At 40.6% G+C, this 144,179-nt stretch overlaps 1 protein-coding gene, 1 long non-coding RNA gene and 1 other non-coding gene across 3 annotated transcripts; 2 read left to right on the top strand and 1 right to left on the bottom strand.

Annotated features, from left to right (window-relative positions):
* Positions 1 to 31,135: 31,135 nt before the first annotated feature.
* Positions 31,136 to 77,966, top strand: MTAP (methylthioadenosine phosphorylase). The gene is made up of 8 exons (XM_002689506.7): positions 31,136 to 31,255; positions 46,371 to 46,457; positions 47,608 to 47,666; positions 51,250 to 51,417; positions 64,204 to 64,306; positions 69,551 to 69,790; positions 73,549 to 73,671; positions 76,512 to 77,966. The coding sequence occupies exons 1-8, from the start codon at positions 31,223 to 31,225 to the stop codon at positions 76,548 to 76,550; spliced, it is 852 nt and encodes a 283-aa protein (XP_002689552.1). The 5' UTR covers positions 31,136 to 31,222; the 3' UTR covers positions 76,551 to 77,966.
* On the bottom strand, positions 72,036 to 140,882 carry LOC132345928 (uncharacterized). Its single transcript, XR_009495522.1, has 3 exons — positions 138,985 to 140,882; positions 82,121 to 82,271; positions 72,036 to 72,524 (listed from the first exon to the last, which is right to left on the bottom strand). It is a non-coding gene; the product is annotated as an uncharacterized lncRNA (long non-coding RNA).
* On the top strand, positions 133,299 to 133,372 carry TRNAC-ACA (transfer RNA cysteine (anticodon ACA)). The gene has a single exon. It is a non-coding gene; the product is annotated as a tRNA-Cys (tRNA).
* Positions 140,883 to 144,179: the final 3,297 nt, after the last annotated feature.

The raw sequence follows: 144,179 nt of genomic DNA, 5'->3' as shown, positions 1-144,179 counted from the left end.
GTGCAGCACTTTAGCAGCAGCGTCTTTTAGGATTTGAAATAGCTCAACTGGAATTCCATCACTTCCACTAGCTTTGTTCACAGTGATGCTTCCTAAGGTCCACTTGACTTCACATTCCAGGATGTCTGGCTCTAGGTGAGTGATCACACCATCGTGGTTATCCGGGTCATGAAGATCTTTTTTATATAGTTCTTCTGTGTATTCTTGCCACCTCTTCTTAATATCTTCTGCTTCTGTTAGGTCCATACCATTTCTGTCCTTTATTGAGCCCATCTTTGCATAAAATGTTCCTTTGGTATCTCTCATTTTCTTGAAGAGATCTCTAGTCTTTCCCATTCTATTGTTTTCTTCTATTTCTTTGCATTGATCACTGAGGAAGGCTTGCTATTCTTTGGAACTCTGCATTCAAATGGGTATATCTTTTCTTTTCTCCTTTGCCTTTCACTTCTCTTCTTTTCTCAGCTATTTGTAAGGCCTCCTCAGACAACCATTTTGGCTTTTAGTGTTTCTTTTTCTTAGGGATGGTTGATCACCACCTTATATACAATGTCACAAACCTCCATCCATAGTTCTTCAGGCACTCTGTCTATTAGATCTAATCCCTTAAATCTATTTGTCACTTCCACTGTATAATCATAACGGATTTGATTTAGGTCATACCTGAATGGTCTAGTGGTTTTCTCTACTTTCTTCAATTTCAGACTGAATTTTGCAATAAGGAGTTCATTATTTGAGTCACAGTCAGCTCCCAGTCTTGTTTTTTGCTGACTGTATAGAGCTTCTCTGTCTTTCACTGCAAATAATATAATCAATCTGATTTTGGTACTGACCATCTGGTGATGTCCATGTATAGAGTCCTCCTTTGTGTTGTTGGAAGAGGGTGTTTGCTATGACCAGTGTGTTCTCTTGGCAAAACTCTATTAGTCTTTGCCCTGCTTCATTTCGTACTCCAAGGCCAAATTTGCTTATTTCCAGGTATTTCTTGACTTCCTACTTTTGCATTCCGGTCCCCTATAATGAAAAGGACATCTTTTGGGGTGTTAGTTTTAGAAGGTCTTGTAGGTCTTCATAGAACTGTTCAACTTCAGCTTCTTCAGCATTACTGGTTGGGGCATAGAGTTGGATTACTGTGATATTGAATGGTTTACCTTGGAAACGAACAGAGATCATTCTGTCATTTTTTAGATTGCAGCCAAGAACTGCATTTCAGACTCTTTTGTTGACTGTGAGGGCTACTCCATTTCTTCTAAGGGATTCTTGCCCACAGTAATAGATATAATGGTTATCTGAGTTAAATTCACCCATTTCAGTCCATTTTAATTTACTGTTTCCTAAAATGTTGATAGTCACTTTTGCCATCCCCTGTTTGACCACTTCCAATTTACCTTGATTCATGGACCTAACATTCCAGGTTCCTATGCAATATTGTTCTTTACAGCATTGGACTTTACTTCCATCACCAGTCACATCCACAACTGGGTGTTGTTTTTGTTTTGGCTCCATCCCTGTATTCTTTCTGGAGTTATTTCTTCACTGTTCTCCAGTAGCATACGTTCATCTTTCAGTGTCCTATCTTTTCACCTTTTCATGCTCTCTTTCTTCACTCCACTCCCCGCTCATCCTCCCCAGCATAGAGGGAAGGTCATTTAAGGACAAATGAGAAAATTGTTGTCTGCAAGCCCAGGAAGAAAGTCCTCACCAAACACCAATCCTGACAGCAACTAGTTCTTGGACTTCCAGCGTCCAGAACAATGGCGGAGTAGAACGAGGTGTGCTCATATTCTCCTGCGAGAACTCCAAAATTACAACTTGCTTCTGAACAACCAGGAGAAGGCAATGGCACCCCACTCCAGTACTCTTGCCTGGAAAATCCCATGGATGGAGGAGCCTGGTAGGCTGCAGTCCATGGGGTCGCTGAGGGTCGGACATGACTGAGCGACTTCACTTTCACTTTTCACTTTCATGCATTGGAGAAGGAAATGGCAACCCACTCCAGTGTTCTTGCCTGGAGAATCCCAGGGACGGGGGAGCCTGGTGGGCTGCCATCTATGGGATCACACAGAGTCGGACATGACTGAAGCGACTTGGCAGCAGCTGAACAATCCTCTACAGGAGAATGTTGGATTCCCATCAAAAAAAGATACCCCACATCCAAGGGCAAAAGAGAAGCCCAGCAAGATGGTAGGAGGGGTGAAATCACATTTAGAATCAAACCCCATACCTGCCAGAGATGCTCAGAGGGCACAAACAAAACCTTGTGCACATCAGGAGATCCCACAGAGACTGAGCCGCGCCTGCCTTTGAGTGTTTGAGTGTCTTCTACAGAGGTACGGGTCAGCAACGGCCTGCCATAGGGGCAGGGGCTCTGGGTGCAGCAGACCTTGTGTGGCATAAGCCCTTTTGGAATAACCCCACCACAGAGCTGCCAGAACTTACACAGGACTGGGGAAACAGAGTCTTGGAGGGCACAAACAAAACCTATGCACACCAGGGCCCAGGAGAAAGGAGTAGTGACCCCTCAAGAGACTGACTCAGACTTGTCCATGAGTGTCCAGGAGTCTCCAGTGGAGGCGTGGGTCGGCAGTGGCCTGCTGCAGGGTCTGGGGCACTGAGTGCAGCAGTGCATGCATGGGTCCTTTTGAAGGAGGTTGTCATTATCTTTACCTCCACCATAGTTTGGCCTCAGGTCAAACAACAGGGAGGGAACACAGCCCCGCCCACCAACAGAAAATTGGATTAAACATTTACTGACCATGGCCCTGCCCATCAGAACAAGACCCAATTTCCCCCTCAGTCAGTCTTTCCCATCAGGAAGCTTCCATAGCCTCTTATCCTTATCCATCAGAGGGCAGAAAGACTGAAAACCACAATCACAGAAAACTAACCAATCTGATCACATGGACCACAGCCTTGTCTAACTCAATGAAACTATGAGCCGTGAGGTGTAGAGCCAACCAAGACGGACAGGTCATGGTGGAAAGTTCTGACAAAACGTGGTCCACTGGAGAAAGGAATGGCAAACCACATCAGTATTCTTGCTGTGAGAACCCCATGAACATTATGAAAAAATAATCATTACACAGCTACAATAGTAAAGGGTCTGGAAGCCTATCCTGAGTATGTATGTGCGTCAATAATAACAAAATCCTTCTCTCTTCTGCCCTTCAGTCTGCTTATCGTCCTGTGTTCCCTGTTTCAGAGATACTTCCCACTTGCTGTCAGGCACCAAAATAAAAGTCTGGGAAGCATGCTAGACCTCACCACTGACAATTACTAGGTCTCTTGATTTCAACCAATTGTATTTCTTAAATATTTTTCAAATTAATCTTTTGTTCTCTAGAATCACCTCTAGCCCTTGATGTCTCCCACCTAAATGATTGCAACATTTTCCTAAGTGGGTTCCCCCTTGTTCAGGTTCTTTCTTTTGTTTCAAATCCATCATCTATACTTCCACCAGACAGGTTTATCTGAAACACAGATCAGACCAGGTCACACTCTGTCTAAACTCCTTCATCACTTTTCCGTGCTCCTTTCAGTAGATAGCTTTTATTTCTTTTTTGAAGGGTTCTAATGGAATTTCAAATATCGTGATCCCAGAGACTTCCTGCCTGACAATGGCAGGACACCTTATATCAGACTAACAGTTCCTCAGGAAACAATTATAAACTCTGCACAAAAAACTTTAAAAGCAATGGAGAGTGGCCAAGAGCAGCAGAAACGGGAGGTGATGTGACCCTTGAAATTATGGGATCACATTGGGTTTATGTAGCTTTTCCCCTGAGGCTCTCTCTGGTCTCTGTGGTATTTGAAATATAGAGTCAAAAAAAAAAAAAAATCTGCAGCTTTAGTGACCTGAGAATTGAAATTAAGTACCTTCCTCTAAGAAAAGATGACGTCATAGAAAAGGATGTCTTAAAAGTTGCGTACAGATGGCCCCTTAAATCCTTGCCTGTCCCCCCAGCTGCATGCGCAAGGAAGTAAGAGGGAAAATGACTGAAAGACTGAAAGCCCAAAAGAACTAACCGAATATTTTAGCTGCTACCTGCTGCAGAGAGGCAATTTAGAGTTCACGTCCAATCAAATTGGAGGGGCTAGGTAAACTTTGGGGGTTTTCCACTGAATTCCAGAAAGTCACACATTGAAAATAAATATGACATTCCAGGACTAAGGGATTTTTTCTTGAACTAAGGACAAAACTAAAACAGGCCTGATTAAGCAAATTGTTGAACCAAACCCTGTAAGTTCAAAATGTTCTGTCTATAATTTAACTGTCTACTAGAATAAAACTTAACTCTGAGTGAGGGTTATCAAACTACAGTCTAGGGCTTGTTTTTTATGATCTTCAAGACAAAAACGGTTTTTACACTCTTGATGGGTTAAGGAAGAAGAGGAAGCAGAAGCAGAGGCAGGAGTGGCAGTAGCAGAAGAAAACAAAACCCATAAGTGGCCCACAAAGCCTTAATTGCTTATTATCTGTCCCTTTACAGAAACAGTTTCCCAACTCATAGCATGTCTCCAAGGATAGTACAGTTGAGTATTTGTACAGAGATGCTTAAACATTTCAACTGTACTATAAAGTAAGTAAAAAATAAAAGCTCTGGAAATTTCCTGGGGGTAGAGTGGTTAAGAATCCACCTTCCAATGCAGGGGACATGGGTTCAATCCCTGGTCAGGGAACTAAGATCCCATGTGCTGCAGGGCAACTAAGCCTGAGCACTGCAACTACTGAAACCCATGAACCACATCTACTGAGTCCACGTGTGCCCTGGAGCCCGCCGTGCTCCGCAGCAAGAGAAGCCATCGCGATGAGAAGCCTGCGCGCGGGAACTAGACGGTAGCCCCTGCTTGCCACAAACTAGTGAAAAGCCCGCACAGCAATGGAGACCCAGCACAGTCAAGAATAAACTATTTAATTTCTTTAAAAAACAGTGCTCACCTCTCCATAAGGACAAAGTTTTGGTTCCTGGATAAAGGAGTTGGGAAAGTAAAACAATGAACTTTATTCTCTGTTGCCAAATTTGTATACATCTATCATTTATCAAGTTTCTACTACATGTAGAATTTTATATGGCTCACAGAAGTTTGTGACTTGCATTTAAGTATAAGTTTGTCTATAAATGAAACCTGTACTCTTCCTACTATGTTTACCTTCAGTGCAGTGCAGTTCAGTTCAGGCGCTCAGTCATGTCCGACTCTTTGCGACCCCATGAACCGCAGCACACCAGGCCTCCCTGTCCATCACCAACTCCCGGAGTTCACTCAGACTCACGTCCATCGAGTCAGTGATGCCATCCAGCCATCTCATCCTCTGTCGTCCCCTTCTCCTCCTGCCCCCAATCTCTCCCAGCATTAGAGTCTTTTCCAATGTTTACCTTAGACCCTCTCAAAATATACATATCCATACACAGAGTTCAATAATTATCTGTTAATTTAACAACTAATGCTAAACTATTATCTGGAATCCAGAGACATGTTACTCACTGGCCTTCCCTGAGTTTGGTCATATGTGTCCTGAAACCAGCAAGTAAAGCTATGTCTGCACACACCCTAAGCCAAAGCTGGCCAAAGCAGTTAGATATTTGTAGTTTCAGACTCATTCACTGATTCAGTCTATAATTCATCTTATTTCCTTACACAGAGTAGTTAGTCAACCAGTATTAACCACCATGCCACTTTCTTTGCCCAGCATCTGGCTGATTTGTTTTACAGATCAGTACTGAACTCCTATTTTAATTTACTACTATGAATTCCATGCTCTGATGCTAGGAGGGATTGGGGGCAGGAGGAGAAGGGGACGAAGGAGGATGAGATGGCCGGATGGCATCACTGACTCGATGGACGTGAGTTTGAGTGAACTCCAGGAGTTGGCAATGAACAGGGAGGCCTGGCGTGCTGTGATTTATGGGGTCGCAAAGAGTCAGACATGACTGAGCGACTGAACTGAACTGAACTGATGAATTCCATTTGCCTACCTAGGCCTGGGGCTGCTGTTGGCTGAAGCCAGTCACAAGACATCTACCCTTCAGTATGAGTGGGCTCTACCCTCTTTAACCACTGGCAAGGGCCCTGATCAAAACCAAATTGGCCATTTGAAGCCACACTAATGACTTGAAAAATTCCCTATCTCCCATGCTATGAAACACCAGCCTAGACTGAGTATCAGTCTACTTTCTGGTCATATGGGCATTGAAAAATGTTCTGTTATGTATGTATGATTGTCCTATCAATGAAAGTCATATCCTGAAAATCATAGCATTTCTCAATTACCTGATTCCTTCTTTTAAGCACCAGGTAAACATGGGGGTTCACAATTGCTTAACAGCAGAGCCTGCTTAAGATTTCAAAGTCCAATCCCAAGGAATATTTATCTGAATATGAAGAATATTTGTGGTAGTATTTGTGGTTAGTGAGCATTCAGTCTGAGGTAACACCCGGAAAACCTTACATATACAAAGTAACAATAATAATAACTAACATGTATTAAATATTTGTATGGGCCAGATTTATACATGTATTGTCTCATTTAGTTCTCACAGCAACCATAAAAGAGGGGTGTGGAAAGATGGTAATGATGACACTGTATGTGAGACAGCAAAAGAGACACAGGTGTAAAGAACAGACTTCTGGGAGAAGGTGAGGGTGGGATGATTTGAGAGAATAGCACTGAAACATGTAAATTACCATATGTGAAATAGATCGCCTGTCCAAGTTCGATGCATGAATCAGAGCACTCAAAGTCAGTGCACTGGGACAACCCTGAGGGATGGGATGGGGAGGGAGGTGGCAGGGGGTCCAGGATGGGAACGCATGTACACCCATGGCTGATTCATGTCAATGTATGGCAAAAACTACTACAATATTGTAAAGTAATTAGCCTCCAAATAAAATAAATTAATTAATTTAAACAAACAAAAAAGAGGAGCGTGGTAGGCAGAATAATGTTCTACAAAAGACGTCCACACCTTAATCCCCAAAATCTAAGAAAACATTACATTATAATGCCAAGGAGAAGTAAAGTAGCATATTTAAAACAGGGAGAATATTATGGGTTATCTGAGTAGCCTCGAGGTAATCACTGCTACTACTGCTGCTAAGTCCCTTCAGTTGTGTCCAACTCTGTGCGACCCCATAGACGGCAGCCCACCAGGCTCCCCCGTCCCTGGGATTCTCCAGGCAAGAACACTGGAGTGGGTTGCCATTTCCTTCTCCAATGCATGAAAGTGAAAAGTGAAAGTGAAATCGCTCAGTCGTGTCCGACTCTTAGTGACCCCATGGACTGCAGCCTACCAGGCTCCTCCATCCATGGGATTTTCCAGGCAAGAGTACTGGAGTGGGGTGCCATTGCCTTCTCCGGAGGTAATCACAAGAGTTCATAAATGTGGAAGGCAGAGGCAGGAGAGTCAGTGTCAAGAGTGATACAATGTGAGAAAGACTTAAATGGCCATTGCTGGCTCTGAAGATGGAAGGGCATCACCACATGAAGAATGTGGACAGCCTCTAGAAGCTGAAAAAGGCAAGAAATATACTGTCCCGTGGGGCCTCCAGAAGGCATACATCTCTGCCAACATCTTGATTTCAGTCCAGTGAGACCCACATCAGGCTTCTCACTGACGAAACTGAAAGATAACTGTGTGTTGTTTCAAGCCACTACATTTGTGATAATTTGTACAGCAGCAATAGGAAACTATACAAACAGGTACTATTATTTCTCTGAATTTAAAGTGAGAAATGTTGGGTCCCAAGTAAGGAGAGTTAATTATCTCAATGGACACACACTTGGTAATGAGACAGTCTCATAGTTTGGGATATGAAGAAAGTGAAATGTCTGTTTATTTTCTTTAATGACATTATTATTTCAGCTACTCCTTAACCTAAAAATGGGTGTGAAGCTATGATTGATTGCACTTGTCATATAGCACATGGCTTTTAAAACTATAAAACTGGCCTGTATATAATAACGGAATTTTTTCCAAAAAATCTCATTTCACAATCATGGGATGAATATTTCATGTAACTAAGCGACAAAAGCATCTTCCCAGAACTGGTAAAATTTCCATGTAAGAAGTCCAAGAACTTTAAAGAAAGTAAGTAGAAGAGAGTCAGCCAAGCAAAGAAATCTATCAGAAAATGTTTTAAATCTATCAGAAAATGGCTTAAAACTGGGAAGAGCATATGGATGTTTTTAACAGATAAAATGCCATTTTCTGTTGTTGACTATATAAAGCAAATAGTTGTATCTCTTGAAATCAACCAGTTCATATTAGTATCTCTGGTATATAACAGAACTTCAGTGTTTGTGCCAAATTCCTTAGGGGTGTCAGACACATCACAGGAGCATATTTCATGATAAGTCCTATGTGTGTTTTTATTAAATATCACAGTAAATCCTCACCTGCATAACTCTGAATAACATATTTCTGTGGTAAATCCTTCACCAGGCAATGATCTATACTGAGACAAAAAAATGCCTCAAGCACCTTCATTTTCAGCACTTTGTTCCAGGGACTTTAATCTATAGCTTATTTCATCAGCAGAGTACATACTGATATATCTAATGGTGCCTAAACCCTTTTTGGCTTAAAATGACATTCTCTAGGGAAATGAAATGTGCTTAATGGTATGAAGTCAGCTAGTAACATAAAAACTATGTTTAGCAATTTATTAATTTCATTTGTTAGGCTGCAGAGCAGAGAGCCAAAACAACAATTGCTTTAATCTTTTGTTCCTTATCCTGTTTCTATCCACTGATAGGGCGTCATTTAGGTGGCTAATGGCACCCCACTTCAGTACTCTTGCCTGGAAAATTCCATGGACGGAGGGGCCTGGTGGGCTGCAGTCCATGGGGTCGCTGAGAGTCAGACATGACTGAGCGACTTCACTTTCACTTTTCACTTTCATGCATTGGAGAAGGAAATGGCAACCCACTCCAGTGTTCTTGCCTGGAAAATCCCAGGGACGGGGGAGCCTGGTGGGCTGCCGTCTATAGGGTCACACAGAGTCGGACACGACTGAAGCGACTTAGCAGCAGCAGTAGGGCTAAGCTTCGGAGTCTGCCTGGGGCAAAGCTTTCACACCGGTGGGGCTTTCTCTACCCCTCATCTTCAAGCTGTCCCCAGGTCCAGCAAACAAACACTCCTGAACAAGTTCTCATGTGCTTGGGCCATGTATTCAAGTCCCTTAATCACAGCCTTTCATTTCTGACTTTGTCTATGATGACTCAAGAAGACTATTTTTCATCTTATGTATCTCCAATTATTTTATGTACACGTTGTGGCTGTATTAGTCACCTAGCTGCATGATATTGCTACATAACAAATGAGCCTTAAAACTCAGTGACTTACAGCAATAAGCATTTATCCTTACATTTATGGATCTGTGCATAACATGGTTTGGCTAATCCAGGCTTTCTTTCAGGCTGTGGGTGGGCTAGCCTTGGCTCTTGGCTGTAGATTCAGTTCAAGTCTGTCTCAAGTATCTTTGTTCTGGGGCTAGGCTCATGGAGAAACAGCTGTCGAGGCCATGTTCCTCTCACGGTGGAGCACCAGGGCATAAGAAGGCAAACAGGACCATTCAGGCACATTTCTGGTCTCTGCTATGTCACCCACATCTGATTACTAAAGCAAGTTACAAGTCCAGGCCCAAAGTCAGAGACTAGGAAGAACACAGTTCACACACATGAGGGAAAGGCAAGGGAGGAAATGATATAAGTATCTCATGGGAGAAGGAAGAATTGAGACCAAAAATTCAATCTACCACACTGGCCCATATCCACAGAAAACGTTGGGCTTCCTAGTGAACCAACTCCTGGAAGGAGAGGGGTAGCGAAGTGTTTAAAAAAAGAAAAAAGCAAACTGCAGTTAGAATAACTATGAGTTTCCAGCAATAAATCAAATTAAACAGGTATACGATAGGTTTTATTTGCTAGCAGCCTTAATCCTTGCATTTTTAGCATAGTTACAATTCATCCACACCTTCTTTTATAGTTACTGTCCCATTTTCTACCTGTGTAGGCATCCTGCTACTAGCATTGAGGGTTTTAAAAATAGTGCCAGCTTTGGAGTTTGAAAGGCCTGAATTTTAACCATAGATCTACCATGTAGTTGTGAAGTAACCCTGAGTAGGTCCTTGTGTGTTTTGTGGCTTAAGGTTCCTTATCTTTAAATTATGGTAATATCTGTGCTGTTGAGTTCTTGTAAAGATTAGTCATAACACATGTAATACTTCTGGCACATAGTAGGAGTCCAAAATCAGAACTTGTTTTCTTATAATTTGTCCTTCATCTCTCCCCTTCTCTCTGTCCTTCGCCCAGCATCCGCCATAGAAATTTGTTTGTTGGTTCAGAATAGTTGGTGGACATCTGACCATCTGTCCACTTTGACCATTTGTCAGTAAACAAATAATAACTTGGAGCCAAGCCATTCGGGGTTATCAGGAGCACACCATCTAAAGAATTTTCTCACAAATTGGCAAGTTCTTGGTTTTCCTCTCATTCCTGTGAAGTATCTTAGAAAATATAAGTATAGAATTTCAGGCATGTCAAATCTAACTGTACAATCAGCTTTCAGCTAAGCAAGCAAGAAAAATGGATCCCACCTCCTGCCAGGGTGCTCTAGGTCTACAGGGTTTAGAAGTTTAAAACTTCCTTTATAAGAAAGGATTCCTTGAGCGCCTATAACACCACCTCAAATTTAATGTTTAACTCCACTCTAACTTCCTAATACGTGTTCTAATTCACAAAAAAATAGTGCAATCAATTGACAAACCACAGTCTGTTTTAAGAAGGTTGGATTCATCTCTCTCACCACTGTAATTGCACCATTTGGCACAACAGATGCTCTATAAATATTTGCCAAATAAATAAAAGAATTAATGATTGAATTTTTAAAAAGCTATGGTGGTGGTTTAGTTGCTAAATCGTGTTCAACTCTTGGGACCCCATGGACTATAGCCTGCCAGGGTCCTCTGTCCATGGGATTCTCCAGGCAAGCATACTGGAATGGGTTCCCATTTCCTTCTCCAGAGGATCTTCCTGACCCAGGAATCGAACCCACGACTCCTGCATTGCAGGTAGATTCTTTACCAACTGAGCTGCAAGGGAAACAAAACAAACTATAGAACTTCTAATTAAATACAAACTAAACTAAGCCCATTATTTTTATTTCTCAACTCAAAATCCATTTTATCACTCACTTCTATTGACTTTAAGCTGCTATTTCAAACTATCAGTCCTAGGCCCTAATATTTGGAGTATAGTAAATTACTCTTTGAGATTTACTGTGTAATAGCTCAGTTTTATACTGAGCATGCATGCAGCATTTTAGGGGTTGAAGAGGAGGTCATTATAATCTAACCAGGGATATATTTGAAATTATAAAATGAATAATAATGCTAAAATGAAGTTTTCATTATTCCATAGTTTGATCTTAAAAGAATTGGACTTTAACTTTTTAATTCTCATGAATTAAAAGAAGTCTTGCATCTAGGGTTATTTATTGTATTTTACCTGCTTTAGAATCAAAAGCAAATGTTTGGCAATCATTTAAAGGGATTATCATAATATTGCATTTCAGAATTTGAACTGAAGCAACAGTTCAAGAGCTGCTAAGGAACTGACTAAACAGTGAAGTTATGTGAGTGCGTATGTGTGTGCACACACACATGTGTGTAGACATAACATATACTGCTGCTGCTGCTGCTGCTAAGTCGCTTCAGTTGTGTCCGACTCTGTGCGACCCCATGGACTGCAGCCTACCAGGCTCCCCTGTCCCTGGGATTCTCAAGGCAAGAACACTGGAGTGGGTTGCCATTTCCTTCTCCAGTGCATGAAAGTGAAAAGTGAAAATGAAGCCGCTCAGTCGTGTCCGAATCTCAGCGACCCCATGGACTGTAGCCCACCAGGCTCCTCCATCCATGGGATTTTCCAGGCAAGAGTACTGGAGTGGGGTGCCATTGCCTTCTCCGATAACATACACAATATACTCTAATCCATCATAGGTAATGATAGGTAATATTGTAATCGTAGGTAATATTTTATTCACATAGTTTAATATACAATGAACCTATAATACAAAAGTTTAAATATAATTTCAAAGAACGCCTTAACTCTTAGAGTGTCCTTTTTGTGACAAGGTTTCAAAGTAACATTTGTTTATTCTAATTACATTAATGGGAAAAAAATTTATAAAACTATAACAAAAATAATGTATATAATGGGTATATTCCTATACACTTCATTGGCACCATCCAGGAAAAATATTCCTATTCCATTTTTGGTATATTTCTTTTTCTTTTACTATGAGTATACATATATGGGTAGGGTGGGTGTGTGTATGTACTCAGTCGTGTCTGGCTCTTTGTGGCCCCATGGACTATAGCTCACCAGGTCCCCTGCCCATGGAATTTTCCAGGCAAGAATACTGGAGTGGGTTGCCATTTCCTACTCCAGGGGATCTTCCAGACCCAGAGATCAAACCCGTATCTCTTGCATCTTCTGCATTGGCAGGAGGATTCTTTACCATTAGCACCACCTGGGAAGCTTATATGGGTTGGGGGAGGATTAATAAATACTGCGTAAACAGCTTTGCTCTCTCTTTCTTTCACTCAACAATACATACTATATAAGAAGGATATCTTTCAAAGTTCTTTATTTGCATCATTTTAATGATTGTATAACATTCTATACTACATATTTAGTCAATCCTCTAATGTTGGTCATTTAAGATATTTTAAATTTTATAATATTATAAATGAGACAGTAATTATTGTCTGCTGCCAGCTATTCTGTTCTACCCAGAAGCAGGCTTCAACCTAATTAAGTGGTAATGCTCCTTTTGGCCAGATTTTCAAACCAGGACAACTTGTTGGTCAGTTATCAAACAATAGAGTGGTGATTCTTTAGCCAGGTATTCACCCCTGGTTGAGCTAGTCAAAGTCAGCAGAGATCATATGTTCACAGTGTTGAAAATAGTGCTAATCAAAGTGTGGTAACTGCAATAGTATTCAAAGGTAGGCAAGATGGTTTTAGGTGGTATAGGAACACATGAATAGTTATGTGTCTAGTTTTAATGCATAATAAAATAATATCAATAGGGTAACTCTTTGCATGAATACTTCAGTCAGTTTCATTGACGATTTGTGCCTTTCATACATTCTTTGAACAAACTCTCATTGAGAATCTCCTAAATCCTAGGCTCTGTTTCTAAGCATGGGGAATGCCAGTACAAACAAGATGTAAGTTTTCTAACCTCAGGAGGCTTGCTTTCTAGCAAGAGAAACAATAATTAAAAAGTGAACAAATATTTAAGTTCAGGAGGAAATGAAGAGAATGGAATATGACTGGGTAGGCTTGGATTCATTTTAGGAAGAGAGATCTGAGTATATATTTTCATTAGAGGTACCCCTTCTATTAAATGGAGGAGAGCCATGTAAAGATCTAGGGGATTAGCATTCTCAGCAGAGTAAGCAACAAGGACAAAGACATGAAAGAGAACAAGCCTGGTGCATTCTGGAAAACAAAAGCAGCTTGCTTGACTCAGTAGACTAAGCAAAGGGAAGCTGGTTAAGATGAAGTCAGGAGGGTGATTCAGGAGCCAGATTACAGAGGGCCTTGTAATATGTGATAAGGATTAATTTCTTGAAAGTGCAATAGCAAGTGTTCAAAATGTAATAGCAAGCCAAAAGACAGTTTTAAGTGGATTTTAAGGAACATTTATATTTTGAAAATATAATCTGCTGCTGTATGGCAAATGATTGGAGGAATGCAGTAACAAAAATAGGAAGGCAAATTAGGAATTTAATTGATGTCACAGCCAGTTATAATAATAACTTGGACCAACATGACAGATGAATATGATGAGAATTGTCAGATTCAAGGTATGTTTGAAAGTACAGCAGACCAGACTTGTTGATAGAAGAGAAGTAATGTTTGAGAGAATAAACCAGGTATTTGATTGTGTAATTCAGTAATTATTTAACTTGATGTGTGAAACTCCAGTACTTTGGCCACCTCATGCGAAGAGTTGACTCACTGAAAAGACTCTGATGCTGGGAGGGATTGGGGGCAGGAGAAGAGGATGACAGGGGATGAGATGTCTGGATGGCATCACTGACTCGATGGATGTGAGTCTCAGTGAACTCCGAGAGTTGGTGATGGACAGGGAGGCCTGGCATGCTTCGATTCATGGGTTCGCAAAGAGTCTGACACAACTGAGCAACTGAACTGAACTGATGTGTGTGCTAAATACAGAAACCTCTTGAGAAGTCTTGTCATAAAGCAAAGCCCAGAAAAGCTGCTGGAACCAGAGTTTGATCATAAGTCTAGGAGGGTCATTTTATTTTATTGAGGTCAGAGGTCTATTTGTATGATGATGAGAATGATCCAATACTAGGGGGGTGGGGGTGGATGTTCACAGGGTACAGCAAGAGTGGAGGGACTGTCCTTCAGAAGAGCTGGACCTGCTCGTCCTTGGTATCTAGAGGGAAGAGCATAAGGGTAGGATCAAGGAGGCTGGTAGATTTGGTAAAGGGGAAAGGAAGCAATTCTCTTGTTCTTGTTTTTATTTTCTTAGTGAAATTTTTAAAAGTCAAGATTATCACCTGAGAGTGAGGACTGGGAAGGAATGTTGGAGCTTTGACAAATGAGAAGATATAAAGCGCTCATTTGAAAAAGTGGACAGGAAACTGTTGAGAGGATTCTAGCAAAATTATCTGTCCTACAGTTTTGAGATCTGTGGCAATACCCAAAAAGCAAATGTGTTTTTCCTCCATTTTACTTAGCTGCTTAAATGAAAGTGTCAAGTAAACAGAGTTTGGGTTTGGGTTTTGCCAAAGAAGCACAATGGAGACAGGGAAGAACGAAAGAATTGACAGTACATGAAAGGCAGTTATGGTGACATCTGTGGAATCTAAGATGGGTAATTAAAGAAGGACAAAGGGGAGAACTGGACAGAGAAGAGGTATGGGGTGGACCCATGAATTATTGGAGTGGTAGGGTTCTTGAGGAGACAGGAAGAGATGCTCTGGATATCAGAAAGTGGGATGATGGAAAAGAAGAATTTGGAGGTTACTGATAATCATAAAATCTAGGCTATGACTGTGGGAGTAGGTGAACACAGTTGGGGGTGGGGGTGGAAGGGAGGAAGAGATATTGGAGTGACAAGGTCAAAGAACTAGAATTGATCTCCCAAGTAAGTGGTTCTGAATCGTTTCTGTTCATTCAGATCAACCTGAGAGTTAAAAACAAACAAAAAAAAACCTCGAGTACTTGAATTCCATCTTGACTAATTAATCTACTGCACTGGTTGTAATAAAGGAAAGTACAGTGCTCATTTACAGCATGCCAAGCAACAAAAACAAGGTAGTTCATGCTCAGGAGATCCAAACTCCCTGGTGGATTTCAGGGGAGGGTTTTAAAGGCATCACTTGGGGTGAGTGTTGCAGCCTGTGGACCTTCTTCTGATTGGCTAATGGTGAGGTAACAGGGTGATGATTTAGGAATCGTAATCATCCGCCTTCTGGTTCTAATCAGTCTGGGGTCTGCTTGCTTGCGGTCAGCATGTAATAAGCATCCTCCCCCAGAAGGTCTTAGTTAAACAACTCAAAGGTACGTGACAGATTGTTACGTATATTCCTTGAGAAGGAATATTTTATCTGAACCATTGTCGTTACTTTTCTTGCTTGACTGCTTTTCCTTTCTGCAATCCCCATCTTCCATAATTGGTAACTGCTTGAGTCTGTTCTTTGCAACCTCAGGGAAAATCTAGAAGAGTAATGCCTTTCTCTACAAACAAGAAATGGAGAACATGGGGGGCTTTTTTACCTGAGACAACTTCATAGGGTCCTACTTGGTTTTAACCCCCGCTTCTCTTTGATACTCTTCAATCCGGAGGGGAACAGGGGTGAGACAAAAAAGGGAATAAAGTTTCCAATAGAGATGTTAATCATAAACTTGGCAGGGGAACTTGGTTTTAGGGAACTCAATTTCAGGAGTAGTGGTGAAGGGAAACACAGTAAGCCAGCTGCTAAAATCTTTCATGCATGAAGCAGAATGACTGAGTAGATAGGAAATGAAAGCACTCTAACAATCTCAAGGGAACTGGGGTTTCTGAAAGAGAAGCAATGATGAGAAACAAGGAGAATAACTATTATTCTATTCCTCCCTCTGATCTGGAAATGTGGGGCATGGAAGCAAAACAACCATCCTTTAAAAGGGCAGCAGGTAAGCTGGATGAAACTGGGAGAGTCAGGTCTTAGAAGGTGATGTATCCAGAGAATAGTCTGAGACAAGAATTCAGAAAAAACAATTTAGAAAAGAGTGTGAAGGTAAAAGAGGTTCAAGCCCTGAGTTCCAAAGGCTGCCTGGCAAAGACTGCAGTTTGGGATGGAATGAGAGAGTAGGTCAGGTAAAGGGATATTCAGAAATGTATGGATGAGAGTCCCTATATTAATCTGAGAGGCTTGAATTGTAGTGATTAGTCCCATGGTCTCTCAGGGAAATGTGGAAAATTAATTCTAAGGATCACTTCCTTCTTGGGATAGGTTGCTTAGGTAGCATGTGGTGATGAAGCAAGTGGAGGAACTGGGTAGGTGGAGTGGGAATCTGTGAATCTCAAACCCTCTGAAGTTGGACTGAGAGCAGTGTCAAAAGCTGTAGAATAGTCCCACAAGTGTAAGCTATGAGCTTTCCTTAAAATCTTTGACATGAGCAGTCAAATGGCCTGAATCTCAGAACTTAATGAGTCCTGTTGTATTATCTATTTATGTGTCTGTTTACAACTAGGCTTTAAATTGCCCTAGCAGAATCTTTTTTTATTAACTTTTTACCCTTAGCACCTAGCACAGTGCTGGCTACAAAGGAAGTGCTTAATAAATGTTTGATGTACTGAAATGAACTGCTTAAAAAGCTAAAGACAAGATTTTATTGCATCTAGAGTTAAGTAAACAAGTGAGGCACGATATTTTGTTAGCAATTCTAGATTGTAATCTTACCAGGCTGGACCCACTGCTAAGTACACTTACATTTCTAACCACAAAGAGCACTTTTATTTTTCACTTGTTAAAATAATTAAATTAAAATAGTTTCTGCCAGGAACTGGTGCCACAATATATATGGTTAAGTATTACATTAAGAAATCAATATTTCTAGCTTGCACTAAGTACATTAGCATCCCTTAATTTAGAAGCGTGAACAGTGTGTGAGCTTAAGATTCATTTCACGAAAAGATAAATTAGATCAGCTAACCCAAGGAGAAAATGAGACCTCAACATAGTCTTTAGCTCAAAACTTTTTGTTCTATTTGGGGCACAGGTTTTCCCTTTCTTTGGAATTTGTTGTTTGGACTCTGGGCAATCTAACACAAAGCAAAAGCAAAGAGGAGAGAATCTCTGCTCAAAAAATCTGCCGTCTGATCTCAGTTTTTGTGGTAGAACCCTGTTGTATTTCTTCCTCATTTATAATGATATATTTCAAAAATCCAGGTACCAAGTGTAATCTAATATGTGATTTGCTAGTATATTATTTTTAAAAAATCCTTTTTATGCTATATATTAAAATAAAGATTTATTATGAGAGGAAAAAAATAAGGAAAATAGAACAAGACCATCCTAAATTTATGCAACCCAAGTGCAAAAAAAAATACAAAGGAAAATATTCAAATATACAAAATTTATAAAATCATAACTATGCAAATCACAAAACAATTGAAAGGAAAAATATTTTCATTAAATAGGAAAAAGAGTTAATAAGAAAAATAACCTCAATAGTTAAATAATCAAAAGATATGAATGACAACTTCACAAAGAGATATAAATTGTAAAGGAAATAAACTTAAGATGACAATCAAAATACTAGTTTATACTTAACAAATGAGCCAAACTAGATTAATAAAAATACATATGCTAGTGAAAGTGTGGTATAAAATATTTGCACAGAACTTATAATATTGTAATTTAGGGTAACCATTTTAAAAACTTATATTGAAGTGTTATTGTTTTAACATTCCTACCTTTATATTTAATAATTCTAGCTCTTCAGTTAAAAAAAGAAATCAATAGAGTGGATACAAAATTTTCCAAGATGTCCACTGAATATTTTCAATTGTAAAATCATAATAGGAACAATCCATATAAATTATAACAAAGGGATAGTTATAGTTAGAGTACTATGAAAGTTATATGAAATCCGTAGACTGACTGCTCTACAGAAAAACCCGTCTTATTTATGGTTTCACTTTCAGTTACCTATGGTCAACCATAGTTGAAAAGTATTAAATGGAAAATTTCAGAAATAATTCATAAGTTTTTAAATTGCACACCATTCTGAGTAGCAAGAAGAAAGGTTGCGCCATCTCACTGTCCCATCCAGGGTGTGGGTCATCCCTTTGTCCAGCTATCCTGCCTCTTACTCACCTAGCAGCCATCTCAGTTATCAGATCAACTATCGCACTGTCGCAGTGCTCATGCTTAAGTCACCCTTATTTTACTTAATAATGACACCAAAGCACAGGAGTAGTGATGCTGGCAATTCGAATATGCCAAAGTGAAGCTGTAGGAAGATTACCGTAAGTGAAAAGGTTAAAGTTCTTGACTTACTAAGGAAAGAAAAAAAATGTATGAAGAGGTTGCTAAAATCTAAGTCAGAACTAATCTCTCTGTGAAATTTTAAGAAAGAAAAAGAAATTCATGCTGGTTTTGCTATTGTACCTCAGATTACAAAAGTTATGGTCACATTGTGTGATAAATGCTTAGTTAGGATAGAAAATGCTGGTGACTCAGTGGTAAGGAATCTGCCTGCCAATGCAGGAGACGCTAGGAGATAGATGTGGGTTTAAACCCTGGGTCAGGAAGATCCTCTGGAGAAGGAAATGGCAACTTGATCCAGTATTCTTGCCTGGGAAATTCCATGGACAGAGGAGCCTGGCAGGCTGCAGCCCATGGGGTCACAAAGAGTCAGATGCAACTCAGCATGCAGGCATGCACCACAGGATGGAAAAGACATTAAGTTTATATTGTAAGATATTTTTAAGAGAGAGAGACTACATTTACATAACATCCATTATAGTATATTGTTATCATTGTTCTAGTTTATTATTAGTATTGTTAATCTCTTACTGTGCCAAGTTTATAAACTAAACTTGATCATACAATATATACATATATAGAGAAAAAACCGGAGAAGGCAATGGTACCCCACTCCAGTACTCTTGCCTGGAAAATCCCATGGATGGAGGAGCCTGGTGGGCTGCAGTCCATGGGGTCGCTAAGAGTCCGACACGACTGAGCGACTTCATTTTCACTTTTCACTTTCAAGCATTGGAGAAGGAAATGGCAACCCACTCCAGTGTTCTTGCCTGGAGAATCCCAGGGACGGGGGAGCCTGGTGGGCTGCCGTCTATGGGGTCGCACAGAGTCGGACACGACTGAAGCGACTTAGCAGCAGCAGCAGAGAAAAAAAACATAGTATATATAGAGTTCAGTACTGTCCATGGTTTCAGGCATTCAATGAGGATGTTGAAATGCACCCCACATAAGGGACTGCAGTAGTATATGACAGTGGAACAATGTCATGGAGTTATATTCATTATCATTATAGAAATTATAATTAATAATTATTATAATTAAATAAGTTTACAAAGTCTATTTAGCCACATGAAAAAGTACTTCTGTAGATCAACAAAAAATGAGAAGTTTAAACTTATATACGCCCTGAGATTACACTCAATAAATATGTGGAATTTGGATTAAGATTAAAAGGAACTAACATTTTTAATATAACTATTTCAAAATGAATAATAGTAGCAGCTAATATTTACTAAGCACTTACTTGGGCTAAGATCTGCTCTAAGTACGCTACGTGTTTTATCTAATGTAATCCTCAAACCTCCCAATTAAGTAGGTATTATTAATATCTCCATTTTACAGATGAGGAAATGGGAGTCCAAAGAGGTTTAATGTTAAATAACTTTTCTCATGGTCACTCAGCTACCATGAGGTCAGAAGGCAGAGAGTCAGAATTCAACCCCTGCCAATCTGGCCTCATGATGACATAACAATGAACTATTTTCTTTTTCAAGCTGCTTTATACTATGGTTGAGATGTTGCTTAAATGATTAACAAAGAAGGGTTTTTATGCAAACTATTCTACTCAGATAAAGCTAAAGGTATGGAAAATAGATCTCTTTAATTCTTTGCCATGGGGATTTCTCTAACTCCTAAGAATTATTTATTTAAAAGGAACTTGGAAACCAAGGAGCATTCCTTGTTTCTCCATTCCTGCTATCATTCCTAATAAACCAGTCTCCACTATAACTGATTCAGGGAGAGTTAATACCGTCAGCTCTAGGGGGGAGAAGGCAATGGCACCCCACTCCAGTACTCTTGCCTGGAAAATCCCATGGACAGAGGAGCCTGGTAGGCTGCAGTCCATGGGGTCGCTAAGAGTGGGACATGACTGAGAGACTTCACTTTCACTTTTCACTTTCATGCATTGGAGGAGGAAATGGCAACCCACTCCAGTGTTCTTGCCTGGAGGATCCCAGGGACAGGCGAGCCTGGTGGGCTGCCGTCTATGGGGTCGCACAGAGTCAGACACAACTGAAGCAACTTAGCAGTTCTAGGGGACAATCAGCCCTATCTCCATACTGAAATAAAGGTAACGCTGATAGGTGCTCATCCATGTGGTGAGTACTGTTACCATCCAGCTGTTGAAAAAACTACAGTCAAATCATAGAAAATCATGCTTCCTGGGGGCAAATGAAGAAATGCAAAGGCACAGGCTAGAAAAAAAGATAACAATACCATATGATATCACTTATACGTGGAATCTAAAATATGGTACAAATCAACATATCTACAGAACAGAAACAGACTCACAGATAGAGAGACTTGTTGCCAGTGGTGGAGGAGGGTAGGAGAGGGAAGGAATGCGAGTTCCTATTACATATAGGATGGATAAACAGCAAGGTCCTACTGTATGGCACCAGGGACTATATTCAATGTCCTGTGACAAATCATAGTGGAAAAGAATGCGAAAAACAATATATATATATATATATATATATATGTATCACTGAGTCACTTTGCTGTACAGAAATTAATACAACATTGTAAATCAACTATACTTCAATAAAATTTTTTAAGATTATATTAAAACAATTGGATTTCTTTTCCCTCTTTCAAAAATAAAAAGCCTGTAGGAAACCTCGCCTTGAGCATTTTTGCCCAATATCATAGCAATCTTCTTTTGCTTTCCCTCAAAAACAAAGATAATCTGAGTGTCCTCCAGCACACACGTGCAGTTTAGATTCATTTTAGAGGAACAGTCCGCTGGTGTCTCTGGCATAGCACGAGACTACGGGATTGTGGAAGCATTTTCAGCAGACCCGGAATACTGATTCATCACTCCAAACTAGCCCTGTTCTCTAGCTCACTCCTAAGAATCAATATTCTTTTCAAATGTTCTTTATTTTTATCTACAAATAAGAAAAAGAGTTTCTTTACAATCCTAAAAATGGCATTATAGGAGGCACCAATTTGAATGGCAACTCCAATGTGCTCTGGTGGAGGGAAGAAAACATTGGGAGCTTAAAAAGCAACAAAGAGAAATTACACAGGTTATCTTTACAGAGCTGTGATTGGTGCTGGCAGGCATTCAGTCACTTGCTGGCAGCAGATAGGTTGCTAGGCTGTGATCTCTAAGGAATAAGGAATTCTAGGTGGTCTCCAGAGGCCTGGATCCAAAGTTCATGTTGTGTCAGGGGTGGACACGTGTAAGCTCTACTTTCTTAATGACCAGAAAGCTCTACTTTCTTAATGATCTCCCTCTCAGATCACTTTGAAATAAATGACTTCATTTCTTATTGATTTAAGCCACGGATACTTAAAGAGATTTGTGTTATAACACCTAGTACTCTCAGCTAACCATCATTTATGGCCCCCTCACCTCCCTACTCTTTTCAACTTTGGAAGGCTCACCCTACTTCTTCACCTCCTGCCTCCAGAACATACAGAATCATAATTTCAGTCTGCCACAGACTGGGCCTGTTAAGCAGCAATCAGTGTGACTGCCGATTAGGGCCTGAAAAGGATAAGGTATCCTTGGACCTAGATATGTTCACCAATCTTCAGTCCAGTTAGATTTCAAAGACTATCCCAGGGGCATCTCGCAATGAAAGGGGGGAACCTGTAAACAGAATGAGTCTGAGATTGCTTCTCATAGGGGACTCATCAGTTCAGTTCACTTCGGTCCCTCAGTCGTGTCCGACTCTTTGCCACCCCATGGACTGCAGCATGCCAGGCCTCCCTGTCCATCACCAACTTTTGGAGCCTACTCAAACTCATGTCTATCACATCAGTCCGACTCAATGGAGAGGAGAAGGGGATGACAGAGGATGAGATGGCTGGATGGCATCACTGACTCAATGGACGTGAGTCTCAGTGAACTCCAGGAGTTGGTGATGGACAGGGAGGCCTGGCGTGCTGTGATTCATGGGGTCGCAAAGAGTCAGACACGACTGAGCGACTGATCTGATCTGATCACCTCAATTTAACTCAGGTGCCTTTCCCCCAGAAAATCATGGATTATTTGAAGATGAGAAGTTGTCTTTATAGTAAGAGTGCCTTTTAGATAGCAAAACCCCTCTGCTAGAAATACTTTGCTGCTTCTCCATAACTGTTGTTTTGTACCATCCACCTCCCCTGCTGAAATGTATGCATTCCCTTTAGCCCTTTCCAGATGTCCTAAGATATGATTTTATCTCACTATCAATTCTGAGGGGACCATCTATTGATCCTTAAAGGAGCTGTCAAACTAGACTGAGTTCTCCTCTTAAAATCCTGGACTTCGGCCTACCTTTAAAAATTAAAATAACACAGAGGTGACTGGAAGATTGATCACTCCTCCATAACAAGATTAAAAGTCATGCTTTTCAAAGAATGGAATTGATTTACTAATAAAATCATATAGTAAAAGCCAATGATATTCCATTGCCCTGTTGTGTATCCAGTCACTTCTCGTGATAAAATGTTTGCTTTATCCTCCACATGAAAATGCAATTAGATCACACAGAATCTCCTACTTAAAACACTGTAATGCTCTGCACGCCCTCCAGAAGAGAGTCAGAACTTCTTAGTGTATATAACATAGAGATCAAAGACGCAACTGCTGATGGACAGGAGGTTGATGACCGTGCTGAAGCCGGAGAGACCCGGCGCAAGCTGGGCGGTGCACATGTCACCCATGTCGCTGTGCTGGAACTTCAGCAGTATTGCCAGATCCTCTAGATTTTCTGGAAAGCCCGGAATCCCTGTTTTCCCATGTAAAACATGCTAAATTTTAAATGTCCCTGATTTAAGGAAAACACTGAATGAGCCAAACAAAATCAATCTAATTTCAAATTCAGGCCACACGGCCCTCTTTGCAAGGCTGGACTCTGACATCTGCTGCCTGTAGGGCATCACCTCTCACTCACCCCTTAAGCGCATACCCTGTGCTCAGGTCACGTTCTGAGAAAGGCAGCTCTGTAAATGCCCAGCCTTCAGTCCCATGTTCACCAGCCCCTTCTTGCCTGTGAACATATAAGTCATATTTCATGATTCAGCTCAAGGGCCTTTCCTCAAGATACCCTTTGACCCTGACTCAGACCATATTCACCACACTGTCCCTTGTACCCTTCTGTCCAAACTCCATGTATCTTCTCCCTTACATCTGTGATGTATTGCTCTTTTTTATTTATCTGACTCCTCCTAAGAGACTCTAAACTCCCCAAAGACAGGAGCAGTATTTTATCAATTTCTCTCTCAATGCAGGGCCTGGTACCTCACCATCATCACTAGCACACTCAGTATTTAACCATGTTCCTGATGCCTTGCAAGTATTAACCTGAACTTTCACACCAGACTAGTAATATCCTCCTCATTTGACAGATGAGGAAACTGAAGCACAGAGTGCAAGAAGATTCAACACCAAATAGTCTGGAATTGGACACTAATCTAGACACTTCTAGACACTAATCTAGAAGCATGGTCTAGATGTTAGACCACATTAGACTACATGGAGCAGCATTATTCTTTGGAAATAAAATTGTATCTAACAGTCATTTTCTAATACAGGATCACTCTTTAGTACTTCTAATGCTTTTCTAATGTATCTTTCAGTTGCTAATCAAATAGAAAAGCTGAAAGACTATTTTGTCAAGAAGGCAAAACTTCACTAAAATAATGTTTAAAGAATCTAAACCTACCCAGGTTTCTGAATTCATCTGCCCTTGATTCAGCCTTGGTGAAAAACAGAGTGCAGCTTGACCTAGTGATAACCCCATTAGGGAGTTTCATTTGGTGCAAATAGCAATTTAAGCAAATATGCCCTTCTGTTTTTTCTAGTGCTCTTTGTTATTACAGTAAAATCCAAGTTTGAGTTTCATGTGGGAAATCAAAGAGCCAAAGAAAGGGACTTTTCATTATATACAGAAACGCAATGAAATGCTTTGTATTCCCATTCAAGCAGTTATTATTTTTCTGCACAGCTAAGGAATGGAAAATCTAAAAAGAAACTAAGTGCTAGACTGGCCTCTGCTCTTTTACCCACATGGAAGTTTCGCAGGCCTGTGTGAGTTTCAGGGTAAGTGCTGTCAGTCTCAAAAACCAGTAGGTCTGCATTTTCCTTTGCAGCTCAAGTACTCAAACTATAGATGTTGTTACTGTTTTTAATCTGATTATAAATGTCCAACTAAAGCAGTTAAATGTTTAGAAAAGGTGAAGACCTGATAATATGTAAGAGACTTTGAGGTACTCTGTTGACACTCAAATAATGTAGCCAAGGACAACTTAGGGAGTCATTTAGTGCTATTAATCAGTAATCTAAAAGCATTGTGTCTGTGTGCAAGTGTCTTTTTCTTGGCTAACATCTGTGAAGTGATCATTGAAAAATCTGATAAGGGAACATTGTTGAAGTACGCAGGAAAATCCAAATGATTGCCATCAATTACAGCTCACCTTTTGTAAGGCTCAAACTTGACATTTTAAAACATTTTTGTTATCACCTTGCTTCAAAATGAACAATGTACTCATGGTTAAAATTCTACCTTCCTTTAATCTAGATATTTGTGACATAGAAAGTCTAATCCTCTAGTTAGTATTTTTACTTCGGTAATTTTTAAAATAAAGTTTTCATACCCTCTGTATCCTTTCCCCCCACAAAATAGTGTTCTATATTCCTGACCCATGAAAAGTGCTGCCATCTGCTGGCCACTGATACATATAACTCCATATGAACAGTTTTGAGATTTTTGAGGAAAGAACTCTGAAAAAAAAAAAAAGGCTCCTTGTTCTATACAAGCAATGGAAGCTGAGGACAGTTGTTTAACCTTTAAATTATCACACTCTCTTTCTCATATGAAGCTAATATGACTCAAGCGTTAGACAATGTTGACTTGCAGGGTTAAAAGCAACAACAAAAAAGCTAACGTTTGCTGCCCCCTGCTGTTCAAATTCCTTAGCGTTTCTGAACTTTAATTCTCGCTGAAACCAAACGTAATTAACGCATTCGTTCCTCTATTCATTCACTCACATAGCTGTTCACTCAGTTTTTCATTAAATTAAAGAACGTAAGCCATCCTATGCACCTACAAACCATGCTGTCTGCAGGTGACTGAGACACAAAACTGACCAATGTGACAAGGAGAGAACAAAGAAGAATTTCAAGGCAAAATTACATGAAATCTGTTTTTACACGTCCCTAGAACCCATCAAAGATTGAAGGCAGGAGGAGAAGGGGACGACAGAGGATGAGATGGTTGGATGGCTTCACCGACTCAATGGACATGAGTTTGAGTAAACTCCGGGAGTTGGTGATGGACAGGGAGGCCTGGTGTGCTGCGGTCATGGGGTAGCACAGAGTCGGACACGACTGAACAACTGAACTAAACTGAACTGCTGCTGCTAAGTCACTTCAGTCGTGTCCGACTCTGTGCGACCCCACCGCAGCCCACCAGGCTCCCCCGTCCCTGGGATTCTCCAGGCAAGAACACTGGAGTGGGTTGCCATTTCCTTCTCCAATGCATGAAAGTGAAAAGTGAAAGTGAAGTCGCTCAGTCGTGTCCGACCCTTAGCATGGACTGCAGCCCACCAGGCTCCTCCATCCATGGGATTTTCCAGGCAAGAGTACTGGAGTGGGGTGCCATTGCCTTCTCCGAAACTGAACTGAGAACTCATCAAATCAGTTGTACAAAATCTGTGATGCCTGGGCTTAGTAATAATATGAGGATGAGAAAGAGAGAATGGAAGGGGAGGACAGGTAAGGAGCGGGAGAGGGAAAAGCAGAGTGTAGGTAGGCACCGTGAACATGAAGAAATCCAGTCATGACAACTTGCTGCACCCTCTTTAATCCATTACAAGCATAAAACTTTTTAGTAAGGAGCTAGATGAGTTTAACACAAGGATGTTCCTTTTGGAACAAGTTTTCTGTCTGATGTTTTAACTTTCTCCAGGAAGACCAGGAAATGTGCTCTGCTCCGTCCTTTCATAGTACCTAGTGGCAGTCTCTACCCTCACCCTCACCACAATGTATTAGAATATCTGACTTCTCTTTCTGACTCCTCTCACCAGATGGCAGTTCGTTAAGGGCTGAGAGGGGATAAAGTTATACATCTTTCTCTCTTCAGCTCTTAGCTTAAGGCCCAGCACATGGTGGGAAGGATAATACAGTTGTTAAGAATTTAGACTTTGCAGTTAGATTGAGGACTGAATCCCAATTACCTAGTTATATAAATTTGAGAAAACTTCTTAAATGTACTAAGCCTTATGTGATAATTGGCATAATAACACCATACCCTTGTGCCTTCTCTAACATCACATTCCACCTAGAAATTTATTATCTTAGTTTGTTTTAATCTCTGTAAAATTCCCAGATCCCTAGGAAAGGTGACATTAAAAACTGCCACTGGACATTTAAAATTTATCAACAGTGATAGATTTGATGGACTTTTAGATGGCAGGTGGGGGTGGGAGAGAGAAGAGTGAAGGCCCAAATAGACAAGGAAGCTTTTGAAAAAGGTAAATAAGCAGAAAAAGAGGGGTGAAGGTGAGTCAGCTTTTCTCAGTCTCCTCAGCTCTACAATGGGGATTATAACAGCATCCAAGGTGTTTGTAAGGGTTAAATGAAGAATTTGTAATTTTCAAGAAATATTAGCTGTTCTTATTGTTGTTCATAAAGATTTGCAGAAGAAAAACATGACCCCATTCTCAATTTAGTTTTAAGATATTATTTCCAGACAGCACATGGATTTAGCAGGGAAATAAGGAAACATAAGTTATTTCCTATATTTTAATTTTTCTCCATTGCCCACAGGTGTGCCTCATGTTTTAAAAGCAGAATGAAAAGAAGATACCACAGGTTGCTATTACAAAAATACCACATATTGGGGGGCTCAAACAGCAAGCATATTTCACAGTTCGGGAGGCTGGCAAGTCTAAGCTCAAAGTTCTGACAGATTTGGCGTCTAGTAAGGGTCTGCTTCCTAGTTCATAGGTGATTGTTCTCTTACAGGGCAGAAAAGGTAAGGAAGCTCTCTGGGGTCTCTTTTATAAGAGAATGAATTCCATTCATGAGATACCCCCCTCCATGACCTAATCATCTCCCAAAGGTCTCACCTCTTAATACCATCACATGGAGAGGGGTTAGGATTTCAACATACGAATATTGGAAGGACACAAACATTCAGCATGTAACATTTGTCATAGTTCAGATACTGACTTACTGAACAGAGCATATTACATCACAACTGTATGTTAAAATATAGTTGAGCACTTAAAACATTCTGGTCCTTTTTCTTCCAGAGCACAGAAATGTCCGTGTCTCTTTCTCTTTTCTTTCCTTCTATTTTTTTTTTTTTTTTGGAGAATTCGTGATGCCTGTGTTTCACAATAAGAAGAAGATACAGAGAATGATTTAGTTACATAGATACTCTATGGCACATATTTTTATTTTGAAGCATTTTCATGTAATGTCATTTTTATCTTGTTTAAAATGTATTTATTTTTAAAGTAGGTCCTTTTTAGTTATGTATTTAAAATACAGTAGAGTGCACATGTCAATCCCAAACTCTCACTCTCCCCTACCCTTCCACACTGGTAACCATAAGTTCATTCTCTAAGTCTGTTCCATGTCTCTTTATGACAACATTGAATACTCTTTGCTTCACCAGGGGAGGTGAATAGGCTTTAGGAATTCATCTTGATATTCCTTTTCTTACAATAGAAACAATAATAACTACCTCAGAGGATGTGAGGATTTTGGAATTCCAGGATGGATAGCTATTCTGTTAACCTGAATACATTCCTCCTGTGCAGCACTGCTCTAGGGAGAGTGGTCAAGATTTTCCTTCAACAAATCCAAATAATACGTAACAGTTCACCTTTGGTGGGATCTCCAGAAATGAAAGGACAGACACAATTTGAAGTGAACATGGAAGAAGAGACAAGATGACTTGAATGGAAGCTATTTCTAGGCATTTTAGGGCGAAATGAACTCATGGTAGAAATAAGTAACGGAAAAAAATAAAGAAGTAGAAATTGATTGGATGAAATAAGACAATTAATAAGGGAATCTCCAACTATCTCGAGCACATCAGGTTCAAAATAGCTGGTCAAAACTGACCCTTATTATCTCATTTCAAATCATATGATACCTCCCTCAATCAAAGATACAAATTACATGTTATTGCTGGACACTCCATTTTTATTAAATATGGGATTTCTGGGGCTTCTTTAGTGGCTCAGCAGTAAAAGAATCTGCCTGCAATGCAGGAGACTCAGACTCAATCCCTGAGTAGGGAAAACCCCCTGGAGGAAGAAATGGCAACACTCTTCAGTAATCTTGCCTGGGAAATCCTATGGACAGAGAAGCCTGGTGGGCTACAGTCCATGTGGTCACAAAACAGTCAGATACTACTTAGCAACTAAACCACTGAAATATCTATATAGTACCTTAATCATAACTGTTGTAAGGTGGCCTGGGTACTTTTTTAGAATTGTCTTCAGAACGATAAGGTACAAATAAATAGAGGGAATTTACAGGGCAAGAACAGCAGGGCCAAAAAGGTTATAGACACCTTATCTTGTTCCAGATTCTCTATACCAATCATAAAGGGAGAGACCATTGACAATCAGAAATTTTGGCCTACCTTGATTCTGGGCCTTGTTAAGAAAAAAAATTATCCAAACTTGGAAATAAGCCAAAAAGATTATTGCCTGCCTATCAAAGCATTGTCTGACAAGTCAGCCCAAAGGTCATCTGCTTCTGGGAGGAGAGAAGTTCACTCAATTAGATATTATCTATGTTTTTCCCCTATGAGTAGTGGGCTATCAGCAACAGGACAGGTTCTCCACCGCTGACCCAGCTTTCCATCTGTTTTTGCATAGCTTCAAACTAAGGATAATTTTTACAATCTTAAGTGACTGGGTAAATAATTCATGGGGTCGCAAAGAGTCGGACACAACTGAGCGACTGAACTGAACTGAACTGAAAATATCTACAGAATATTTTGTCACAGGTGAAAAGTATATGAAATTCAAATTTAAGTGTCCATAAGGTTGTACTGGAATACAGCCAGGCTCATTCAGTTAGATATTGTCTGTGTTTTTTAACTTCACACACTCCTTACTTTTTGCCTCTTTGTAGGCAAGGCTTGCAGACCTCTTACCTAAGGGCTGTAACTGTGTTTTATTGTTTCTTATTGATAAGGGTTCAAACTCTGGTGGTAGTTATCTTACATCAGAGCACCTAAGTTGGTCAAGATTCCCTAACTGTGAGGCACCATATAACCCAAGGTCTCTGTGTCCCTGCAATGGTTCCCCTCTGAGTAGTGAGCTATCAACAGGACAATCAGCAGACAAGCTCCTAGGAAACCACATTCAGGAGGAACTCCCAGCCTCCTGCCCTTTCAAAGGAACACTCCAGTCTTTCACTTTGCCATTTCATTTTATAATGTAAAAGAAACAGAAGAAAACTTTACACTGCAAGAAAATTTAAATCTTGAGCAAATAATGAGTGAAAATTTTTACTGTTTTAAGTAAACAGGATATGGGAAGCACCCAGTGATGTCTGAATGAAATTATACTTGTGTGGGGTTTCAGTGTTTTACTGCTGTAGGGAAAAAAGGAAGTTCACCCCTCCACAGCCATTCTCACACCCCCAGAGTAAAATCTTTGCAACATTTCTGTCTATCAGAATATCACTGTCACCCAGCATTTTGTTGAAGAGAATTCAATCCATCCAGAGTTTAAATTGGATTATCCCAATGGAGGGCTGGTGCAAAGTGAAAGGGCGGGTGGGGGTAGGGGGTGCCCAACTAGTGTTGAGTGATGAAGACAGAAATCTGGATTCTGAATCTAGTTGAATTGGACTTTGATTGGGGTAGTTAGGGTTGAAGTTAGCCCTGGCCCTGTGGACCCAGGCTGGAAGTTAAGGAATGTTTTATCCCCTGGAAAACCTGCCCCATAGCCAGAGTTTGTAGGTCAGAAAGGTTATCATTATCCAACAGCACTTTACTCTGTTTTTTCTGTCATCCCAGAGTCTTGGGCCAGCCAACCGCACCTCTGCTCTGTCTCCAACGACTTAACAGAAAGGAGCAAACCGCCGGTTGAGTCGCGGGGATGAGACGAGTCAACCGCACCCCGCCCCGCATTCGCAGCTGGAGGCAGCCTCAGCGAAGAGTCTGTCCCCTCATCGCCACGATTCTCCCTCCCCCGACCCCGAGAACTTTTGGAACAAGATGGGCCTGGCTCTACAGATGAGGCCGAGCTTGCCATGGATACGAGACGGCGCCAGAAGCGCTGCTCTTCCTTGTCGGGTTCTTGTGAAAGTTAACGGAGCCGATGAGAGTGCAAAGCACAAAGTCTGGAACAGCATAAGCTGTCAATCAACGGTCCCCATTATTATCACTATCATGAACCCGTTAGCTACACCTCGGGGTAGGGCGGGGTGCGGGGAAATCAACAGAGAGCCGAAAAGGTCGCAAAAGAGGCGGGAGGCGGGCATCTGGAATTGAGAGGAGAGGCGGGGGAGAGCCCACGCCAGCAGCCAATCCAGCTGTCCCCGGGAGGAAGAGGAGGAGCCACCGTCGACCCCGGGACCTCCCTGCTCAGTCCCGCGCCGCGCGCCAGCACCCGCGCAGCTGCTCTGTTCCCCGCCTGCATTCAGAGCGTGGCCTCCGCTCCTTCCTCGCCAGACATGTCCTCAGGTGCCACTCCCGCTGCCGTGAAGGTGAGATTAGTCGTCCTGGCTGCTGCGATGCTCCCTGACCTGTACGCTGTCTCTCCCGTCCGGAGGGACAGCGCCTCTGGGCCGTGCGCCTAGCCGGGGCGCCCCCGCCGCGGCGGGGAGGGTCTGCGGCTCTTTAGCCCGGAGCGGCGAGCGAGGGACAGGAAACCATTGCCATTGCCCTGCCTTTGGTCTCAGCTGCTCACGCAGGGCGAAGGCACGCCCTTCGGAGAGGAGCCGCGAATCGGTACTGCAAGTACCTTTCTGAGCAGATGGGTCAGGCTGGGGCTGCGTGTACCACGTGGGTGGGCACCTACAACCCCTGAGGGTCTCCTCGAGCCCTGAGCCCTGCCCGACTTAAACGCTTCCGCTCTGACTTGGCCCTCTGCCCGCGGCCCACGTGAGAAAACTGCATACTTGCTCTTTTGCAAGCTTCCGGCTTTTTGTGTTATAAACGTAGGCCTTCTCCGCTTTGGGGACTCTTGAGAGTTTTTACAACACGGAAATGGAGTATAGCAGTACTGGGCCGCTCCCTGTTTGGAGGCCTCTGGCTTTAACCTGCTTTGCTGTTGTTTAGTCGCTAAGTCGTGTGGGACTCTTTGGGACCGCATGGACCGCCATAGCCCACCAGGCTCTTATATCCGTGGGATTTCCCAGGCAAGAATACTGGAGTGGGTTGCCATTTCCTTCTCCATGGGATCTTCCCGACCCAGGGATAAAACCCCCGACTCCCCCTTGGCAGCGAATTCTTACACCATTGAGCCACCAGGGAAGCCCAAACTGCTTTGTGGGGAACCTTGAAAGGTGGAGATCAGTTTCCTTGTGCCCTCGGTCCTCAGGAGTCAACATATAAGGGATCATTGTGCTGTGGGAGCTTTGACCAGAGGAAGGCCCTAGTTTCAAGGTTTGCAACGAGTTTCCCAGGGGCTTTTAAGCACTTCTTCCTGTTGGTCCCGGTTGCCAGGGGTGGGGGGAGAATGTAGAATTACAGTCCACAGAAGTAAATTAATGATCAAAGTTAACATTGCTTTCAGGCCTAACCAGTTAAGAGGTCAGTTAACTTGTCTGACTTTAGACATTCTTGGCTGATGAGATAGGAAGGTCTATGATTCCATGTTTTGTGGAATCAGTTTTCAGTTCCCCTGGAGAAAGCAAATCAGTGGTCAGTGTGTACTCAGCCAGAGTGATTACCTTAGTAGCCCTTGCAGCTATCAGAGACACTAGATGAAAAGGGGGTGGGGTGGACAGAGTTGCAGTCACACTTAAGATACTAAATTCCTTTTTCCATTTTGAAAAAATCTTGCATTAAACAAGTATTTGTAGACTGCCTCTTCCTTATCAGGCATCGAGAACAAAGCAGAATTTTTATGAAGCTCTTCTTCATTTCAGTAAAATGGGAACCTTACTGTAGGGTTTGCTGGGACATTAGAATTGTATTGTCTTTTAGCACATGGCTGAAACTTATTCAGTGGTAGCGCTTTCAAGTGAGAGGGTTGAGATTAATTTTGATTGTCTTTTTTCCAAAAATTAAATTAGGTTGCAGCTTTCAGTGGGCAAGCAAGAAACTATTGCCTTTCTCTTACAGGAATACACTTAAAGTGATGTTAAAGATAGAGAGGGGTGATATTTAAAACAGGATCACTTTAACCTCGTTTGGCATTCTCCCTACCACGCAGTTTCCCTGTAAAATCAGTGCAGTGTATTTAAGTGAAGAATGGGCACTGTGATTAAAACTCTGATATAAATATTGAATGATATATATTTGTTCTTGACCAGCTGCTGAATATAAAATTAATAGGTACAAATAGTGCTGGGCCTGCCTGCTGATTTCTCTTTGGAATCAGAACAGGTGAAAACTTTGCTGTTGCAATTCCTTCATTCCTACACCATTTCTGCCAGACTGTTGAGGCAACATCCTATATAAAGAACATGAGATGCTAATGTCCTGAGCAAAATAAGCTAATGAAAACCATATCCTAGCCCCAGCTCATAAAATGTAGAGCTAGAGTGTTTCTTAAGACCAATAACCACACATACCTCTTTTTTCAGAGGCCCAGAAAGTTCACCTGAAGAGTCCAGAATTACACAGTTGGACCTAGACAGTGATTGAACTGGTGTAGATATTCCACCAGTTAGATGCTGTGAGCCATTTCTGAACTCTGACACGTGTGGTCCCTGTGCCCTGTTTTACTGTGTTGAGAAAGGTCATGCAGCTTTAAAGAAGAGGGGTTACAAAGTGTGTCCATACGCAAGCAGCCTCCCAAGTGCCTTCTGGACACTCTCCCACAGAATTAATAGCAGCCATTGTCTGAGAGGACCTCAGAGATACCATATCCTACAGCACCAGGCACGGGCGGGTGGCATGCTTAACCATGTAGAAGGTTTGAACCAGTCTTTACCATTCTGAGGGGCTCCTTTAATGGGCCATGGCTCCCTTAGGTAGCTGCCCAGCTTTTACTCTGAGAGATTAAAAATCTATCGTGTTTACATGACTGCTATGACAAGGAGGGGATGTGGTCCCATCATAGTCGGGTAGTGGGGCTGTAAACTAAATGGTAGTAAGGGGGATGATGGGCAAGTTATGGAATGTAGACTGTGGAGAACAGGCCTTTGAAACTCTCCTTTTTGCTGGCTGAGTGTAGACCTTACACTGAAAAGTCCTTGAGTGACCTTAAAAACTGGTAGACAACCCACAGACCCCAACTGGAAACCAGATGACAACGAGCCTTTGTTTTTTGCCTAGAGACCCAAGGACAGGACGGTTCCTCCCTTAGTAGAACTGTCATGAGCACTGTTGGACATAAAACAAACACATCCTGGGTCCCTTCTCCCCACAAAATGCTGGTAGCACTCCCCCCAGTCATGGTGACGGCCAGAAATATCCCTGTGGGTTCCCAGGCACCTCCCGGGAGAGCCTCCGCACTTGGTTGGGCACCCCTGAGGCACAGACCACCTGGTGAGGAGACGACACAGCCAGGGTTGTGTTCTGAGTAGCAGAGAAAGACAGAGATAAGGGGCTTGTTGTTGTTGCATTAAGGAAAGCTTTTTTTATTTTACTTTTGCTGGAAGTGAGAAGGTGTATAGGAACAGTGACAGATATACATGCATTATTTCATTTGATTCTCACAGTTGTACAGATTAAGGAAAGGCTGGGCTTACCTGGTGGCTAAGAATCTGCCTGCAATGCAGATTGCATTTTTTTTTTGATCTCTGGGTTAGAAAGATCCCCTGGAGAAGGGACTGGCAACCCACTCCAGCATCCTTGCCTGGAAAATTCCATGGACAGAGGAGCATGGCAGACTATAGTCCATGGTGTCACAAAGAGTTGGACAGGGCTGAGTGACTAACACTTTGACCCATTAGAATAATACCTTGACTTTGCAAGGAGAGCTGGGTTAAATTAAAACCATGATGCTCTGACCCTGCAGTTATTTTGGATTAGCGCCCCCACCCCAAGACCTCAGTTAATGTTACTTGTTCAAAGACCATTCTCCAAAAATAGTCAAATTCTGCTCAATGTCACTAATCATCAAAGAAATACAAATCAAAACCACAATGAGATCACTTCATACCTGTCAAAATGGCTATCATCAAAAAATCGACAGGACTGCCCTGGTGGGCCAGTGGTTAAGAACATGCCTACCAGTGTAGGGGACATGGGTTTGATCCCTGGTTTGGGAAGATTCCACATGTGCAGCAACTAAGCACCTGCACCACAGCTGCTGAGCCTGCACTCTAGAGCTCGAGAGCCACGACTGCTGAGTCTTCACGCCTACAGCCCATGCTCCCCAACAAGAGAAGCTACTGCAGTAAAGCCCACGGGCCACAGTGAAAAGTAGTAGCCCCTGCTCACCGCAACTACAGAAAAGCCCACATGCAACAATGAAGACTCACACAGCCAAAAATAAATAAATGAAGGGTCTACAAATATCATGTTCATGGGAGCAACCTAAGTACTCATCAGCAGATGAATGGATAAAGAAATGGTGTGTGTGTGTGTGTGCACAATAGAATATTAGCCATTACAAAAAAGAATGAAATTCTGCCATTTGCAACAGTGTGCATGGACCTAGAAAGTATTAGGCTTAGTGAAATAACTCAAAGACAAATACTCTTTATCACTTGTATGTGGAATCTATGAACAAATGTCTATAACAAAAAAAAAACAAACTCAGAGAACAAGCTAGTGATTACCATTGGGGAGAAGGAAGAGGGTGGGGTAAGATAGGAGTATAGAATTAAGGGATACAGACTACTATGTATAAAATTAAAAACCAACAAGGATATACAACACAGGAAAATAGAGCCAATATTTTGTAAGAACTTTGAATAGAGTATCATTCAGTTCAGTTCAGTCGCTCAGTCGTGTCCGACTTTTTGCAACCCCATGAATTGCAGCATGCCAGGCCTCCCTGTCCATCACCAACTCCCGAGTTCACTCAGACTCATGTCCATCGAGTCAGTGATGTCATCCAGCCATCTCATCCTCTGTTGTCCCTTCTCCTCCTGCCCCCAATCCCTCCCAGCATCAGAGACTTTTCCAATGAGTCAACTCTTCGCATGAGGTGGCCAAGGTACTGGAGTTTCAGCTTCAGCATCATTCCTTCCAAAGAAATCCCAGGGCTGATCTCCTTCAGAATGGACTGGTTGGATCTCCTTGCAGTCTAAGGGACTCTCAAGAGTCTTCTCCAACACCACAGTTCAAAAGCATCAATTCTTCAGCGCTCAGCTTTCTTCACAATCCAACTCTCACATCCATACATGACCACTGGAAAAACCATAGCCTTGACTAGACAGACTTTTGTTGACAAAGTAATGTCTCTGCTTTTGAACATGCTATCTAGGTTGGTCATAACTTTCCTTCCAAGGAGTAAGTGTCTTTTAATTTCATGGCTGCAGTCACCATCTGCAGTGATTTTGGAGCCCAGAAAAATAAAGTCTGACACTGTTTCCACTGTTTCCCCATGTATTTCCCATGAAGTGATGGGACCAGATGCCATGATCTCGTTTTCTGAATGTTGAGCTTTAAGCCAACTTTTTCACTCTCCACTTTCACTTTCATCAAGAGGCCTTTTAGTTCCTCTTCACTTTCTGCCATAAGGGTGGTGTCATCTGCGTATCTGAGGTTATTGATATTTCTCCCAGCAATCTTGATTCCAGCTTGTGCTTCTTCCAGCCCAGTGTTTGTCATGATGTACTCTGCATATAAGTTAAATAAGCAGGGTGACAATATACAGCCTTGACGTACTCCTTTTCCTATTTGGAACCAGTCTGTTGTTCCATGTCCAGTTCTAACTGTTGCTTCCTGACCTGCGTATAGGTTTCTCAAGAGGCAGGTCAGGTGGTCTGGTATTCCCATCTCTTTCAGAATTTCCCACAGTTTATTGTGATCCACACAGTCAAAGGCTTTGGCATAGTCAATAAAGCAGAAATAGGTGTTTTTCTGGAACTCTCTTGCTTTTATGATGATCCAGCGGATGTTGGCAATTTGATCTCTGGTTCCTCTGCCTTTTCTAAAACCAGCTTGAACATCTGGAAGTTCGTGGTTCACGTACTGCTGAAGCCTCTCTTGGAGAATTTTGAGCATTACTTTACTAGCGTGTGAGATGAGTGCAATTGAGTGGTAGTTTGAGCATTCTTTGGGATTGCCTTTCTTTGGGATTGGAATGAAAACTGACCCTTTTCCAGTCCTGTGGCCACTGCTGAGTTTTCCAAATTTGCTGGCATATTGAGTGCAGCACTTTCACAGCATCATCTTTGAGGATTTGAAATAGCTCAACTGGAGTTCCATCACCTCCACTACCTTTGTTTGCAGTGATGCTTCCTAAGGCCCACTTGACTTTACATTCCAGGATGTCTGGCTCTAGGTGAGTGATCACACCATCGTGATTATCTGAGTCGTGAAGATCTTTTTTGTACAGTTCTGTGTATTCTTGCCACCTCTTCTTAATCTCTTCCGCTTCTGTTAGGTCCATACGATTTTTGTCCTTTATCGAGCCCATCTTTGCATGAAATATTCCCTTGGTATCTCTAATTTTCTTGAAGAGATCTCTAGTCTTTCCCATTCTGTTGTTTTCCTCTATTTCTTTGCATTGATCGCTGAGGAAGGCTTTCTTATCTCTCCTTGCTATTCTTTGGAACTCTGCATTCAGATGCTTATATCTTTCCTTTTTTCCTTTGCTTTTCGCTTCTCTTCTTTGCACAGCTATTTGTAAGGCCTCCCCAGACAGCCATTTTGCTTTTTTGCATTTCTTTTCCATGGGGATGGTCTTGATCCCTGTCTCCTGTACAATGTGACCAACCTCTGTCCATAGTTTATCAGGCACTCTGTCTATCAGATCTAGTCCCTTAAATCTATTTCTCACTTCCACTGTATAATCATAAGGGATTTGATTTAGGTCATACCTGAATGGTCTAGTGGTTTTCCCTACTTTCTTCAATTTAAGTCTGAATTTGGCAATAAGGAGTTCATGATCTGAGCCACAGTCAGCTCCCGGTCTTGTTTTTGCTGACTGTATAGAGCTTTTCCATCTTTGGTTGCAAAGAATATAATCAGTCTTATTTTGGTGTTGACCATCTGGTGATGTCCATGTGTAGAGTCTTCTCTTGTGTTGTTGGAAGAGGGTGTTTGCTATGACAAGTGCATTCTCTTCGCAAAACTCTATTAGTCTTTGCCCTGCTTCATTCCGTATTTCAAGGCCAAATTTGCCTGTTACTCCAGGTGTTTCTTGACTTCCTACTTTTGCATTCCAGTCCCCTATAATGAAAAGGACATATTTTTTGGGTGTTAGTTCTAAAAAGTCTTATAGGTCTTCATAGAACCATTCAACTTCAGCTTCTTTAGCGTTACTGGTCGGGGCATAGACTTGGATAACCGTGATATTGAATGGTTTGCCTTGGAAACAAACAGAGATCATTCTGTTGTTTTTGAGATTGCATCAAAGTACTGCATTTCGGACTCTTTTGTTGACCATGTGGCTACTCCATTTCTTCTGAGGGATTCCTGCCCGCAGTAGTAGATATAATGGTCATCTGAGTTAATTTCACCCATTCCAGTCCATTTTAGTTCACTGATTCCTAGAATGTTGACATTCATTCTTGCCATCTCCTGGATGACCACTTCCAATTTGCCTTGCTTCATGGACCTAACATTCCAGGTTCCTATGCAATATTGCCCTTTACAGCATCAGACCTTGCTTCTGTCACCAGTCACATCCACAGCTGGGTATTCTTTTTGCTTTGGCTCCATCCCTTCATTCTTTCTGGAGTTATTTCTCCACTGATTTCCAGTAGCATACTGGGCACCTACCGACCTGGGCAGTTCCTTTTTTAGTATCCTATCATTTTGCCTTTTCATACTGTTCATAGGGTTCTCAAGGCAAGAATACTGAAGTGGTTTCCCATTCCCTTCTCCAGTGGACCACATTCTGTCAGACCTCTCCACCATGACCCACCAGTCTTGGGTGGCCCCATAGGGCATGGCTTAGTTTCATTGAGTTAGACAAGGCTGTGGTCCTAGTGTGATTAGATTGACTAGTTTTCTGTCTATTCTGTCTATTATGGTTTCAGTGTTTCTGCCCTCTGATGCCCTCTTGCAACACCTACCGTCTTACTTGGGTTTCTCTTACGTTGGACGTGGGGTATCTCTTCATGGCTGCTCCAGCAAAGCACAGCTGCTGCTCCTTACCTTGGACGAGGGGTAGCTCCTCACGGCCACCCCTCCTGACCTTGAATGTGGAATAGCTCCTCTAGGTACTCCTGCACCCGAGCAGCCACCACTCCTAGGATGTGGGGTTGCTCCTCCCGGCCGCCACCCCTGGCCTCAGGCCGGAGGTAGCTCCTCTCGGCTGCTCCGGGGCTGTCGCAGCCTGGCACTCTCAGCCACCACCCCTGAGCTTGGACGTGGGGTAGCTCCTTTTGGCCATTCCTGTGCCGTCGCAGCCTGGCACTCTCAGCCGCCGCCCCTGACCTTGGATGTGGGGTAGCTCCTCTTGGCTGCCACCCCTTGGGCATGGGGTCCTCCCGGCTTCTGCCCCTGATCTCGGACGTGGGGTAGCTCCTCTCAGCCACGCTTGTGCGCTGTCGCAGCCGCCTGCGTATCATTACAAAAATTGAATCACTTAGCTGGAACTCCAACACTTTGGTCACCTGATGTGAACAGCCAACTCATTGGGAAAGACCCTGATGCTAGAAAAGCCTGAACACAAAAGGAGAGGGAGGCAGCAGAAGAAGAGATGGTTAGATAGCTTCACCAACTCGATGGACATGAATCTGAGTAAACTTCAGGCAATAGTGAAGGACAGGAAAGCCTGGAGTGCTGGAGTCCGTGAGGTGGCAAAGAGTCAGGCATGACTTAGCGACTGGACAGCAACAATGCTATACACCTGAAACAAATATTGTAGCATAACTGTACTTCAGAAATTTTTTAAATAGTCAAATTCTGAGGGGTTAGGAGTTAGAACTTCAACATGTGGATCTGTAAAACACAATGGCATCCATAACCATCACCTACTAGGGTGGCTTACAGAGAAGGGCCTCTTGTCAGAGATGGAGCAGCTGGCTCTCACCATGGACCATATTGCATGTTCTGGACGGGCTCCCAGACTGAGACATTTGGCCACGCTCCCAGACTGAGACATTTGGCCACACTCCCCATACAGCTGACCTTCCAAGATTTTGCAAGACTCTGGCTAGAAGGCCTCACAGCGAGGTCAGCCCATTAAGAGGAGGACTTTTGTCTGCTGTACTTTCAGACCTGTCAGTGGTGACCAAAGCTGAAGGACTGCAGTGCTCAGAGCAGGGGTTGCCGCCAGCTGGAGCTTTGGCTCTTTCCTCATCATGGGCTTGACGAACTCAGAGGCAGCCCATCTCCCTGGCAGGGGCTAGTCTCACCTGCGTAGGGTTATGGTATTTTTGAGAGTGCCTTCATGGAGTTCTAGCTTCCTCCATGTAATATTTCCAGGCTTCAAAGTGATGGTGAGTGGTTGTTGAAAGCAAGTGAGGTATGTGAAATCAGTTGCCAGTAGAGTTGCACACAGAGTAGGGGTTAGCATGAACCCTTCTGGCATCATTGGAAATAACCATTCTTGCCAGCTAAGCCAGCATTTAGATAGAATGCTTTCACAGTCTCAGAAGAAGTGAAGCCCTCTCTTGTTTTTGAAGAGTCTGACTTGGACTGCAAGTGGAAAAAAAAAATGTGGGCAGAATCAACTTAATGTTAAAATCTAGCAGTGGCCTTAAATGACCAGGGGATTCTTATTTCCGAACTTTATCTTGTGTAATGAAGAAATCCTGGCTGGGCAGAACTGGCACAGAAATTCCATCTCAGACCTTGAACGCTTCTCCTGAGCATTCTAGGGTTGCTTGGATGCATGCCATACCTTGAAGACCTGATAAATATGCATGAGGTCGTGGATGGACTGCCCCCTCCGTTCTGAGGTGGTTCACTCAGGTGCCCAGAGTTGCATTTCCATGCTTCTGTGACTGTAGTCCAGAACTTGAACCGAGCATCAGTTTCTTCCTAACATGAAGACAGGTTTCTCATTGTTGTTGTTGTTCAGTTGCAGTCATGTCCAACTCTTTGCGACCCCATGGACTGCAGTACACCAGGCCTCCCTGGCCCTTACCATCTCCCAGAGTTTGCTCAAGTTCGTGTTCGTTGCATTGGTTCTAATAGGGTAGGGTGTTATTATGGATTCCAGGGTATATTGGGAGGTAATACATCATAGTGGTTTAGTATGAAAACCTGGGTTCCTATCCCAGCTTTGCTCTTTGAAAAAAATTTCTTAATTTTTGTGTTTCTGTTTGCTCTTTGGTAAAATGGGTATTAACACTATAGAGCCTATTTTACAGGATGACCGTGGAAAGTAAATGAAGTAAGGCCACTGAAGCACTTAGCACAGTGCCTATGATGTGTAAATGAGAAGACACAGCTCCTTTATCAAGGCAGATACTGTGTTGACCATTTGAATTTAGAGACTGGAGGGGAATGACAAACACCCTCTTCCAACAACACAAGAGAAGACTCTACACATGGACATCACCAGATTGTCAGTACTGAAATCAGGTTGATTATATTCTTTGCAGCCAAAGATGGAGAAGCTCTATACAGTCAGCAAAACACAAGACCAGGAGCTGACTGTGGCTCAGATCATGAACTCCTTATTGCAAATTCAGACTGAAATTGAAGAAAGTAGGGAAAATTACTAGACTATGCAGGTATGACCTAAATCAAATCCCTTATGATTACAGGGATTGTAGGGAAGTGACAAATAGATTCAGGGGATTAGATCTGATAGACAGATGTGCCTGAAGAACTATGGATGGAGGGTTGTGACATTATACAGGAGGCAGTGATCAAGACCATCCACAAAAAAAAGAAATGCAAAAAGGCAAAATGGTTGTCTGACAAGGCCTTACAAATAGCTGAGAAAAGAAGCGAAAGGCAAAGAAGAAAAGGAAGGATACACCCATTTGAATGCAGAGTTCTGAAGAATACCAAGGAGAGATAAGAAAGCCTTTCTCAGGGATCAGTGCAAATAAGTAGAGAAAAACAATAGAATGGGAAAGATAGAGATCTCTTCAAGAAAATGAGAGAGAACTAAGGGAACATTTCATGCAAAGATGAGCACAATAAAGGACAGAAATGGTATGGACCTAACAGAAGAGATTAAGAGGTGGCAAGAATACACAGAAGAACTATAGAAAAAGATCTTCATGACCCAGATAACCATGATGGTGTGATCACTCACCTAGAGCCAGACATCCTGGAATGTGAAGTCAAGTAGGCCTTAGGAAGCATCACTGTGAACAAAGCTAGTGGAGGTGATGGAATTCCAGTTGAGCTATTTCAAATCCTCAAAGATGATGCTGTGAAAGTGCTGCACTCAATATGCTAGCAAATTTGGAAAACTCAGCAGTGGCCACAGGACAGGAAAAAGTCAGTTTTCATTCCAATCCCAAACAAAGGCAATGCCAAAGAATGCTCAAACTACTGCACAATTGCACTCATCTCACATGCTAGCAAAGTAATATTAAAAATTCTCCAAGCCAGGCTTCAGCAGTACGTGAACTATGAACTTCCAGATGTTCAAGCTGGTTTTAGAAAAGGCAGAGGAACCAGAGATCAGATTGCCAACATCCCCTGTGTCTTTGAAAAAGCAAGAGAGTTCCAGAAAAACATCTATTTCTGCTTTATTGACTATGCCAAAGTCTTTGACTGTGTGGATCACAACAAACTGGAAAATTCTGAAAGAGACAGGAATACCAGATCACCTGACCTTCCTCCTAAGAAATCTGTATGTAGGTCAAGAAGCAACAGTTAGAACTGGACGTGAAACAACAGACTGGTTCCAAATCGGGAAGGGATTATGTCAAGGTTGTATATCATCACCCTGCTTATTTAACTTATAAGCAGAGTACATCATGAGAAATGCCGGGCTGGATGAAGCACAAGCTGGGATCAAGACTGCCGGGAGAAATATCAATAACCTCAGATATGCAGATGACACCACCCTTATGGCAGAAAGTGAAGAAGAACTAAAGAGCCTCTTGATGAAAGTGAAAGAGGAGAGTGAAAAAGTTGGCTTAAAGCTCAACATTCAGAAAACAAAATCATGGTATCTGGTCCCATCACTTCATGGTAAATAGATGGGGAAACAGTGGCAGACTTTAATTTTTTGGGCTCCAAAATCACTGCAGATGGTGACTGCAGCCATGAAATTAAAAGACACATACTCCTTGGAAGGAAAGTTATGACCAACCTAGACAGCATATTAAAAAGAAGAGACATTTACCAACAAAGGTCCATCTAGTCAAAGCCATGGTTTTTTTAGTAGTCATGTTTGGATGTGAGAGTTGGACTATAAAGAATACTGAATGCGGAAGAATTGATGCTTTTGAACTGTGGTATTGGAGAAGACTCTTAAGAGTCCTTTGGACTGCAAGGATATCCAACCAGTCAATACTAAAGGAAATCAGTTCTGAGTATTCATTGGAAGGACTAATGCTTAAGCTGACACTCCAATACTTTGGCCACCTGGTGTGAAGAACCAACTCATTTGAAAAGACCCTGATGTTGGAAAAAGTTGAAGGCAGGAGAAGGGGACGACAGAGGATGAGATGGTTGGATGGCATCAGTGACTTGATGAACATGAGTTTGAGTAAGCTCCGGGAGCTGGTGACGGACAGGGAAGCCTGGCATGCTGCAGTCCATGGGGTCGCAAATAGTTGGACAGGACATGACTGAACTGAACTGAACTGGGAATGATAGAATTATGCCACTGGTGCTTGGGAGTTTCATCCCTTAGTTGTACTTTACCGTGGAACCAACAGGTGGCGACTTTGCCACATCTTTTCACTGCTGGCCTCCATAGGCAGCAAGAAAAAGGTGAGTGATTCAGTTCCCTGGTTTGGCTCAGTTGCTACACTTGTTCTGTATCCCTTATAAGATAATGGGTTTTCATAAACCACTGAAGCCATTTTGACTGGACAGGCTCTCCTGCGGATAATTCTAGTACTAAAGACCATATCCTGGCCTTTCTGAGTTGTAACAGCTCTTGTTTTCACATCCAATACTAAATAAATGAAATTAAAAGATGTTTGCTCCTTGGAAGGAAAGCTATGACCAACCTAGACAGTGTATTAAAAAGCAAAGATATCACTTTGCCAACAAAGGTCTCTATAGTCAAAGCTATAGCTTTTCCAGTAGTCATGTACAGATATGACAGTCCATAAAAGACTAAGCTTCGAAGAATTGATGCTTTCAAATTATGCTGGAGAAGACTTGAGAGTCCCTTAGACTGAAAGGATATCAAACCAGTCAATCCTAAAGGAAATCAACACTAAATATTCACTGGAAGGACTGATGCTGACGCTCCAATACTTTGGCCACCTGATGCAAAGAGCCAACTTGTTGGAAAACACCTTGATGCTGGGAAAGATTGAGGGCAGGAGGAGAAAGGGGTGGCAGAGGATGAGACGGTTGGATGGCATCATCAAGTCAATGGGCATGAATTTGAGCAAATTCCAGGAGACAGTGGAGGACAGAGGAGCCTGGTATGCTGTAGTTCATGGTGTTGCAAATATTTGGACACAGCTTTGCAATCGAACAGCAACTAAATCTTGCCCACCGGGGCTGAGTTAATAGCTACCTAGTGCATGGTCACTATGCAGCCAGAGTGGTATGGGCTGAAGCTTAGGGCAGCTGAGGGTGAGCTCCAGGGCACTGAACTTGAGCAAGACCCCAACTGGCATTTCTTATTCACTGCTGTGGTCCTGGGCTAGCTTGCCTAAACAGAGAGTGGTTTCACAGCCAAGTTAGGTTTGTTTTGTATGTACGAGTGAGTCCACTGTTAAATCCAGAATGGGAGATGTCTTGACCCGAGGAAACAGTCAAGTCAAAGTGGTAGTATTTTTTTTTAAATTAAAAAGAAACCAAAAAAAAAAAAGCACCCAAAGTTTGCATCCGTAGTAGAATCCCCAAAAGTAGGCTGAGAGTGATTTCAGAGTCATCAACTGAATTTGGCGGTCTAGGTGATGACATGGGCTGAACAGTTCATTACATCCCCTACCCATCCCAGCTATGATCTGCGATGCTTTGGCAGTACATAAAATGATAAAATGGAGATGCCAACTGGAGGAAGGATTAGAATTTCATAAAACAGTGTGATTTTAAAATTTTCTACTGAACTAGAATGACTTAAACCCACTGACTTAAGTGAATGAACACTTCCACTGATTTGAAAGCTGCAATACTGTACTGGTTAGTCTTCACCTATGATTAACAAGCAGAAATGTTGAATTGCTATACAGTATTTAACCTGTTGTGGTTTCAACAATGTGCCACAAGGTGGCAGCAACCTCAAAAACTGGTTTAGCCACCTGATTGGGAATGCTTTCAAAGTGCTGTCATATAACCTGATTTTGTAAAAATTTTAAAGTTCTTTGTAAAAATCTTACTCAATTGTGCTTTTTCTTACCGTGCTGATGTCTTTTTCTAGGGAACTAGAACTAGTAGGGTAAATGCTTTCCCACATATTAGTATAATTCAACTTGTGTAACCCTATCTGAAAATTATTTAGATATTCAGTTAATTCTTAACTTGGAAAATTTTTTTCTCAAGGAGCTACTTTCTTTCGTTGAATAGAAATTTTACTCAGGTGACAATAGATTTAAAGCTATTCATTGAAAAAAAAATGCTCAGGTGACTTTTCATTAGGTTTCTAGTCATGAGTCATCTCTGTAGCTTATTGCTGACAATTTAATATTTTTCCTTTAGGAAGTATCAGCCCAGGGAAGGCTTGCTAATGATTTTAGCTATTTAATTTTTAGTTTACAGTTAATCAGTTATCTTTGTAATTGTTTTTGTTCATGTGTCTTAATCATCAAATTAGATTAACTCTAGAGGGTAATGTCAGGTTTTTTTAATTCAAATTAATCCCTGAGGATAAGCACAATAAAGTTAATCTCTGGAAAATGTAATATAACACTTAAAATTAATTTAGGACTATGGCCTTCGAATTACTTTTATTTACATATGTATGAATGATAGTTGAATTTCATAAATATACATGAGGCTAAATTTAAATTTCTGTATTCCTCTGTGATCCCTTACAGCTCTGATTTTAGTGGCATAGGAAAGAAAATCTCTCATTTCTTTACAAGTGGGGTAATGAGAAATCCTTACCAAATGGAAATACCAACTATTTTCTATCCTAGTTGTCTTTTGAACATTTATTCCATTACTTATTCAATAAAGATAATAAAATTGGTTAGAAAGTACTTTCTCCAACCATATTTATTTATCTTTATGTTTGGTTTTATAACTTAAACTAAAGTACTTTTCTATGCTAATTTGTTATTCAGATAGTCAGTAAAAATGTGATTTAGTCCAAAAAGCTGACTCATGCTTTGGTTATTTCTCAAATACAGAAGGCTTTCGAATACTTGTTGAATAAATGACTGCTTTTCAGTAATGCTCAGATTTTTAAAAATAATTTAGGGCTTAGCAGGAATGGAGAAGAGCATATAAGTATGGATAAATGAATTTGCTTAAAATGATGAATTTGTTTCTACTGAAAAATGATCAAATGTGGTATCTTTTTATTGTCTCTTTTAGATTGGAATAATTGGTGGAACAGGCCTGGATGATCCAGAAATCTTAGAAGGAAGAACCGAAAAATATGTGGATACTCCATTTGGCAAGGTATCCATTTATGGAGACATACTAGCTTTTTTCTTTTTCCTTGCTAGCTTGATTTTTATAAGTTACAAAAAAAAATTTTAATTGCTTTTGTCTTGGCAGCACAGGGCTGCCTGCCCCAGGCACAGAGGGGCCAGGAGTTCTGCCAACTGAGACGGTGTCCCTAAGGATGCCTTGTACTTGACTACCAAGAACATAGCTTTTAAATACGTACAAAAAATTTCTTAATTATATCCCTAGAAGCCAGATGCTCATTTCAAACACAGGAACTGTACCCTCTAGATCAATGCATTCAAATCAGCTTCTAATTTGGGGCCTGTTGGTCATGCCACAGTCTTTAACAAATGGGAAGAAATATCAAATGGTCTTTTCTTAGTAAACCCTGGCTCAAGGGGAGATTTTGGGGGGGACTGAGAACACAACTGCGGAACAGAATTGGAAGTAAAACATTCCTCCTTGTCTATTAAAAGGAGGCTGTTTAGTTTTCCCAGACCATGCGTCATCCAGCCAGGGGGAGGGTGTCTGTCTTCTCCTAATTCCATGGGGGTACTTCCAAACCTGTGGTTCCTCTGATCCTCCTACAAAGATCCCTGCACCCAGCAGTCCCAACCCAAATCCCTCTTTTCAGCCAGGTCCTTAGATTTGATCTCTCATCCTCCCAAGTCCTGCTGTCAACTCACTGACATGTTTTCTTCACCTCCTAGGTTCTCAGACCTTTATCTGAAACCTAGTTAACACAGTGAATGCTCCCAGTGCTGAGCTCATAAATTGCCTGAGAGTGGCCTCCTACTCCTTTTGCATTTCACTCTCACACACCTGTTCTTGAATCTGCCAAAAACCCTTGACACATCTGTGTATGATCAGTCTGGCATCAGAGTCCCCAGGGGTGCTTGCTACAAATAGATCTTACTAAAGGGTACCTACCCACGCACCCTTCTAAGTCTTACATGTCTCTGTGCTAGTAGAGAGGGCTCAGTAATACTGAGTGATTAAGTTGAACCATCAAATCTAGACTCTTTTATGTCTTTAAAATATATCTTCAGACCTCAAGTTTCTATGAATCCTGTAGGTGAGCAATTGAAAGGGCAGCTTTTTTTGGTTGCTCTATGTATTTTCAAATCACTGACTTGTAACCATTTTTCATTATGTGCAGCCTTCTGATGCCTTAGTTTTGGGGAAGATAAAGAATGTTGATTGCGTCCTCCTTGCAAGGTAAGGTATTTCAATCTTTTGAATGTTACTACTAAAGGACAGTTTAACTTAAATTCTGAAAAGAGTATTGGTGCAGGTATGAGTTTTTAATGTGTTGGTGGAGCCATAACATCTGAGTCCTCTTTATTGCTTATGGTTTGGGGGTAGGTTTTACTGACTTAGGAGATTAAAGATCTTGCCCATACACACTTAGGTTGGGAAAATGCTTAGAAGAATCTAATAACTGATGTGATGATTTGACTAAACTTGAAGCTCTGCTTTCAGTTCTAGCAGTAAGAAGCAATGTTTTCTTCTGTTCTTTTTTGTCTTTTATCAAGATCAAGAAAAACTGTTTTATTCGTGACCCTTTGTTTAATAATAGTTCTGGATCTTTGGGAGAGGGTTTCAGGTCCCTGAAGTTGAGTTCTCTATGGTGTCTATACCCTTGTTCCCTGGACAAGGCTCATGCGCTTCCGTAAAGAAAGGAACAAGTCATTTTTCACGGTTAGAAATTAGTGAGACTGCATATATTAGCTTTCTATTGCTGCATAACAAATGAGCACAGATTTAGCAGCCTAAAACAGCATACATTATCCCACAGTTTCCAAGTAACCAGAGTGTGGCCACAGCTCATCTGTGTCTTCTTCAGGGTCATACAAGGTCACATGGGTATATTTAAGTGCTTGTTTTTATCCGGAGCTCTGGGTCCATGCTCAAGCTCACATAGTAATCGGCAGAACTAAGTTCCTCGGGGTTGAAGGACTGAGGCTGTCACTCCTAGAGGCTGTCCATGTTCCCTGCACTGTGGCCCTCCCCATGGCCATTTCAGGAGACAGTAACTTGCTTCTGCAAAGCCAATGAGAGGTCTCTGGTGCATGCTGGAAGGAGGGGCCTGATCATGGGAGTGACTTCCAGCTCCTGTGTGTCTGTGTTCTATTGGTTAGAAGCATCTCAGGTCCATCCACAGTCGAGAAGGAAGGAATTATTCAGAGCATGAAAATGAAGCCCACCCTAAGGTCTGTGCCACACTTGAAACAGAAGTGGCTTTGCTGAAACCAGTGAAACTAAACTTTAGTTTTAGATGGTCACACAGGGTTGGTTTCAGGCAACCTTGTTGTTAATCTGTGGTCATTGCTGGAGAAACACTTAATTTCTTCCAGACTTTTAAGAGAAAGTGGTTGGTGTTGTAGCCCCATGGTGAAGGTTTTATACTCCTACCAGCTGATCTGAAGTGTGTCAAATTGTGAACCACTCTGTGTAGTGGTTCATAACTCCTTTTGATGTTTGAACTTCTGTTGAAAATCTAATCAGAGATTTGGAGACCAGCCTTAGAAAAATGCATGTAGAGTAGTAGTCCACTCTCATTGGAGATTTCAGTTACCCATAGTCAGCTGTGGTCCAAAAATATTAAATGGAAAATCTAGAAAGAATTCATAAGTTTTCATTTCTGTGCCATCCTGCTCCATCTGCTTGGACCAGGAATCACTCTTTATCCAGCGTATCCACCTGTTGTAGGAAAAACCTGCATAGCAGCCACAGGGGGTCTTGTAATGCATTTCCTGTGGATAAGGAGGGGCGGCTGTACTTTCTGGGCATTCATGGACTTCCACCTACTAAGAGGCCATTTTTGACCTTGGGGTAAAAACCCTGATATGCTATGCTTATCTGCAGTTAACGTACAAATTATTTTGATAGTCTTAATTCTGTTGTTAGTGATCAGAAGAGATAAAGTTATTTCAAAATATAAATATGGAATGATATAAGAGATACTAACAACCCTGTGGTACTGGTTTTTATTATCTGTTTTAACAAATCCACCCCCCCCCACCACCACCAAAAAAATCGGGGCTGAGAGAGCTGAGTGACTTTGAGGTCACACAGCTAGTAAGTGACAGAGGTAGGATTTAAACCCAAGCAGTTTTACTTCAAAGCCCAAGCTTTAAATCGTTATGGTACACAGCAAGATTTTTGTGTGTCAGTCACTTCCTTGAGAGGCTGCTTATTTCGTTATTATGTGTGAAGACCACTGGTCTCCTGAGACTTAGCCTTGTTGTAATCTAATATTACCCGTGATGTCTGTAGTTTTTCAAGCAGCTCGGGATAATTTTAACTCTGAAATACTGCTTGTAAATATACAAGGTGTGAGTTTTTAAAAAATAATTTTAGAAATTGGGTTCCCTTCACTGGCTGTTTCCTGGCACACTGGAAACACTGGGTGGGTGGCACTGGAAACACTGGCACACCCACACTGGGTGGGTGGGTGTGGGTGGATGTGAGAGAGAGAGAGTGGGGAAAGATTGTGTGTGTGAGTACTGTTTTTTGTCCAATGAATGAACTCCTCATGGCAAGTCCAGTTCTAGGTACCAGCAGAGAATACAGATAAGGAGCTCACCCTCTCAGCACTGATGCTAGTGGGAAGATGGGTGTTGAGAAGGAAATATATAGTCTGAGTGGCCAGTAGGTGCCAGGAAGAAAAATAAGGTTACGGGTAGTGATGTGTTGTAGATGCCGTGGTCATGGAAAGCACGCCTCTGGGGAGGTGACGTGGGGGCCAAGCCTGAGCAGCCATGAGTACAGCTGAGCAGCCAGGCCAGCAAGGCCAAGCAGGCGGGGCAGGAGAAAGGCGAGGGCTGAAGCGGCCATTTGTGGGCTGGGCCCAGATGACCTGAGGGCCATGGTAAGGTGTTTGGATTTTGTGTGAAGTGTGACAGGAAATCATTAGTGGCTGTATGAAGTTTCCTGGGGCTGCCACAATAAGAAGCCACAGGCTGAGTGAAATGGGAATTTGTTCCTTACAGTTCTGGAGGCCAGAGGTCCGAGACCAAGGGATCATCAGGATTGGTTCCTTCTGAGGTTAGGAGGGAAGGCTCTGTTCCAGGGCCCTCTCTTTGCTTGTAGAGGACTGTCTTCTCCAGGAATCTTCACATGTTCTTCTCTGTGTGTGTCTGTCCAGATTTCCTTTTATAAGAACACCATTTGTGTTGGATTAGGACCCACCCTAATGACCTCATTTTAACTTAATTACCTCATTAAACAGCCTGTCTCCAAATACAGTCTAAGAATTTGGAGGGGACATAATTCAGCCCATAACAGTGGTGGTGTGTGAGGTGACCCCTTCCTGGACCATACCTGCTGATGTCAAACAACTGGGAAATCTGGTATTTTAAATGTTTCAAAATTTAAATTTATTTGGGTGATCAAACAGAAAAGAATAGATTAAACTGGAGTTTCTATTTCTGTGTGTTTCTTCATTGGCACCTCTTGTTTTCTGTGTTGTGGCTTAGGGGAGACCAGATGCCTCGGATTCTGGGGTATTGGTACCCCACAGGATAGATATGGCATGTCTTCCCGGGGAGTGAATTCTAAGTTAGCTGTTACCTACTCTCAATAGGAAAGTCAATATGGAGAGTAAAGTGAGTCCACACTTTAAAACCAGATAGTTTAAAGTCGGCCGGTAATTGCCTGACCTGTTTGCGTTCTTCCTCTGCCAAGGAAAGCACTTTGGTGAAAAGGGCTGGAAGGCACTGCTGGAAATGAGTTTTCTTTTCCAGGAGTGTGAAAATGCCCTGCTCACTCCTCTCCTGTGTCTACTGTCCTTCCTTAGGCATGGGAGGCAGCACACCATCATGCCTTCGAAAGTCAACTATCAGGCGAACATCTGGGCTCTGAAGGAGGAGGGCTGCACACACGTCATAGTGACCACAGCTTGCGGTTCCTTGAAGGAAGAGATTCAGCCTGGCGACATCATCATTATTGATCAGTTCATTGACAGGTGAGCAGTCACCTAAGATGCTTCGGGCTCCTGTAAGGTCATTCCTAGCCCCGGGGGATAGTGTGGGGACCTCGGGGAGAGGTGGCACAGGCCTACAGAAACAAAACAGAATAATCCTCGTGAACTCTCAAGTTCCTAATTCCCAGCTTCAACATTTATCAGTTTGTAACTTTTAAAGATAAGAATTCTTTGAAAAACAAATTACTTCGTATTTCTTTAGAATTAGGTATCTAGGCAATATTTTTTTCCCTGTTGTCTCACAAACTTTTTTATAGTTGATTTGTTCAAATGAAGATCCAAAGAAGCCTGTTTTTCTGTTTTTTTGTCCTTTAGTCTTCCCCACATGCTAGATCTTACTGATTGCATCCTCAAGTGTCATTTAGTGTGTTCCTCTGTCCCATGCATTTACCTTCTAAAACAGTGCTTAATTCTGGAGGCCTGATCAGAACCAGGTTCGAATTCTTGGCAAGAATCTTTCTGTGTCATATCAGGAGGCATGTAATGTCTGGTTGTCTTTTTCTGATGTTAAGATCAATAGTTTGTTCATGAACTAGGGGATTTTTTTGTTACTGAATTGCACAAGGAATATATAATGTTCCTTTACTAAAATATTAAACGAGGATGGACTGCCAATATCCTGGGCTTTGCATTTAGAAGTAGGAGAAGAAATGACGAGAGAGAGTGGATGGTCTCCTAGGGATCCCATCCACATACTGCCTTCACCTCCCATTCCTGGTGGGAGTAACCGCCTACTGGAATGCACTCGATGGAGATGGGTAACTGCACTCTGCTACTTGAGATGGGGAGAAGTACCACAGAGAATAAACCACCCGGTAGCTCCTATAGGAGTCCCCCACCCAGTCACCCAGACCGTCACCTCTGTCTGTCCTGCTCTTCCTGCTCGCTATACCCAATGCCTCTCCTACCGCATCTGTTACAGGAGGAGGAAAGTTTATTCAGTCCTATTCTGTGTCTTCTGTTTTCACGGATTTAAAATGATCCCTAGTCCATCAGGAACATTCTCAAATGTTTCCTGATGAAATGAAGCTCCTAGCTTGAACCAAATGCAACTGTTTGTTCTGTAAGTTAATGGCTGAATCCCAGCAGTTTCATGTGGTTCAGTGTGAGGACAGAGTAAAATCATTACCTGCCCCTTTGATTTTTTCCAGTCATTTTTCTGCATCTGACACTACATGTTTTACAGTTTGCCCTCTAGAATGTAAACTGTGAAGGTTACAGACCCCATATCTCCTGTTTGCCACTTTATGCCCAACACCCACCACACTACCTGGCCTGTGGTTGTTCAGTCAGTAGTTCCTGAGTGAGTGCGTGAACATGATTGTTCGAAGGGAGAGGGAGGCTGGAGTCTGTGTTTAGGGGGTATCTTGATAAAAATCTCTATGGCTGTCAAAGACGAGTGTTTGGGGGTAATGACTTAAGAAAATGGGTGTAATGTGGTTTTTTAATAATGCAATACACAAAGCTCTAGAATGATGCGGATTTATAAAGTATTATATATGATACTGGAAAGAAAAGTTTGGCTTGGTTACTAAGCCTGGGATTAATTTGTTACTTAAGTGGTGTAACTATACACTGTTGTATTTCCCAGACCTTTTTCTCACGTAGTAAATGTAGGTGTTTCACATACTGGCTCCCATGAGAGCATTTGGGACACAAAGAGGATAGAAAGAGTGTTGCCATCAGACCTGGTTTCTTCCTGCCTTGGCACTTAGCTGTGTGACCTTAAAGTCTTCTGGTATCTGCTTCTGTGTACCATGTCCATTAACCTGCCTCCTTACTCTCGACTTAGAGAGTGCCTTTAATGGAATCTAGTTTGTGTTACCTGCCCATAAACACCTTTACTGTGAGTCTGGGCTGGAGTATGTCTACTAGTTAACATCACTTGGTAAAGACAGAAGAAAAGATCTGTTAAAAGGAAGAATCCCCTAAGAATCATTTAGAATGCAATCTCAAATTTTATATTGATTATATAACAGTAACACTTTTTATATATTAAGTTACATAAGATATAAAGCTAATTTTACCTATTTCTCTTATACTTTTTTAATGTGACTGCTAGAAAATTTTAAATTACATATGTGACTTGCATTATATTTCTCTTGGAGAGCATCTTGAAAGTATTACTGCTGCTGGCTGAGCTGTGTGGTTTCTATTAACCAGGCTTGAGAATGTCTTATAGGATAGGAGAATCAGAACTTTTTACCTTGTGGAAATGGCCTATATGTGTTTTACTGATAGTACTTTATTACTTTAACGGAGTAAATCCTGGTGTGTTGAGGCAGGCACCTCCACTTACTCCTGTCATCAGGGAGGAACAGTGAGCTGGAGGCTGTGCTGTTTGTAGACTGAGTGCCCACAGCTATAACCACAGCCTCAACATGTTGAGTAGAATTGCAACATCCTGCCAAGCTGCACAGTGGATTAGCGCTGTGGGGGCAGGAGCCCTGGACTAGAAGGATTCATCCTGGCTCTGTTTGGCCTCAGGCAGATCATTTTACCCATGTGGGCTTTGGTCCTCTCTTCGGAATTACAAGTTGAATTCTATCACTTAAGCTCCTTTTCCTTGAACGATCCATGGGTTCTTCTCCAGGGATTGATCTGGAAACACATATTTGCCTACTGCTATAACTTTGCCAGCACATCATCTAAGAAACAATGTCCTCGTCCTAAAGTGTCTTCAAAGGCTAGAAGGATTGTTTTAATCTCGGACATACATTCATGATAAAGAATCAAAAGGGAAGAGTGTGGCTATTCTTTTTTTAATAGGTGACAGAACTGGAACCTCTTGCTTTCTCTGCCCTTGGTGCTTAGCATAGGGAAAAAAGACATCAACCTGGCCTCTCACCTATGCTGTGCATACCTTAGAGGTCATTAACATTTAAGAGTGACAGGCAGCTTTGATTTTTATGGTTGCTTTTTAAAATCATCAGATTTTTATAAGCTAAAAATGAAAAATATCCTTGAAAGGTATCTGACAGGCTGAAGGCTCTTTTAAGAAAATAAGATCATTCTCTTCTAAAAATCATTGGGATTGCTCATGCTACCTTCCAGCCTGTGAAAACTTGAAAGCCTGGGCATGAGAAAAGGGGAATCCTGGGTGTGGCTGACCTGGAGAAATCAGAACAACAGACAGGTGGGGAGAGGAGTGGTTGCAGTATTTTGGGGTGTGTCCTCTTAGTCCTTCTGTTTCTCAGACATGGAAGGAAATAACCTTTGCTAACGCGCAAAGTGAAAGTAATTATTCATTTGTGATTAGGGCTGCTGCATAAAGGAAAACGGACATGGATCTAGCACTTAAAGCTGAAAGAAGGAGTCCTTTTGTCATTTTCCCATGTCTGTTACACAGTGACAGGTTTCCCAGTGACTCTTCCCTCATCCTGGCTCACATGTGCAATATTCTTCACAAACCAAAAATAGTAACTCATTCCAGGGACCTGTAAGAGGCCCACCCACAGTAAATGTCCTCAGCGCCTTGGGCCTCCTGATGCACTGGTTTGGTTAATCCCTTTCTTCTGCCTGGTGGAGGCCTCCACTAACAGAGTCATGAGTCATTTGGCAATTCAGGATAAAACATGGTTAAGCATGGGGCTTGTTTTGCTTCTTGACCATCATTTAACAGTCCGTATGAACTGTGGACAGAATGTGGCTGACCTTTCATCTGTCTTAAGAGAAAGCTGTGAGGCTATTTCTACTTTAAAAGGATCTTATAAGCGACACGCTCCCAAGATTCATAATCTGGGGTACTTCTGTGGTACAAGTCTGTGCCTGAGCAGGGCACACCTGGTTCTCACAGTATCACTGCTGGGGAAGCAGGACTCTCTGAGCGAGGGAGAGAAAAGATTTCATAGAAAATCCTAGTCCATTCCCCTCCCCAGAATCTGGCTTTGCTCAGGAAACTGAGACAGCAGTCTAAGAGCTCAGCTACTCTCAGGTTTTCACTACGCTTTTCAAATTGTTTCTCTGTTGTGCTTTATACCTGCCTGCATCCTTATGGTCTGGTGCTCTCCCATGTCTATTTGCCACCACCCAGCAAGCAGTTGGGACAGTCAGCTGGCTTTGTTTGTTCATTGGTTCTGCTTCCCTCCCTTCCTGCTGATAGAAGTGCTCCCCTCCTTTGAACCCAGCAGGATCAGTGATACTTGTTGTATAGAGCTGGGTCCTCCCTGCCTGAGGTTTGGTGATGGCTCCATATAAGACTAACCAAATTCTGAGATGAGACTTAGAAATTTAGAGGCATGACTATGCATTTACTTGGCTTTTGTTTCGTTTTTGCTTTTCAGCCTTGCAGGTAAAGACATAACCATCCCTCACATCCTACCCCACTTTTAAAGCCTGACTTTAATGATACGTTATAAATGGAGTGTAGAGCTGATCTCTGATGAGATTTTTGCCATTACAGAGCAAGCAACACTGTTTCCCACTAGCTGCTTTTTTCAAAGCATGAGGCATTTTGTTGTCTCTTCCTGTTTTCCTTCTGTTGCCCATCCCTGCCACTGTGGACCAGTTAGGTACTTCCACAAATTCATTTGTCTTTGGGGTGGGGGGTGAGCTGATTATATGGCCTTTCACTCCAAACTAGTAACTGTCCATGCCATGGAAGACGCACATGGGCAGGGGGTTCTAGAAGTTTCCACAAATGACCTTTCTCCTCTTCACCATCAATCCTGATTATTATCATTGAAGGGAATTCAACTTACACATTTATTAAAGGAACAACTGGCTCTGAAGAGTGTTTGGAAAGATGCCCACATTATATTAGGTTTTAAAAAAATGCAAACTAGTTGGATCTCTTAAATTGCTTCTGTTTCTACCAGAAATATCTCAAGGTGAGGCTGGGTAACATCCATAAGGGTAAGAATAAGATTCTGTCTTTTTAATAGTGGCCTCTTAAGGGGTGTTTTTTTGTTTGTTTTTTTAATAATGAGAAAAGTATGACCAAAAAATTAAGATTAAAAAAAGGCAGGAAGTAATTCCTAATGCCAGGTGTTTTTTGCAAAACGCTGTTAACACACTGGCCTGCAGCCCCCGGTTAGGTTCTATTAAAAGAATGCGGTAGAAGTCCTGGCTTGGAAGTGAGGACATCCAAAATTGTTTCCTGGCTCTGCCCCCAAATTCCTGTGTCACTTAGTGTCCTCATCTGCTAAGTGAGGGTGCTGGATTGATTCCTAAGAGTTCTGATGTCCACCCTCTTAAGAGAATTCTTTTCTCGCTAGAGTCAGGAGAGGTTGGGGGTTGGGACAAGCGTTGGCTGGTGATGCAGACTTACTCATCAGGAAAGTCCCGCTGTAACAGTGGTAAGGGATTATGTCAGTTTATTTCCCTCTCCCAAAGACACAGCCCAGCCTTGGGCTTCCCCGACGGTGTCACAGTGCAAAGTTCTTCCTCCCCACCCTTGGGAGGTCAGCCTGGGGAGGTTAAGATGTGTACTGATGTCAGTTCATGAGTCCTTCCGCCTCTTGGGCAGGGGTGGGTTCTCACCAATAGAAATGGAGGTTTATGATAAAGAATTATACAGCAAACCTTTGCTCCCATTCCTGTCAGCAGTTATTTTAAAACCTTTCTGTTCTCTCACAGCTTCCTGCTCATATCCTTCGCTCTTGGTTGAGACAGTTGCCTCTTTACAAGAAAACAGATGTTATTAAGCACAAACACGTCATCTTCCTTCACCCTCCCTTTCACCAGTTACTTGCATCCCTGTTTGTCATCATGCTATTGTCCTTGAAGTGGGGGCCTTTATTCCCTGTGTGAGGTTAACTCCTTTCCTTGTTCTGCAACCTACCTTCTCACCTTCTATCCTTACTCTTGTTTAAAAATGCTAATAAGCTCCCAGTGTTTGAGTTCCCACCAAGTGCCACAAATCAATTAACCCTGTTTATAGCTCAGTTGATAAAGAATCTGCCTGCAATGCAGGAGACCTGGGTTCGATTCCTGGGTCGGGAAGATCCCCTGGAGAAGGAAATGGCAATCCACTCCAGTATTCTTGCCTGGAAAATCCCATGGACAGAGGAGCCTGGTGGGCTACAGTCCATGGGGTCGCAAGAGTCAGACACGACTTAGCAACTAAACCACCACTGCATAAAAGGATCACTTCTTCTGTTTAAATTGACGTTACTTAAGCTTAGAAATACTGGTCATTTGCTAATAAGTGGGGCCTATGGGATCTGAATTTGAGTTCATCGCCAAAGACTGACCTCAGCCACTCCTGATCTGTGGACTTCCCAGATCTGTCCTCCCCCTTGAGATCCACACTGGCTCCCAGATACAGGACAAGGTCCCAGAGACATCTCACACTTTGTAATTCATGTGTATGTTATCAGATCAAGTGTATAATATTGTATATTAATACATATATGGACTCTAGAAATTGGTACAGATGAACCTATTTACAAAGCAGAAATAGACACAGAGAGAAAAGGTATGGACACCAAGGTGGGAAAGGAGAAGTGGGATGAACTGGGAAGTTGGGACTGACATATATTCACTACTCTGTGTAAACCAGGTAACTAATGAGAACCTGCTGTACAGCGCTGGTAGCTCTTAACTCAGTCCTCTGTGGCAACCTGAATGGGAAGGAAGTCCAAAAAAGAGGGCATGTTATGTATAACTCAGCACTTCACTGTACAGCAGAAACTAACACAGCATGGTAAAGCAACTATACTCCAATAAAAAGCTGTTTTTAAAAAGACTGAATTATCCCCCTTGGTTGTCTTCTAAGCCACACCTCCCCCTATCCTGAGCTCCCTCCTCTCCGCTTGGTAAGTTGCTGCGTTGGTAATACCATGGCACTGCCATCCACCGTGGTCACTGCTGAGGATCTGTCACCCCTGTGTGCAGTTGGTCTCCCAAGTCGTGCCCGTATGTGCCCTGAATCCACCCTGTTGTCCATCACCACTGTCCTCATCTGGGTTATTAATGTTTCTTAACATTTTTGCTTCTCTCAGCTCGACTCCCTGGTTTCCATTACTACTCCCTGGAAATAGAAAGAAAGACACAGTCACAAGAGAGCTGGAAACCAAGCCCAAACATCTGTTGCCTCTGGGAGGGCTTGCCCTGAAATCTGTTACTGTAATTTGATGTAATTTTTCCTCGTTCCTTTTGTCACTGATGGTAAAATCTTTGACATAAACTGAAAACTGTCCCGTCACCTTTGTGGTGGCTTCTTCACTGCTTTTGTACTTTGCATCCTTGCTCATGTTCCTTTCCCCAGTGAAGCATTAATGTTTATTATTTGGTCATCTCTGGTCTTTGGAACATGAAGTTATTTCTGGATATTTATGAAGGGGGGGCGGAATACTGAGTTGTTCCCATCTATGCGATGCTGTTAGGTCCTGGGTAATTAACATACATGTATGTATTACTGGTAGAGATGGTTAGAATCATAAAAGGCAGTCTGCCACATAACTGAAGTTTTAAGTACACACGCCTTTCCAACCAGCCTTCCCCCTTTTGCAGTTTGTAATCTTATGAGTAACTGCACCAAAGGATGTGTTTTTCAATTAGGGGTTCTCCTGAGACAGACTGGATAGACCTTAAGAGATGTGGGTGCAGTCATTTCCCTGAAACCAAGCTCTTCATAAGGAGGCCTTGGCACCACCTTGCTGGTAAATTAACTGCCTAGTATCCCTGTGTGCTGAGGCTTATGGACACGTCCTGTGCTCCAGAACTACCTTGGAAGTGTGCAGGTGTGTGACAGGTGTTTCTGCTGTGGGACAAGTGTTTTCTCTCAACTTGTCTGCAACTCAGCATTTCTTCAAAGGAAAACTATTAACAGATAGCAATCTTTGTGTGCAGATTCAAGGGTCTTGATCCTGAAAGAACCTACCAGTCATTCTTTCTCTGCGTTTTGTTCCCTGCTGTGTCTGAAAGTGCCTGGTGTTCTCTCCTCGATGGCCTTGAACTCATTTCCCTTGCCAATACACACCATAATTTTGTCTCCTTCACTCCTCCATAGCAGTTGTTTGTTTTCTAACTTTTATTATCACATATCCCTTTTGGGGGGTACCCTTGACTTGAGGCCCACGTACAAGTCACCCTCAGAGGTTGGCAGATGAGAAGTGCAGAAGCAGATTTCGACGGGCAGTGATGACTTGGGCTGAGCACTTGCTTCATGTGCTCTCTGTCTTCACACTGACCGTATTTCCTCTTCATGTCCCCATTTTAAATATGAGAAGACCGATAAGAGACTGAGGTAGACAGAGGTCAGGCTGACTTTCCTGCAGGCACACAGCTAGCCAGGGAGTAGTAAAGCCAGCCAGTTGGGCAGTCCCTGAAGTGTATTTCCAGTTCGTGTCCCAGGATGATGGTGGGGTTGGGAGTGAGAATTAGCAGTCCCTTTGCTCCGCTAGGAGGGTTCACCAGTTGAAGCAAGAGTTGGAGAAAGACTTTTGGCATCAGATCTTTCCTACCAGAGAAATTACACTGTGTTAACCAGGTTAAACCATATGAGCACATGTATTAGCTTCCTTTTGCTGCTGTAACAAATTCCCACAAATGCAGTGGCTTAAACAACACAACATTATTAGCTAATTCTGCAGGGTATGAGTATAACATGGGTCTCAGTGGGCTGAAATCAAGGGCTGAATTCCTTTCTGGAAGCTCAGGAGAATCCCTTTCCTTGTTCTTTGTCACCTGCATTCTTGGCTCCTGGCCCCCTTCCATCTACAATGGAAGACAACATATGTTCTGGGCATTAGGGTATGGATATTCAGGGGTATGGTGGGAGGCATTATTCTGCTTACTACCACATGCCACTGTTACAGGTTGGTAGGATGGAGCCACTGCCCCCAAACTGTCATCCTTGGTCTAGGTTGCTTCTAGCAACTTGGTGATCCTTCCTGTTCTTCTCACCCACAGTCTAGAACACTGCTTCCCCATGGATCCAGCCAGTCTGACGTGGTCTAAGGCTAATTTTTTTCCTATGGCCCAGGAATGTATTTCAGTTCTATCTCTTGATGGAAGGAAAAAGATATCCCATTAAGGGCCCCTCTTTATCAGGAAAAGATGCTCACGTGGGCACCGCTCCAGATCTAGAGAAATCTGCAGGTGTCTTCCATTGATGGGCTCCATATGCTTGCTTCTGCTGCGCCTGCATCCATCTGTAATGTGACTTGTGTGAATCTGTGTGCTGGATGCTTTGTCTGTTCCCCCACTGATCCTCAGGGCAATAGTAGTAGTGCTTTGTAACAACTATTGTTTATCCCCAAACTCACATACTTGACATAAAAAAATGGGGGAGTTATTGCATCTGCCTGTTGGGATGTCACTACTGGAGATTTCTGTGACCATGTTTTCATATTTAAACAAGGGTGTAAGTGTATGTTATTAATACCTTATGAAGAAAGAACTCACAGAGGTTAAGTAATTTGCTCAAGGACACATGAAAAATCAGTAACAAGATTGAAATCCGTGTACAAAACTGAGGATGAGCCACTATCCTGTCTACAGAAGAGCTTTTCTTTTTTGACTAGAAATTAGGAGTGAACAGGCAGGGGAGTCCCATCAACACAGGCTCAATCAGGTCACAGTCCCCCCGGGGATGTCCCTTGCTTCTTGCAGACTTGTAGAACCTCTGACTTCTATTTAAAGTTCTCAGGAGGATAGGAGATATTAAAATTACATGTATTTTCATTTTAGAATTTCCCTTGGGTGTGTCCTTCAGTACCTTCACTTGTGATTGCATACCTCATTGTTCTTGATCTGAATTTCACTCAGCATAATCATGCCTCATTTTATGCAGTATCGGAGTATTGACAGTAATTTAAATTCAGATCATTACTTGAATGTATTGCTATCTGAGTTATGTAGAACACCATGACTACAGGGCAGGCTGTGTGAAGAGATGTTTCTTATCAGCATTTTCCTTCCTGGGATCTTAACAGTATAACCCCGAAACTATTAGACACATGGGTATTAAAGTCCCTGGGCCTTCCTGGGGCTACCCCTCCTGCAAGGCTGGGTGTTCTGAGCACCAACTACAGCTTCTCCTTGGTGCTGACTCCTGATTCAGCCTCCAGCTCAGACCTCAGTTCTGAGCTGCTGTGGGGAAGCTGGGCCTCAGGGCTGACTTAATCCTCGTAGCACTCTTACAAATGGGTGGTGAACAATACATTTTATAACTGGAAAATGAAGAATCAAAAAGATATAGTGGTTTTGCTATAAACTGTACAGGTGGAAGTTGGGGAGCTTTGTTTAAAGAGAAAAATGTAAAATGTTAAACTGTAGGCAGTTAACATCACGTGTTTATAGCATAACATAAAGAATTACTCCTTGGAAGGAAAGTTACGACCAACCTAAACAGCGTATTAAAAAGCAGAGACATTACTTTGCCAACAAAGGTCCATCTAGTCAAGGCTATGGTTGTTCCAATAGTCATGTAAGGGTGTGAGAGTTGGACTATAAGGAAAGCTGAGAGCCAAAGAATTGATGCTTTTGAACTATGGTGTTGGAGAAGACTCTTGAGAGACCCTTGGACTGCAAGGAGATCCAACCAGTCCATCCTAAAGGAGATCAGTCCTGGGGTGTTCATTGGAAGGACTGAAGCTGAAACTCCAGTACTTTGGCCACCTGATGCGAAGAGCTGACTCATTTGAAAAGACCCTGATGCGAAGAGCTGACTCATTTGAAAAGACCCTGATGCTGAGAAAGATTAAGGGCAGGAGGAGAAGGGGATGACAGAGGATGAGATGGTTGGATGGCATCACCGATTCGATGGACATGGGTTTGGGTGGACTCTGGGAGTTGGTGATGGACAGGGAGGCCTGGCGTGCTGTGGTCATAGGGTTGCAAAGAGTCGGACATGACTGAGTGACTGAAGTGAACTGAGCTGAAGAATAATACGTTATTGTTGCTTAGTCACCAAGTCAGGTCTGACTCGTTTGCGACCCTGTGGACTGTAGCCTGCCAGGCTCCTCTGTCCATGGTATTTCCCAGGCAAGAATACTGGAGTGGGTTGCCATTTCCTTCTCCAGGGGATCTTGCCAAGCCAGGGATCGAACCTGCATCTCATGCATCTTCTGCATTGGCAGAAGGATTCTTTACCACTGAGCCATCTGGGAAGCCCAATAATGATGTCTTAAGGTAAATGTTCAGAACAGAGAGAGGACTAATTAGGCGAAGAAGGGACGGAGAGAAAGAGGGACAGAATAGATAAGATGGGGTGTTACTGCATAGATGTCTGCTGGGACATAGCCCCTGCTGGGTTCTGTGGCCCTGTTTTCACACTTAATCATGGTTATAAATAGGATTATTGCTAATATTTGACTCACTGAAGGCTGAAACCAAGCCAAAGCTGGAATACGTGGCACCATTTTATTAGTAAGTTTTACAAAAAGAAAACAGCCTCTGTTTATATAGGCTGGAAGAGTCATTTGACCTGTTCTTCAACCCCATCTGGAATTGCTTGGGGTTAATTTAGCCTTTCCCTTAAGACTCATGTGATAAGGGGGTTGAGAGGAACATGAACTTTGATTTCATTCCTCCCAAGCTCTGAGGCCTAATCTCTGAGAGAGGTGGCTTTGATGCCAGCTGGTATCACTGTTGAATGTGTGATGGGGAGGAAGTGACAGGTTAACTGTGAGAGGTGGACATGCCAGCTGGGTAAACTGAACCAGAATGTTTCTCCATGCTGTTCTCTACCTTCCCGGTAGAAGTAGAAATGAAGTGATGTTCCTTCAGCTGTTGGTTTCCCATGCCCTGTTGCTACCCTGCTCTCCCCTCTCTAGGAAAATGAGGACTCTCTCTTTCCTATATTACTCATGAGTTCAAGTTTAGAACAGTGCAATGGATATAAAAAGTGCTTTATTCTGAAAACTTTGAGAGAGAAGTAGCTGGGTGACTTGGCACTGCGTTAATTTTGGACTCTCTTATGGACTCAAAAATGTTTTATCAGAACGTTAACTTTAGAACTTTCATGAGACTTCAGAATTAATTCTGGCAGGCAGACGCACAAGTTTAAGCAAGACAGCAGAGACAGGTGTTTCGAAATACAGAGCTGGATGAATGGCTGCTGTCTTCAATGGATCAAAGGCATGAAAAAATAAGGTTGAGGGTGGAGGGCAGGAGTTACTCTCAATTTAGTGACAGGGCAGTCAAGTGCAAAATTTAGATGTTAGACCTTGTTTGGAATATGAAACTAACCAAGCAACAGTTTTTAAAAAAAGAAAAAAGATTTTTTATTTTTTGAGGACGCCAGGGAAATTGGCAGATGGTCTATGTATTAGATAATACTTGGGAATTGTCATTTTTCTCAGTTGTGATAATGACATTGCCATGGAAAATAATCCATATATTTTGGTCCATCTGAAGTAGGGATAAAGTGACAAAGTCTGGGATTTGCAATAAATGAAGTAGGTTTGACGAAATTTAGGAAATTGTTGAATCTAAATATATATAAGCGGTTCACTATACAATCCTCTATATCTGAGATGATGGAAAATGTTCATAGTTGACTTCTTAAGTGTTTCACCTGGCCTCCTGAGCCCACAGTTGACTTTCACCTACTGTTCAGTGTGGTTATCCTGTCACAGTCACCAGACCTCAGATACTTTAACTCCTGTTGGGAAGCAGGTTGCTACCAACTCAGAGCCAGAAAAGCCAAGTACTATCAAGAAGCTCTCTCTCTTTTTTAAACAGTTTCTTTCAGCTTATCCAGAACTATTGATTCTAGAGTGAGGACCAAGATACTGACCTAGATACAACTGATTACCAGCTCTAAAGGGTGGAGAGGTAACTTTTTAAAAAAATAATCTTTTTTACTTTATTTTGTAGGACTACCAGAAGGCTTCAGACCTTCTATGATGGAAATCATTCCTGTGCCAGAGGAGTGTGCCATATTCCAATGGCTGAGCCATTCTGCCCTAAAACAAGAGAGGTTCGTAATCTTTCTGGAAGGTGCGCCAGAATAAATTATGAGGGCTTGGGGTGGCATCTACAGACAGATTAGTTGGCTAAGCATGTGGTCTCTCTTCCGCTCTCTAGTTTGATGCTTATGTAAGGTTTTAGGAAGAGTTGTTTCCCTTTGTTAATAATCCCTCCACTACTCTCAGTCATCTATAAGCTGAATCGCTCAAATTTGCAACCTGCCTTTTTTTTTTTTTAGTAAGTTTTGATTTTAGTGTCAGGATATCTGGATACCTTTTAAAATAATTTAGACAGCATAATTTGGAGTATACACTCTGGAACCAGATTTCTTAGGATCAGGTCTTTATTCTTCAACTTAATTGTTGCTTGTTTCTGGATCAGAACCTTGGACTCTGGTTTCCTCATTTATAAAATAAAGTAATGATAACATATTGATACCTCACAGGACTGTGAAGGATAAAAGAGTAACTTATAAAGTGCTTTGAATGATGCCTGTCAGTTATAAGACATCTAGTGACTGGTAACTGCTTTTATGAATTAAATGATTAATAATCTATAAATAGATTGGCATCATTTGCCTTTGAGCTGAGTTTGACTTTTCCTGTCCAGCCTCCTTTCCTCTCCAGGATTATAGTAAGATCTCAGGACTGTAGAGGCAACCCTTACAAAAGCCAGTGGTGGTATAAAGAAAGAAATCCTAGCCTTAGCTTTCAGAGAATAAAACTGGCTACCATGGTTCACAAGTCCATCCATGGTACTTTTCTTATAACCCCAAAATTTGAAAGTCAGATGCCACCTAGTAGGTCGAAAGTACTGTCAGAAGCAAACTGCCTAGTAAAATCTTACTTAGACAATACAAATAACTAAACATGTTACTCATTCAGATAATTTTAACATGTGATGTGAAACACAGATTTATGTTCAACCTTGCATAATCATGTAAAACTAGCCTCTTTACAGGCAAAGCTGCTGCTGCTGCTGCTAAGTCGCTTCAGTCGTGTCCGACTCTGCGACCCCAGAGACGGCAGCCCACCAGGCTCCCCTGTCCCTGGGATTCTCCAGGCAAGAACACTGGAGTGGGTTGCCATTTCCTTCTCCAATGCATGAAAGTGAAAAGTGAAAGTGAAGTCGCTCAGTCGTGTCCGACTCTTAGCAATCCCATGGACTGCAGCCTACCAGGCTCCTCCATCCTTGGGATTCTCCAGGCAAGAGTACTGGAGTGGGGTGCAGCTAGAGTGCCCTAAATAACCACACCCTGGTCTCAGAAATCTAGTCCAAAGCCAGGCGTTGAAGGGAGCTATTTCAGATATATCACTGCATGTTTATGCTTTGTGACTTCTGTGAAAGCACATTTTTAAGTAGGCGTTTAGATATACATTTGAGCCTTGAACAACGTGGGGCGTGGTTAGAGGCACTGACCCATCATGCAGTTGAAAATATGAGTATAAATTTACAGTTGGCCCTCCATATCTGGCAGTTCTGCATCCAAGGATTCAGCCAACCCACAGAGTGAACAGCATTGTAGCATGAATCTACTGTGAAAAAACATGTAAGAGTACACCACACAGTTCAAACCTGTGTTGTTCAAGGCTCAACTGTATATGTTCCTGGGTAGTTATCAGCAGAATATATCAGAATGATGTTGGTCTTAACCTCTGAAACACAGATCTGTCCACAAAATACATGTGCTCTCCAAGAGAACTTAGAAGTGTATAATAACATTTTTGTCCACTTCAGATTGGGAGAAGCTTGGAAGAAATAGACTAGTGAGAGAATATGCATGTTAATAGTAAATCTGAGGTATTGCCCCAGAGATTTGGGTACTAGGAGTAGAGGTGTGTAAGGGAAGTGCTAATGAGGTATTCAGAGTACATGTAAATGTGGTGGCTGAGTGATAGTTTCCAGTAATAAATACAGTTTGGCCTCTTTTGAGACTGAATTAATTCAGCTATTATTAGTCTAGCCAAGCTAAGGACCCTCACATAAAGATTAAGAGTGCTAGGGAAGGCAGTTTAAGAAAATGGGGAGGAGGGAAGAGGCCTTCACAATATTATTTTATTCTTATATACCCTAAAAGGGATTTTAAAAATACTATCCAAAAATGTAAAGAGTAGATGGTGTTGCCCCTCGGTAATCATCACTTAAACTTTCAGTATCCTTGTGATCTTTTGTGTACTGACGACAGATTGTCAAGATGAATTGTCCAGTGGCAAGCAAGGTACATAATGGTTGTACTGTATCTTATCATTTGCGTTAAATATGTGTGTGTGTGTATATAATGGGCTTCCCTGGTGTCTCAGTGGTAAAGAATCCACTTGCAATGCAGGAGACATGGGTTCAGTCCCTGGGTCCAGAAGATCCCCTGGAGGAGGAAATGGCAACCCAATCCAGTATTCTTGCCTGGGAAATCTCATGGACAAAGGAGCCTGGCAGGCTACAGTTCATAGGGTCGCAAAGAGTCAGACATGACTGAGCCTCTGAGCGCTCACGCATGTGTATATAAAAGAGATAAATATGAAAATATTTATGTGTGTGGGCTGCTGTCTATGGGGTCGCACAGAGTCGGACACAACTGAAGTGACTTAGCAGTAGCAGTAGCGTGTTTCTGGAAAGCTGACCAAAGAACTAGGAACAGTGATTTCCCATGGGGAAACTGAAGCCCTTGTACACAGGCAGAAGAAATACTTGTCACAGAATAAGAACCTTTGTGCTGTTTACATTTTGTACCATGTGCAAGTATTACCTATTCAGAAAACTGTCACTTCTAGTCAAAAAGTAATCTGAAACAAATTTCTTCAAAAAGTCCTGACACATTAAAAAGACCTCTCAGGCTGGAGCTGTATTTCTGGCACCTTACAATGGCATTATCTGTTTGTGTGAGAGTGCCAAGTGCTGCTTCGGGTGGCAAGCCCTCAGGGTCTGCCACTGGCTGGGCCATGCCCATAGCCTCCACTTCCTCCTCCCCAGCGTGGCACCCACCCCAGGGTGATAGTGAAGACTTACATGCCATATGCCACTGGCTTTCGAGACTTGTGATCTTCCTTCACACATCTTTAGAAGCACTCTGAAGTTTGGCCAAGACAGACAGCTCAGTTATTTGGGACTTTTAAAGACATTTAATGAAGACAGGACTGGGCTGGTTATACCTTAATTTTGAAAGGGGGTGGGGACAGCAGGGGAAGGAGTGATTTAATAAGGCTTATTATTTATAACTTCTGCTCCTTAGGAAACAGTTTTGATTTAGCATAGTCTTATTTTCAGCATGTACAGGATAAATAAACATGCTGCTGCTGCTGCTAAGTCGCTTCAGTCGTGTCCGACTCTCTGTGACCCCAGAGACGGCAGCCCACCTGGCTCCCCTGTCCCTGGGATTCTCCAGGCAAGAACACTGGAGTGGGTTACCATTTCCTTCTCCAATGCATGAAAGTGAAAAGTGAAAGTGAAGTCGCTCAGTTGTGTCCGACTCCTAGCGACCCCATGGACTGCAGCCTACCAGGCTCCTCCGTCCGTGGGATTTTCCAGGCAAGAGTACTGGAGTGTGGTGCCATTGCCTTCTCCAAATAAACATGATGGAGCATCAACTAGTCATTGGCTAGGGCTTGTCATGGTTCTAAATTTAGAGTTGCCAAGGCTCTTACTAAAATTCTTTCTTCTATTGCCATAGGACAATGTTATTTTTAAGGAAATAGGTTAATTTGCCTGTGTGTTTCAGACATGTGCAGGCAAGACTTTGGCCTAAATTGGAGCTTTCTATTGACTTTGAGTCACTCCATTTTGTATACAGTAACCTAGGAACTTTGACCAATTACTTGGGAAATGTGTAAAAGCTGCCAGTGTTAATAATTTGAAGAGGACTTCCGTGGTGGTCCAGTGGTTAATAATCTACCTGCCAATGCAGGGAACATGGGTTCGATCCCTGGCCCGGGAGGATTCCACGTGTCGCGGTGCAGCTAAGGCTCTGCACCACAATGAGCGAGCCCGCGCTCTAGAGCTGGTGGGCTGCAACTACCGAAGCCTGCACGTCCTAGAGCCTGTGGGCCATAACAAGAGAACCCACCTCAATGAGAAGCCCAGGCACTGCATTTAGAGGAAGCCTGTGCACAGCAATCCAGACCCAGTGCAGCCAAAAGGATTAAAAAAAAATAATTAGAAGACCAGTTAAGCACTTATATATTGTGTTGGGCACTCCTTGCCATTTATTCCTTGGAAGTGTTGCCCAGTCGTGTCCAGCTCTTTGCAGTCCCAATGACTGTAGCCCACCAGGCTCCTCTGTCCATGGGATTCTTCAGACAAGAATACTGGAGTTGGTTGCCATTTCCTTCTCCAGGGGATCTTCCTAAGCCAGGAATTGAACCTGCTTCTTCTGCACTGCAGGCATTCTTTACTATCTGAGTCACCAGGGAAGTGGAAGTGTATTCCTTAGCTCATTTAATCTTCACAGTATCTATGAGTTATATTATTACTCCCATATCACTGATGAAAAAACTAGGACATAGGGAAGTGAATTCTTGTCAGTACTTTAATAGTTTAAAGGACTTTTTTTCAATTAAACAGGAATGTTTAAGCACAGAGTAAGAGAAAAATGAAATTAGATTAAATATACATTATTAGACACTAGAAAAAGTGATCAAACTTTTAAATAATGTTTCTAAACTCATATATGGCCTTGCCTCTAAAGGGTGCCAAGATAAGTTTATCTCTGGATAGAAGAAATCAGCATAGCTGCATTCTGTTTTTTATTGTATGTCTTTAGAGAGGCAGCAGGCAAAGAGATTATGAAAGTACCTTCTACTCCAGAAAAGCTTTCACAAAAGCCCTCAGGTTTTATATAGAAGAGCAATGAGAATCGGTTTCTCAGGAGCTTGGAAACTTCACTCTGCACATCTCTGAGACGTGGATGAGGAGGGCGCCTTGTGTTGCTTTGAAGGTTAAGAGCTCAGACTCAAGCCCACATTCAGTCCATGATAATCTATTAAAGCAGCTAAAAAGTGAGATTAAAGCATGTAAACAAATGCCTGGTGTAAAGAAAAAGCCCAGTATTTGCTCTTATTGCTGTGAGCTAGAGGTTGGGTGGGACAGAGCGTTATGTAAATAGATGGGGAGCTAGGAAACTCCCTTCTGTGATCACCCAGGTTCTCTTTGAGGGCCTGCAGGTACTGGGTATTTATAGTAAGAATCTTTTAAAGTAGCAGGGAAGAAAAAATAAAGCTTAGCTTCTGTTTGTATGTTTTGAGTTTGGTTCTTTCTGTTCTAGGTCCTCATAGAGACTGCTAAGAAGTTAGGACTCCGGTGCCACTCAAAAGGGACAATGATCACCATTGAGGGACCTCGTTTCAGCTCCCGGGCAGAAAGCATCATGTTCCAGACCTGGGGGGCAGATGTTATCAACATGACCACAGTTCCAGAGGTGGTTCTTGCTAAGGAGGCGGGAATTTGCTACGCAAGTATCGCCATGGCGACAGATTATGATTGCTGGAAGGAGCATGAGGAAGCGGTAGGTGGAATTCTCTTTGGTACATGTATGGCCTGGGTTTCCAAGTGCCATGAGAGCCAGTGACAGAGTGTCTTAACTTTTTGTTTCTATTACATTAGTTCCAGAAAGTGCCTTTATACCAAGTTTTAAAGTCAGCTTTTGATACATTATCATTAGGTGTTACCAGATTTTTTTTCTGTAGTTCCCATTGGAAGAACAAAATCTTCATAGAGAATGAAAGGACACTTAGGCAAGGATCAACAGGGAAGAGTACATTGCAAACATGTAGGTGTGTTGGGAATCTTACTGAGACTCAGCTCTTACATTACAGATAAAGACTCTTGGTTATAAGTTCTTTATGCTCCTGTTTATTATGTAGCGGGGAAACCTATTAATGTACCTTTCCTGGTAAGAGGATTCTGTATTCATGTCTAACCTGCCATGGATGGGTACTGTGCTTGGTATAAAAATACAATAGCAGACAGACAAGTCCATAAGGAGCTAACATTTTGGGTTTTGAAGGAACTGGGTAGAGGTCAAACAAACCAGTGTGAGAAGGCTCGGGGTTATATAGAAATAATGTGGTAGGATACAGAAGTACGTATCGAATGGGCCCAACCAAATACTTGACATCCAGGAAGCCTGGCTTAAGTGTGATGGGAAAGAGGGCCATGCTGGAGAGGTGAGGAGGGGGAAGAGGGAGGCAGGGCCGTGTAGACTACGTAAGGATTTCAGATGGGAGGTCAGTGAGGGTTTTGAAGCAGAAAAAAACATCAAGATCCAGCTGGTATTTGAGGATAATGGGCCACTGAGGTCAGGCTTCCAAAACAAATATGTCCTTTGTGGAAAACTTCAAAACATCTACAAAAGTAGAGTTTAGTGTAATGAACACCCCAGGTGCCCATCACCCAGCTTTCCACAATCATCAGCCGTGCCAACTCTTGACTTACTTATATGCCCCTATTCAGTTTTCTGCCCCCTACCCTTATGATTTTGAAGTAAATTTTTCTAAAAGACCTCTCTTTTAAAAATAATTTTTTTAAAACCACACCATCACTGTTGTACAAAAAAATTAGTGATATTAATTCTTTAAAATCAAATGTCCAGACTTGTCACATTTTCCCTCCTGTCTCATCATTTTTAACTGTTCAAATCAGGATCCCTTATAATCCACACATTGTATTTGAATGATAAGCCTCTTAAATCTTTAACCTAATATTCTCCTCCCTTTTCATTGCTTGCATTTTACTTGAAGAAACCAGATCATTTGTCTTGTCATTTATCTCATCTTAAAAAGAGAAAAGGACAAAACTGCAGCCAAGAAATTTTGAAGGAAGGAGTATGGCAGTGGCTGTTCTGGAGACATTTAGGGGAGGTGACGTCTTCTCTAGGGGGACTGTAGCACCATCTCAGAGCTGCTTGTTTCACCATCCAGTTTCATGTAAAACAGGCTAAGATATTCTAGCTGCCTCTCCATCCATGGGTATGGAGTTTAGGTCATGGATGAACACAGATTCTTTGAGGATGTTTGTTAGTTAAGAGATTTGCAAATCCTGACCCAATGTAGTCTCTGACTTGGCAGCTTTGGTCACCTCAGTGGCAGCTCTGCCTCATGATGTTGAGAAGTTGCTTCCAATTAATAGGAGACTCCAGCCTCTGCCACTCCCCGAGAGTAGACTGCTTCCTGCCTGTGGCTTTCTGCGTGGTTTCATAACATTTGTCTCCTTTGCAGAGCTAATGGTGCTTTCATTTAGTAGGCCACATGAGGTTTGGAAAACAGTCAACTGGAGCTACTTCAGTTAAAAGCAAAAAAACTAAGCTCTGTGTAAGTGGTAAGGCATGAAAGCAAATAATGTTAAATCCCACAAGGAAAGCATAGACAAAGATGGCATCATCTCAGTCAGCTATGTGTGTCATTGTGCTTTAAACCAGATGTGCAGCCTGGCACAGAAAAAGGTTCTAGAGTTGCCTAACCCCTTCTTCAAATTCCCATTGTTCTTTTTACTTGTAATATTGGGTGACTTCTTTAACCCTTCCACATGAGTGGGGGGTGTTAATTACATTTCTGACCTTGTAGGATTACTGGAAGAATTAAACATGATAAATACGGAGCCAATAGTATAGTACTAGGGCTTCCCAGGTGGCACTAATGATAAAGAACCCGCCTGCCAATGCAGGAGATATGAGACACAGGTTCGATTCCTTGGTCAAGAATGTCCCCTGGAGGAGGGTATGGCAACCCACTCCAATATTCTTGCCTGGAGAATCCCACAGACAGTGGAGCCTGGTGGACCACAGTCCGTAGGGTCGCACAGAGTTGGACACGACTGAAGTGACTTAGCACGCACAGTATAGTACTGGCCCCTAAGAGGGTCGTAGTCAGATGATAGGTGTGATGGAATGGTGGAGGGATGTAGTTTCCGAAGAAAACTCTGGAGATTTAAGCTGGATGTTGAGTGAGAATTTATTGTGAGAAAGCAGAAAGGACTTTCTGGGTGGAGCACAGCAGCAAAAACACAGAGGAAAAGGAGGTCAGAATCTGTATAGAAATAGCAGCCACAAAGAATGAGGAAAAGAGTAAAATATAAGGCAAATCTCTTGGTTGTTTCACGACGCTGCAGTTGACGTTGCCTACCTGGCAGGCACCCAGCTGGCTGCCTCCTTCTGCTGTGATCCCTCCCACAGTGATGGCACTCCTCTCTGCTACGGTGCTTATCATTTTGTTGTAAACACATCTCCATATTGTGGGAGGGGTCTAGGAAGGAATAGGAAGGTATAATCATGGTGCCCCTGAATCTTGGGTTTCTTCTAAGCATAGTTAAGCATGACAAGTACTCTTTCTGGTCATCTGTCTTATACTTAACTTCCTTCAGCTTCCTTAGGAAGCAGTTTCAGTCATACACAGAAGCAATGGGGTAAGCTTCCGTGAATGCAACTTCAGTCATAAACATAACAATTTTAAGCCAACCATGTTTCATCTACATGCTGATCCATGAACTTATCTGTGAACATTTTAGGAGACATCTAACATAACCACATTGCTGTTATCACAGTCCAACAATAATTCCTTAATATATCCAGGCAAAGTTCAATTTTCTAGTTATCTCAAGTAGCGTAAGTGATTTTTTGCTTCCAGGTGTTCTTAAAAGAAACCAGGTCATTTGTCCTATAGAGTTTCCCACAGTCTGATTACTGAAATCATCTCCTTAGGATGGTTTATCCAATTTCGCAGTGTTCTATATTTTCTGTAAATTGGCAGCAGGATCCAGAGATTTGATCTAATTCTGACATCATAATCCACAAGGAAGCTCATGAAAGTGGACTGTTTGTTTGGTTTGGGTTTCTGGTTTTGTGATGTTAACAGCCCATCCATTAATTCACTGGGACTATAAAAATGGTGATGCTTTGATTCCATTATTTTTATTAAAGACTTCTCTAAAGGGAAGTGTTCTTATCTTCTGATTTATCCAGTATAGCAACAGTTTTAAAACTGGAATCCATTCTGTGGACATGAGAAGAGCCACAAGCTTTCTAGGCCATGCCAACACATTATACAACTGAAAAGGTTTCTCAGACACCATGTTGAAAACTAGTTGTGCTTTTCAGAGATGTCATTGGATTTCTCTATGACCTCTCCCCTAATAAATGCAGAACTTGGGTTCAAGTTCTTGGGAGTAAACTGACTTCAACAGATCAAGTAGGAACTCAGAAAAAAATGTTCTGTGAAAAGCAGTGGAATTTTAAATTGCTGGTAATGTCCTGTGCTGTTGTTTTTCTAGGTTTCAGTGGACCGGGTCTTAAAGACCCTGAAAGAAAATGCCAATAAAGCCAAAAGCTTACTTCTCACTACCATACCTCAGATAGGATCCATGGAATGGTCAGAAACCCTCCATAACATGAAGGTAAGTATCCTCTCCATCTACAAGCAGACACTTCCATAGACTCTCAGCTGCCCGTTTCTCTAATTTGCATTGGACCCTTGGTCCATCTGTTCATGCATTTTATACTAGACTAGATGTTTTCTACATATTTTCATGTCATTTACTAGCATACTAACCATAAATGGAAGAGAGATATATTCTGGCTGGTAATGCAAGAGCACTAAAAGTTGAGGTGAAGGAGTTTTATTATCTAGTCTATCAGGTTCTTGACACTGTCCTGCTTTGCAGTGTATCCGTAAATTTTACTTCAGAAGATTGGTAGTGTTTGCTCTGTACACGTATTATACTGCAGACAAGGCTGTTTTCTCTTTGGCTGCTGCTGCTAAGTCACTTCAGTCGTGTCCGACTCTGTGCGACCCCATAGACGGCAGCCCACCAGGCTCCCCCGTCCCTGGGATTCTCCAGGCAAGAACACTGGAGTGGGTTGCCATTTCCTTCTCCAGTGCATGAAAGTGAGAAGTGAAAGTGAAATCGCTCAGTTGTGTTCGACTCTTAGCGACTCCATGGACTGCAGCCCACCAGGCTCCTCGGTCCGTGGGCAGATCTATGCTAAGTACTGGCAGCCTTTAAAGCCAAAACACTGGCATACAATACCAAAATGGTGCCAGGGACTGTTTACTTATAGTTAATGTTGCATCAGACAAATTAAGATAGTAATAAACATGTGGAGGGTTGCAGATTGGTAGCTTTTCAACTCTAGTATTAATTCCCAGAATATGATTTGAACTGATTGCTGAGCTCAGATGTGTGGTTTTTATCTGGACCTCTTGTGTCTCTTGATTAACCACCTTAGATAAGGGGTTGGCTGAAATTGATCAGATGTTACATTCACCTAGTATCCAAAGAGGGTAGCCAGCATATCCAAAGGTCTCCTAGAATACATCTCTACTCTTAGGTGTTAGAGTTGAGAGAGGATTTGAAAAGTTGATAAAAGCCCCTCTCAACCTGAATAACCACGGAGGAACCCTGGAATGACAGCCATTGTTTTAGTGTGATGACAATACTGTGGTAGTAAATGACTGCCGACTGCTGGGCATGGAGGAGCCATGATTTGTAGTTTGCTGACTGCCATAGTATAAAATGCTCTTGCACAGCCCATTTCAAGCTATCAACATGAAGCCACCGGTAAGCTGGGAAGTGATATACATAATGAGTTTTTACAAAGCTGGTACAAGCAGGCTCCAGAAAACCAGTGTAAAATGTCTCTCAGCCTTGAGGACTGGCAAAACCAGGAATACTGGCATTTTGTACTCTGTCTTCCCTGCTGCTGCTGCTGCTAAGTCGCTTCAGTCTTGTCCGACTCTGTGCGACCCCATAGATGGCAGCCCACCAGGCTCCCTCATCCCTGGGATTCTCCAGGCAAGAACACCGGAGTGGGTTGCCATTTCCTTCTCCAATTCATGAAAGTGAAAAGAGAAAGTGAAGTCGCTCAGTTGTGTCCGACTCTTTGTGACCCCATGGACTGCAGCCCACCAGGCTCCTCCGTCCATGGGATTTTCCAGGCAAGAGTACTGTCTTCCCTACTAGATTTTAAATCCATAAGGAACAGGAAACACATCTGTTGGTTTCAGCCTATCTACTCAGGAGATAAATGTTCTTTAATGATAGGTCCTTTCCCTCATGAATTATTTCATCATAATTGAAATATAGGCAACTCTTTTTATATGGATGAAGAAAAAGGGAACAGAAAATCAGTTCTAGGAATTGGAGAATGTCACTTTAAACTAGAAACAGTTACATCTGGTGAAACGTAATGAGTGTAATGCGATTGAACAGTATGACTTTGGCTTATCAAAACAAACACACTGTTGACTGGCAGGAAATGTGATTCATTCTTTTGGTACTGCTGAGGCTGTTACCTGCTGGATGGGATGGTGAGGTTTGGGGTTTGGGTTTTTTTTGGTTTTTTGTTTTTTTAAGGTTTCTGATCCTTGGTCAGAATTTTACTAAGCCAATTTGACCATAGCCCCTTGAACTTTCAAAGATAATTTGTCAAGGAATAAATTTATTATTTCAGCTTCATTTTTAAGTAAAAATATTTGGATAGTAGATTGGTGTTCTCTATTCCTTCTGTGAAGCTTCTGAAAGTGTGTGTAAAACGGCATTTTTTTTAAACGGGTTAATATGTGTAGAAGAGAGAAAATGAAGAATTGCTACTCTTGACAAAATTGAGAATCATAGCCTCCATTCTGTAACATATAAGGAATACCACACTAATAATCCCTTATTCCAAGGCAGTATTTTCAGCTCTCTGAATACTGAAGTGTGTATCATTAATTCACTAATTCATTTCAGAATCACTTAGTGAGCACCAACTATATGTCAAGCTATGGTTTACACAGATATGTAAGACGCTGTTATGGAGAAGCTCCTAGTCTATTTGGAGATACTCGCATATTAAAATTTCAATGACATTTTTCAGTGGAATAAGACAAAGGCTAGGGGTTGGTGTAAAAATATGTCCCAGTGGATGTAAAGGGGCAGGGGTGGAGATAAGTGAGAATCAGAACAGTCCTCTGAGATAAACATTCTAAACCTCACTTTACATGAAAGGAGAATAAAGAACGAACAGTTAAAAAAGATTTATGCCCAAAACTCCATATGTGGTTAGTGATTATTAAACTTTCAGTGAACATGAGAATTTTCTGGAGAGTTTATCAAGTATATATCCCATGAGTCCTCACTCTATAAAAATCAAAGTGAAAATAAGCACTCCAGGTGATTATCATGCCCCCAAGCATGAGAATTCCTGCCTGTACTAATTGTTTGATTAATCATAATCTGTGCCTACTTCCTTTCAGAAAATGGCCCAGTTTTCTGTTTTGTTACCAAGACATTAAAACAGCATGGCTGCCCAGGAGACTTCGAAATTCCAGTCCTTTTGGGAATTCCTGCTTGAGAAAACAGAAAAGATATGCAGCTTTCATGCCCTTGCTCCCCAAGGAAGAAGTGATAAGACATTGCACTCATCAGAGATGCCTTCTCAAAGACTTGGACTGCTTCAAATAATTGAAGGAAAGCAAATTACACTTCCAGAAAAGAAAAAAAAGAAGACACCTTTCACCATTCCCCTATTAAATTTGTAACAATAAAGGTAGTCAGTAATATTCCTGTGCTGCCAAGGAATTTGAAGAAGAAAAGCTCTTAGACTATTTACTGGTGTGACTGTAAGTTGGTATAGTCTTTTTTGAGGGCAGTTTGGTAAAATGTATCAAAGGCTTAAAAAATACTCTTTGTGCTGGTTAAACTCCTAGGAATTTATCTTTAAGGAATTATCAGAGATACATATAAATAATTATGAATAAAGAAGGATGTATAACATAGTTATCATAGCAAATATTCAAAACAATCTGAATATCTAACAAATGGAGGTAAATCATGGTCAAGCTCTTAATTAGACTGTGAAGCAGCCAACTGAACATCATAGCTTCACATAATGTACAAAAGACATTGTTGCTGTATAATATGGAATGAGGATATGTAAGCATTTTACAATACTGATTTTGTTTTAAAATTCTACATAGTTATGTACAAAGAATAGAAAGAAATATATGCAGTCTTCTGTTATTGTATTTGGGAAGAGGGATACTGGATAATTTTTTATTTTATTTTTTCCATTTCTTCACATTTTTCTACAATGAATATAATCGAATAGTGAAGTTTTAGAAATAAAAATGGGATTAGAAAGATCCAGTTCTTGAAAACCCACTGTTTTTGGTAATGCAACAGAAGTTAAAATGGCACTGCTAAGAGGAGTTCTGTTTGAGTTCCATCTTTATATTGTTAAAAAGGCCATTAATGACTGTATGGTTAGAACAGTATTTGGATTTGCAACAATGTGAGAAAAGCTGAGTGTTTAATATGGAGCTAATCTTAAATTATTTAAGAGACCATATACACACATTATAGTGTGTGAGATATTTTTAAAACTGGTATTTGACTTTTTGTTTCTACACCTTTTCATGATTTGATGAATTATTTTACATGAGTTGAGTTTTTTTAAATAAAAAAGTGGAAGCTTCTTACTGTTTTTTATTCTTAATTTTAAAGGAATGTGGTTTGTTTTCTTATCAGAGAGAGATCATTTTTCCCTCAGAATTACTCCTCACTGTAGTCTGTTACTCAGTCCTTTAGTAATGTATATCTCTTGGCTGTTTAAAGAGAATGTAGAATGAATGTGTTTATGTCTAAGGAATTGTCTTCAAGATAATGAGCTGCTAACTGTAAATAATAAACCAGTTACCCTTCAGCGTTAATACAGAGCTGTCTGGGTTACATGTAAGTATGGCTCTTGGACTCTGATGCAGCATTTCAGCTCTGTGCATGAGACAGCCACAGAGGACGTGATGAATCTGAACCCAGGGTTCTCTGGCTCTGTACACCATGATTGTTTTCACTACCCTGTAATATATGCTATGCCTTACTATCCTTCTTTCTTGGTAGACATCTGAGGATGTCAAGGCCGAAATGTAGGCATTATTCTTGTTCCTTCAAAAGTACGGTGGTTTCCAAATTCCGTTCAGTTCAGTTCAATCATTCAGTTGTGTCCGACTCTTTGTGACCCCATGGACTGCAGCACGCCAGGTCTCCCTGTCCATCACCAACTCCCGGAGTTTACTCAAACTCATGTCCATTGAGTCAGTGATGCCATCCAACCATCTCATCCTCTGTCATCCCCTTCTCCTCCCACCTTAAATCTTTTCCAGCATCAGGCTCTTTTCAAATGAGTCAGTTCTTTGCATCACATGGCCAAAGGATTGGAGTTCCAGCTTCAGCACCAGTCCTTCAAATGAATATTCAGGACTGATTTCCTTTAGGATGGACTGGTTGGATCTTCTTGCAGTCCACGGGACTCTCAAGAATCTTCTCCAACACTACAGTTCAAAACATGAATTCTTCCACAGTCAGCTTTTTTTACAGTCCAACTGTTACATCCATACATGACTACTGGAAAAACCATACCCTTGACTAGACGGACCTTTGTTGGCAAAGTAATGTCTCTGCTTTTGAATATGCTAAGTTGGTCATAACTTTCCTTCCAAGGAGCAAGCGTCTTTTAATTTCATGGCTGCAGTCACCATCTACAGTGATTCTGGAGCCCAACAAAATAAAGTCTGACACTGTTTCCACTGTTTCCCCATCTATTTCCCATGAAGTGATGGGACCAGATGCCATGATCTCAGTTTTCTGAATGTTGAGCTTTAAGCCAACTTTTTCACTCTCCACTTTCACTTTCATCAAGAGGCTATCTTTAGTTCTTCTTTGCTTTCTGCCATTAGGGTGGTGTCATCTACATATGTGAGGTTGTTGATATTTCTTCCAGCAAACTTGATTCCAGCCTGTGCTTCATCCAGCCCAGCATTTCTCATGATGTATTCTGCATATAAGTTAAATAAGCAGGGTGACAATATACAGCCTTGACGTACTCCTTACCAGTCTGTTGTTCCATGTCCAGTTCTAACTTGCTTCTTGACCTGCATACAGATTTCTCAGGAAGCAGGTCAGGTGGTCTGGTATTCCCATCTATTTAAGAATTTTCCAGAGTTTATTGTGATCCACATAGTCAAAGGCTTTGGCATAGTCAATAAAGCAGAAGTAGATGTATTTCTGGAACTCTAGCTTTTTTGAGGACCCAGTGGATGTTGGTGATTGATCTCAGGTTCACAGTTCACATATTGCTGAAAAAAAAAAAGAAATAGCTCAACTGGAATTCCATCACCTCCACTAGCTTTGTTTGTAGTGATGCTTCCTAAGGCCACTTGACTTTTCATTCCAGGATGTCTGGCTCTAGGTAAGTGATCACACCATCATGGTTATCTGGGTCATGAAGATCTTTTTTGTATATTCTTCTGTGTATTCTTGCCACCTCTTCTTAATTTCTTCTGCTTCTGTTAGGTCCATACCATTTCTGTCCTTTACTGTGCCCATCTTTGCATGAAATGTTCCCTTGGTATCTCTAATTTTCTTGAAGAGATCTCTAGTCTTTCCCATTCTGTTGTTTTCCTCTATGTCTTTACATTGATCACTGAGGAAGGCTTTCTTATCTCTCCTTGCTATTCTTTGGAACTCTGAATTCAAATGGGTAAGTCTTTCTTTCCTTTTCTTCTTTGCCTTTCACTTTTTTTCTCAAAGGCCTTGTCAGACAACCATTTTGCCTTTTTGCATTTCTTTTTCTTGGGGATGGTCTTGATCATCGCCTCCTACACAATGTTACGAGCCTCCATCCATAGTTCTTCAGGCACTTTATCAGACCTAATCCCTTGAATCTATTTGTCACTTGCACTGTATAATCGTAAGGGATTTGATTTAGGTTATACCTGAATGGTCTAGTGGTTTTCTCTACTTTCTTCAATTTAAGTCTGAATTTGGCAATAAGGAGTTCATGATCTGAGCCACAGTCAGCTCCCCGTCTTGTTTTTGCTGACTGTATATAGCTTCTCCATTTTCAGCTGCAAAGAATATAATCAATCAGATTTCAGTATTGACCATCTGGTGATGTCCATGTGTAGAGTCATCTCTTGTGTTGTTGGAAGAGGGTGTTTGCTATGACCAATGCATTCCCTTGGCAAAACTCTCTTAGCCTTTGCCCTACTTCATTCTGTACTCCAAGGCCAAATTTGCCTGTTACTCCAGGTATTTCTTGACTTCCTACTTTTGCTTTCCAAATTATAGAAGTTATTTTCTTGATTCAGTAGTGTTTTATTGCAACATTTTTAACTTCTCAAATGAAGTATACAGTTCACTTACTTTGTTGCCATCATTCACTCCTTAAGCAAAACCAACAATATAATTTTCCTCATAGCTCATCCTTGAGGACTTTGCTGACCATTTCTCCCTGGAATACTTCTCAATTCCATGGTTCTTCACTCCTTTTCTTAGCTACAACAATAAGTAAACACTGTGATGAGCTCTGAGTATGTCAGAGTTTCTCCAGAGAATGATAGGAATATTAGAAAAGTTCTAGCTTAGCAACTCAGCCCCTTAGAAGAGTGCTGAATTACTAATTAGTACATCCGCATCTACATAAAAATATTTTACTGGCATTGTGAGCTGCTTATTTTTATTTTGCATTGTTTTTCATGATTTTGAGGAGTAGATAACTAGAATAGTTCATAGGCAGAGTGTTAACCAAAGAGTGGAGAAGGCTGGAATAGTAGGGTTACATTTGAGAACTGAAAATACTTTGCAGATTAGCTTCAGTGCATCCTGGATTTGTTCATAACAGGTCAAAAGTTAAGAACGGCTAAAATTCTCACTGGTGTGGGGAAGTTTAAATAAGATGCATTAATTCAAATCAGTGTCTTCATACATCAGTATAGAACAATGTCTATGACAAAAGTAGAAATCAGAAAATTATGTGAAATAAAGCAGTTTGTGAATAGCATATTTATGTTTTATGGCCACAAAGTTTCTGGAAAGAAGCTGAGTGACCACCTCTGAGGTATGAATCAAGAGACCTACTATCTACCTCATACCTTTCTGTACTGTTTGGACTTTTTACCATAAGCATCAGTAGATGCTTATACGTTTTGAGGAATGGAGAATAGAGACCTTGCTTTGTAGCAGTTTATATAAAAGAATCTCTTTAGCCTGACATTGATTTCTGTTAGGTCATGTCCAGGTCAGTGTGTCCAGTTCTGGGCACAATACTTTCAGGGGAACTCTGACCAAAAAGGACCAGCAGAAGAGTACAGGAACTGGGAAAACAACGCCCACATATGTAATGGTGGAAGCAACTGAGTATGTCTAACCATTTAAGAGAAAATCTTATGTGAGCATTTCAAATATTTAAAAGGCTGTCATTCAGTTATAGACTAATCTATCTCACTATTGAGTAAGCCTCCATAAAATCATGAAACATCTTTTTATTTATGAGATCCTTTGTTCCTTGAACTTATTATCACAAGATCAATCTATATTTGTGTAAGTGAAAATCTGATCTTATTTTTCCTACATAAAACCTTCATCGGCTCTTCTTGAACCTTCCCCTCCATGTCAACTTTCAGCAGGTAACTTCAGTTCCTTATTCACTGACAAAACTGAAGCCTCAGCAGAGAACTTCCAGGCATACCCCCCTTTACCATTCCCCAAACTCTTTTCTCCTCTCTTGTTATTTCTGACAATATACATATCAGCAGCACCTGGAGGGCTTCTTAAAACAGACTACATGGCGCCACCCTAGAGTTTCTTTTTTAAAAGTCCTCAGTCTGGGACATCGTAATCTGGGCTTTGCAGCCATCTTGAAATTATACACAAATTTCTGTCCTGGTGTCTCAGTCCCCCTTTCTATCTTTGTGTCTTCCAGCCTCTACTGAGCTTGTTGACTGGTGCTCCCAACATAACCCATTCCACTGGTGGACAAAGGATACTTAGAAAAAATTCTTTCTCTTAAATTTTGAAATTAATCTACCTGTAACTTTCATTTATCCTTCTCTGGAACTGTTTGGGCGTCATCTAATCTCTTCCACACAGCACAGTTCTAATATTTGATGGCGGTCTATCTGTCCTCCCAAGAGATCTTTTGCCTGAACATCTTTAGTTCATTTTCTTTTCCAGTGTTCCTGAAATAAAATTACATTTGATACTGTAAGTTTAAATCTACAGCACAATGGCATATGTATATATTGCAAACATTACTGCAGTTAAGTTTAGTTAGCATCCATCACCTCATCAATTCAGTTCCATTCAGTTGGTCAGTTGTGTCCGACTCTTTGTGACCCCATGGACTGCAGCATGCCAAGATTCCCTGTCCTTCACCATCTACCAGAGCTTGCTCAAACTCATGTCCATCGAGTCGGTGATGCCATCCAGCCATCTCATCCTCTGTCATCCCCTTCTCCTGCCTTCAATCTTTCCCAGCATCAGGGTCTTTCCCAGTGAGTCAGTTCTTGGCATCAGGTGGCCAAAGTATTGGAGCTTTAGCTTCAGCATCAATCACCTTAGTTACAGAAAATCACCATAGTTACAGAAAAAAAATTTTTTCCTCGTGAGAACTTTTAGGACCTGCTCCCTTCAGCTCAGTTCAGTTCAGTTCAGTCGCTCAGTCGTGTCCGACTCTTTGTGACCCCATGAATCGCAGCATGCCAGGCCTCCATGTCCATCACCAACTCCCGGAGTTCACTCAGACTCACGTCCATCGAGTTAGTGATGCCATCCAGCCATCTCATCCTCTGTCGTCCCCTTCTCCTCCTGCCCCCAATCCCTCCCAGCATCAGAGTCTTTACCAATGAGTCAACTCTTCACACGAGGTGGCCAAAGTACTGGAGTTTCAGCTTCAGCATCATTCCCTCCAAAGAAATCCCAGGGCTGATCTCCTTCAGAATGGACTGGTTGGATCTCCCTGCAGTCCAAGGGACTCTCAAGAGTCTTCTCCAACACCACAGTTCAAAAGCATCAATTCTTCGGCACTCAGCTTTCTTTACAGTCCAACTCTCACATCCATACATGACCACTGGAAAAACCATAACCTTGACTAGACAGACCTCTGTTGGCAAAGTAATGTCTCTGCTTTTGAATATGCTATCTAGGTTGGTTGTAACTTTTCTTCCAAGGAGTAAATGTCTTTTAATTTCATGGCTGCAGTCACCATCTGCAGTGATTTTGGAGCCCATAGCATCTTTCAAATATGCCATAAAGCACTATTAACTATAGTTATCATGTTATATATTACATCCCCAGTACTTACTTATTTTATAACTGGGAGTTTATACATTTAACCACATCCACATAATTCCCCTATCCTCTACAGCCTACTTCTGGCAACCTCAAATCTGATCTGTTTCTATGAGTTTAGTGTTCTATTTTAGATTCCACATGTAAATGAGACTAAACAGTATATGTCTTTCTCTGACTTACTTCACTTAGCATAATGCCCTCAAGGTCCATCAGTGTTGTTACAAATGGCAGAATTTCCTGCGCTTTACGGCTGTAGCATATTCCATTGTTTCTATATATACCACATTTTCTTTGTTCATCCCTCAGTGAGTACACAGTTTGTTTCCATGTCTCAGCTGTTGTGAATAATGCTGCAAAAAAAAGGACATGGGGGTGCAGAGAGCTCTTCAACATAGTGATTTTGTTTATTCTTGCAAACATCCAGTGTTTCCCATAGTGGCTGTACCAATCTACATTCCCACCAGCCTTGCACAAAGGTTCTCTTTTCTCTACATCCTGACAAGCATCTGTTATCTGTTTTTTGTTTTTTTGGAGGATAGACATTCTGATGGAATGGCTGACATGTAATCTCATTGTGGTCTTGATTGCAGTACCCTAATGTTGAGCACCTTTTCATGACCTTTTGGTCATCTGAATATCTTAGAAAAATGTCTATTCAGGTCCATTGCCAATTTTTCAATTAGATGATTATTATTTTGCTATTCAGTTGTATGGGGTTTTTTATATATTTTGAATGTTAACCTCTTGTCAGATACATGATTTGCAAATATCTTCTGTCATTCTGTAAACTGCTCGTACATTTTGTTGACTGTTTCTTTTTGGCATTCAGAAGCTTTTAAATTGGCGTAGTCCCATCTGTTTACCGTTGTATTGTTGCTTGTGATTTCAGTGTCATATTCAAAAAATCACTGCCAAGACCCATGTCAATAAGTATTTTTCCCAAGTTTTATTCTAGCAGTTTTATGGTTTCAGGTCTTACATTTAGGTCTTCAATTCATTTCAATTTAATTTTTGTGAGTAGTATAGATATAAGATAGGGTTCAGAGTTTCTGATTCAAGACATCTGAGATAGGGCCTGATAATTTACATTTCTAATATAAGTTCCAGGTGACACTGAAGCCACACTTTGAAAACTGCTATCATAGATGTTTTTCCCTGCTCATCCACTTACTGGATCTTGTAACTCTTACCTAGTCAAAGATGTCACTCTGACACTTGACCCTCTCTAAAAATCAAACCATCTCTCATTACTGGATCATTGCACCTCAGTGCACAAATATGCTATTCTTTCTCCCATTAAAAAAAAATACTTCTTGACCACAATTCTGTTTACTGATTGTCTTAATGCTTTGACTTTCATTGAAATATGACCTCTTGAAGAGTTATATATTTTCACTGTCTCCAACTTGTCTTCATTCTTTGTTCAGCTCACTCCAAATCAAATTTTGCCAGCAACCCACTTCCAATACCACTGAAATTATTCTCAAAGTCATCTCTAGTAAATCTAGGTCAACTCTCCAACTTCATCCTTTTCCTATCAGCAGCATTTGATACATTTATCCATTCCTGCTATTTGATAAACTTTCTTCACGTGGCTTTCAGGGACATCACACTTGATTTTTCTTCTATGTCGATAGCTGCTACTCAGTCTCCGCTGTTCCTCCTCCCTAATCTTTCAACATTACCTGCCTTAGGGCTCAATCTTTGGATTTTTCTATCTTCACTCATACTTTGGGGACCATTTCTCATCTGCATCCCAAATCTGCCCTCCCTGCACAGTTGGCAGTTCCTTCCTTCCAGTTACTCAGACCAAAAACATGGAGTCATCCATGCCACTTCAAAAGCCATATTCACACCAGGAAAACTTTATTCACTCTGCCATCAAAACACATCTGGAAACTATTCCTCACAGCATCTACTGTTTCTACCCTGATCTGAGCTGCTCTAATTTTTATCTGACTACTGAAATAATCTTCTAACTGGTCTTCCAGCTTCTACTCTTCTCCATGAGACCTGTACCTTTCCCTTATCTCTCTGAATTCCTTTCTAACTATCCTCAAAACTCACTCTGCTCCATACCACCAACCTTACTTTTCCTATAACACACCAGGCCTTCTCCTCCTTAAGTATTTGCTTTGTGTCCCTCTTCCTGAAAAGTTACCCCGGATAAACATGTGGCTCAGGCTTGCAGCTCCTTCAATTCTCTGCTCAAAATAAACCTCGATAGGTCAACCTCAACCATCATATCTTAACAGAAAGCAAAGATCCTCACTCCCCTACACACCCCCAGCATTCCTGGCTCAACTTTTCTTTTTTCTCCATAGCTCTCAATGTTCCCAACATATGCTAGTATTTGTGTTTGCTTATTTGTTTTTGTTGTTTGCTGATACCCTCCCCCTACTGCCTTCTCAAAAATGTAAACTCTGCAGGAATCCTGTCATTCATTGATACATATTCCAAATGACCAGAACAGTGTCTGTCTGGCACTTAGAAGGCTTTCAGCCAATACTTTTAAATGTACAGTTTCCCCTTCCTTATCACAAGCCCTGCATGTTCTAACATTTTCTGGCCTACTACAGCCTCTTCTCTCACCTCCCACACCTCATGGCACTCTAGATCAGAGCTAGCCTATAGAAATATAATGTGCACCAATATTTAATTTTAAATCTTCTAGAAGCCACATTTAAAAAGTAAAAAGATAGTGGAGGAGCTGTTTGGCAGCAGCAGCTGCCTCCTGCCTTCCTTTCCCACCATCCTACATCAGAGTGGAAGAGACAGAGTCTGGCACTGTAAGTGCAGATGGCCAGCAGTCAGCCAGCAGCCAGTTCACTGCCTCCAGTTCTCCAGTTCTGAAAAAAAAAGTCCTTTTTGAGAGGACACAAGAAGGTAGAGTAGAAGGAAGCCAGGTCACCTCTTCTTATGGAAACACCAAAATCACAACTAACTGCTGAACCCCACTGACAAAAAAAGCAAACAAACACTGAAACCTACCAAAAGAGACAGCCTACATCCAAAGTCAGAAAAGAAGCCACGACAAGATGGTAGAAGGGACACAATCATGATAAAATTACATCTTGTACACACAGGGTGTATGGGATACACTTGGGAAATAGTTATACCACAGAAGTTCTCCCACAGGAGAGAAAGTTCTGGGCCACCATGTCAGGCTTCCCAGCCTGGGGGTCTGGCAACAGGAGGAGTAGCCCCCAAAGAATCTGCTTTGCAGGCCAGTGAGGTTTGATCACAGGAATTTCACAGGACTGGAGGAAACAGAAACTATACTCTCGAAGGATGCACATAGGGTCTCACGTATACCAAGACCCAGGAGAAAAAGCAGCAACCTCCTAAGAGGCTGGGGCAGACTTAGCTGCGAGTACTAGAGGATCTCCTGCAGAATTGGAGGGTGGCTATGGCTCACTGCAGGTACAAAAACACTGTGGTGGTAGTTCTGGGGAATACTCACTGGCATGAGTCCTCTTGGAAGCTGCGTTTTTCTCACGAAGACTTGGTCCCACCCAACAGCCTGTAGGCTCCAGTGATGGGATGCCTCAGGCCAAACAACCAGAGTGGGAACACAGTCCAACCCATCAGCAGACAGACTGTTTAAAGTCTTCCTGAGCACACAGCTGACTGACATGACCAATAATCACATTCCCTGACATGGCGCTGCGACCAGATGGACAAGACCCAACTCTACCCATCAGTGGGCAGGAACCAGTCCCTTCCACCAGGAAGGCTGCACAAGACAGCCTCATTCACCAGGGGACAGACAGCAAGAGAAACAACTACAACACTGAAGCCTGCAGAACAGAATCCACAATCACGAAAGACAAAATGAGACAGCAGAGAAATATGTCCCAGATGAAGGAGCAAGATAAAACCCTGGAAGAACAACTAAGTGGACATAGACAAATTGCTTAGGAAAAAAAGTCAGAGTAGTGATAGTAAAGATGATCCAAGATCTCAGAAGAAGAATTGAGGCACAGATTAAAAAGACATAAGAGATGTTTAAACAAAGACCAATATGAACTAAAGAACAAACAGAGATGAATCAGTACAATAACTGAAATTAAAACTATGGCAGAAGGAGCCAATAACAATAACTGAGGCAGAAGAACTGGTAAATGAGCTGGAAGACAGAATGGTGGAAATCACTGCCATAGAACAGGGTAAAGAAAAAAGAATGAAAAGAACTGAAGACAGTCTAAGAGACCTCTGGGACAATAGTATAAATGCACCAACATTCACATTTAGGAGTCCCAGAAGCAGAAGACAGAGAGAAAGGCCCTCAGAAAATATTTGAAGAGATAATAGAGAACTTCCCCAACATGGGAAAGGAAACAGTCACTCAAGTCCAGGAAGCACAGAGTCCCAAGAAGGAACTCGGAAGAACATGCTGAGACATACAGTAATCAAACTGACAAAAACTAAAGACAAAAAATATTAAAACAACAAGGGAAAAGCAACAAAAAATATGAGAGAACTCCCATAAGAATCAGGAGAAAATCTGCAGGCCAAAAGGGAGTAGCACAATATATTTAAAGTGATGAAAGGGAAGAATGTACAGTCAAGAATACTCTAGCCAACAAGGCTCTCATTCATATTTGAAAGAGAAATCAAAAGCTTTACAGACAAGCAAAATCTACGAAAATTTAGCACCACCAAACAACCTCTGCAACAAGTATTAAAGGAACTTCTCTAAGCATAAAAGGCCACAACTAGAAACAACCTTACAAATGGAAAAGCTCACTGGTAAAGGCAAACATACAATAAAGACAGGAAATAATCTGCAGACAAATATGATATCAAAACCAGCAATTGTGAGAAGAGAGCACAAACACAGGAAATTGGAAATGTATTTGGAATTAAAAGACCAGCAACTTAATCCTATTTATATATATAGACTGCTATCTCAAAATCTCATGGTTTACCACAAGCTGAAAATCTACAATGGATATACACACAAAAAAGAAAAAGGAATTCAGACACAACACTAAAGATAGTCCAATCACAAGAGAATAAAGAAGAAGGGCATAAAAAAGGCCTATAAAAACAAATTCAAAACAACAAATTGGCAGTAAGAACACACATATTGAAGTTACACTAAATGTAAATGAATCAAATGCTCCTACCAAAAGACAACTGGCTGAATGGATACAAAAACAAGACTCATATATATTCTGTCAACAAGGGACCCACTTCAGATCTAGAGGCACATACAGACTGAGAGAGAGGGGACAGAAAAGGTATTCCATGCAAATGAAAATCAGAAGAACCTGAAGTTGTAATACTCATATCAGACAAAACAGACATTCAAATACAGACTGTGACAAGAGACAAAGAAGGACCCTACATGATGATCAAGAGATCAATCAAAGAAGATAAAACAACTGTAAATATTTATGCACCCAACATAGGAGCACCTCAATATGTAAGGAAAATACTAACAGCTATAAAAGGAGAGAGCAACAGTAACACAATAATAGTGGCAGGCTTTAATACCCCACTTTCATCAATGGACAGATCATCCAGACAGAAAACTCGTAAGGAAACACATGCCTTAAGTGACACATTAGACCAGAGAGACCTAATTGATATTTATAGAGCATTCCATCCAAAAGTAACAGAATATATATTCTTCTCAAGTGTACCTGGAATACTTTCCAGGATTGATCACATGCTAGGCCACAAAGAGAGCCTTGGTCAATTTAATAAATTTGAAATCATATCAAGCATCTTTTCTGACTGAGCATCTTTTAATCTTAGTATCTGTGAGATTAGAAATCAGCTACAAGGAAAAAAAAACAAGCCTGTTAAAAACAAAAGCACATGGAGGCTTAACAATATGCTACTAAAGATCACTGAAGAAATCCAAGAGGAAATGAAAAAACACAGAGACAAATGAAAATGAAAGCACAATGATCCAAATAGCATCAAAAGCCATTCTAAGAGGGAAGTGAATAGCAATATAATCGTACCTTAGGAAACAAAAATCCCAAACAGCCAACCTAACCTTACACCTAAAGCAACTAAAGAAAGAACATCAAAACTCAAAAGTCAGTACAGTACATATGAATGAGTGCCATTTCAAGAGTGAGTGTGTAAGTCCAATTTGTTCGTAAGTCCAACAAATTTCCCTAAGTACTTGACTAACACAATTGTCTACATAGTCAGTCAGTTCAGTTGCTCAGTTGTGTCTGACTCTTTGCGACCCCATGAATCGCAGCATGCCAGGCCTCCCTGTCCATCACCAACTCCCGGAGTTCACCCAGACTCAAGTCCATCGAGTCAGTGATGCCATCCAGCCATCTCATCCTCTGGCGTCCCCTTCTCCTCCTGCCCCCAATCCCTCCCAGCATCAGAGTCTTTGCCAATGAGTCAACTCTTCACATGAGGTGGCCAAAGTACTGGAGTTTCAGCTTCAGCATCATTCCCTCCAAAGAAATCCCAGGGCTGATCTCCTTCAGAATGGACTGGTTGGCTCTCCTTGCAGTCCAAGGGACTCTCAAGAGTCTTCTCCAACACCACAATTCAAAAGCATCAATTCTTTGGCCACTCAGCCTTCTTCACAGTCCAACTCTCACATCCATACATGACCACTGGAAAAACCATAGCCTTGACTAGACGGACCTCTGTTGGCAAAGTAATGTCTCTGCTTTTGAATATGCTATCTAGGTTGGTCATAACTTTCCTTCCAAGGAGTAAGCATCTTTTAATTTCATGGCTGCAATCACCATCTGCAGTGATTTTGGAGCCCCCCAAAATAAAGTCTGACCCTGTTTCCACTGTTTCCCCATCTACTTCCCATAAAGTGATGGGACAGGATGCCATGATCTTCATTTTCTGAATGTTGAGCTTTAAACCAACTTTTTCACTTTCCACTTGCACTTTCATCAAGAGGCTTTTTAGTTCCTCTTCACTTTCTGCCATACGGTGGTGGCATCTGCATATCTGAGGTTATTGATATTTCTCCCGGCAATCTTGATTCCAGCTTGTGTTTCATCCAGTCCAGCGTTTCTCATGACGTATTCTGCATATAAGTTAAATAAGCAGGGTGACAATATACAGTCTTGACATACTCCTTTTCCTATTTGGAACCAGTCTGTTGTTCCATGTCCAGTTCTAACTGTTGCTTCCTGACCTGCATACAGATTTCTCATAGGCAGATCAGGTGGTCTGGTATTCCCATCTCTTTCAGAATTTTCCACAGTTTATTGGGATCCACACAGTCAAAGGCTTTGGCATAGTCAATAAAGCAGAAATAGATGGTTTTCTGGAACTATCTTGCTTTTTTGATGATCCAGTAGATGTTGGCAATTTGATCTCTGGTTCCTCTGCCTTTTCTAAAACCAGCTTGAACATCAGCAAGTTCACGGTTCACATATTGCTGAAGCCTGGCTTGGAGAATTTTGAGCATTACTTTACTAGCATGTGAGATGAGTGCAATTGTGTGGTAGTTTGAGCATTCTATGGCATTGCCTTTCTTTGGGACTGGAATGAAAACTGACCTTTTCCAGTCCTGTGGCCACTGCTGAGTTTTCCAAATTTGCTGGCATACTGAGTGCAGCACTTTCACAGCATCATCTTTCAGGATTTGGAATTGCTCAACTGGAATTCTATCACCTCCACTAGCTTTGTTCATAGTGATGCTTTCTAAGGCCCACTTGACTTTACATTCCAGGATGTCTGGCTCTAGATGAGTGATCACACCATCATGGTTATCTGGGTCATGAAGATATTTTTTGTACAGTTCTTCTGTGTATTCCTGCCAGCTCTTCTTAATATCTTCTGCTTCTGTTACGTCCACACGATTTCTGTCCTTTATCGAGCCCATCTTTGCATGAAATATTCCTTTGGTATCTCTGATTTTCTTGAAGAGATCTCTAGTCTTTCCCATTCTGTTGTTTTCCTCTATTTCTTTGCATTGATCGCTGAGGAAGGCTTTCTTATTCTCTTCTTGCTATTCTTTGGAACTCTGCATTCAGATGTTTATATCTTTCCTTTTCTCCTTTGCTTTTCACTTCTCTTCTTTTCACAGCTATTTGTAAGGCCTCCCCAGACAGCCATTTTGCTTTTTTGCATTTCTTTTCCATGGGGATGGTCTTGATCCCTGTCTCCTATACAATGTCACGAACCTCATTCCATAGTTCATCAGGCACTCTATCTATCAGATCTAGGCCCTTAAATCTATTTCTCACTTCCACTGTATAATCATAAGGGATTTGATTTAGGTCATACCTGAATGGTCTAGTGGTTTTCCCTACTTTCTTCAATTTAAGTCTGAATTTGGCAATAAGGAGCTCATGATCTGAGCCACAGTCAGCTCCTGGTCTTGTTTTTGCTGACTGTATAGAGCTTCCCCATCTTTGGCTGCAAAGAATATAATCAATCTGATTTTGGTGTTGACCATCTGGTGATGTCCATGTATAGAGTCTTCTCTTGTGTTGTTGGAAGAGTGTGTTTGTTATGACCAGTGCATTTTCTTGGCAAAACTCTATTAGTCTTTGCCCTGCTTCATTCCATATTCCAAGGCCAAATTTGCCTGTTACTCCAGGTGTTTCTTGACTTCCTACTTTTGCATTCCAGTCCCCTATAATGAAAAGGACATCTTTTTCGGGTGTTAGTTCTAAAAGGTCTTGTAGGTCTTCATAGAACCGTTCAACTTCAGCTTCTTCAGCATTACTGGTTGGGGCATAGACTTGGATTACTGTGATACTGAATGGTTTGCCTTGGAAATGAACAGAGATCATTCTGTCGTTTTTGAGATTGCATCCAAGGACTGCATTTCGGACTCTTTTGTTGACCATGATGGGCACTCCATTTCTTCTGAGGGATTCCTGCCCGCAGTAGTAGATAATTATATCTGAGTTAAATTCACCCATTCCAGTCCATTTCAGTTCGCTGATTCCTAGAATGTCGACATTCACTCTTGCCATCTCTTATTTGACCACTTCCATTTTGCCTTGATTCATGGACCTGACATTCCAGGTTCCTATGCAATATTGCTCTTTACAGCATCAGACATATGTATACATATGACTAATTCACTTTGTTTCACCGCAAACATTATAAAGCAAATATAATCCAATAAAATTAATTTTTAAAAATTGAAGAATAAAAATCATATGATCATCTCAATAGATACAGAAAGTGCTTTTGACAAAATTCAACACTCATTTGTAATACAGACAAAAACTTTCCAGAAGTTAGGCATAGAGGGACCATACCTCACAAATGCTACATATGACAAACCTACAGCTAACATCATACTCAACCAGGAAAAGCTGAAACATTTCCTCTGACATCAGGAATGAGACAAGAATGTTGACTCTCACCAACTTTATTCAGCATAGTTTTGGAATTCCTAGTTACAGCAGTGAAAGAAGAAAAAGAAACAATGGGAATCCAAATAATGGGAAAAGAAGACCTAAAACTGTCACTGTTTGCAGTGACATGATATTATACACAGAAAATCCTAAAAATGCTACCAGGAAACTACTAGAGCTCATCAATGAATTCTATAAAGTTGCAGGATATGAAACTAATACATAGAAATCTGTTTTAAAATATCTGTGGATATTTTTACACACTAACAATGAAAGATCAGAAAGAGAAATTAAAGAAATAACCCCATTTACCACGGCATCAAAAAGAATAAAATACCTAGGAATAAACCTATCTGAGGAGGCAAAAGACCTATAATCTGAAAACTATAAGATGAAAGAAATCAAAGGTGACACAAATGGAAAAATATACCATGTTCTTGGACTGGAAGAATCAATGTTGTCAAAATGATTATACTATCCAAGGCAAAAACTATAAGATGAAAGAAATCAAAGGTGACACAGATGGAAAAATATACCATGTTCTTGAACTGGAAGAATCAATGTTGTCAAAATGATTATACTATCCAAGGGAATCACAGATTCAGAGCAATCCCTATCAAATTACCAATCGCATTTTTCACAGAACTAGAACAAAAAGATTTTAAATTTGTATGGAGACACAAAAGACCCCAAATGCCCAAAGCAATCTTGATAAAGAAATATGGAGTTGGAGGAATCAGGTTCCCTGACTTTAGACTATACTACAAAGCAACAGTCATCAAAACAGTATGGTATTGGCACAAAAACACAAATATAAATCAGTGGAACAGGATATAAAGCCCAGGATAGAAACCCTCACACATAGGGTCAGTTAATATATGACAAAAGGGGACAAGTCTATACAATACAGAAAAGTCAGTCTCTTCAATAAGTGGTGCCAGGAAAACTGGAAAGCTACCTATAAAAAATAAAATAAAATAAAATCAGAACATTCTTTAACACCATACCTAAAAATAAATCCAAAACGGATTAAAGACCTAAGTGTTACACCTGATACTACAAAACTCTTAAGAGGAAAACATAGATAGAATACTCTTTAACATAAATCACAGCAATATCTTTTTCATCCCATCTCCTAAAGTAATAGAAATTAAAACAAAAATAAACAAAAAGGACCCAATTAAACTCAGAAGCTTTTGCACAGTAAAGGAATGCAAACAAAATGAAAAGAAAATGAACTCGCAAAATGGGAGAAAATACTTACAAACAATGCGACCAACAGGGGATTAATCTCCAAAATTTACAAACAGCTCATGTAGCTCAAAGTTTAAAAAAAAATGCATTAAAAAAATAGGCAGAAGACCTAAGTAGACATTTCTCCAAGAGGACATACAGATGGGCAAGAGGTATGTGAAAAGATGCTCAACACTGCTAATGATTCAGTTCAGTTCAGTTGCTCAGTCGTGTCCGACTCTGCGACCCCATGAATCGCAGCACGCCAGGCCTCCCTGTCCATCACCAGCTCCCAGAGTTCACCCAGACTCACGTTCATCGAGTCAGTGATGCCATCCAGCCATCTCATCCTCTGGCGTCCCCTTCTCCTCCTGCCCCCAATCCCTCCCAGCATCAAAGTCTTTTCCAATGAGTCAACTCTTCGCCAAAGTGGTGGAGTTTCAGCTTCAGCATCATTCCCTCCAAAGAAATCCCAGGGCTGATCTCCTTCAGAATGGACTGGTGGGATCTCCTTACAGTCCAAGGGACTCTCAAGAGTCTTCTCCAACACCACAATTCAAAAGCATCAATTTTTTGGTGCTCAGCCTTCTTCACAGTCCAACTCTCACATCCATACATGACCACAGGAAAAACCATAGCCTTGACTAGATGGACCTTTGTTGGCAAAGTAATGTCTCTGCTTTTGAATATGCTATCTAGGTTGGTCATAACTTTCCTTCCAAGGAGTAAGCGTCTTTTAATTTCATGAGAGATGCAAATCAAAACCACAGTGAGATATCACATGCAAAGCAAAACCACAATGAGACATCACCTCACACCAGTCAGAACAGATGTCACCAATGCTGGAGAGGATGTGAAGAAAAGAGAATCCTTCTACACTGTTAGTGGGGATGTAAATTGGTACAGTCACCATGGAGAACAGTATGGAGGTTTCTTAAGAAACTAAAAATAGAGCTACCATGTGTGCTTTATGCTATAAGTCGCTTCAGTTATATCTGACTCTTTGCAACCCTATGGACTATAGCCCACTGGGATCCTCTGTCCATGGGATTCTCCAGGCAAGAATACTGGAGCAGGTTGCCATGCCATCGAACCTAAGTCTCCTGCCACTCCTGCACTGCAGGCAGACTCTTTACCACTGAGCCACCAGGGAACCTACCATATGATCCAGCAATCCCACTCCAAGGCATATATCTAGAGAAGAACATTGTGTGAAAGGATACAGGCACTCCAGTGCTTACTGCAGCACTGTTTACAATGGCCAAGACATGGAAGAAACCTAAATGTCCACTGACAGAGGAATGGATAAAGATGATGTGGTATGTATGTACAACAGAATATTACTCAGTCATTAAAAAAATGAAATAATGCTACTTGCAGCAACATGGATGGATCTGGAGATTATCATATTAACTAAAGTAAGTCAGACAAAGGAAAGACAAGTATCCTATGGTATTGCTTACATGTGGAATCTAAAAAAAAAAATGACACAAACGAACTTATTTATAAAACAGAAACAGACTTACAGACTCAGAGAAAGAAACTATGGTTACCAGAGGGGAAAAGGTAGAAGGGAGGGATACACTGGGGGTTTGAGATCGACATGTACACACTGTTGTATTTAAAATAGATATCCAATAAGTACCTCTGTATAGCAGAGAACTCTGCTCAATACTTTGTAATAACCTAAATGGGGAAAGACTCTGAAAAAGAATAGATACATGTATATGTATAACTGAATCACTTTGCTGTATACCTGGAACTAACACAACATTGTTAATCAGCTATACCCAATATAAAATAAAATTTTTTTTAAAGTAAAAAGAAACAGGTAAAATTAATTTAAGTAGTCTAAAATATCCAAAATATTATGTCAACATACAGTTAATATTAAAAAGTTATGAAATTTTATACATTCTTTTCCAAACAAAATCTTTGGAATCTGGCCTGTACTGTACACCAACAGTCCACCTCAATTCAGATGCTAAATTGTCATAAGACATATTTACTCTTTATTTAAATGTAATAACGTTTACTTTGAAAAAGCAGATTCACATAATCAAGTTGTTATTTGTTCCAAATATATTGAAACAGATATCAATTTTTAAGCTTAAGTTAATTAAAATTAAATAAAAATCTGGTTTCTTAGTCGTATTTGCTCCATTTCAAGTGTTCAGCAGCTGCATGTGACCAAGGGCCACCATAGTGAGCAGAGCAGTTCTTGGGCTCGCAGCTCCAAGCAGCCTGGGTAGGCCCCTTCTTGCCGCTGGCCCTTTGTAACCGCTGTCCCTCCACCTGGAAGACAGTCCTCTTTACTCCAATTTGGCTCATTTGCTATCTGTCTTTCCTCTGTGTTCCACAGATACCTTGTTCTATTACAGTACTTTGTCACACTGTTATTATAATTGATTCATTGTCTATTTAGCATAACAACTGACACATAAAAGTTACCATGTATAATTGTCAAGTAAATGTATAAACCTATGCTATTTCTGCCTATTGAAATTTCAGTCATCCATCCATTTCCAGTTCAAATCACTTCTTTCCAAGAACCTGGTCAGACCAACTCACGGTAAATATTTTCTTGTTTGTACTCCCAAACCACCTGGTCCATATTTCTCACAGACCATTTATTGGAGTAATTTTACTTTTGTACAATTTCTACTCTCCAAACTAGATACACTGGAAAACCAGGAACTATGGAAAAGAAACTTACTTACATAATAGGTGTTCAATCAATAATTAAATGTGCTGCCTGGTTTGAATCTTGGGTCTGGTAACTGCATTTTCTTAGATAATCCTATGACACTTTTTTTCCCTGTTTTAACTATGATGTTAAAACCTACTTTCTTTCAATCTTTTGACGGGATTTTAAAAGCAGTTTTCATAAAAAAAGAAAGTTTACTTTCTGAATGACTCCATGTGTCTTCATGTACATGAAGTCAATCATTCATCAAAATGTCATTTATCTCCTCAACTTCTCCATTTACCTTTGACAACCTTCTTCCTAGGAACTAGTCAGATCTGATTCATTGTCTACTCTATCACTGCAGGTATCTGTCCATCTCTCAGAAAATATAAGTAATCAATCACTCATCAAAACATGGTTATATACCAACCTTGTTCATTTCATTTATCACTGATGAGCAAGATCCTAAATATTCAATTAAGAGCAAAGCTTATTTCTCCCTTTTACAAAAACATGCCCTTCAATAGACAAACTAAAGGGGAATACAGCAAACCAAACTATAAAACTGCTGCCAAATGTGTTCTATATGATTTAGTACAAGCGTTAAAAGACTGTTTCTCTACCAGACTGAGGACGAGATGGTTGGATGGCATCACCGACTCAATGGACATGAGTTTGAGCAAACTCCGAGAGATGGTGAAGGACAAGGAAGCCTGGCATGCTATAGTCCATGGGGTCACAAAGAGTCAGACACGACTGAGTGACTCATCAACAACTAACAGATTGAAGAAGAAAGATGAGTGTGTACAGTTATTGTAGATAAATCATAATTTCTCAGCCTCTCACACACTTTATGAACATAGCCCTAATAAATAACCCCAAAGGGAAAGTGGGATCTGCCTGTGGGTGGCTGTGAGCCTGGAGTCCCACTACCTGTTAACTGTTCAATCCATGATAAGGAAAAGTCCACATATTCCAAGAGAAGGAATGAACGTAGAGATCTTATGTTGGTGCCTAAATTAACGTTAACAGAGTCCTTTTTCCCATTCTCTCCTATTTTTCCCAACTAATGCCCCCTTGTTATCTTAGGGAGGTAGGGAATAATCAGGGTATATTATAGCTGAAAAATACCTCAGATGGCAGAAATTAGGAATTTTGGGTTTCAAATTTTTAGTTGGCAAAAAAACTCATATAACATTTATTCTGTTGCTTTGGTGATTATTTGTATCTTTTGGAGGTTGTTCATCTTGTCATGTAGTATGTCTTCCCCAGGACATTGTTGTTTTCGGTCGCTCAGTCATATCTGACTCTTCGTGACCCCATGGACTGCAGCACGTCAGGCTTTCCTGTCCTTCACCATCTCCAAGAGTTTGCTCAAATTCATGTCTGTTGAGTCAGTGATGCCATCCAACCATTTCATTATCTGTTGCCCCCTTCTCCTCCTGCCCTCAATCTGTCACAGCATCAGGGTCTTTTCCAATGAGTTGGCTCTATGCATTAGGTAGTCAAAGTATTAGAGCTTCAGCTTCAGCATCAGTCGTTCCAATGAATATTCAGGATTGATTTCCTTTAGGATTGACTGGTTTGATTTCCTTGCTGTCCAAGGGACTCTTAAGAGTCTTTTCTAGCACCACAATTAGAAGGCATCAATTCTTCAGCACACAGCCTTCTTTATAGTCCAACTCTCACATCCATACATGACTACTGGAAAAACTATAGCTTTGACTAGATGGACCTTTGTCAGCAAAGTAATGTCTCTGATTTTTAATATGCTATCTAGGTTTGTCATAGCTTTTCTTCTAAGGGGCAAGCATTTTTAAATTTCCTGGCTGCAGTCACTGTTCACAGTGATTTTGAAGCTCAAGAAAATAAAATCTGCACACTGTAGCCTTCTATAAATTGTGGGGTGATTTAGTTGCCATTCTCAAAAACCTGGCACATGCTTATACCTAATGAGTATTTTGAAAAAACTTTTGAAAAAGAACAAACCGTAAAACATAAAAGTATTTTAGAATTCAGCATATAACTGAAAAAGGGATATGGGCTTGATTTCATAGACATTTTATAGCAGAGCACATTTCTTCACCATAAAAAAAAAAAAGCATTTGATGATTTCATTTAGGGAAATTGTCAGTGTTTGGAAACCATGGCCTTAGTTTCATAGATGATTCAAACTTAGAAAGTCTACACATCAGGATGAGCTATGTACTCATTAATACTCTTTTTGACCTCACTTTAGTTTGCAAATTCCACTCCCCAATAAGAATCAAGATTACCAGGCCTAAGTGGCAAGTAATAAGAAAGCCAATTCCAAATATATGCAAAAATAAAAAAATTTAAAAACCAGTAATGAATCTTATCCATCACCCATCTTCAAGAATTAACATCTCATAGCCTCAGCCACTTTGTTTCTTCTATTCTCCCCGCCACTACCCTCCTCCCATGCTCTTTTGAAGCATTTCACATATATCATGTTATAGTCTTGGAGAAGACTCTTGAGAGTCCCTTGGACAACAAGGAAGTCAAACCAGTTAATCCTAAAGGAAATCATCCCTAACTATTCACTGGAAGGACTGATGCTAAAGCTGAAGCTCCAATACTTTGGCCACCTGATGTAAGAGCCAACTCATTGGAAAAGGCCCTGATGCTGGGAAAGATTGAAGGCAGAAGGAGAAGGGGATGACAGAGGACGAGATGGCTGGATGGTATCACCGGCTCAATGGACATGGCATCACCAACTCAATGGACGTGAGTTTGAGCAGGCTCTGGAAGACGGTGAAGGACAGAGAAACCTGGTGTGCTGCAGCCCATGGGGTTACAAAATGATGGACATGACTGAGCAACTGAACAACAACAACATATATCATATAATTTTACTGATGAATTTCAAATTCCCATATCTCAATGTTACTTCTAAAGAATAAGTATTTTTAAGATAGCCACAACACTATTAGTAGACAGAAAAATGAATAAAAGTTCCTTAATGTCAAATATGCCCCAAATATTCAAAAGTTCAAATGTTTCATAAATGTCACTGTTTAAAACTTAAATTTATTTTTAATTGAAGGATAATTGTCTTACAATATTGTGTTGGTTTCAGCCATACATCAACATGAATCAGCCATAGGTATACATATGTCCTCTCTCTCCTGAACCTCCCTACCTCCCACCTACCCAAAAATGCCATTTTTTTTTTTTTTGGCACAAATTGTTTATTTGAATCAGGAGGCAGTTGAAGTCCACATGTTGCTATCAATTGATAGATACTTTCTTTTTCTTTTAATCTCTGTGCTCACTTGCCCTCTCTTGCTGGTTCTTCTGCTCTTTCTTTCTCCCCTTCTCCATCTTTCATATGCACTCTTTCTCCTTACATTTTATTTGAAGAAACATAGTTGTTTGTCCTTGAGAATTTTATATAATCCAGATTTCTGTAAGTGCATCCCCATAGCATAGTTTCATTTCATCCTCTATCCTATGTACTTCCTCTAAATTGCTAAGCCAAATTTAGACAGACTTTTTTCCCAAAGCTACTTCAGAGGAGGTAGGCTGTTCTTCCATCAAGGGGCACATAATGTCTCATCTGTCTTGGATCTAACAGCAATCAGCTTTTAATGCCTCTATCCGTCAATTTAATATGAGTTTCCCCAAAAGTGATATTCTAATTCAATGTCACCTCCATTTAAATATATGAAAAGTCATATGGAAGCCCTCCTGTTTTAATTAAGATCAAAACCATCTTAATTTACACAGAAAGAGCATTTCATAACATTTAAGTCATTCATGACAAACAACAAGCTTAGTAAGCAAGAAATCAAATTTTCTTAGAATTTAAGAATGGGTCAGATATATACCATAAAGATGCACTTTTGTTCCCATAAACAATTAGGAGCAAAGCCACAGGAAAAGATGACAAAAGAAGAGGATGAAACTCTCCCTCGACATACTAGGCAGATTAAAAGAAAAAAAAAACCTAAATAGTACCAAAGGTAATTTGAAATACAGTCAACAAAATTAGAAACTCAGAAGAAAGTTATATAGATAAGAGTTAGAGACATCATTGGCAAACTGGATTATGAACTAAAGGAGAAACACAGATGTACAGAGAAAGAGATGGAAGGTAAGATAGAGAGCTTGAAACATAAAGTGCAGCAGAAGTTCTAACAGATCTTATTTAAAAGAATGCTTTTTCCAGAAAGAGGAAATAAAGGGAGTGGCTGTTGTGGCTCTAATGAGGAACTCATCAGATTCACTTACCAGAGAAACTAGTGAAAATTACTTTAAAACAACCAGTTAAACTCTCTGGATATGGTTCAAGTACATACAGTAACTACAGAAACACACACTTAAGAAAAGTTTCTGTAATTTGTTAAGAATATTTACAGCCTGCAGTATTTGAACTGAGATCTGCTTCCTCTTCCTCCAACCTAACTCAGCAAGATGGAAATTTTACTCCAGACTGGTATACCCAAGAACACAGGGATCCAGCTTCCAGTTTGAGAGCTATAGTCCCAGACAAGTGGTATGTTAGTATTCCTCCCCCACCTATCTATTCAGTTCAGTTCAGTCATTCAGTCGTGTCTGACTCTTTGCGACCCCATGGACTGCAGCACACCAGGCTTCCCTGTCATCATCAACTCCCGGAGCCTACTCAAACTCATGTCCGTTGAGTCAGTGATGCCATCCAACCATTTCATCCTCTGTCATCCCCTTCTCCTCTTGCCTTCAATCTTCCCAGCATCAAGGTCTTTTCCAATGAGTCAGTTCTTCTCATTAGGTGGCCAAAGTGCTGGAGTTTCCCCTTTAGCATCAGTCCTTCCAATGAATATTCAGGACTGATTTCCTTTAGAATTGACTAGTTGGATCTCCTTACAGTCCAAGGGACTCTCAAGAGTCTTCTCCAACATCACAGTTGAAGAGCATCAATTCTTTGGTGCTCAGCTTTCTTTATGGTCCAACTCTCACATCCACACATGACCACTGGAAAAACCATAGCTTTGACTGGACGGACCTTTGTTGGCAAAGTAATGTCTCTGTTTTTTAATATGCTGTCTAGGTTGGTCATAACTTTCCTTCCAAGGAGCAAGCGTCTTTTAATTTCATGGCTGCAGTCACCATCTGTAGTGATTTTGGAGCCCCCCAAAATAAAATCTCTCACTGTTTCCATTGTTTCCCCATCTATTTGCCATAAAGTGATGGGACCCTTTGCCATGATCTTAGTTTTCTGAATGTTGAGTTTTAAGCCAATATTTTCACTCTCCTCTTTCATCAAAAGGCAAGTGTTACGGGCAAGTGTAGGTGAGAGTTGGGTCTCTTCTGTCCAACTCCCAAGAAGGCTCTACCCTGGGTGTGGTGCTGATGAGAATACTGAGACCCAATTATCCTTCTCCTGGTTTATAAGGCAGTGATTCTATACTACAAGGGTCAAACAAAGAAAATAGCCAAAGGTGTTGTCCCCTCCCCACTACCACTAAGCACTTGGCTGTTAAATTGGAAGTGTCACCAACAAAGAAGCTTGCCATGGTCACCTCTTCCAACTCCACAGCCATAACTTAAGAGAATTTTGCCTTGAGGGAGAACATGCTGTAAACCAGAGAACTATTCTCTTGCAAAAGGAACTGACTTCATTTGCAACAGAGTGGAGAAGTTCAAACCTAAGGGCATTATCATAATTAGTAGAGGTTTGGTAAAGGGAAATTGGGATGATATTGGTAGAATCACTGGACATATAAGCTAATTTGTAAGCTGGATAGTTTGTGTGAGAGAATCTTAGAAGGACATGGCCGAGAGGAGACTGCCCAAAGTAAAAAAAAAAAAAAAAAAACTCAACACATTTCCAGAACTATCTCTTCAAAGGATTCTATATTTCACTGGTTCAGCTAGTGAGCAATTTATGTATCAGTGCATTGTTGAAAGTAATTAAATAATCACCTAGCAATTAGTAGAGTTCAACATTTGGTTACAGTCAGGGACAGAGTCAGTCAAAGAGAACCCCCAAAAATCACCATTACCCCAAGGTGACTGTGGACATAACCAAAAATATGCTCCCTGAGAAGCAGTATCAGAAGTTTACCAGTGCAAGACAGAAATAGACTCTACTAAAATAATACAGCCAGTTACTTGGCCAATAAACTAGCAAATAGTAATAAAAAGCATCACAGGGAGAAACTAGTACCCAAAGTTACTACAATATATTATCTAAAATATCTAATTTCCAACAAAAATTAGTCATGCAAGGAACCTGGAAAGTACAACCCATACACTGGGGGGGAAATCAGTCAACAAAAACTGCCTGTGAGAGCAACTAGATATCAAATTTAACAAAGTCTTCAAAGCATCCATTATAAATATATTCAAAGACTAAAGAGAACCATAATTAGAGAGTAAAAAGGGTATGATGAAATGTTGCAGCAAGTAGAAACTATCAATAAAGACACCAGAATTATAAAAAAGAACAGAATGGAAATTCTGGAGTTGAAAAATACAATAACTGAAGTGGAAACTTCACTATAAGGACCAATAGTAGATCTGAATTACCACAAGTAATAATAAGCAGAACTGCACAAAGGATCAATAAAGATTATGCAACCTGAAGAATATAGAGAAAAAAAGAATGATGAAAAATGATCAGAACGTCAAAGAAATGTGGGGCACAACTAAGTGCAGCAAGGAAGTCCTTGCAAGGGAGTCCCAGTAGGATTAACACCTGACTTCTCAGCAAAATAGAGGCCAGAGGCAGTGAAATAATACTCAAAGTGCTCAACGAAATTGTTAACTAAGAAGGCTATGTGTTCAGCAAATCTATCTTTTTTTAGAAAAGCAAATTAAAGATACTCCAAGATAAACAAAAACAGAGACTCTGGTACTAGCAGCAGATCCTCCTTAAAAGAAGGAAATTAGTCAGATTGAAAGTAAATAAAGCCAAATAGTCATAATTCAATTCTTATGGAAAAGCAAAAAGCACCAGTAAAGGTAATTATGAAATTATAAAAAAAAGGCACAAATGCACAGTTTACTCCTTTCTTCTCCTACCCAATTAAAAAAACAGTTGTATAAAACAATATGTATGTATTATTGGGACCATAACATATAAAATTATAATATATTTCCTGATAACAGCACAACAGAAGTACATGGGAGCAAATTATATTGAGCTAAATAAGGAAATAACTCCAAATGGTAACTTGAATCTCCAAGAATAAATGAAGAGAACCAGAAATGATAAATAAGCTTAGTATAGCAAAGGTTATAAATATATAATTGATCTCCTTCTTTCAGCTAGCCTAAAAGACACAAAATTATATAAAGCAATAATTAAAACCATGCATTATTGGGTTTGTAACATTTACAGATATAATATGTTAGCAATATTAAAACATAGGAAAGGGAATACAGCTATGCAAGACTAATTTTTCTAAATCTCATGGAAAGTAAGTTAATATAAATCTGAAGCAGACTCTGATAAGCTACGATGTATACAGTAAACCCATGAGCAAGCAGTAAGAAAGTTACTTCAAAAATATATAGTGCAAAAAAAACATTCAAGAAATTAAAATGCTAGATGAGATGGGCTTCCCTGGTAGCTCAGACGGTAAAGCGTCTGCCTGCAATGCAGGAGACCTGGGTTCGATTCCTGGGGTGGGAAGATCTCCTGGAGAAGGAAATGGCAATCCACTCCAGCACTCTTGCCTGGAAAATCCCATGGACGGAGGAGCCTGATAGGCTACGGTCCATGGGGTCGCAAAGAGTCAGACACGACTGAGCGACTTCACTTTCACTTTCAGATGAGATGATATTAATTCAATGCAAAAGAAAGCAATAAGGAGGGACAGAGCAACAAAAAAGACACAAACATAAAAAACAAGGTAAAAGGGCAAATACAAATCCAAGTACAGGCACACCTCAAAGATATTGCAGGTTTGGTTTTAAACCACTGCAAAAAAACAAATATCACAATAAAGCAAGTCGCAAGAATTTTTTGGTTTCCCGTTGCATATAAAAGTTATATTTACCCTATAATGTACTCCATTAAATGTGAAATGGCTTTATGTCTGAAAAAACAATGTACAACCTTAATTTTAAAATACTTTGTTGCACACAACACTAAGTCAACTATAATCCACTAAAATTTTAATTAAAAAAAAAACACTTTATTGCTAAAAATATACTAACCACCATCTAAGCCTTCAACAAGTTATAGCAGTAACATCAAACAAAGGTCACTGATCATAGATCACTTTAAGAAATTCACTAATGAAAAAGTGTGAAATATTGCAAACATAACCACAATGTGACAGAGACATGAAGTGTGAAAACGCTGTTGGAAAAATGGAACCGAGATTCGCTAAACACAGGGTTACCACAAAGTTTCAATTTGTAAAAACTACAATATCTATGAAGTGCAATAAAGTGAGACACAATAAAATCACATATGCCTATACATCAATAATCATGTTAAATGTAACTACATTAAACAATCAAAGGCAGACACTGTCAGACTGAATTACAAACAACAAGATCCAACTATATGCTATCTACAGAAGATATTTTAGATTCAAAATACAAACAAATTCAAAGTAAAGGGATGCTAAAAGATATATTATGCAAACAGTAACCACAAGAAACCTCAAGTGGCTATACTAATGTCAGAAAAAATAGACATTAAAAAAATGTTGCTAGACAAAAAGAGTGGCATTTTACAATGATTAAAGAGTCAACCCATGAGAAAGACATAACAATTATAAGCATATGTGCACCTAATAGAACATAAAAATATATGAAGCAAAACTGAATAATGAAGGGAGAAATAGGTAAGTCAACATAATAGTTTAAGATTTCAACACTCTCCTTTCTTTAAAAGAACAATTAACTAGAAGATCAACAAGGAAACAGAAGATTCAGACAACACTATAAACCAACCATTTATTTATACAACATTCACAGAACACCCCACAAAATAGGAACAGAATATACATTCTTTCCAAGTGTACATGGCCAACCTCTAAGACAGACCATAGACAGACCAAGACAGACAGACCATAAAACAAACCACAGTGAATGTACAGAAAATAGAAACGATTAAAAGATTAAGAGGATAGACATGATACAAAATTATGCTTTCCAACACTAGAAATCAGTAACAATAAAAAGTAGAAAACTCAGAAACATATGGGAATTAAACTGCTGCTGCTGCTAAGTTGCTTCAGTCGTGTCCAACTCTGTGCGACCCCATAGACAGCAGCCCACCAGGCTCCCCCGTCCCTGGGATTCTCCAGGCAAGAACACTGGAGTGGGTTGCCATTTCCCTCTCCAATTCATGAAAGTGAAAAGTGAAAGTGAAGCCGCTCAGTCGTGTCCGACTCTTAGCAACCCCATGGACTGCAGCCTACCAGGCTCCTCCATCCATGGGATTTTCCAGGCAAGAGTACTGGAGTGGGGTGCCATTATATATTCCTAAATAATCTGTGGGTCAAAGAAATAAAAAAGGAATAAAAATAAGACACATACCAAAACTTAGATACAGCAAAAAGCAGTGCTCACAAAGACATTTATAGCAATAAATACTTATTTTATGGAAAAAATAAGATCTCAAATCAGTAACCTAACCTTGTACATTAAGAAACTGGAAAAATACGAGCAAAATAAACCTAAAGCAAGGACTTCCCTGGAAGCACAGTGGATAGGAATCCAGCTGCCAATGTAGGGGATCCAGGGGATTCCACATGCTGTGGAGCAACTAAATCTGTGCACCACAAGAACTGAGCCTGAGCTCCAGAGACTGCAAGCCACAACTACTGAGCCCGTCAGATACAACTACGGAGTCCCACACGCCTAGAGCCCATGTTCTGCAACTAGAGAAACCACTACAATGAGAACCTGCACACCACAGTGAAGAGCAGCCCCTGCCCACCACAACCAGAGAAAGTCCTTACAAAGCAACGAAGACCCGGTGCAGCCAAAAATAAACAAATAAAAGAAAAAAAGCCGAAAGTGAAAAGAAATGGTAGATGAGAATGGAAATTAATGAATAGAGAATAGAAAAATAATAAAATCAATTAAACAGAAAGCTGATTCCCTAACAAAAGAAAGAAAATTGATAAAACTAGCTTTAGTAATCAAGGCAAAAGAGATGGGACTCACACTGCTAGAATTAGAAATGAAAGAAGGTACACTCCTACTGATCTTATGGAAATAAAAGGACCATCAAAAAATACTATAAAAACTGTATGCTAACAAATTTGACAACTAAATAAAAGGGGGAAAGTCCTAGAAACACACAAATTCTAAAATTAACTCAAAAAGAAAAAGACAATCTGAATAGACCTATAACAAAGATATTAAAATTGCCAAAAGAAAAACACTACCCAGAATGACCATTTAAACAGATGCAAAAGAAACTTTGACAATATTCAATAACCTCTTATGATGAAATTCTCAATAAATTAGAAATAGAAAGAAATTGTCTCAACATAATAAAGACCGTACACAAAACCCCACAATTAACATCATACTGAACAACCTGAAAGCATTCCCTGAAACTAAAAGATGAGGAATAAGGCAAGATGCCCATTCTTGCCACCTCTACACAATTCTGTACTATGAGTCCTAGCCACAGCAATTACATGGGGGTGGAGGATGAGGAGCATCCAAATTGGAGAGAAAGAAGTAAAATTATTTCTGTTTGTAGATGAGACAATCTGATATAGAAAACCTTAAAGACTAAAAGGTACACACACATACACACACACATCAAAAACAACAAAAAAAAATTGCTAGAACAAATGAATTCAGAAAAGTTGTAGGATACAAAATAAACATTAGAAAATCAGTTGTATTTCTATATGCTAAACAGCAAACTACCCAAAAAATAAAACCTCATTTGTTAATAGCATTAAAAAGAATAAATGGCTTAGAAGTAAACTCAACTAATGAGGTGAAAGACACTTATACTGGAATCTTCAAAACACCGATGAATGACATTAAAGAAAACAGACATTAATGAAAAGGCTTTCTGTGCTCACAGATGGGAAGAATTAGTACTGTTAAGATATTCTTATTACCAAAAGTGATCTACCAATTCTGAGAAATGCTTATCAAAATCTCGATTTATTCACACTTAGAAAAAATATCCTAAAGTTCATAGGAAACCACAAAGGACACAGAATGGCCAAAACAATCTTGAGAAAAAAGAACAAAGCTGGAGGCATCACACTTCCTGAATTTAAATATATTATAGAGCTACAGTAATTAAAACAGCATGTCACTGCCATGAAGACAGATCAACCAACCAACCAAAATAGAGAGCCCAGAAATAAACTCACACATACACAGTGAACTCATCTTCAATAGAAGTATCAAGAATTTTGTTATTGCTGTTGCTCAGTCACCAAGTTATGTCCGACTCTTTGTGACTCCATAGGCAACAGCACACCAGGCTCCCCTATCCTTCACTATCTCCCAGAGTGTGTTCAGATTCATGTCCCTTGAGACGATGATGCTATCCAACCATCTCATCCTCCACCTTCTCCTTTTGCCTTCAATCTTTCCCAGCATTAGGGTCTTTTAAGAGTTGGCTCTTCATATCAGGTAGCTAAAGTATTGGAGCTTCAGCTTCAGCATCAGTCATTCCAATGAATATTAGGGACTGATTTCCTTTAGGATTGACTAGTTTGATCTCCTTGCAGTCCAATGGACTCTCAAGAGTCTTCTCCAACACCACACTTCAAAAGCATCAATTCTTTGGAGTTCAGCTTTCTTTATGGAGCAACTCTCACATCCACATATGACTACTAGAAAAACTATAGCTTTGATGGACCTTTGTTGGCAAAGTAATGTCTCTGCTTTTTAATATGCTGTCTAGGTTTGTTATCACTTTCCTTCCAAGGAGCAAGCGTTTTCTAATTTTATGACTATAGTTACCATCTGCAGTGATTTTTTGGAGGCCAAGAAAATATAATCTGTCACTGCTTCCACTTTTTCCCCTTCTGTTTGCCACGAAGTGGTGGGACCGGATGCCATGATCTTAGTGTTTAATGTTGAGTTCAAACCAGCTTATTCACTCTCCTCTTTCACCCTCATCAAGAGGCTCTTTAGTTTCTCTTCATTCCTGCCATTCAAGGGGTATCATCTGCATATCTGAGGCTGTTGATATTTCCCCTGCCAATCTTGAGTCTAGCTTGTGGTACATCCAGCTTGGCATTTCACATGATGTATTTTGTATATACATTAAATAAGCAGGGTGACAACATACAGCCTTCCCTACTCCTTTCCCAATTTGGAACCAGTCAGTTGTTCCATGTCTGGATCTAACTGTTGCTTCTTGACCTGTATGCAGGTTTCTCAGGAGACAAGTTAAGGTGGGCTGGTACTCCCCTCTCTTTAAGAATTTTCCACAGTTTGTTGTGATCCACATAGTCAATGTCTTTGGCATAGTCAATAAATCAGAAGTAAATGTTTTTCTGGAACTCTCTTGCTTTTTCTAAGATCCAACAGATGCTGGCAATTTGATCTCTGGTTCCTCTGCCTTTTCTAAATCCAGCTTGTACATCTGCAAGTTCTTAGTTCATGTACTGCTGAAGCCTAGCTTCAAGGATTTTGAGTATACCTTTGCTAGCATGTGAAATGAGCACAAGTGTATGGTAGTTTGAACATTCTTTGGCATTGTCCTTCTTTGGGACTGGAATGAAAACTAACCTTTTCCAGTTGTATGGCCACTATTGAATCTTGAAGAACAAATGAAGCAGGGCAAAGGCTAATAGTTTTGTCAAGATAACACACTGGTCATAAACAAACACCCTTTTTCAGCAACCCAAAAGATGACTCCACACACGGACATCACCAGATAGTCAACACGGAAATCAAATTATGTTCTTTGCAGCTGAAGATTAAGAAGCTCTATACAGTTAGCAGAAACAAGACCTGGAGCTAGCAGTGGCTCAGATCATGAGCTCCTTATTGCAAAATTCAAGCTACAATTGAAGAAAGGGAAAACCACTAGGCCATTCAGGTATAACCTGAGGTGACAAATATATTCAAGGGATTAGATCTGATAGTGTCTGAAGCACTATGGATAGAAATTTATAACACTGTACAGGAGGCAGAGACCAAAACAATTCCAAAGAAAAACAAATGCAAGACAGTCGTTGTCTGAAGAGGATTTATAAATAGCTGAAGAAAGAAGAGAAGTGAAAAGCAAAGGAGATAGGGAAAGATAAACCCAATTGAATGCAGAGTTCCAGAGAATAGCAAGGAAAGATAAGAAGGCCTGCTTCAATGAACAATGCAAAAGAAGTAGAGGAAAACAAAGAATGGGAAAGACTAGAGATCTCTTCAAGATAACTGGAGATACCAAGGGAGCATTTCATGCAAAGATGGGCATGATAAAAGACAAAAATGGTAAGGACCTAATAGAAGCAGAGGAGATTAAGAGGTGGCAAGAATACACAGAAGAACTCTACAGAAAAGGTCTTAATGACCTGGATAACCACAATAGTGTGGTCACTCACTTAAAGCTGGACATCCTGGAGTGTGAAGTCAAGAGGGACTTAGGAAGCTTTACTAAAAACAAAGCCAGTGGAGGTGATGGAATTCCGGCTGAGCTACTTAAAATCCTAAAGGATGATGCTGTTAAAGTGCTGCTGAATTTTGCTGACATGGTTGGATGTCATTACCAAAAGGATGGACATGAGTTTGAGCAAGCTCTGGGAGCTGGTGATGGACAGGGAAGCCTGGTGTGCTGCAGTCCATGGGGTTGCAAACAGTCAGACACGACTGAGTGACTGAACTGAACTGAATGTGCTTAGACTTTTATTTTATTTAATTTATTTATTATTTCAGTTCAGTTTAGTTCAGTCGCTCAGTTGTGAATTGATATGGAGATAAAACTGCTCCTGCCAGTGCCACTGGACACTGCCACTTCCACCTGCACAGCTAGTGCAGCTGTGCAGTGTATCTGGCAGCATCTGATTGGTAGGCCCGAGGTCACATGTCTGTGCTCCAGATGCAAAAGAGAAAGGGAAAGTAAGCATCTGGCACTGTTAGCTCCTATAGCATACTCTACCCTATGAATCAAATAATCTGGGGGTAAGGAATTCCACCAAAACAGATGATATAAATCCGGACAATAACCCTAGCTATCTTATGAATCTGCTCTAGAATAAATGAAGTCCACCCTGGGAGGGGCTTAACGAAGAGACAGCTAATTGTTCCTTGTTTCATACTGACTTACTGATCTAACTATTCTCAATCCAATGATGTATTATAATCCTGAGTTTATTTACTGTTTTCAGTGGAGGCTCTTAATACATACATGTTTGTAGTTTTAGTGAATCAATTTAACTTGATCAAAACGTAGAACCCAGCATGCCTGCAGGAGTGGCTATATTAGCAATCCTTCTTCTTATCTCAAATGGCTCTTAATAAAACTGAATCCATCAGTTAAAACAGCAAATGGTTAGGTTAAGAACAAAAATATCAACATATAATAAACACTTGTTTACCTTAAAATGAAACTAGCCATTATCCAAATAGCAACTGAAATTCCCACCAAAATATGAATTTCAAAAGTGACAGAGATACATATAAAGAATTGAAAATTGAAGTAATAAAAAAGCTACTGGGGAAAAGATTAATTCAACTACATGCATGACCATCTCAAAAGACAAAGTGAGCTCTGTTGTCTTCTGAGTAGTGACTGCAACTGACGGAGGAGGAGGAGTCCATAATGGCCTGTTTCTTTCCATGGCACTCAGTGGAGCCTGCTTTGCTGCTGCTGCTGCTGCTAAGTCACCTCAGTCACGTCCAACTCTGTGCAACCCCATAGACAGCAGCCCACCACGCTCGTCTGTCCCTGGGATTCTCCAGGCAAGAATACTGGAGTGAGTTGCCATTTCATTCTTCAATGCACGCATGCATGCTAAGTCACTTTAGTTGTGTCCGACTCTGTGCGACCCCATGGACAGCAGCCTACCAGGCTCCTCTGTCCGTGGAATTCTCTAGGCAAGAGTACTGCTTTGCTAGGTGACTTCAAATGCAGGCTATTTCAAAAGGTGGATTCAGGGACAGCATATTTTTTTAGAGTATGACTGCCAGTGAGCATGGGTGAGGCATGCTTAGGCTTGCTGCAGGATGATGATCCTTGGATTATAAGGACAAATTAGCCTGAAACAAGTAACCTAAGACTGTCTCTCAAAAATCTCAAGGTCCAACTCTGAACCAGAATTTAAAATATCCTCTACTGATAATATGTGGAAGTAGAAGGAAATACCCCTGGAAAGAGAAGAGATGGAAAATATGAAACTGAGTTTCTGGGAGAAGAAAGCCATTTTCTGCTCACAGAGCTGCTGTCTATTCCAGGGGCAGTTGGCCTTCTCTCTGTACCTTCATCAAAACTGCTTCTCTACTGCTCTTGCTTAACAAACCTAAATGCTGTGAGTCACTTTTACCAGCAATGTAGACACGTCTTGGTAACTGCTGAACATCCTGAGCAAACAATCCTGACTCACTAAAAAGAAAAAATATATACATTAAACATCATAGTAAGAATGAAGCAGAGAAAAAAATTTCAAGGTGCAAAGAGAATTATCTGATAATTCATGAGACTGTTTTGGTTGATACTGCTGATTAATAAGGATTTATTTTTAATGTCAAATCTTCAACATACAATTTTCTCAATTCACTTAGAACAATGCTGGGTTTAGTAATATTCAGAGGTTGTTATTTAACTGGAAATGGAAAATTGCTTAGAGCCAATATGAAATTTTGATTTACTTATTATTTCTTAATAATAGAAACCAAAGTTAAAGTCAACATACCTTCAAAAAAAAAATACTGGTTTAGGCCATTCATATTTTTCCCCAAATTTTCTGTTAGTATTCCTGATTATAATACATACATACATACACACACACACACACACTGCCTTTTCCAAGAATATGGAAGACTAAGTAAAAGATGTGAAAATTTTTTACCATAGAAAGTTAGAAATGCTGACAAAGGTAGCACTCTGTTAAGTGCATAGATGTGATGTCAATATAGTGAAAGAATTTTCAAAGGCCCCCAAACAGGAAGGAACAGAAAAACAAAGCAGTGATAGAATGGGGAGGGGGAGCATTAGTAATCTGACATTAGCAATCAAGATTTGCATCTCTGCAATAGCTACTCACTGATGGAGATAAGACTTTGAGACTAAGAAAGCAAGACACTGGAACTGAAATTCTCACACAGAACTGGATCTCTTAAACAGCTATAAACTGATGGCCAAGAGGTCCTAGAATATACGCATGAGAATGCATGTGATTGTGCCATTTGCTGCCATTAGTGGCTCTGAGTCGAGAGAAACATCTTGTGAGGAAGTCTGCCTTCAGGTTGGTTTGGTATTTACTTAGTTGTGTGGTCTGGGTACCTCCATAAAAAGAAATTAACTAATTACAGACTAATCATTTTTGTGAGACCTGATAAAAACAGACAGAAGTTAGGAATTCCCTTGAGGTCCAGTGGTTGGGACGCCACACTTTCACTGCAGGGGGCATGCGGGTCAGGGAACTAGGATCCCACAGGCCACACAGCATGGCCAAAAGAATTTTTTTTAATAAATAGAAAGAAAGAAGCAACATGCTTTGGAAAGATTCACCTAAAACTCAGGCTACATAAGATTTTTATGGATAAAGCCCCATGTATTATTTCTTTAATTATTTATTTTAATTGGAGGCTAATTACTTTACATTATTATATTGGTTTTGCCATACATCAACATGAATCCACCACAGGTGTACACGTATTCCCAATCCTGAACCCCCCTCCCAAGTCCCTCCCCATACCATCCCTCTGGGTCATCCCAGTGCACCAGCCCCAAGCATCCTGTATTCTGCATCGAACCTGGACTAGTGATTCATTTCTTATATGATATTATACATGTTTCAGGGCTGTTCTCCCAAATCATCCCACCCTCTCCCTTTCCCACAGAGTCCAAAAGACTGTTCTATACATCTGTGTCTTTTTTGCTGTCTCTCATACAGGGTTATCGTTACCATCTTTCTAAATTCCATACATATGCGTTAGTATACTGTATTGGTATTTTTCTTTCTGGCTTACTTCACTCTGTATAATCGGCTCCAGTTTCATCCACCTCATTAGAACTAATTCAAATGTATTCTTTTTAATGGCTGAGTAATACTCCATTGTGTATATGTACCACGGCTTTCTTATCCATGTATCTGCTGATGGACATCTAGGTTGCTTCAATGTCCTGGCTAGTATAAACAGTGCTGTGATGAACATTGGGGTACACATGTCTCTTTCAATTCTGGTTTCCTCGGTGTGTATGCCCAGCAGTGGGATTGCTGGGTCATTGGGCTCCAAAATCACTGCAGATGGTGACTACAGCCATGAAATTAAAAGATACTTACTCCTTGGAAGAAAAGTTATGACCAACCTAGATAGCATATTGAAAAGCAGAGACATTACCTTGCCAACAAAGGTCCATCTAGTCAAGGCTATGGTTTTTCCAGTGGTCATGTATGGATGTGAGAGTTGGACTGTGAAGAAAGCTGAGCGCTGAAGAATTGATGCTTTTGAACTGTGGTGTTGGAGAAGACTCCTGAGAGTCCCTTGGACTACAAGGAGATCCAACCAGTCCATTCTGAAGGAGATCAGCCCTGGGATTTCTTTGGAAGGAATGATGCTGAAGCTGAAACTCCAGTACTTTGGCCACCTCATGCGAAGAGTTGACTCATTGGAAAAGACTCTGATCCTGGGAGGGATTGGGGGCAGGAGGAGAAGGGGACGACAGAGGATGAGATGGCTGGATGGCATCACTGACTTGATGGACGTGAGTCTGAGTGAACTCCGGGAGTTGGTGATGGACAGGGAGGCCTGGCACGCTGTGATTCATGGGGTCGCAAAGAGTCGGATACAACCGAGCGACTGAACTGAACTGATCTGAACTGAAGGCAGTTCTACTTCCAATTTTTTAAGGTATCTCCACACTGTTCTCCATAGTGGCTGTACTAGTTTGCATTCCCACCAACAATGTAAGAGGGTTCCCTTTTCTCCACACCCTCTCCAGCATTTATTGCTTGTAGACTTTTGGATCGCAGCCATTCTGACTGGCGTGAAATGGTACCTCATTGTGGTTTTGATTTGCATTTCTCTGATAATGAGTAATATTGAGCATCTTTTCATGTATTTGTTAGCCATCTGTATGTCTTCTTTGGAGAAATGTCTATTTAGTTCTTTGGCCCATTTTTTGATTGGGTCGTTTATTTTTCTGGAATTGAGCTGCAGGAGTTGCTTGTATATTTTTGAGATTAGTTGTTTGTCAGTTGCTTCGTTTGCTATTATTTTATCCCATTCTGAAGGCTGTCTTTTCACCTTGCTTATAGTTTCTTTTGTTGTGCAGAAGCTTTTAATTTTAATTAGATCCCATTTGTTTATTTTTGCTTTTATTTCCAGTATTCTGGAAGGTGGGTCATAGAGGATCCTGCTGTGATGTATGTCAGAGAGTGTTCTGCCTATGTTCTCGTCTAAGAGTTTTATAGTTTCTGGTCTTACGTTTAGATCTTTAATCCATTTTGAGTTTATTTTTGTGCATGGTGTTAGAAAGTGTTCTAGTTTCATTCTTTTACAAGTGGTTGACCAGTTTTCCCAGCACCACTTCTTAAAGAGATTGTCTTTTCTCCATTGTATATTCTTGCCTCCTTTGTCAAAGATAAGGTGTCCATAGGTGCGTGGGTTTATCTCTGGGCTTTCTATTTTGTTCCATTTAGCTATATTTCTGTCTTTGTGCCAGTACCATACTGTCTTGATGACTGTGGCTTTGTAGTAGAGCCTGAAGTCAGGCAGGTTGATTCCTCCAGTTCCATTCTTCTTTCTCAAGATTGCTTTGGCTATTCATGGTTTTTTGTATTTCCATACAAATTGTGAAATTATTTGTTCTAGCTCTATGAAAAATACCGTTGATAGCTTGATAGGGATTGCATTGAATCTGTAGATTGTAAAGCCCCACTTAAAATGAACTCATTTTCCAAAATACAAAGCTCAAGAGGGAACAATCTTCCATGAAGAAATGTCAGCAAAGATAAGTGAAAGTGAAAGTCACCCAGTCCTGTCCAACTCTGTGACCCCATGGAGTATACAGTCCATGGAATTCTCCAGGCCAGAATACTGGAGTCGGTAGCCTTCCCCTTCTCCAGGGGGTCTTCCCAACCCAGGGATCGAACCAGAGTCTTCTGTGTTGCAGGTGGATTCTTCACCAACTGAGCTACCAGGGAGGAAGAGAGCCAGATCATATTCCTAAGAATGTGAGATAATGGAGAACTTAATTACAAAGATCCTATTATAAAAATATATTTGAACATAATGGAAAATATGCTAATGTGTGTGTATATATATAGAGAGAGAGAGAGAAGGAAATTTTTCTGGAGTTAAATTGTAAAGAAACTAATTATGTAGATCAAAAAGAGCTGCATAACCAACAGTTGTTGGGCAGAAAATAAAGACTATAGTGATGGAAAACAGATCAGTGAATTGCCAGGGGTTAGAGTGAGGGAAAGGTATAACTACAAAGCAAGGTTTTGGAAGTGAAGGAATTGTTTTGTATCCTGATTGTGGTTATGATTCACATGACTCTGTATAAGTGAATGTACTGTACACCCACAAAAAATCAATTATTCTGTCTGATAATTTAGAAATAAAAGATAAAGAAGAGTTGGAGGGACTTCCCTGGTGGTTTAGTTGTAAAGAATTTACTTGCCAATACAGGAGACAAGGGTTTGATCCCTGGTCCAGGAAGATCCCACATGCCTTGGAGCAACTAAGCCTGTGCACCACAGCTACTGAGCCTGTGCTCTAGAGCCCAGCAGCCGCAACTACTGAGCCCAGATGCCACAACTAGTGAAGCTCATGCGCTCTAGAGCCTGTGCTGCACAGCAAGTGAAGCCACTGCCATCAGAAGCCTGCATACTGCAACTGGAGAAAAGTCCTTGCAGCAGCAAAGACCCAGCACAGCCAAAAATAAATAAATAAGTAATTTATAATTATTAAAAAAGAATTGTTTTAAAATATACTTTAGAAAAGTAGAAAATTTTATATTTCTAAAATATACTTTAGAAAAATAAAAATGAAGGCTATATAGTTATTTAAAAAAAAAATCACTGGAAGGATTAAACAGCAGGTAAACACAGTAGAAGAGAGTGGGTCAACTGTAAGACAGACTTAAATAAATTACCCAGAATGAGAGAGAGTGAGCAAAAGAGCAAGAGAATGAATATATGTTAAGAATCCAGGAAGACTAACATAAAATCTAATAGAAGTCTAGGTGGAAAGAACAGAGAAAATGAGAGAATAGAGGACTGACAGGCAATATCTGAGAAAAGTAGAAAAGACTGAAATGTTGACCAAAATTATGGAGAAACATGAATATTTAGATTCAGGAAACAAACTAAGTTCCAAGATGGAGAAATTAAATTCATACCTAGACAAACAGTGGTGAAAATGTTGAAAAATTTTAAAAGCAATTAAAGATAAAAGATTACCTACAAAAGAACACTCATCTGTGTACTAGCAGACCTATGATCATCTGCAATGTAAGTCAGAAATCAGTGGAAAAAATTACCAGAATATACAACTGAACTATGCCCTATGATTTAAAAAGTAAATTCTTTTTGAGAAGGAAAAAAGGTGAGTCATCTCTTTTCCTGTCAAAGATTGCTTAGCAGTAATTCTGTAAATCAGAAGAAAAGCCTGGCAACTGAAAACTGAACCCAGCAATTGAAACAAATGTTAAATCACAAGTATTTTCCGCTAATTAAGGCTATGAAGGAATGTGGTTGGGTTAATGGACAAGTGGAAAAAACTTACTGAAGAAACAGCGTATGATATCCAAGTACAATGCCAGACGCTGGGGTCAACTATCCTAGATTTTGCCTATTTAGACAAGAGACGCAATAGTGGTCAGCAGTGTTTAATTTACATAAGGTTCTAATGTACTCACTTGTAGAGGCTGTCAATAATCTTAATGCTTAATAGTTTGTATATAATAAAACAAAGCCATCAACGTATTTCAAACGGTTTGATTAAATTTTCAGGGCTATTCTTTCTCATCAATGACAATTTTTTTTAAACTACAAAAGTAAATTCTGCATGCTGCAGAAAATTTTAAAGATATAAGCTGCAAGAAAAAAATATTTGTATTTCCTTTAATCTTACCAATGAAGACATTTATCAGTTTCTTAGAATATTTCAAGTATACCTTATTTTATTATTTTTTAATTAAAAATTTTAATTTCTTTTTTATTTTTCAGCTCTTGTGGGTCTTCCTTGTTCTGGGGGCTTTTCTCTAGTTGCAGTGCACGGGCTCCTCACTACAGTGGCTTCATTTGTTGCAGAGCACATGACACATGGGTTTCGGGAGTTGTGGCACCTGAGCTCAGTAGTTGTGGCTTCAGGGCTCAAGAGCACAAGCTCACTAGTTGCGGTGCAGGGGCTTAGTTGCTCCACGGTATCTGGGATCTTCCCAGATCAGGGGTAGAACCTGTGTCTCCTGCATTGCCAGGCAGATTCTTTACCACTGAGACACCAAGGAAGCCCTAATTAAATTTTTCATTTTGAGAGACTTATAGATTCACATGCAACTCCAGAAAATAATGCAGACAGATACTGAGAACCTTCCATCCAGTTTCCCCCAACATTAACATCTTGCAAAACTATAATACAAAACATAGCTAGGATGTTTACATTAATACAGTCAAAACACAAAGGTTTCCTTCACCACAACAATCTTTCATATGGCCCTTTCAAGATGATTAAACCTCAATATTCCCAAGTTTTATACTTAATAGGAAAACCATCACAGAGTACCTCATTATAACATAAGCTTAATTCTACTATGAATTATTTTCAATCTCTCACACTGTCTCTAAACTTTGGACATCTCACTTGTTCCTCAACATCAACAATATAAATGGTTTCTTCTATATTTGTGAGTAACTGATCAGTCACTTTCTCCCTTGTTACAAGGGGGAGAAGGATCTATAATAAGCATAAAAATACTAAGTAATAAGCATAAAAATAGCTAACATTCATTCTACAGTTTCCATGTGCCAGACAATATGCTATAAATTTAACAAGTATTAAACACTTTGATTCTTACAACACATCCATGAGGCAGATACTATTAAATTCCCCATTATGTAGATGAGGAAACTAAGGCTCAAGGATATTAGGTAACTTGACCAAGTCACACATAGTTTAACAGTGGCATAACCAGGATTAAACCCATAAGGTCTATCTCTAGATTCTGAAAGTAGAGGTACTAGAGAAAAATAAAAACTAGTGTAGGCTCAGCAGAGAAGGGTGGAGGTTGTAAACAATATTAAACAGAACAGTCAGTATAAGAAAATGACACCTGATGATAAGAAAATAGTCTCTGGGGAAGAGAAGTCCAGAGAGAGGACTTCTAAGACCCTTAGCTGGGGAGGGCCTGGCATATTTGAAGATTGGCAAGGAGGCTGGTGCAGCTGAAGCAAAACGATCCAGTGGAACAATAGCAGTAGATGAGGTAAAAGAGACAGATATAGGAATGGAAGTCACTAAGAAGTTCAGGGATTTTTTTTGAGAGATGGTGGTGTCTTTGTGGGTTTTTTCTTTGTTTTTAGTAACAACTTTATTATATTACAATTTACATACCTTAAAGTTCACACTAATAAAGTGTACAAGTCAGTGGTTAAATAATACTTTCAGAACTGTGCTACCATCACCACAATCCAACTCCAGAGGATTTTCATCACTCCAAAAGAATCCCCATATCTTAGCAGCCGTTTCTCATTCCACCTTTCCCCTTGCCTCTGGAAACTAATTCACTTCCTGTCTCTATGGAATTGCCTATTCTGGACATCTCATATGAAAAGAATCATAAAATATGTGACCTTCTGTAACTGGATTCTTCTGTTTGGCATAATAGTTTCAAGGTTCAGCCACACTGTAGCAGACATATATCAGTACTTTGTTACATTTTGGGGCTGGATGATACCACATTTTGGTGTATTAATTTGGCACTGGGCTACACAAACGACAAAGATGTTTGCTGATATATTATAAAGGATACAACTCAGGAATAACCAAATGGAAAAGATGCATAGGGAAAGGTATTGACAGGTGGTGGTGGTGATGAGGGTTTGCTGAAGTGTTGCATAAAGTTTTCACACCCTCTCCAGGCACACCACCTCCCAGGACCTCAACATGTTCACCAATTGAGCTCTCTGAACCCCACTGATTAGGAGTTTGTATGGAGGTTTCATTGCATAGACACAATTAGTTCAATTATTGGCCACTGGTGGATGAATTCAATCTATAGTTCCCTTCTCCTCTGAAGTGGGGATAGGGGACTGGAAGGTCCAACCCTCTTACTCTGGCTTGATCTTTTCTAGCCCTGAATCTAAAGCTATCTAGAAGCCTCAGTCATGAGTCTTCTCATTAGCTTACAGAAGACACTCAACTCTCGGGATTCTTGGGGTTTTAGCAGCTCTATGCTAAGAAGGAAGTGGGGCCAGCAAGGGCCGAATATATTTCTTATTATACCACAATGTACTGTGCTGTGCTAAGTCACTTCAGTCATGTTCCACTCTTTGCAACCCCATGGACTGACTATTGCCCATCAAGCTCCTCTATCCATGGGATTCTCCAGGCAAGAATACTGGAGTAGGTTGCCATCTCCTTCTCCAGGGATCTTCCCAACCCAGTGATCCAACCAGCATCTTTTCAGTCTCCTGCACTGGCAAGTGTGTTCTTTACCACTAGCACCACCTGGGAACTAAAATTTTACAATGTACTAATTATGCAGCTAAGTTCTGATACTTTTCCTTCTGATTTTGTCTAGTATTTTAATCCACCATCATTTCTGAAACATCTACACAATACCTGCCACCCCACACCAGCTGGGAAGAGACACCTATTTTAAAAAACCCAAGAAACGCCTCATAGATTGTCATTCTCTTGTATTACCTTGTCATTTTGTTGTTGTTCAGTCACTCGGTCATGTCCAACTCTTTGCAACCTCATGGACTGCAGCGTGCCAGTCTTCCCTGTCCATCACCAACTCCCAGAGCTTGCTCAAACTCATGTTCATTGAGTTGGTGATGTCATCCATCCTCTGTCATCCCCTTCTCCTGCCCTCAATCTTTCCCAGCATCAGGGTCTTTTCCAATGACTCAGTTCTTCACATCAGGTGGCCAAAGGATTGCAGTTTCAGCTTCAGCATCAATCCTCCCAATGAATATTCACGACTGATTTCCTTTAGGATTGACTGGTTTGATTTCTTTGCTGTCCAAGGGACTCTCAAGAGTTTTCTCCAGCACCACAATTTGAAAGCATCAATTCTCTGGTACTCAGCTTTCTTTATATCACTGAGAATTAAGAGTATTTCCTGCCATATCAGTAAACAAGGATGTCATAATCATCAGCAATTCTGGTCCGCCAAATGCAAATTTCTGAGCCCCAAGGCAACCCAGGAAGTCCAGTACCTGCTATCTGGACAGCTCCTTGAGCTGAGCACTGAAGAAACACTGGTCCCAGATAGCTGAGATGCACATGAAAGGAATGATTTCAGTGAGCCCACATTCTTGCATCTTCTCACACACAGAAAAGCACAAAATTCCTTAATTTGAGATATCTGGTTTTCTTTAATTCACAAAAATACTTCTGATGTTTAGATTACTTGCCCTTTGTTGCAAACATCTATATATCCTGACTCTTCCCCCCACCTCCTCGGAGCAGTTCTCTCAGTTACTTGAGATACTGACTCCTGGGCTTGAAGTCCTAAAAAATCCCCACCAAATAAAACATAACTCTCAACTTCTGCATTGTGACTATTTTTTTTAGTGGACATCACCAGGGCATCGTCTGCCCCAAGTTGCATAATGGTGCATCCTTGGCTAGTTTCAAGATAGCACAAGCTATTATTAGTACCATTTGAAAAAGAGCAAGTTTCCTACATCTAGGGCTAAAAATAATGGTAGGCCATCTATCTCTTAATGTTCTAAAATCTTGACTAGAAGATAAATAAGCCCAAATGTAGGAGTATGGCCAAGACACCACGTAATGGCTACAACAAATGAAGATGTCACAACAACTGCCTAAAATCTTAAAGTATCTGAGGCAACTGCTGCTAAAGATAATAAGATTTTGAAGACCACAGGGTTGTCAATAAAAAATTCAAATCAGCCAGAAAAAAGTCAATAAAACAGTCATCAAAAGTAGACAAAAGCAAGAAATAGGACTCACAAAGAAGCCAAGTGTCATTTAGGAAGCAATTATGTGATAACACAAAAACTCAGAGTCCTTTTGGACCTAATCTTCATGTACATATTAAATATCAGTTAACTGATAAGGTTTGGTGGATTATATTTGCCAAAGGTTATTTGTATTTCAAAAAGGAATTAACTTCTAAAACAATGGAGTGCTTTAATTCATTCAACAAATATTTGCACCTACCCAGCACCTACTCTGGGATATGATGGTGAGCACAACAGAAACTTTTCCTGGAGTCAAGGAGTTTTGGAGCAAGGAGTAAAGCCAAATATCAATTAAACAACTACCTTCTGCACAACTGCAAACTTAGGTAAATATGTGTTCCAAAAAGAATGAAAATCATTCTGTGAGCACTTATACCAAAGACTCTAATCAAGGAAGTAATCTGGAGGAAATAACCATTTAACTGAGATCTGAAAAATGAGCTGGGTTGAATGGTCTGAGCCTTAAAGTGAAACAAGATTTTTATCAGACAGTTGGTGTGTTAATTTGCTAGGGTTGCCATAAGAAAGTATCACAAACTAGATGGCATAAACAATAGGAATATATTGGCTCACAGTTCTAAAAAGCTAGAAGTCAAGGTGTCTGTAAAATGGGTTCCTTCTAAGAGTGAAGAGGCAGGCTCTGTTCCATTCCTTGCCCCCAGGTTATGGCAGTTTGCTGGCAATCTTTGGTGTCCCTTGGCTTGGTTTCTGCTTCATCTTCATATGGCATCCTCCTTATGTTCATATCTGTGCCTAAATTTCCCTTTTTTATAAGGACATCAGTCTTATTAAATTAGGGCTTCACCCTAATCCTCACCTTAATTAATTACATCTGCAATGACCCTATTTCCAAACAAGGTCACATTTTTGAGGTACTAGAGGCTACAATTTCAACATATGTATTTTGCAGGTATAAAATTCAATCCACAACAGTTGGGAAAGATACAAGGTGAACAAAGAAGGTCTCAAATTCACCTCCTAACTTCAAATGAGTTGCTAAGGAGAATAAAAATTTTCATATCAGAGACCTTCAGGAAATTCCATATCCTCAAGAGAGAGCTGGATTACATTTATACTCTTCAAGAAGGAAGCAGAAACTAAAAAGAAATTGAGGCTACACAGCATTAGCTGATACAGAGTAGGAGTACTAGGAACACAGTGGAAAGTTTGGGAGGTGGGAGAGATTTGGGTTAAGGACAAGGGATTATGGAGCATTCTGAGTATGAATGGAGAAGGCAATGGCAACCCACTCCAGCACTCTTGTCTGGAAAATCCCATGGACGGAGGAGCCTGGTAGGCTGCAATCCATGGGGTTGCGAAGAGTCGGATACAACTGAGAGACTTCACTTTCACTTTTCACTTTCATGCATTGGAGAAGGAAGTGGCAACCCACTCCAGTGTTCTTGCCTGGAGAATCCCAGGGACAGGGGAGCCTGGTGGGCTGCCGTCTATGGGGTCGCACAGAGTCAGACACGACTGAAGCGACTTAGCAGCATGAGCATGAAGGGCAGAGAGAGGAAATTGGTCAGGAATGCTTACCTACACTGAGGTTTCTGACTGATGAAAACAGGAATAAGAAGCAAAGGTGGCTTTAATCCCAAATGCATTTTTGAGAAAGGCCTAAAGACCTCCCAGTGTAGAGCAATATCAGGCTCAATGAGCATAGTCCATTCTCCTGGACAGAACTAGGATCAAATTCTGGCTCTACCATTCACTGGATATATATGGCTGGGCAAGGTTCAGCACCTCTCTAAGCCTTTGCTTCCTCATTTATAAGATGGGGCTTCTCTCATGACCTAGTGGTAAAGAATCTGCCTGCCAATGCAAGCAATGGCACCCCACTCCAGTACTCTTGCCTGGAAAATCCCATGGACAGGGGAGCCTGGTGGGCTGCAGTCCATGGGGTCGCTAGGGGTCGGACACGACTGAGTGACTTCACTTTCCCTTTTCACTTTCATGCATTGGAGAAGGAAATGGCAACCCACTCCAGTGTTCTTGCCTGGAGAATCCCAGGGATGGGAGAGCCTGGTGGGCTGCCGTCTATGGGGTCACACAGAGTTGGACATGACTGAACTGACTTAGCAGCCAATGCAAGAGACAGGGGATGCAAGTTCAATCCCTGAGTAGCATGCCCTGGAGAAGAAAATGGCAACCCACTCCAGAATTCCTGCCTGGGAAATCCCCATAGACAGAGGAGCCTGCTGGGCTACAGTTCATGGGGTCACAAAAAAGTTGGAAAAATTGAACGACTGAGCATACATGCCTAAATATATGTATGTGTATATATACATACATGTACACACTATACACATATATGTGTGTGTATATATATACATATATATAAAACATCAAAACATCTAAATATATAAAGCAAACATTGAGCATTTGAAGGGAGAAATAAGCAATACAAGACAAGATAGTAACAGTAAAAGACTCCACTCTCAATAATGGAGAGAACATTCAGACAGATCAAAAAGGAAACAGAGAACTTGAATAAAACTATAGACTAAATGGACCTAAGAGACATAAAGAACATTCCACACTGTATCAATAGAATACACATTCTTCTTAAGTGCACATGGAACATTCTCCGGGAAGCTCATATTTAGGTCACAAATCATGTCTTAAGAAGTTTAAGAAGACTGAAATTATACCAAGTATCTTTTCTGCCCACAATGGAATGAAACTAGTAGTCAACAGTAGATGATAAATGGGAAAATTAACAAATGTGGAAATTAAGCAATAATACTCCTGACCAACTAGGTTTAAAGGTAATTGGAATATACCTTGTGATAAACAAAAACACAACATATCAAAATACATGAGGTACAACAAAATATTCAGAAAATCAGTCCTGAATATTTATTGGAAGGACTGATGTTGAAGCTGAAGCTCCAACACTTTGGCCACCTGATGGAAAGAGTCAACTCATTGGAAAAGACTCTGATGCTGGGAAAGACTGAAGGCAGGAGGAGAAGGGGATTAAAGAGGATGAGATGGTTGCATGGCATCACCAACTCAATAGACATGAGTTTGAGCAAGCTCCGGGAGTTGGTGATGGGCAGGGAAGCCTGGTGTGCTGCAGTCCACGGGGTTGCAAAGAGTCAGATGACTGAGCAACGGAACTGACTGACAACAAAAGCAGTACAAAGAGGGAAGTTTGTTGACATAAATGCTTATATTAAAAAAGAAAAAAAAACTCAAACAACCTAACTTTATACCCCAGGAAGCTATAACAAGAAGAACAAATTAAGCCTAAAGTTATCAAAATGATGGCAATAAAAAAGATTAAAACATAAGTAAGTGAAAGAGAGAACAGATTAACAATGTGAAAAAACCAACAAAATTAAGAGGTGATATCATGAAAAGATAAACAAAATTGACAAACTCTTAGACGACTTAGAAGAAAAAAAAAAGAGATGACAAAATAAAAACATGAATGCCAATCTGTCTCAAACTCTTCCCAAAACTCAAAGAGAAGTATACATATCCAAATTCATTTACAAGGTCAGTGCCACCCTGATACTAAAGCCAGGTACCAGAATTACCCTGATAACAAGCAAGAAAAGAAAACTATAGACCAATATCCCAGATGAATACAGATACAAAAATTCTAAACAAAATACCAGCAAACCAAATTCAACAGCTATTTAAAAGGATCATGGATTATGACCAAGTGGGATTTATCCCTGGGATGCAAGGATGGTTCAACATATACAAATCAATGTGTCACACCATAAGGCCAGAATATAGAATAAAAATTATAGAATCATCTCAATAGATACACAAAAAGCACTTGACAAAATTCAAATATCCTTTCAGGATTAAAAAAATCTCAATATAAGGAAATTACCTCAACATAACAGAAGCCATATATGATAAGCACACAGGTAACATCACACTAAATGGTAAAAAAAAAAATTGAAAGCTTTTCCTCTAATATCAATAACAGATAAAGATGACTGCTATGCTACTTCTATTTAACATAGTACTAGAAGTTAGAGGTAGAGCACTTTAGGCAAGAAAAAGAAATAAAAGGCATCCAAATTGGAAAATAAGATCTAAAATTATCCATGTTTGCAAATGACATGATCATATATATATATGTATATATATATATATATACACACACCACATACAGAAAATCCTAAAGACTCCACCATAAAGGTGTTACAACTAACAAATTTGGTAAAGTTGCAGGATACAAAATCAACATACAAAAATCAGTTGCATTTCTATATACTAACAGTGAACTATTGGAAAAGAAAATTAAAGAAACAATCTCATTCACAATAGCATAAAAACATATTTAGGAATTTAGGAATACACATATAAATATAAATATACATATTTAGTATATTTAGGGATAAATTTAAACAAGGAGGTTAAAGACTTGTACACTAAAACCTATAAGACACTGATAAAGACACAAACAAATGGAAAGATATTCATGTCCAGGAACTGAGGAATTAATGTTGTTAAAATGTCCATACAACCCAAAGTGATCTACAGACTCTATGTAACCGCTACCAAAATTCTAGTGGTATTTTTCACAGAAATAGAAAAAACAATCCTAAAAGTCATATGGAAACACTGAAGGACATGAATAGAAAAAGCAATCCTGCAAAGCTGAAACACCCCACTTCCTGATTTCAAAATATACTACAGAGCTACAGAAGTTAAAACAGTACTGTGCCTGCATAAGACAGAGATCTAACCAATGGAACAGATTAAAGAGCCCAGAAATAAACATATGCATATATGGTCAACCTGATCTTTACTGAAACTGCCAAGAATACACAATAGGGAAAGGACAATTTCCCCAACAAATGGTGTTAAGAAAACTGGATATTCACATGCAAAAGAATGAAACCTTACCCTTGTTTTATACCATATACACAAATCACTCAAAATGGATTAACATTTAAAGAAGAGATAAGAAAGTGTAAAACTCCTAAAAGAAAATGTAGGGGAAAAGCTTTGTGATACTGGTCTTGACAATGACTTTTTTTGTATATGACAACAATACCTCAGGCAAGAAAAGAAAAACAGTTAACTGGGACTACATCAAACTAAAAAGCCTCTTTATAGCAACAGAAACAAGAAAGTGAAAAGGTAATTTGTGAACTCAGAGAAAACATTTGCAAACTATATAATTCATATATATATATATATATATATATATATATATATATATATCAGATCAGTCACTCAGTGACGTCCGACTCTTTGCAACACCACGAATCGCAGCACGCCAGGCCTCTCTGTCCATTACCATCTCCTGGAGTTCACTCAGACTCACGTCCATCGAGTCAGTGATGCCATCCAGCCATCTCATCCTCTGTCGTCCCCTTCTCCTCCTGCCCCCAATCCCTCCCAGCATCAGAGTCTTTGCCAATGAGTCAACTCTTCACATGAGGTGGCCAAAGTACTGGAGTTTCAGCTTCAGCATCATTCCCTCCAAAGAAATCCCAGGGCTGATCTCCTTCAGAATGGACTGGTTGGAGCTCCTTGCAGTCCAAGGGACTCTCAAGAGTCTTCTCCAACACCACAGTTCAAAAGCATCAATTCTTCAGTGCTTAGCCTTCTTCATAGTTCAACTCTCACATCCATACATGACCACAGGAAAAACCATAGCCTTGACTAGATGGACCTTTGTTGGCAAAGTAATGTCTCTGCTTTTGAATATGCTATCTAGGTTGGTCATAACTTTCCTTCCAAGGAGTAAGTGTCTTTTAATTTCATGGCTACAGTCACCATCTGCAGTGATTTTGGAGACCAGAAACATAAAGTCTGACACTGTTTCCACTGTTACCCCATCTATTTCCCATGAAGTGATGGGACCAGATGCCATGATCTTCATTTTCTGAATGTTGAGCTTTAAGCCAACTTTTTCACTCTCCACTTGCACTTTCATCAAGAGGCTTTTTAGTTCCTCTTCACTTTCTGCCATAAGGGTGGTGGCATCTGCATATCTGAGGTTATTGATATTTCTCCCAGAAATCTTGATTCCAGCTTGTGTTTCTTCCAGTCCAGCATTTCTCATGATGTACTCTGCATAGAAGTTAAATGAACAGGGTGACAATATACAGCCTTGACGAACTCCTTTTCCTATTTGGAACCAGTCTGTTCCATGTCCAGTTCTAACTGTTGCTTCCTGACCTGCATATAGGTTTCTCAAAAGGCAGATCAGGTGGTCTGGTATTCCCATCTCTTTCAGAATTTTCCACAGTTTATTGGGATCCACACAGTCAAAGGCTTTGGCATAGTCAATAAAGCAGAAATAGATGCTTTTCTGGAACTCTCTTGCTTTTATGATGATCCAGCGGATGTTGGCAATTTGATCTCTGGTTCCTCTGCCTTTTCTAAAACCAGCTTGAACATCAGGAAGTTCATGGTTCACGTATTGGTGAAGCCTGGCTTGGAGAATTTTGAGCAGTACTTTACTAGCGTGTGAGATGAGTGCAGTTGTGTGGTAGTCTGAGCATTCTTTGGCATTGCCTTTCTTTGGGATTGGAATGAAAACTGACCTTTTCCAGTCCTGTGGCCACTGCTGAGTTTTCCAAATTTGCTGGCATATTGAGTGCAGCACTTTCACAGCATCATCTTTCAGGATTTGGAATAGCTCAACTGGAATTCCATCACCTCCACTAGCTTTGTTCATAGTGATGCTTTCTAAGGCCCACTTGACTTCACATTCCAGGATGTCTGGCTCTAGGTCAGTGATCACACCATCGTGATTATCTGGGTCATGAAGATCTTTTTTGTACAGTTCTTCTGTGTATTCTTGCCAGCTCTTCTTAATATCTTCTGCTTCTGTTAGGTCCATACCATTTCTGTCCTTTATCGAGCCCATCTTTGCATGAAATGTTCCTTTGGTATCTCTGATTTTCTTGAAGAGATCCCTAGTGTTTCCCATTCTGTTGTTTTCCTCTGTTTCTTTGCATTGATCGCTGAGGAAGGCTTTCTTATCTCTTCTTGCTATTCTTTGGAACTCTGCATTCAAATGCTTATATCTTTCCTTTTCTCCTTTGCTTTTCACTTCTCTTCTTTTCACAGCTATTTGTAAGGCCTCCCCAGACAGCCATTTTGCTTTTTTGCATTTCTTTTCCATGGGGATGGTCTTGATCCCTGTCTCTTGTACAATGTCATGAACCTCCTTCCATAGTTCATCATGCACTCTATCTATCAGATCTAAGCCCTTAAATCTATTTTTCACTTCCACTGTATAATCATAAGGGATTTGATTTAGGTCATACCTGAATGGTCTAGTGGTTTTCCCTACTTTCTTCAATTTAAGTCTGAATTTGGCAATAAGGAGCTCATGATCTGAGCCACAGTCAGCTCCTGGTCTTGTTTTTGCTGACTGTATAGAGCTTCTCCATCTTTGGTTGCAAAGAATATAATCAATCTGATTTTGGTGTTGACCATCTGGTGATGTCCATGTACAGAGTCTTCTCTTGTGTTGTTGGAAGAGGGTGTTTGCTATGACTAGTTCGTTTACTTGGCAAAACTCTATTAGTCTTTGCCCTGCTTCATTCCGTATTCCAAGGCCAAATTTGCCTGTTACTCCAGGTGTTTCTTGACTTCTGACTTTTGCATTCCAGTCCCCTATAAGGAAAAGGACATCTTTTTTTGGGTATTAGTTCTAAAAGGTCTTGTAGGTCTTCACAGAACCGTTCAACTTCAGCTTCTTCAGCATTACTGGTTGAGGCATAGACTTGGATTACTGTGATATTGAATGGTTCGCCTTGGAAACGATCAGAGATCATTCTGTCATTTTTGAGAAGCAGAAGATATTAAGAAGAGGTGACAAGAATACACAGAAGAACTGTACAAAAAAGATCTTCACGACCAAGATAATAATGATGGTGTGATCACTCACCTAGAGCCAGACATCCTGGAATGTGAAGTCAAGTGGGCCTTAGAAAGCATCACTATGAACAAAGCTAGTGGAGGTGATGGAATTCCAGTTGAGCTATTCCAAATCCTGAAAGTTTCACAGCACACAAATGATGCTGTTAAAGTGCTGCACTCAATATGCCAGCAAATTTGGAAAACTCAGCAGTGGCCACAGGACTGGAAAAGGTCAGTTTTCATTCCCATCCCAAAGAAAGGCAATGCCAAAGAATGCTCAAACTACCACACAACTGCACTCATCTCACACGCTAGTAAAGTACTGCTCAAAATTCTCCAAGCCAGGCTTCACCAATACGTGAACCATGAACTTCCTGATGTTCAAGCTGGTTTTAGAAAAGACAGAGGAACCAGAGATCAAATTGCCAACATCCGCTGGATCATCATAAAAGCAAGAGAGTTCCAGAAAAACACCTATTTCTGCTTTATTGACTATGCCAAAGCCTTTGACTGTGTGGATCCCAATAAACTGTGGAAAATTCTGAAAGAGATGGGAATACCAGACCACCTGACCTGCCTCTTGAGAAATCTGTATGCAGGTCAGGAAGCAACAGTTAGAATTGGACATGGAACAACAGACTGGTTCCAAATAGGAAAAGGAGTACATGAAGACTGTATATTGTCACTCTGCTTATTTAACTTCTATGCAGAGTACATCATGAGAAATGCTGGGCTGGAAGAAGCACAAGCTGGAATCAAGATTGTTGGGAGAAATATCAAGAACCTCAGATATGCAGATGCCACCACCCTTATGGCAGAAAGTGAAGAGGAACTAAAAAGCCTCTTGATGAAAGTGCAAGTGGAGAGTGAAAAAGTTGGCTTAAAGCTCAACATTCAGAAAACGAAGATCATGGCATCTGGTCCCATCACTTCATGGGAAATAGATGGGGAAACAGTGGAAACAGTGTCAGACTTTATTTTGTTAGGTTCCAAAATCACTGCAGATGGTGATTGCAGCCATGAAATTAAAAGATGCTTACTCCTTGGAAGGAAAGTTATGACCAACCTAGATAGCATATTGAAAAGAAGAGACATTACTTTGCCAACAAAGGTCCATCTAGTCAAGGCTATGGTTTTTCCAGTGGTCATGTATGGATGTGAGGGTTGGACTGTGAAGAAAGCTGAGTGCCAAAGAATTGATGCTTTTGAACTGTGGTGTTGGAGAAGACTCTTGAGAGTCCCTTGGACTGCAAGGAGCTCCAACCAGTCCATTCTGAAGGAGATCAGCCCTGGGATTTCTTTGGAGGGAATGATGCTGAAGCTGAAACTCCAGTACTTTGGCCACCTCATGTGAAGAGTTGACTCATTGGCAAAGACTCTGATGCTGGGAGGGATTGGGGGCAGGAGGAGAAGGGGACGACAGAGGATGAGATGGCTGGATGGCATCACTGACTCGATGGACGTGAGTCTGAGTGAACTCCGGGAGTTGGTGATGGACAGGGAGGCCTGGCGTGCTGCGATTCATGGGGTCTCAAAGAGTCAGACACGACTGAGCGACTAACTGAACTGAAGGACCTGAATAGGCATTTATCCAAAGAAGATATATTAATGTCTATCAGGTACATGAAAAAATGTTCCACAGTCTATAAATGTAAAGGAAATACGAATCAAAGCCACAATGAAATATCGTCTCATACCTGTAAGGATGGTTATTATTTAAAAAAAAAAAAAAAAAGATCACAAGAGTTGATGAGGATGTGGAAAAACTGGAACCTTTGTGCACTGTTGGTAGAAATGCAAAACAGTATAGCCACTATGGTAAACCACATAAAGGTTCTTAAAAAAAAACAGAACTACCATATGACCAAGGAATCCCACTTTTAGGTATTTATCCAAAAGAACTGAAACCAAGATCTCAAAGAAATATTAGCACTTCCATGTTCATTACACCATCATTCACGATAGCCAAGATGTGAAAACAACATAAATGCCTATCAACAGATGAATGAAGAAACAATACTATACACATACAATGGATTATTATTTAGCCTTTAAAAAGAAGGAAACTCTGCAACATGCAACAACATGGATGAACTTTGAAGATTTTATGCTAACTGAAATAAACCAGTCACAGAAAGACAAGAATTACATGACTTCACTTATATAAGGTATATAAAATCATCAAAATCATAGAATCAAAATGTGCAATGGTGGTTGCCAAGGGGCAGAGGGGTGGTATGAATTATTAATCAACAGGCATAAAGTTTTAGTTAAGTAAGATGAATAAGTTCTAAAGATCTGTTATACAATATACTGTTATCTATCCTATAGTTAACAAGACTGTATTGGACACTTAAAAATTATTAAGAGGGTAAATCTCAGGCTACGTGCTCTAAAAGTTAAATTTTAAAAAAGAACTCTGAAATGGGTCTGACTGGGTTAAATCAATTCTTTTTTGAGGCTCTGAAGGATAATTCGTTTCTTACCTTTTCTACTCTCTAGAGGCTACCCACATTCCTATGCTTACTGCCCTCTCTATTTCATCTTCAGAGCCATCCACATCAGACTAAGACTCCCACTGCTAACTCTCTGGCTCTTTGTTATGCCTCTGTCTCCCATTTATATAATTACATTGGGACCATCTGGATAATCTCCCTATATGTGGGAGAGTGACTAATGTCCTCCAAAGATATCCAAGTCTGAATTCCTGGAACCTATGATTACTGCCATATGGAAAGAGGTACTTCTGCATATGTAATTAAATTAAGGATTTTGAAATAGGGAAATTATCCTAGATTATCTGGGTGAACTGTAATTATAAGTGTCCTTATAAGAGGGAGATTGAAGGAGATTTTATGAAAGAGATATGACAGAAGCAGAGATTAGAGAGATTTATGCTTCCAAGATAGAGGAAGGGATCCCTATCCAAGGAATACAAGTGTCCACTAGAAGACAAGAAAAGGGACTTTACATTCAGAGACTCCAGGAAAAAATTAGCCATACAAACATTTTTATTTTAGCCCAGTTAAACTGATTTTGGCCTTGTGAAATCCAAAACTGTAAGAAAATACACATGTATTGTTTTAAGCTACTAAATCTTAGTAACAATAGGAAACTAATACACCATCTCAAAGTCTGCTGATTACCAACCTTAATTCCACCTGAAACCTTCATTTCATTTGCCTTGTAACTTAACATACTCAATTTCCAGGGATTAGGACATGGACATCTTGGGGGAAGGGCATTATAATGCCTATACCACAATTTCACATAAAGGGAAAATAAAGTACAGGTCAACAAAATAAGTAAATGTCAAGTATTAACAGCAAATGTAGGAGAATGTAATCACAATCTTGGGTGTGTCAAAGGTCTTAAGACAACAATATTGTTAAGACTGCTTTTTAAAAAACTGATATTTATTTCCATTAATATTTTAAAACTCTGTAATCTAAATTACATAAAGCAAAAGCACAAACAACAAGCTGGCAGAAAACATTTGCAGCATATATAACCAAGGATAGGACTTCCCTGGTGGCTCAGATGGTAAAAGCATCTGCCTACAATGCAGGAGACCCGGGTTCGATCCCTGGGTTGGGGAAGATCCCCCTGGAGAAGAAAATGGCAACCCACTCCAGTACTCTTACCTTGAAAATCCCAAGGATAGATGGAGGAGCCTGGTAGGCCACAGTCCACGGACTCGCAAAGAGTTGGTCCAAAGAGTTGGATACGACTGAGCGACTTCACTTTCACCAAGGATTAGTAGCCCATTTTATACTAGTAAAAATAGAAAATGACTTAAGTGTCTATCAGTAAGGGAATGATTAAATGGTGCATTTACCCATACAATAGAAAGTTAGTCGCACTAACTTTTTGTGATTTGTAATCCAACTCTTTGTGATTCCATGGACTGCAGCCTGTCCCACTCCTCTGTCCATGGAGTTCTCCAGGCACAAGTACTGGAGTGGGCTGCCATATTCTCTCTGGGGGATCTGCCCGACCTGGGGATCGAATCCAGGTGTCCCACGTTGCAGGCAGATTCTTTACCAGCTGAGCCACAAGGGAAGCATACGATAGGCTACCTACAACAATTTAAAAGAATAAGCAAGAATTTTTCTGATTCTTTGCAAAAATCTCAAAGACATTGATATTTTAGACAGTAACATAACAGTACATACTGTATAATGCTATTTTTAGGGGGGAAACAATATGTACCAAACAAAACCATAAATCATAAAGTATTGTCCCCACTTTTATGAAGATATCAGCAGTTACCTCTGGGCAGAAGAGCAGTAGCAAAGGGAAACATTAATTTTGTTCTATATTATTTGAAGGCAGACACACTCATGTATAAACTGCATAATACTTTTTAAAGCACAATTTTATCTTGTTCATCATTGTATCCAAGCAGCCAGCACAGTACTTGACTGGTAATGTTTGTTTAGTGAATGAAATCCAAGGGGATGAGATTTACTGCTAATGATAAATCCTGTGCTGGTGAGAATATGCCTGAGTTGTGCCTAAATTCTTTCTGCTTCAAGCCCAGCTTGGTCTTCATTTGGAAACTGCTTTGGGGAAACTGGAAGTCTGAGCCAAAAGTGAGTGAGTGAATATGTGTGTGTGTGTGCTTTTGTATGTATAATGATTTATATTCTTTATGCTTCCAGACAACAACTCTGTTGTTGTAGTCATCCTCATACCCATTTTACAAATAAGGAAATGAAGGCTTAGATAAGAGACTAACTGAAATGACTTACCCTAAGGTTTTCTTTGTTCTCTTCCTGTAAATGCAATTTTGACAGTAACAGAATTCTTACAAAACAGAATGTGGTGAGTTCAACAAAACTACTTCCTTCTACCAGTACCTGTTTCACTTTACTAGGTGTTTGTTTTACTTGTATTAGATAGTTCATACCCTTGTTTTTTAAACTGGCAGTAAACTGTATTCAGTACAAAGTAAATCTCCCTCCACACAGCCTGTAGTCATCTACCTCCCTCCCTTGAGACAATAGTCAGCAACTTTTTCTGTGTCTTTTCAGAAATATTCCATGTATATACAAGCACACATACAAATATACCTAAAATCTAATTTGAAGTATTTTACACACATAGTCCTGTACTTTTCTTATTTCACTCAACAATGTACCTTGGAAATCATTTCATATTTGCTAGATCTGCTACATTCTGGTTAATAGCTGTACATTACTAATTTTAGGGAAAACTCATAATTTAATTAATCCCTCATTTGTGGCAACTGCAGTTGTTTAATATCTTCTGTTATTACAAAGCTACAGTGGCTATTGTTATACATAGGCCATTTTGCACACATGTAAATGTATCTGCAGAATAATATCTAGAGGAGCAATTGCTGAATACAAAAGATGCCCCTTAAATTTTTCATGGATACTGATAATTTTCCTCTGTAGATGTTATATAATTTTACTGCCCCCCCCCACCAATATTTATTTATACTCCTCTGCCAACACTTGGTAATATTTTTTTTAATTAATTTATTTTTTAATTGAAGGAATCTTGCCTTACAGAATTTTGTTGTTTTCTGTCATACGTAGTGTTTTCTTATACAAAGAAAAGGAAAAAAAAGAAAAAATTTACTTCATTTGCATTTGGCACCCAAAGGTAGCTCTTTCAACCTTGCCCAGGGGCAAGTTGCAGTTCATCAACCCTCACTTCCTGCAATGGTACTACTTATCAACTGAAACTGTGAAACCTATTTCCCTCTCTTTTACTTTAAACATGATTGATCTATTTCATACAGGGCTGGGCATGGAAATTATTAATTCTGCTCTTCCATTTGAAAGATAACTCTCCTTTCAAAGTGATCAACCCCTCACTACCCTGGGTCACTTTCTGATTGAACTCTCCAGAAACATCCACCTTTGGTTCTAGCCTGGACCCACTGCCCCTTCCTGGTAAGTATTTACATCAGGTACTTTTTCTGGCAAAAAAGAAACACACTGTAGCCATCTCTCTCCTCCCTCCTTTCATCAATCTCATCTCAATGGTCCTTGCTGCTGCTGCTGCTGCCAAGTCGCACCAGTTGTGTCAGCCTCTGTGCAACCCCACAGACGGCAGCCGACCAGGCTCCTCCATCCCTGCGATTCTCCAGGCAAGAGTACTGGAGTGGGTTGCCATTGCCTTCTCCACAATGGTCCGTAGGAAAACACTTTATTTCATTATTATTTCAGTTCAGTTCAGTCACTCACTTGTGTCCAACTCTTTGCAACCCCATGAACCACAGCACGCCAGGCCTCCCTGTCCATCACCAACTCCCAGAGTTTACTCAAACTCATGTCCACTGAGTCAGTGATGCCATCCAATCATCTCATCCTGTCGTCCCCTTCTCCTCCTGCCCTCAATCTTTGCCAGCATCAGGGTCTTTTCAAATGAGTCAGTTCTTTGCATCAGGTGGCTAAAGTATTGGAGCTTCAGCTTCAACATCAGTCCTTCCAATGAACACCCAGGACTGATCTCCTTTAGGATGGACTGGTTGGATCTCCTTGCAGTCCAAGGGACTCTCAAGTCTTCTCCAACACCACAGTTCAAAAGCATCAATTCTTCAGCGCTCAGCTTTCTTTACAGTCCAACTCAACATCCATACATGACTACTGGAAAAATCATAGCCTTGACTAGACAGACCTTTGTTGGCAAAGTAATGTCTCTGCTTTTGAATATTCTGGACTTCCCTTGTAATATGCTATCTAGGTTGGTCATAACTTTCCTTCCAAGGAGTAAGCGTCTTTTAATTTCATGGCTGCAGTCACCATCTGTAGTGATTCTGGAGCCCCCCAAAATGAAGTCTGACACTGTTTCCCCTCTTTCCCCATATATTTGCCATGAAGTGATGGGACCCAATGCCATGATCTCAGTTTTCTGAATGTTGAGCTTTAAGCCAATTTTTTTACTCTCCTCTTTCACTTTCATCAAGAGGCTCTTTAGTTCTTCTTCACTTTCTGCCATAAGGGTGGTGTCATCTGCATATCTGAGGTTACTGATATTTCTCCCAGCAATCTTGATTCCAGCTTGTGCTTCCCTCAGCCCAGCATTTCTCATGATGTATTCTGCATAGAAGTTAAATAAGTAGGGTGACAATATACAGCCTTGATGTGCTCCTTTTCCTATTTGGAACCAGTCTGTTGTTCCATGTCCAGTTCTAACTGCTGCTTCCTGACCTGCATATAGGTTTCTCAAGAGGCAGGTCAGGCGGTCTGGTATTCCCATCTCCTTCAGAATTTTCCACAGTTTGTTGTAATCCACACAGTCAAAGGCTTTGGCATAGTCAATAAAGCAGAAATAGACGCTTTTCTGGAACTCTCTTGCTTTTTCCATGATCCAGCAGATGTTGGCAATTTGATCTCTGGTTCCTCTGCCTTTTCTAAAACCAACTTGAACATCAGGAACTTCATGGTTCACGTATTGGTGAAGCCTGGCTTGGAGAATGTTGAGCAGTACTTTACTAGCGTGTGAGATGAGTGCAATTGTGCGGTAGTTTGAGCATTCTTTGGCATTGCCTTTCTTTGGGATTGGAATGAAAACTGACCTTTTCCAGTCCTGTGGCCACTGCTGAGTTTTCCCAATTTGCTGGCATATTGAGTGCAGCACTTTCACAGCATCATGTTTTAGGATTTAAAATAGCTCAACTGGAATTCCATCACTTCCACTAGCTTTGTTCATAGTGATGCTTCCTAAGGCCCACTTGACTTCACATTCCAGGATGTCTTACTCTAGGTGAGTGTGAGTGATCACACCGTCGTGATTATCTGGGTCATGAAGATCTTTTTTGTGCAGTTCTTCTGTGTATTCTTGCCACCTCTTCTTAATATCTTCTGCTTCTGTTAGGTCCATATCATTTCTGTCCTTTATTGAGCCCATCTTTGCGTGAAATGTTCCTTGGTATCTCTAATTTTCTCGAAGAGGTGTCTAGTCTTTCCCATCTATTGTTTTCCTCTATTTCTTTGCACTGATCATTGAGGAAGGTTTTCTTATCTCTCCTTGATATTCTTTGGAACTCTGCATTCAAATGGGAATATCTTTCCTTTTCTCCTTTGCTTTTCCCTTCTCTTCTTTTCACAGCTATTTTTAAGGCCTCCTCAGACAGCCATTTTGCTTTTGCATTTCTTTTTCTTGGGGATGGTCTTGATTCCTGTCACCTGTACAATGTCGCGAACCTCCGTCCATAGTTCATCAGGCACTCTATCAGATCTGGTCCCTTAAATCTATTTCTCACTTCCACTGTACAGTCATTCTTATTTAGCTTTGTGCAAACTAGTTTCCCCAGTTTCCCACCCACAAAGATAGACTCCTTGATTTCTAAGGCCAAATTTATTTCTTCTTACTATCGTGCCATTAAAAATAGTTTCCCCACTTCCCCACCTACAAAGATAGACTCCTTGATTTCCAAGGCCAAATTTATTTCTTCTTACTACTGGGCCAATAGAAAATCTATTTATTCTTTCCTAGACAAAGTTTGTGGAGAAAGAAATGGCAACCCACTCCAGTATTCTTGCCTGGAAACCCTATGAACAAAGGAGCTTGGTGGGCTACAGTCCACATGGTCATGAAGAGTCGGACACAACTGAGCTTGCACATTCATACAAAGTTTGAAAATATGGCAACTAAGAAAATCTTTTTGTATGTCAAAATAGCTTTAAAATATATAGCAACTAATGGTGACTTAGACATTATCAAGTAGAAGGATCCTGAGATTTGTTTCCTAGATTGCCAACTTCAAATGTCATCTGCAACAACAGTTTTCTCACTTGAGTTATTAACAATAAGAAGAATCATTTTATTATATGATTTAGAATGAGGGTAGCACTATTTCTCTCTCCTCCAATAAAGAAATAGTACTCTCAGTAACTTCTTCTGGGTAGAGTTAACATGTTTATTTGTTCTCTTAGTCACTTAAAAAAAACTTTGGGGCAATCTTTACCGAATCAAGGATATTCAGCTTGATTGGAAACAGTTATGATTTCAGTCTGTTAAGAAGTTTGTATAACAGGAAAGATTTTCTCAGAAAGTAGACAGAACAGAATATTGGAAGATTTATGATCAACACCAGTACTTTATGTTTTATTTTTATCTGTTGTTAGAGATGGTGAGTCCTATAGTCCTATGGCTTGGCACAGTGCCTGACATACAAGAGGTACTCAGTAGCTATTTCTTGCATAAATTAATGAAAGAGAAGACTACTTACAGAGGCAGAACTCCTCACATTCTTCCCCCTCAAATCTCACATATCTTTTTTTTTTTTTTTTAGTAAACTGGTGGGGTCTGGGGCAGGTACATTGTCCACCTGAATGGAAGCAGAGTTTAGGGAATGATTATTCTGTTTGCTCAGAAATACCTTACAGATATAAATAAACAGAGAAGATAAATAATTTCAGGTAGCTGTACATGGGGCAGAAAACATAAATGCAGACTTGTTCCTCAACTGTGATGCCTCAATATAAACAATTCTCTAAGACCAAGCCCTGTACAGACAGAACTGGGGCAACACTTGATTCAGTCAGCTATTTAAAGGAAAAGATTACTGAGAATTCAGAAAACAGTCTAAATTACTGTAAAATAATTCACTCAAAGAAAATTCAAATAGAAAAAAAAAAACAAAACAGGAAAACTACACACACACACACACACACACACATATATCCTTTTGTTTATTGCTTGACCATTATTGCTTAAGTCCCGCACGTGAGTTCTGGGGGTAGGTGTTGCTTGCTCCTTGGAAGAAAAGTTATGACCAACCTAGAGAGCATATTAAAAAGCAGAGACATTACTTTGCCAACAAAGGTTCTTCTAGTCAAAGCTATGGTTTTACCAGTAGTCATGTATGGATGTGAGAGTTGGACTATAAGGCAAGCTGAGCGCCGAAGAATTGATGCTTTTGAACTGTGGAGTTGCAGAGGATTCCGGAGAGAACCTTGAACTGCAAGATCCAACCAGTCCATCCTAAAGGAAATCAGTCCTGAATATTCATTGTAAGGACTGATGCTGAAGCTGAAACTCCCTCCAATCCTTTGGCCACCTGATGCAAAGAACTGACTCATTTGAAAAGACCCTGATGCTGGGAAAGATTGAAGGTAGGAGGAGAAGGGGACGACAGAGGATGAGATGGTCGGATGGCTTCACCGATCCAATGGACAGGAGTTTGAGTAAACTCCAAGAGTTAGCGATGGACAGGGAGGCCTGGCGTGCTGCAGTCCATGGGGTCGCAAAGAATCGGACACTACTGAGCGACTGAACTGAGCTGAACTGGGGCCCTCCCACCGGCCGCCAGGGCCATGCAGGCACCTGGGAGACGCGGCCGAACCCAGGGTGCTCTGCTCTCCGCGAGCCTGGGGCTCTCGGTTCGCCGCACCCTGCGCGCTCCCCACTGACGCTAGAAACGCCTCAGTCCGGCAGTACCTTTTTTTTTGCCTCCACGACCGGATGACCCCGACGTTTCGTCCGTTATACGGGGAAATCCCAGGCCGACCTCAGAGCCGAGCTCCGGTCCCGCGGCCTCCAGCCAGCCAACGGGAGGGGGCCCGTTCAGTTAAAAACCTCTCCCTTTCCTCTTCCTCGTTCCCTTTCTCTCATCTTCCTTCTTGCTCTCTTTCGTTTGGTTTTTTTAATTAGAGCAAGCCGCCGATTTTTTTCGGGCCGCTCGCAGGAGGCCGCCGCCCAGCCCCGCGTTTCACTTCGCAGTCGCGCTGGCGGCGCGGGCTGCCGGGCGGCGCTGTGAGTGCTCGGGAGACGCTCACGTGCACGCTCCGCTCCGCTCGGCGAGCGCGGGTTCGGTAAAGGGCCCGAGACCCGCTCCTGTTGGCCCGAGCCTCTTTGGGGCCTTCGGCTGAGCGCCGTGAGGCGCTCGGGAATCGTGGAGAAGAACAGGGTGTGCGTGCGTGTCTCTGTGTGTGTAGGAGAGAGAGAGTTGAGGAAAGAAGAACCTCCTTTTACAGTGCAAAAAAGAGGAAGGCGAGCGGGTGGAGAAACTTTTGGAAGGGGCTAGCTGAATGTTCCTGGAGTAGAAAATGGCAACCCACTCCAAGATTCTTGCCTGGAAAATTCCATCGACAGACGAACCTGGCGGGCTACAGTCCATGAGGTCGCAAAGAGTGGGACACGACTGAGTTCTCAGATACAGCTGAGTGTTAGAGCTAGACTGGGCTTCAGAGACGTGGTGGGGGACAGAAAGTGGGCAGGTGGGGCAGGGAAGACTGAGTCCCAGTCACATAGGATGATTAGAGAACGGAACCTGGCACATCAGAGTCATTTTGCCGTTCGGCTGGAAAGCAAAACAAACAAAAAAAGACAGAAGGGCTATCTGTGGAAATGGCAGAATAGGAAGCTCCATGGGCCGTCCCGACACAGAAACACCAAAATGGTGTCAGAAATGACTTTATGGGAGCTCTGAGAAATAGTTGATCATTTGTAGCATTCAAGTGAATCCTCAATCAAGAAAGAGATGATTTAAACACAGCATAATGGAGACATTACTAGCGATTTTAAGGGAATAAAAAAGATTATAAGAGTAAACTATAAACAATGTACACTAACAAATTAGGTAACCTAGATAAAATGGACATATTCTTAGAAACATATTGACTATCAAAACTGATTAGAGGGGAAAAAAAAAAAAGAAATCTAAACAGCCTTATAACCAGAGATTGAATCAGTAGTTAAAAAAATAAAAATAAAAAAAAACACCACCTTCTGATGAAGAAAAGTCCAGGACCAGATCATTGGTTCACTAGTGAATTGTATGAACTGCTTAAAGAACAATTAACACCAATCCTTTTCAAACTCTTCTAAGAATAGAAAAATAGTCAACACTTCTTAACTCATTTGATGGGACCAATATTATGTGATACCAAAACCAGAGACATCACAAGAGAGAAAAACTACAGACCAATATCCCCTATGAATATAGATGCAAAAAATTCTGAATAAAATCCTTGCAAACTGAATCCAGCAGAATGTTAAAATAATTACACACCATGACCAGGTGATATTTATCTCACAAGGGGTTCCACAAATAAGAACCAATCAATTATAATATATCATATTAATAGAATGAAAGAAAATATAATCTTCAATTGATGCAGAAAAAGAATTTTACAAAATCCAACACTTTTCCATGATAAAAACATTAAACAAGCTAGGAATAAAGAGAACTTCCTCAATCTGATTAAGAGCATTTATGGAAACAAACAAACCAACCCTACAACTAACATCAATAGTGAAAGACTGAAAGAGTTATGCCTAAGATCAGGAACAACAACGACAATGCCTGCTTTCACTGCTCCTATTCAAAATTGTATAAGAAACATTGTCCTGAAAGTTATAACTTGAGCAATATGTCAAGAAAAAGGAAATAAGAGACATCCAAATTGGAAAGAAACAAGTAAAACTATCCCTCTTTGCAGATGACATGATCATATATGGAAAATAAAGAATACACACACACACACAGAAAATTATTAGAGCTAATAAATTCAGTGAAACTGCAGGATAGAAGATCAACATGAAAATCAGTTGTATTTCTAAACACTAGCAATGAACAATCCAGATAAGGAATTGAGAAAATTCAATTTTTAGTAGCATCAAAAAGAACAAAATATTTAGAAATAAATTTAACCAAATAGGTGCAATTAAAGAAGACCTAAATGAATGGAAAGACACCCTGTGTTCATAAATTAGAAGACTAAATAGTGTCAAGATGGCAGTAGTACCTAAGGTAATCTACATATCCAGTGAAATTCCTATGGAAATCCCAATGTGCTTTTTTGTTTTTTTGGTAGAAATGAAAAAGCTGATCCTGAAACATACATGGAATTGCAAGGGACTCCAGATACAAACTTGAAACAGATCAAGATACTTTTGAAAAGAAGAACAGAAATAGAATACTTATTTCTCAATTTCAAAACATACTGCAAAGCTAAAGTAATAAAAACAGTGTGGAGAAGATATTAAAAAATATATATATATATATATATATCTCAGTGGAATATAATTGAGAATCCAGAAATAAACCAATACATCTATACTCAATTGATTTTTTAAATGTACTTAAAATTTTTTTTTATTGCACTGGGTCATCATTGCTGTGCACAGGCCTTCTCTAGTTGTGGTTAGCAGAGGCTTCTCTTCAATGCAATGTGCAGGCTCCTCGAAGTGGTGGGGAATGTTGCGGAGAATGTTGTGGAACACAAGCTCTAGGGGCACAGGCTTCAGTAGTTGCAGTCAATTGATTTTTGACAAGAATCCCAAACCATTCAATTGACAAATAACAGCCTCATAACAAATGGTGTCAGACAATTGGATATCCACTTGGAAGGGAAGATAGAACCCTACATTACATCACATGCAAAAAAAAAAAAACAACACACATCAAAATGCATCAAAGACTTAATTAACAGATATAAAACTCTAAAAGTCATAGAAGAAAGTATAGAGGTAAATCTTCAATAAAGACTACTGTATAGTAAAGGGAACTCTGCTCAATATTATGCAACAATCTAAATGGTAGAAGAATTTGAAAAAGAATAGATTTGTGTATATGTATAACTAAATCACTTTGGTGTGCACCTGAAATTACTACAACACTGTAATCAACTATACTTCAATATGAAATAAAAAGTAAAAAAGAAAACATAGAGGTAAATCTTTATGACCTTGGATTTGGTAATGGGATCTTGGATATGATACCAAAAGCATAAACAGCAAACATAAAGCAAAATTAATTAGACCTCATCAAAACTAAAATGTTTTGTGCACAGGAACACTATTAAGAAAGTCAAATGACCACAGGTAGAATGAAAGAAAATATTTATAAATCACGTATTTGATAAGAATCTAGGATCTATAATATACAAAGATTTCTTACAACTTCACAGCAAAAAGAAAAGTAACCCAATTTTAAAATGGGCAAAGGACTCGAAAAGACATTTCTCCTTTGAAAACATACAAGTAATCAATAAACACATGAAAAGATACTCAACATCTGCACTCATTAAGGAAATATAAATCAAACCCACAATGAGTTATACTTAATGCCCAATAGGATGCCTTCTTAAAACACACACAGACAGACACAGAGAGAAAATAAGGAGGATGTGGAGATGTTGGAATTCTTGTACATTGCTGGTAGGAATATTTAATGGCGCAGTTGTGGATAACAGTTTGGCAGTTCCACAAAAGGTTAAGCAGTATAATTATAACCTAGCAATTCCACTCCTAGGCATATACCCCAAAGAATTGAAAACAAGTATTCAAAACAAATACTTGTATACAAATGTTCACAGCACAATTCACAAAAGCCAAAAGGTGGAAATAACCCAAATGTTCATTACCATATGACCAGATAAACAATGGACTATTATTCAACCATAAAAAGGAGTGAAGTAC

The sequence above is a fragment of the Bos taurus genome, chromosome 8, assembly GCF_002263795.3.
Source record: "Bos taurus isolate L1 Dominette 01449 registration number 42190680 breed Hereford chromosome 8, ARS-UCD2.0, whole genome shotgun sequence".
NCBI lineage: Eukaryota > Metazoa > Chordata > Mammalia > Artiodactyla > Bovidae > Bos > Bos taurus.
Note: the sequence above shows the minus strand (reverse complement) of the source record. Positions and strands in the feature narration are given on the sequence as shown.

Excerpts from the sequence above, each read along its gene's own strand:
- MTAP (XM_002689506.7), top strand. The coding sequence starts at position 31,223 with ATGTCCTCAGGTGCCACTCCCGCTGCCGTGAAG. Across the intron at positions 47,667-51,249 it reads GATTGCGTCCTCCTTGCAAG|GCATGGGAGGCAGCACACCA; the intron begins GTAAGGTATTTC and ends GTCCTTCCTTAG. Across the intron at positions 51,418-64,203 it reads ATTGATCAGTTCATTGACAG|GACTACCAGAAGGCTTCAGA; the intron begins GTGAGCAGTCAC and ends TTTATTTTGTAG.